At 55.4% G+C, this 141,355-nt stretch overlaps 2 protein-coding genes and 1 long non-coding RNA gene across 6 annotated transcripts; 1 reads left to right on the forward strand and 2 right to left on the reverse strand.

Annotated features, from left to right (window-relative positions):
• Nucleotides 1–3,330: 3,330 nt before the first annotated feature.
• MCPH1 (microcephalin 1) lies at nt 3,331–91,439 on the reverse strand. 3 transcript variants are annotated; one of them, XM_036423172.2, is made up of 14 exons: nt 90,801–91,439; nt 89,481–89,572; nt 88,494–88,612; nt 82,693–82,780; nt 81,534–81,648; nt 80,303–80,446; nt 79,805–79,894; nt 78,394–79,335; nt 74,268–74,374; nt 73,046–73,083; nt 71,766–71,928; nt 59,630–59,707; nt 4,669–4,906; nt 3,335–4,063 (listed from the first exon to the last, which is right to left on the reverse strand). In XM_036423172.2, exons 1-14 carry the CDS (start codon nt 90,838–90,840, stop codon nt 4,008–4,010), a joined length of 2,310 nt encoding a protein of 769 aa, XP_036279065.2. In that variant the 5' UTR covers nt 90,841–91,439; the 3' UTR covers nt 3,335–4,007. The 3 variants fall into 3 exon arrangements, with proteins under 3 accessions (XP_045432185.1, XP_045432186.1, XP_036279065.2); XM_045576229.1 differs by lacking the exons at nt 88,494–88,612; nt 89,481–89,572; nt 90,801–91,439 and having other exon boundaries at nt 3,331–4,063; nt 81,534–81,643; XM_045576230.1 differs by lacking the exons at nt 88,494–88,612; nt 89,481–89,572; nt 90,801–91,439 and having other exon boundaries at nt 3,332–4,063; nt 82,689–82,779.
• ANGPT2 (angiopoietin 2) lies at nt 20,009–56,731 on the forward strand. Of its 2 annotated transcripts, none has more exons than XM_036423167.2 (9): nt 20,009–20,715; nt 38,581–38,736; nt 41,347–41,468; nt 43,515–43,747; nt 45,904–46,034; nt 49,902–50,003; nt 50,898–51,064; nt 54,830–54,960; nt 55,962–56,731. In XM_036423167.2, exons 1-9 carry the CDS (start codon nt 20,383–20,385, stop codon nt 56,120–56,122), a joined length of 1,536 nt encoding a protein of 511 aa, XP_036279060.1. In that variant the 5' UTR covers nt 20,009–20,382; the 3' UTR covers nt 56,123–56,731. The 2 variants fall into 2 exon arrangements, with proteins under 2 accessions (XP_036279060.1, XP_036279061.1); XM_036423168.2 differs by having other exon boundaries at nt 45,907–46,034.
• Nucleotides 91,440–93,425: 1,986 nt separating the features above from the next.
• Nucleotides 93,426–109,822, reverse strand: LOC118710621. Its single transcript, XR_004985459.2, has 3 exons — nt 109,810–109,822; nt 104,553–104,557; nt 93,426–93,556 (listed from the first exon to the last, which is right to left on the reverse strand). It is a non-coding gene; the product is annotated as an uncharacterized LOC118710621 (long non-coding RNA).
• Nucleotides 109,823–141,355: the final 31,533 nt, after the last annotated feature.

A 141,355-nucleotide genomic window follows, 5' to 3' on the forward strand; every position in this document is an offset into this window, starting at 1 on the left:
TTTCCCCCCCAGGGCTGGTGCCCACCCCGAGAGCGGGCCTGTGCTTAGCAGGGCCAACCAGCACCTCCTCCCCTCGCCCTCAGGAACTGCAGTTACAGAGATGTCCCTGGGCCAGGAAGTCCAACGTGGCTGTAATGCCGAGTCCCAGCATGGACTTCAGGGGGAGGCGGCAGCACAGGCGTGTATTTCAGGGGAAGGAGGGGGCGCAGGCGTGGATTCCGGCGGACGGGAGTGGGGGTGGGGGTTGGGCCCAGCACTGAGAACCCCTCCTCCTTGTCCCTAAGTTCAGGGTCCAGGCGGTTCTGCCCACCTCCTGCCCTCAGCCAGGGAGCAGGCAGAGCCTGGGCACACTGCTTCCTGTGGGTCTAAGCGGGGACCTGAGGGCCTTACAAGGGGCCCCGGAGCCAGTCACCGCAGGAGGGCGTGCTGGGAACGTGACCGCTGCAGGCCCCTTGCAGGCAGACGGAGGGGAGTGGCCACCCAGCACTCTAGGAGGGCTGCCTGAGCCTCCACTTCCAGTCCCGTCCCTTCCTGAGGCCCCAGAACCAAAATCAGAACCAGAACCAGAACCAGGCTCCGGCCGAGCCCTGCCCTCCGGCTGCCCAGCTGTTCACACTCAGGATGCCTCGTGGTCCCCAGTGAGCAGCGGGTTTCAGCGCCCCCCTTCCCTCCTGTGCGCTGCGTTCACGGTGACAGGGACAGAGGGAGACAGCTGGGGAGTCCAGGATGGATTCCTCCTTCCCCTGCAAGCTGGCGCAGGAGGGGAGTTAGCTTGTTTCCGGTGACTCTCCTCCGGGTGTTGAAGACATGAACTGCCGCCCCACAGAGGCTGTTCGAAGTGAAAGCAGAACAGAGACGATGGCCAGCGTCCTGGAGCGGGGAGGGGGCACGGGATGGGGGCCGAGGCTTCGAAACACTGACGCTAATGACCAGGCAGGATGCAGCCATCACACTCCCGGCCGCCAACCAGCATGCGTGTCTGCTCCTCCACTCCGTCACTTCCATCCTCGTCTCGGGAGCCGCTCCTGTGACAAACTGAGATCTGTCCTCCCGGCGCAGAAAACAGACCCACCGTCCTCCATGGAGACACAAGCTGGGAGCGGGCCTGGGCTTGAGCCACAGCCACAGAGCCTCTACACGCGTGCATCCCGTGACCGGAGGACCGAGAAGTTAAGCAATGATTGAACACGCAATAGCTGTAAGTAAAAAATCACCCTGTCTTCATGGTTTTGATTGTTTATTATTTAAAAATATATTTTCTATTGATTCCAGAAAGGATGGAGAGGGAGAGAGAGAAACATCAATGATGGCAGAGACTCACTGACTCACAGGGGATGGAGCCCGCACCTGCCCACCCTGCCCGCAGGGGGTGGGAAGCTGAGGAACCCGCTCTGGCCTCCAGAAAGGAAGGGGCTAAGCAGGCGGGAGGGTGAAGGAACGGGCTGAACACAGACACACATGGAGACGAGTGGAGCTCAGCTCAAGAAGATGCAGCGAAGGGAGGAGGAGGAAGGGGGAAGGGGAGCGGGAGGGAAGGCAGCCCAGGAGGCTGGGCCTGCTTCATTTGCAAAGCGCTCCGAGCAGGGCAGGTCCGAGCCGGGGTCCCTGCCTATGGAGACAGAGAAGCCAGGCCTGGGGTGGAAGGACCTCGGCCAGGGGAGGCCCAGCACCTGGAAGGAGCCGGCGTGAGGCTCGGACGGCGACCGTTTCCAACAGGAAGTGATGAGTCTTTCTCTTCAAACGACAGCAGCGCTGCTGACCACTGCCACACAGTCCGTCCCAGGCCAGCCCCTCGGCTTCCAGGGCGCCTCCCGCCTGCCACCTCCACACAGGGCCTGGGCAGCTCTGACGGCAGCCTCCCTGCCGCCTTCAGAGTACACGCGCCCCGTCACGGGCTCCGTCTCCGAGACCATCTCAGCCGCTGCGGGCACTGGCCTGCTCATGGGCCCGGCTGGCAGGTAATCCCCAGGCTGGGCCTGCCACTGCCCCGGGCTTCCCTGCAAACCACGCCGTGGCCAGCCCTAACCCTCTCTCCTAAGGGCACGCTCAGAGAGGAAGGACCGGGAGGGGCCGTGGAGAGAGACCTGCTGATTTCCATCTGCACACACACGTTACCGAGACCAGCCGCGGCTCACGACCTGCCGAGAGGAGCCAGGCTGCTGGGAGGAACGTGCGCGCTGCCGCCTATGGAAGGACGTCCGTGTCCACCTGGGACCTGTCCTCCAGGCAGTGGCCCAGCCGGTGGCCGGCAAACACCGGGTCCGAGAGGCCCAGCCGGTGGCCTGCAAACACCGGGTCCGAGAGGCCCAGCCGGTGGCCGGCAAACACCGGGTCCGAGAGGCCCAGCCGGTGGCCGGCAGACACTGGGTCCGAGAGGCCCAGCCGGTGGCCGGCAGACACGGGGCCCGAGAGGTCCAGCTGGTGGCCGGCTAACACCGGGTCCGAGAGGCCCAGCTGGTGGCTGGCAGACACGGTGTCCGCGAGGCCCAGCCGGTGGCCGGCAGACACGGTGTCCGCGAGGCCCAGCCGGTGGCCGGCAGACACGGTGTCCGCGAGGCCCAGCCGGTGGCCGGCAGACACGGAGCCCGAGAGGCCCAGCCGGTGGCCGGCAGACATGGGGTCCACGAGGCCCAGCCGGTGGCCGGCAGACATGGGGTCCACGAGGCCCAGCCGGTGGCCGGCAGACACGGGGCCCGCGAGGCCCAGCGGGTGGCCGGCAGACACGGGGCCCGAGAGGCCCAGCCGGTGGCCGGCAGACACGGGGCCCACGAGGTCCAGCCGGTGGCCGGCAGACACGGGGCCCGAGAGGTCCGCTGCTCCAAGGCCGTTTTTATTGGTTTTTGCCCGGCGACCTGCCGCGGTGGTTACCCTGCTCCATCGGCCAGCTTGGGAGCTGTCTTCTCAAACAGGACATGGCACTTTCCCCCGTCTGTCAGGCCCTCAGTCTCTCTTAGCAGGCTTCACAGGTTCCCGTACTTCTGTTACATTTATTCCTAGTTAGTTTTTAGGTGTTGTTATAAACGAATTGTATTCTTCCATTTTCAAACTGGTTATGGATAACATATATAGTAATACAATTAACTTAGTTTGGTATATTGGTTTTTGTATCTTGTAATCTTGTTAAAGATTATTTTTTCCTTGATTCCTTATCTATTTTACATACCATGCCATGTGACCTGAGAGCAGTTTTACTTCTGCATTTCTAATCTGCCTGGGATCCAAGGAGGACAGTGAGAGCCACCTGTGGGAGCCTACAGACCCCCTCCTGAGCCCGGACCTGGGGCAGGCTCCCCTGGGCACTGCCAGGAGGACGGGAGGTTAAAGGCACTTCCAGGGCCGGGCCGGGCGCTGTGAACCAGGGGGCGCAGTGAATGGGGGGGAGGGCGCCGTGAGAGCACTGCCTGTGTCGGACACAGTTTTAAATCCAAGAGAAAGCCCTCATTATTGTCCTGCATCTCGACCTGGACTCTGGCAGGTGCCCCTCAGGAGCTGACCATTGTGACGTCAGGGGACTTGAACTCAGGGGGAGGTGGGGGGGGTGATAGCTACACCAGCAGCCACCCTCCTGCCCCCTCAGCAGGTGCCCGGGCAGCGGCCAGTTCCATCCGGGACAGCAGCCCGAGGGCAGCGTGGGGGACTCCCTGCTCCGGCCCCGCACCGCTAACCTAACCCTGAGTCTCACTGCACAACCAGCACCTGGACCGGGGACAGCGCGGCCATCTCCGGCGGACGGTGGCCAGAAAGACCAGTGTCTGGTGGAACTGAGGGCACGACCACTCTCTGCAAGGAGACCAGGAAACGATCCCCATCTTTATTCACCAGAAGAGAAAGGCCTGGGGGGTCTGGTCGGCCACTCCAGACACAGACGCCCCGGCAGGCCAGCTTCCCAGGCGCGGAGCGCGGGAGGCAGGCTGTGGGGGGAGCCACGCCCAGGCTCGCTGCAGTGTGGATGCCCTCTGGGGGCCGTCTCCGGAGCGTCGATGGAGCCGCCTGGGGCGGGAGGGCCCTCACGGCCGCAGCAGGTAGTCCTCGCAGGCGCACACCGTGTGCTGGGTGACCGAGTCTGCGGAGAGAGGGCAGGTGGGTGGGTCAGTGGCCAGCGCACAGAAGCCGTCCCCTTTCTGTACGAGCGTGAGCCGCCTGTGAGGTCTGCGGGGCCTAGTGCCGCCCTCTCCCCTCGCCCCCGCGGCCACAGCATGTAAATCAGGCACACGCACCCCACGCTCGGCAGCCACGGGAGCCGTCGGAGCTACTGGCTTCGCTCCTCAGACCACCAAACGGGCCACGTGGGTGACATCCACGCGGGTGAGGGAGTGGGAGCCGCGGGCCAGCACGTCAAGCACCCCCGGCCCAGGAAGACCACATGTCCCCCCTCCCTGAGCCTGCCGTCAGGTGCCCCCCGACCTCCCTGCCCCCCCAGAACCCCAGCTGTCCCTGACCTCCCTGCGCCCCCAGAACCCCGGCTGTCCCTGACCTCCCTGCGCCCCCAGAACCCCGGCTGTCCCTGACCTCCCCGCGCCCCCAGAACCCCGGCTGTCCCTGAACCTGCAGACAGAAGAGCCCCCCCACACACCTCCCTGCGCCCCCAGAACCCCGGCTGTCCCCGAGCCTGCCGTAAGATGCCCCCTGACCTCCGCGTGTCCCCCAAACCCCCGCGCAGGTTCCTACCGAGGATCCACTTCTCCGACAGGTAGGTGACGGCCTCCTTCCTCCTCCCCTGGCAGGGCCCGATGAAGAGGCTGGCCTGGCGAGGGACCCCCGTGACCCGGCCCCCGCACAGGAGGACCAGTTCCCACAGCTTGGCTCTGGGGGGGTCGCTGGCCGGGGAGATGAACATCGTGGGCTGGTCGGCGAACAGTGTGCCCTGGTACTGCCCCGCGGACAGGTGGCGCTCCCGGCGGCAGAGCTGTGGGCAGAGACACAGGGTCAGGCCTGAGTGCGGGGTGTCGGGAACACGCCCTCTTTGGGGTGGCACGTGGCACAGCTGTGAATCCTGCCTCCGAGGCCCCGAGCAGGCGGCGGCACAGAGATGGCGTCTCTGAGCCAACTCCAGGCAGACGGCGCACAGGAGCCATTCCGCGTCCTGGCGGAGCTGCCGAGGACACCGGCTGTGCAGCAGAGAACAGGGTGTCCACATGTCCATGCGTCCCGCACCGTCCTGCCCGCACCTGCAGGGCATCCTGTCACAGGCCCTCGAGGGCCCCCATGTGGTGCTGAGGTCCACATGGGAGAAGCAAGCTGGACCCCTCACGCCCCTGGTGCGTGGCTGGGAGGGACCGGGCACAGGGCTGCCGGGCACCGGACTGGGCAGCGGGAAGCCTTCGGGACGGGATGCGGGGATGAAGACCCTGACAGTAACGGAGCTGCTGTCCGGCTCCCTGCAGCGGGTCCCCACGCGCTGACCTGCACCCTCGCAGGGACTCCGATGGCCGGGCCCAAGCAGCCCCTGTCGGAACACGCCGAGTTCTGGTCTCTGGCCCTTTCCACTCTGGCCATGCCTGCCAGTCTTACTGCTGGTGCAGCCGGGGATGGCCCCGGAGCCAACGCCTCCAGGCAGGCAGACAGGTAGGCAGTGAAGAGCACAGCCCCAGGGTCTTCTGAGAACTTAGTTCGGACCAACGACTGGAGCTCTGCAAGGAGCTGAGTCCCAGCTGCAGCGGAGGGGGAGGAACAGGCTCCGAAGGGTCGGACCGCTGGTGCAGGGACAGGGTGGGAGGAAGATATGAAGATAAAACGAGGCCCACTCCGCAGCTCACACCCCGCCTACTCTGCAGCCCAAGCCCCTCCCACTCTGAAACACCTGCCCCATGGCCCCAGGACGCCCTCTGGGTTTTCTCTTGCCCTTCCCTGGGCCTGGGCTGGCCTTCTCCACAGGCCACGTGGCCGGAAACCGATCGTGGTCTCACTAATAGAAAGATGTGGAAAGCTGGTCAACCTGGAAGCTTTGAAAGGTCAGAGCCAACCACTTCCTAACTGAGACAATGGTAACTGAGGCAACTTCCTCACCAAATAATCCTGTAAACCCTTACTGATAAGATAATCTGCCTGCCTAAGGGTGATGGGTATGTCCCAAACCTGAATAAAAGGATGGTAAGACCAAAGCAAGGCATAATCATTCCACTAGAGGTGGGCTCCCGCCCACCGGGTGGAAGCAATACCCAGGAAGTGCCTCGCCTCTCCTCTCCTCTCCTCTCGTCTCCCCTCCCCTCCCCTCCCCTCCCCTCTCCTCTCCCTCACCCTCCTGCCCCTGCCCCCAGGGCTGGGTCTGGTGGGCACAGCCGGGAGCTCAGAAAGCACCATTTCCTGGAAGATGGCGACACAGCCCTCCGGGGGGAGCCGGGGAAGAGAAGCCACCAAGATGGGGGACAACGGCACCCACACGAGATGCTGGGCTGAGCTCTGGGACAGTGAGTGAGGCCTGTCCCCTCCGGCTCCTGCAGAGGTGAAGAGAAATGAGGGGGCGGGGGACCCAGTGGCATGCCGGCGCACACACCTGCACCTGCACCTGCACCGACTGAGGTGCAGACCCACACTCCTCCGTCTGAGGAGGGGAGACGGGAGGGTGCCGAAGCAACGGCCAGGGGAAGTGGTGCCAACGACGCCACGACGCCTCGGGGTTTCGCCGGCAAAGCCCCGGGCAAACCCTGCCGTCAGGCCTGGAGGGCGTGCCCAGGCTCAGGGCTGCTTTTCAAACCGCTGTAAGTTCCTTTTCTGGCTTTACTGAGCGACAGGACGTGCCATCAGCCCCGACAGGAGCACCACGTTTCCAAATGGAACTGCCTTCAACGACCTGCCAGTGCCTTAGTCTGGCCGCGGGCCACACAGCGCAGCGGTGGTGTCTGAGCTCGGGGGCTCCAGGGTGCGAGGGCCGAGGAAGGATCCAGCGGAGGCTCAGCACCCGGGCAGCACGAGGTCCCAGCCGCTCTGGGTCAGCTAAGGGGCGAGGCCTGGGCGCAGCCGTTACTCCAGGGGACGCGGCGAGCCTGTCCCTGTCACAATGGAAGGGCTCCGCTCACAGCGTCTGCCTGAGAGGCTCTGTGGCTCTGAGGCCCGGAGCCGAGGAGACATCTGCCAGGACTTGGTGCTGTTTGGAGTGGGTGCCGTTGGCCGCGACCCACTGATCACAAACGCACAAAACAAGGCCGCTGCCCTAAGAAGCTCGAAAGGGGAGGGAACACAGGCACCACAGCAAGGCCGGCCATGCCCCCTCCCGGGCGTGTGGGGAAGGAGCAAAAGGCGGGTCTCCACCTCCTACGACCTCACAGTGTGAGCAGCGCTGTCCACTGAGATCTTACCCCCAGCAGGTCTCCGGGAGGCTGTGAGGGCCTGGCTTCTCATTCGGAGGGTGAGGAGCCCGCAGACCCGGACCAGCACGGGCAGCGCCCACTTCTCTTAGAGGCTCCCACAGGGCGGAAGCAGCAGAGGCCCAAGGGCCACAGCCCGCGGCTATGGGCTGGCGCTGTCCCTGGTGCTGCAGCCACGGGCGGCGAGGACAGACCGCAGGGCGGAGGGCCAGCCAGCCCAGCCCAGCCCCGCTGGCAGCCACAGACAGACGTGCATACAGGTCACATCGATAGGAGGCCACAGAGGCCTGTCTCCCAACGCAGTGGGACACACATAGAAGGCGGGCTCTGGTGCAGAGTTCGCTCCTGGCTGGATCGGCTTGGTCTCCTGAGAACCCCACAGCCATGCTCAGTGGGAAACGACGGCCAGGGGCCTTACCAACAAGCGCCGCCTACAGAACATGCCGAGGGTGGCGCCCCTCCTTGCTGGGCCTTCCCAGGTTCTCTCTTCAAGTGCACAGGTCCCGGGGGAGGGCCTGCATGGTGGGAAGTCACAGACATGCATAATGACGACGTATGGTTTCCTAGCATGTCCATCCGCCCAGCCCGCTCCCGCGCCTCTGGGCTCAGGGCAGCCTGTCCCGGAGCTCCAGATGGGCGGGGGACAGCGAGGCCGCCACATGCTTGAGACTCAGCCATGTGGCTGCGTGTCCACTTCATGGCTACACATGTCCCATTACTCTCTGACTCACCTGGCGATGAGCACCGGCTGCTTTCTCTCCTCAGAGGACATGCTTCTGTTTCCCGGGGAACTACCGGGAGCGGGCGGCCATGTGGTGAGGTCGCACTCGTTACATATCAGTGGGAAACTGCAAACAGCCTCTGCAGTACCTGCCATTTTATCCCGGAAGCCAAGCATGCATCCTAGCGGCTCTGTGGGCCATTGCTCAGCACTAGCGTGGCCCCAGTGGGTGTGCAGACGTGACTCTCCGTGGCTTCTCCGGGCATCTTCTCCTGTGCCCTTTTGCATTCACAGCACTTCCCTGTGAAGCTCCGGTCTTCGTTCTGGCCCCTTTTTAAAGAACTTGGATTGGGTTGTAAGAATTCTTTACCCATTCTGACTACAACTTCCTTTTCAAACATATGGACTAGGAATAGTTTCTTAATTCTGGGGCTTCCCTTTCATTCTCTCAATGATGTCTTTAGAGAACATAACTTTTCATTTCCAGGAGGTCAAACTCCAGCCCATCACACACTCACATAGACACCAGGCACACTTGTATACACTGAGTGGCAATAACCCACCCTTTGGCCGGTGTCAGTCGGTAACAGAAACTTAAAAACCCGGCGAAGGGAAACTCCCTCAGAGGACGCCGAGTCCTGCTGTCCCATTGACCGTCTTGCTCAGACGAATGGGCACCACGAGCCAGGCCTCCCTTGGGGCGGGGAAGCTGAGGGAGCCTGATCACCGGGGACCTGAGCGCTGTGCCCACTGAGCCCGGGGAGGTCGCGGGGCAGCAGAGGGCTGGCCGCACTCCCAAGGTCACGTCCACAGCGCCAGGCAGTCACGATGTGCCCACAGGGGCGGCTCCTCAGCCTCCAAGGTGCTACCCGAGACCCTGGCACCCGCCTCACCAAGGACGATGCACAGACCGAGCTCACCGGGGACAGACCAAACGCGGAGACACCACCTGCCTGGCGGACTGAGCGGCGGAGCCTCGCTTGCACTGGGATGCGGCGGTGCATGGCACTGCGGGCTGATGCTCATACAACGAACGGCTCTCCACCAGCCCAGCAGCCACGCTCCCTGGTCTTCAGCCAAGAGGTGGACATGGACGTGTGAATGCTGACGGAGGCCTCACCCGCCGAGGCCCTTCAGCTGGTGACGGCGCTGCGCTCCCTCGACCGAGAGGCGGTCGGTCCTCACTCAGGAGGGGCTGTCGCTAAGGGGAGCCGGGAGGCGTGCAGCCCCTGCACAGGGCGATTCCAACACCCTGCCCTCCGGTTTCAGGGGGCGGGGAGGGAGGGATGCGCAGACGCACAGGGGCTTTCCAGGTGTGAGCCCCTCAGTGCGACCCCATAGGATGGGCACATGACACCACACACCTGTCCACACCCAGGACGCCCAGCACAGGGGGCTCGGGGACAGCACATCAGCACAGGCTCATCGGCTGTGACAAGTGTCCCGCCGGTGAGTGAGGCTGAGAACACGGAGGGTGTGTGTGGGGTTGGGGAGAATATAGGAAATTTCTGTACCTTTCTCTCAATTTTGTAACTATTCTTAGCAAAGGTCTTAGAGGTCCGAGCTCCGTGCCTGTGGTGTAGCCGCGGGCTGGCCGGGCTCACTCCCGGGACCCATTCCCCGCACGTCTGTCCGAGGGCCCTCCTGGGCTCCCTGTCATGGCCTGAGGCGGCGGACCTGAGGGCAGCAGCAGGTTTCACACGGGGGCTCACGCCACATTCCAGGCAGCACCGCAGCCACATCCTTCAGGCAGGACAGACCAGCCAGCCCTCCTCTGAGCCGAAGCTGAGCCCCCATGGCTGTGCCAGAGCTGGGCTAAGCCTCAGCGCAGACAGGAGGAACAGCTCTTTCCGTCATTGCTGTCCCCACCCGGCAGTGGGCAGCCTGGGGGCGGCAGAAGCTGGAGGCACCTGTCCTGGGTGGTGGTGGTGGGGGGAGGGATGTGTGGCTCTCACACAGACAGGAAGGAGAATTCCTCCGCGGCACGCCCTCCTGTTCTCCCTCCTTCCCTCTCGGGGGTGGCGTTTAAAAATGTGCGCTCTCTACAGAATCTCCAACCCCCATCCGCCACCACCTCCAACAAAACCACAACAACAAGCCCCAAGCTGAGGGAAAGCGGACCCGGGAACACTGGGGCTGTCCATTGCCCGGTGACTCAGCCAGCACCTGAGAATGCGCCCTGCTTCCTGCCAATAAAACCCAAACAAGTTGCTTCCTCCACAAATACGCGGTGACATCAGCGGCTCCTGTCATCCGGGCGCCCCCTCCTGCGTTTTCTTTGGCAAATATGGAGCTGTCCTCCTGATGGGGAGGGGAGCAGTGAGGTGCTGAGCGCACCGCTCCCGCCATGGCTGCGCTGGGACGGGACGGCGCCCCGCGGTCCGGTCTGGGACCCGGCCCAGGTACTGCCTGAGTCACAGGGCGCATTCCAGAGGCTTCTGTGATTCCTGTCACAAGGTCTGTCCTCCGGCATGTCCTTCCGGCAGGAGTGCATTCCTGGGGTGACGAGCCACCTCCGGGAGGGCCGCCTTCCTTTCTTGGCCGGGGGGTGGGGGTGGGGGGGGTGGTGTGTTCCCTGTGCGGGGACTCCGCGCACCATGCCCCTCCAAGCTGGCTCCTCGGGCGCCAGGGGGCCTGTTTCATGCTTCTTTAATTCTTTATTGTTTAAAGAATTACACGTCTCCTTCCCCACCAGCCATCTCTGTTCCCCTCTGCACATGCCCACACCCCGCTGTCCGTGTCCACTGCTGGGTCTCTTACCCCCACCTCCCGCCTTCCCTCTGAGGCCAGACTGGCTGCTCATGCCTCTGTGTCTTTGGGTTTATTTATGTTGTTCGTCGGTTTCACGCTTTGAGATCCACGGCCTGATGCCCTCTGTCCCCTCGGTCAGCAGGTGCACGTCTGGGCCAGAGCACGTCCTAGCAACAGCCTCGCTCCTCGTTCTTCGCCCGTCCGTGGAAAAGCACTGGTTTCAGAACTCGGAGGCTGGCACTGATGATTGTTCAGGAAGGCCCAGCACCCACGGCAGGAGCCCCATGGCCCACCTCTGGAGCCACAGCGGCCAACCTCCAGTGCATGTCCCTCTGTCTGTCCAGATCCCTCGGGTCCATGCAGGGAGCACCCTGACCTGGGCCGGGTGGGAGGTTTAGGGGGGAGGGAGGGCAGCCACACTGCTCTCTGGGCGCCGCCTCCCACGCTGGCCACGACAGCAGGGCAGGCGGGCTCTGTCGCCTGAGGCAGACTGGGACAGCCGGTGTGCTTGCCCGGAAGGACACCTGGAAGGACCACATCAGCCATCAGCTGAAGCACGCAGGCTCACCTTCATGGAGAAGGGGCCACCTTGTGCCCACAGCGCACTGGCCCCTGAGCCGACGTAACCCCAATGGCCTCCGAAAGATGGGAGACCCCTCCCAGTCCCATACCCAGGGCCCCTCAGCCACCAGCTGAGCGGAGCCGTGACCTGAGTGAGGAGACAAGGATAAAGCTCGCCGTCTGTTTGGGGAGAAGAGAGAAGCGCGCGCCAGGATCACCTTTTAAGTGACACGTGCATGGAACTCCAAGCGACTCAGGTCCAAAAGGAGAAACTGATCCGGACAGGAACCCACTCGGTGTCTGGATTCACTAGGAGGGCGAGGACCCAGGTGGGGCCGTGCAGGGGGTGAGCCTAAGGGGCAGGTGCTGAGGCCTGCAGGGCCACAGGCCCATCTGAGCAGGACGGGCCTTCGCCTTCCTGGCTGCACGTCCCAGGGGAGCCGCGGCCTGGCTGGGCCTCCGGGGCTGAGGGTCAGGGGTCAGAGGTCAGGGCCCCGGTAAACCTCCACGTCCATCTCCACTCCTCGCCCGGGGCTGCAGGAGCAGTCAGCAGCACCAGAAGGAACTTGGGAGAGGAAACCACACTTCCAAGTGGAGAATTCTAAAACTTGTATTTCTTTCACAGAAGCTGACTAGCTGTGCAACGAGCGACAGAACAGGCGTCAGTGGCTTCTCCCACCAGTAAGGCCCCCACACTCCTCTCAGACACGCCGCCTTCTCCCGTGGATGCTTGTCCTGCTCCCATGTCATCCTCCCCACCTCGTCCCCTTAGATGGCACCGACGTTCAAAGGACACACAGCTCCAGAGCCAGTTCCCCTAGGCCTCTCGCTAGTGGGAGCCCAGACCCAGCAGAGCCTCGGGTGGCCACGCATGGATTTCACCCACGGCCCCCAGGACGCCCGCGCCCCCCCGTACCCCCAGGTCGCCGAGCCATGTCCCTGCTCTGCCTGTGGCCACATCGGCTCGAAGCATCACAGAAAACAGCAAAGGGCTTCCTCCCTCCCTGGAAGTGGTCCTCCCTCCTGCCACCCGCTGGGTGTCCTCCTGGTTCTGGAGTGACTGCCACAGACTGGAAGCGGGACCTCCTCCCAAGCGAAGGAGACACTCCTGTTCCAAGATGCGTGAAAGCCACCGTCCAGCCCTTCCTCGGCTCCTGGTCCCCTGTCCTCCTGTTACAGCGCAGTCCACGTGGCCTTCGAGGGAGCAGGTGCCATGGGCTAGCACAAACCCTTCTGGATCAGCTCCATCTCAGTGTGTGCAGCTGGTCCCATCATCCCGCTATTCTTCTGAAGACGAAGGAGATGCAGAGCACGCAATGGCCGCACGCAGGTGCACGTTAAACCCCGGACCACGGCTGAGGTGCCGAGGTGCCATAAACCCCGGGGCAACCCCTGCAGCACCCAGGGTGGGAATGGGGGGTCCGAGGGCCGGGTGCCCTGTCCCCACTGCCAGCTCCTGTGGTCACAGGAGGCACAGGAGGCAGGACGAGCACGTAGTAGCTGCTCAGGGAGGGGTGTCCCCCCCCCCCCCGAAGTAAACCCTGTGCAGGGTCCCATCGCTCCAGAGCGGGGGCTGATGTCACCCAGCCTGGAATTCCTGGTGGGAAACGTGGATGAACTCACTGGCCACAGAGATCCTGTTTTCATGTCAATATCCTCAGGCACAGAATGTGAGGAAAGAGAGGAAGTGAGACGGCAAACAAATATTCCCACTAGCTGTCTGTGTGCTGAGCAGTTCCCGTAAACTCAGGTGCCCCTCGCTGGTCCAGAAGGAAAACAATGCTTAACAAGCGACAGAATGCCACCTGAGTCCCAGTTCTGTGAAATGACTGATCTCCACAGACGTTCCTCTCCTCCTTCGTTCACCACAGAGAGCCCTGCCTGGCCTGGCCCTTCACCCTTCCTCTTCCCTCCTCCTCCCTCCTGCCCCCTCTACCCGTCCTCCCTCCTGCCCCCTCTACCCGCCCTGGCGCTGGGCCCCTTACCCCCTTCACCTCTCCTCCTCCTTCCAGCCCCCTCTACCCTGCCCCCCAACCCTCACCCCTTCCCTCGCCCCTCACGCTCTCTGGTGACCACCATTACCATGCGTTGGGCTTTCTGAATCCGTAGCTTAGTGCCCATCATCAATGTGGGAAACCTCCAGCCTGTGTGTGCAATGCCTTCGGTCGTTCTCTCCCTCCCCCTCGACCCCAGGTCTCTCCGCTTTCCTGTCCTCTCCGCCTCCCTGGTTCCCTGCCACCCTCACTCCCAGCCCCTGAATCCCTCCCTCAGCGTTCAGATCTAATGGGCCACTGAGCACGCCTTAAACGTCGGCTATGAATGGCACTTTTTAGTTGTGGGAGTTTTCTTCTCATAGCTGTGAGATTTTTTCTTCTTTACTTTTTCATTTAAGTGTTACCAAACTTTATACGTTTCAGCCTGGTGAGCATTAGGGGTTGAATTGTGGCCCCTTTGCCTTCATATGTGAGTGCCGGTGATCTCCCATGCCTGAGACCTGGCCCTGCCTGGGAATGAGGCTGTCACGCGAACCACTGGTCCCCTAGCTGTGATGGGCTGGGAGGTCCCTGCTGCTCGCTGTGTGGGCACACATGGACTCGACTTCACGTGTGGTGCGGTGTTTCTCCGCACGAACTGTGACTAAGGCGTCCTGGGTGGTGTATTAGTTGCTATTGATGTGTGTCCTTAGTAATCATTTCTGCACCTGACTAATGAGAAGGGTCAGTTTTGCTCACTGTCCTATATAATACAAGCGTAGTATGCAAGCTGTCCCCCGACTGGGAGTTTGTCTGGGAGTTCGACCAGGGGGCGGGGCCGGCAGGGGAAGGGAGAGAGGCGCCCCAACTGGCGGTCGAGGTGGCAGACAGCCGGGGGAAGGGAGGGAGTACCCAGCCGGCAGCCGCTAGGGCCCTACCAATTTCCTGGGCCGCTATCCTAAATAACAAAAGGGTGATATGCAAACTGACCCTAACACAGAATCACCAGCATGACCACCTGACAGTCACCGTGAGGCGCGCCGACCACTCTGGGGTTCTTCCCCGCAGGCAGGCTCCGATCGCCACGGGGATCTGGGGGTGGGTGGCAGGGATGCGGGTGGCGCCAGGCCAAGGCCCCCGCCCCTCCAATTGCCCCCCACTCAGAGGGCCACTGCTGGTGAGGGCGGGGCCGGTGAGCGGGCAGAACAGCTGACCTCTTGGCTCCTCCCCTGGCCGGTAGGTTCCAATCACCTGATGGAGACGGGGACCTGGGGGGGGCGGGGACAAGGCCGCTGCGGGCTGCCGGGGAAGATTGCCTTGATCGCAGGCCAGGCCTAGGGACGGTACCAGCACGGATTTCGTGCACCAGGTCTCTAGTCTACATGTAAAAGCCTAAGCGACTGGCCACCTGGCCAGTAGCTATGACACACACTGACCATCGGGGGCAGTCACTTGGCAGTGGTGGTAGTTGGGTGACATACCCGGACCAGAAAGGAGGGAGCCCAGGTCTGGGCTGCATCACCCGAGAACCGCCCTCCTGCAATCTGCAACCCCTCGGGGGATGTCTGAGAGCCGGTTTTGGTCCGATCCCCGCAGGCCAGGCAGAGGGACTCCACCAGGGCACGGACGGGACTCTAGTTTGTTATAAGACCAGCAGAGGGAGCAGCGAGCATCACCAGTGGATTTAATATTTGCATTCTCCTACAGCAAGCATGTCAAACTCAAAGGCTAACACGGCTAAATAAACAAGGTTTAAGTTTATGTGGCTGCAAAAATCAAAAGCTTCAATTTTCATAGAAATGCAGATTTATTTTGATAGAGACATGCTGAATACAAAGGGCTGAAATAAATTAGTAATCGTTAACATAAAATAATAGAACATTTTAATAAAAATAATTTTTCTTGAACATTAATATTCCAGACTCTAAATAACAAATAAGAGTAAGGCAAATAAACCTATTTTTCTTGTTCTCTGAAAGTGAAATATTTCCTGTTGTGTACACCCAACAAGTCAGTACAAGACTAATGATGTGGCCACTGGCTGCTAAAATAGTCTCTGCTGGTATTAGTGGAGAGAAATGGTGCGCCTGTGCGTAAGGCACGTCAGGGAAATCAATGCAACATGATAGTAACCAGTCATTAGTGAACACTGCAGTTCATTAGTAATAACTAGAGGCCCAATGCACGAAATTCATGCAAGAGTAGGCCTTCCTACCCTGGGCTGCCGGCACTGGCTTCCCTCTGGCACCCAGGACCCAGGCTTCCCTCCAGCTCTGGCTTCGGCTGGAAGGACGTTTGGTCTAATTAGCATATTATGCTTTTTTTTTTTTTTTTTAAAAAATTATAGATTACGTATAACAGGATATTGTAAAAGTTTAGTTACAAAGTTTATTGACACGTTTCTTACATTCCATTATACTGACTGGACTGCAAAAATATCCCAAGGCCCGCGAGTTTGACATGCTTGTCCTACAGGTGACATCGCTAGTAGATTTTTGTTTTGGTTTTTACTTAAGTCAAGCAACACTTTCTGCCAATAAATAAAAAAGGTCACTGAAAAGTGAGTCAGGATTTTGAGAAAATCAAACTTTTTTTCTGTTACTATCCTACCAGCTTTTGAAAACAGATGCCAAGATGAGGTATTTAATTCAGTTACTGATGTCCTCTCCTGACAGGCTTGGCAAAATGAATTTCCTTTCATCTTTCTTTGCATTGAGTCTCTTTACTTGAAATAAAATATTTGAGGTCAAACAATTCCTTATTTAAAAAAAATAATTAAAATTCATTTTTACATATTTCAGAGAGGAAGGAAGAGGGAGAGAGGGAGAGAGGGAGAGAGGGAGAGAGGGAGAGAGGGAGAGAGGGAGAGGGAGAGAGAGAGAGAGAGAGACAAACAACCATGATGAGAGAGAATCATTGATCGGCTGCCTCCTGCATGCCCCCTACTAAGGATCGAGCCTGTAACCGAGGCATGTGCCATGTCCAGGAATCCAACCGTGACCTCCTGGCCCACAGGTTTACTTTCAACAATTGAGCCACGCAGCTGGGCGAAACGGTTCATTATTAAGGGTGCGAGTGCCAAAGAATCGCATGCGATGGGGCTTAGGAAGACGAGAGGTGCCCGCCCGGGCCATCAGGAAGGACGTGGTCACGGACAGCCACGTGTGGGTTCGTGAAGGAATAAGAGGCGGAGTATTTTTATACACTTGGTGCAAACATCACATCTTTTTATGCACAACTATTCCAACATCATTCTCCAAAAACTAATTCCTCAAAAACACTTCTTACACATGTAACTCCATAATCAAGCCTAATTTCCCATAGGAAGATTTATTTTTTTTAAAATATCGAGTCAGACTGATGGGAATGGCCAAAGGGGATCTTGTGCTTTTATTTTTTTACTTCTTGGACATAAGAGATTTTATTTATGTTAACCTGTAACTAAGAGTGATAATGTATCATAATGTAAACAGCATGCATGACATTTTCTCTCTCTCTTATTTTGAAAGGCTTCTCAATTAAGATAAAAATTTTATAAAGTTATATTAAACCAAGATTAATCTAGATGGTATAAGCCCTTTCATAAGAAACTCACCCTGAGAGAAATTAGTTTTTAGTAGAATGATTATGACAAGAGACTAGACACTTTTTTTTCACAAGCAGCAGCATTTGAGTTCTCTACCTTTTTGTTGAAATAAATGTAAGAACATTTACTGTAAAATTGTAACTCATAAGCCCACTCCAATGTCTCTAATATTATTAGTCAAAGGAAAGACTTTATTGACTTTACATTGGTCACGTGTAAAGCAGTCATCACTGACATCAATCCATGAAAAGAAAACGCTTGGCATGTTTTCCATGGAGAAAACAGGACACAATTACGGGCAAGAGATTATCAGGCGAACGCACTCACCTGTTGTTTTAGAATTCACCCACCGACTTTTTAAAGCTACAATTTGTATCTTAACCTTCCAGGCATTCTTTTGATGAGATGATAAAACATTTCACAAAAATATTAGAGACTGAAAATATTTAAAAATCAAAGAGCATTTGAGATAACTTTTTTTTTTATAACAATTATATAAACCAAAATATTCCTAAAAATTCAGGGAATTCATCAGGAAATCTTAAAACAAACAAAAAATAACCCCATAAAAAACAGTTCTTGGCTATTTCCCAAGTGCTGATGGTCACACATCTACACAACATAGCTCTGCAGAGGCTATGCTGGTTTTGGGCAGAACAAACCGAGTCTAGGAACTTACGTTTCTTTTTACAAAACTGCCTTCAGTGTCTTTTGGACATAACTGCACAGGGAACCTCGGACAAATAGGAGGACAAGTGGGTTTGCTTCCTTTGAGATGGACAAACCTCAGGAAGAATGGCTGTCTAGGGGAGGGGGCGTCACCTGACACCAGGTTCCCTCAGGGGTCACCTCCCACTCCTCCCTCCAGACCAGCCACTGCAGGGGGGACAAGACCCATGCTCCAGGTCTGCCCCCACTCTGCTCGCCCTACCAGCTCACCTACTCTCTCACCTACCCACTCACCCACTCACCTACTCTCATCTGTCCGCTCACCTACCTACTCACCTACCTGCTCACTTACCCTCTCACCTACCCACTCCTCCACTCACCTACCCGCTCACCTACCCACTCACCCACTCACCTACCCTTCCACCTGCCCACTCACCTACCCACTCACCTACCCACTCACCTACCCTCTCGCCTGCCTACTCGCCTGCCCGCTCGCCTACCAACTCACCTACCAACTCACCCACTCATTACCCGCTCACCTACCTGCGCACCCTGCCCGCACACCCTGCCTGCTCACCTGACTGTTCACCTACCTGCTCACCTGCCCGCTCACCCGCCTGCTCGCCCTACCTGTGCAAATGGAAACACGTGGAAGCCCCGGGAAATGGCTGTCCCAGAGAGGAAGAGGCTTGAGAACACACCTGGCCAAGGCCTTCCTCCCTTCGGCAGGCAGCTCCTTGTTCCAGCAGAATCCACGCTTCCTCCCCCACCAGCTGGTCCAAGGGAGCCAGGCCCCGCCAAGCCGACACTTGGTGTTCTCCAAGCACGTGGCCCCGTCCGAGGCGCACGTCAGCCAGGAGCCGCCTAACCTCTAGCAGGCGCAGCAGGCCCTGCGGCCACCTCCATCGGAGGCACCGAGGAGGCAGAGACCGGAGAAAGCACCGCCAGTGGGACAGGGGGCACGCAGCCGGCGGTGCCCCGGGAAGGCTGCAGCTGGCCGCTCACGGCTAGAGCAAGGCCCGGTGTCATGCCCCTGCCCTGGGTGCAGCCAGGCCTCTGCCACTCGGAGGCGCAGGCCCAGGGGCTGAGGCAGCAGCGCCAGCTCCGCCTGAACCACGGCCACACGTAGAGAAACTGAGGCTTGAAGCCGGGCTTCCGCTCTCCCTGAACCCTGTTCTAATCAGTCTCCGAAACCCGGAGGCTTCCCCTGCCCTTTCCTGACCTCTGGTGCCCGTGAGACCGGGGCCCCTGTCCTGCTCCGTGAGAGACGGGGCCTCGGGAGGCGGCTGCAGGCACAGCCCTCGGAAAGAGCCGGTGCTCCTGCTCAGGCACGGCAGCCTGGCGCCCAAGAAGAACCCCTGTGACGCCGGCTGACGAGAAAGGCCGCTGCGGGACCCAGTGGAGGCAGGCGGTGGTGGGAAGCCAAGGGGGGATGCCCTGGGCTGGATGACAAGTGACACGATAGACACACGCCTCGTGTGCATGGCGGGCACAGGACGGTAACCAGCACTCACAGCGCATGGAGGTGGTGGGAAGGGACCAGGCCCTGAGGGTCTGCCAAGGCCTGTTTGCACAGGTATGCGCCAGGTGGAGAGGGCAGCCGACGCTCACGCAGGTCAAGACGGACTTGGGACGTGCTCCGCCCTGACTGCCTTCCTGAGGAAGGTGCATGCGGGGCCGCGAGGGGTCCTGTGGGCCCTGGTCTGGAAGGCACACCTGGGAGTCGGGCTTCATGAGGCGGCTGGGCCCTGGCTTTCCGGGCGGGCGTGTCCCTGGGCACCACAGTGCCCACCAGTGAGGGGCGCCCGCTGGCACGGAGATGCAACAGCCACCTCCCTGGTGCCCTCTGCTGGGGTGAGCGGGGCCTGGTCTCCCAAGGGCTGGGCTCAGCTTCTCTGGAAAGGGGGGCAGGGGGCGCCCGGCCTTGGAACCCAGCCAGGCGAGCCCTGGCCACGGGCAAGGACCTTAGCCATTAATTACAGGGGCGGCTGGAACGGGCCCTGGGAATGTCACATGCGAAGGGCGAGAGCAAGCGGGTGTGCAGGCACAGGTCTGCTCTCCCCTGCCCGCCTCCTGCTGCTCTGCCTTTGGAATGGGTGTCTGTGAGAGACTGGCATCGGCTCAGACACGAACCTTCCCCCGGGATGGAGCGAAGCACTGCCTCCTGCCCAATGGAAATGAAAACTCCGTGCTGAGCGGAGGGTCAGGACCAGGCAGGTTTCCACGGGCCCCATCCAGTCCTGCCAGCCCTGAGGCAGCTGCAGTCTCTCCCCAAGGGACAGGGAACCCTCCCTGCGCGTTCCAGCTGCCGCTTCAGATACCTGGTGCTGCGGAGGGAGGGGCAGAGCGCGCTCTCAGGAAGCTCCCTGTGGGAGGTGCCAGGCCCCGTGGGTCCTGAGCCGCCTCGGTGGGCGGGTGGTGGGCGGGCGGGTTCCCAGTGGGCTCGCAGGCAGCGCTGGCGGAGGGAGGCAGGCAGCCAGCGGCGGGGTTTTTCCTGTTGCCTGGCTGCTGACCCCCCACAGGAAGATAACGGAGCGGCGGGGGCGGAGCAGCTCTCACACATGCCTGGCTGCGGACCCATCATCATATAAGGAGCGGGAGCCAGCGTCTCGGGTCCTGACACGGTGGCTCTGGGCAGAGAGAAAAGCCGAGCGACTGGTCCCGGGAACTCAGCCCCCAGTGCAGGGTCCACGCCTGAGGGAGGCAGCCCCGCGGACGGAGGGACGGAGGGAGCAGCCAGGCCGCCGGCTGCTCGGGGCACAGAACAGGCTTCTGCGGATGGACCCTGAGCCGAGCGAGCACTGAACCCAGCGTCCCATGCGTGGCAGCCTGCGGAGCGGCCGGAGGGGCAGCGGAGACGCAGGCATGTGGCAGCTCGTGTTCCTCACGCTGAGCTGGGACCTGGTCCCGGCCGCAGCCCACAGCCTCCACAGGAGCATGGATGGCGTGGGGCGGCGGCAGTACCAGGTGCAGCACGGCGCCTGCAGCTACACCTTCCTGCTGCCTGAGACCGACAACTGCCGCCCGCCCGCCAGCTCCTATGTGCCCAACTCGGTGCAGCGGGACGCGCCCCTCGACTACGACGACTCGGTGCAGAGGCTGCAGGTGCTGGAGGGCATCATGGAGAACAACACGCAGTGGCTGATGAAGGTAGGGCTGCGCAGTCCGTGGGCACGAGGCTCTGCTTTAACAGCCTGGGCGGGGGCGGGCAGGGAGAGGGGGTCGCCCTGGTGGGAAGGGGTTTCTGGGTCCTGGGCAGTGAGCTTGCGGCTGAGGGGAGGATTCTTTGAAGAGTGAGCTCTTCAGAGGGTCTCTGCAGGGGAGGAGGAGGCGGCTCAGATTGCTGCCTGTGGTTAAGCTCCCAGCTGAGCCCTAACAGCCCTGCCCTCAGGCTATCGAGCTCCTGGCAGGGGGAGCCAGGAAAGCCTGAGTGACAATCCTGCTAATTGCTGATATTGCGGATGAGGAAAGTGCTTTACCAATTTCCTGAATTTATTTACTAAAACGGACTGTGGCTCTCGGTAATGAGAGGAAATTAACTAGAAACTCTTGTTTGTCCAGCCCTGGCTCCCCCGGGGGCCGCCTGGGAAGGCAGAGGCTCCCAGAGCTGGACCAGGCGGGCCCTGCACTCACTCCGGGACCAGGGCCGCGTTCCCCCCAAACCCGCTGTTTACACGACTGGGGGGGGGGGGGGCCCGCGCGCGCTGTTCACATGGACGTGCGCCGATGGGGGGAGGGAGGGAGTCCTGACCGAGGGCTGGCATCGCCAACGGCTCCGTCCTCCGTCCTCCGTCTGGGCCAGGGCAGAGGCGGCCCAGCCCCTGGAGCTCACACGCTGGCTCCTTCATTCACAACTTTGCCCCAGAGACCGTCCCACCAGGCTGCTGTCACAGGAACTCGGTCAGGCTCCTGACCTGGCGGAGCTGCGTTTCTCATTAACTCGTGGCCGCGGCCGGCCAGGCGGGAGGGGGGGCAGCGGAGCCGGCTCTGAATGAATGGGCTCCCGCGCTGCCCTCACGGGGAGGCGGGCAGAGGAGCGGCTCCCCACAAAGGGCAGGAGCAGGAGCCGCAGAGCGGCCTGTCCTCCCGAGAGGGTCCCTGTCTGCTCTTTTTAAATCCTCTGAAAGGCATGGAAGCGTCAACAACAAAATTACACTTAAAAAGCACCCACGTCACAGGCTCAGGCCCTGGGACACACCTGCCTCCTGCCCCCTCTCTGCTCTCCTGACCCCTTCTTTCTGGGACCTGCTCCCCAGTCGGCACAGCTGCCGCCTGGCACCTTGGGGGGCAGCGCCCACAGCAGGGTGGCGGGCTGGCGGGGGGTACCCTCCATCCTGCGTCCCGTCATCTCTTAGCTAAACTGTCAGAACAGGAAAGAGTGTTAGCATGCGCCCCACGCAGCTCCCCCCCCCCCCCCCCCAGGTCTCCCTGAGACCCGGAGCCAGGGCGCCTTTCTCTTAGACAAACACCCACCGGCTGCTGGGGCTCTGAGTAAAGAAGGAAGAGCACAGGGACTCTACACGGTGTGCTGACCGGCGGCATTTCTAAGCTCCCCCGCAGGCGAGCAGAGCAGCCAGGGATGGTGCTCACCTCCTGGCGGCTCAGTACCTGCCGCCACCTGGGCCCCTGGGCCCTTGGTGTGCGCTCCTGGCTTGGGAATAAAAGCTAAAGAGCCAATATGACCCCACTTGAAAGCGAATCCCCGAAACCTCTCTGCTGTTCCTTTCCTCTGTGTTTTGTCACCTGTGACAATAAACATCACTCTTTTCAGAGGAGAAAAGATAACGGATGACAGACAAGCCGCAGGATCAAAGGGTCAGCGGCACTTAACACCTCCCAGACCATCACAGAGAGAACACCCGTGTTATTCACTGTTTCCCGTATTTCCTTCCTCTTAGGGCCGTTTATATATATATATTTTTTATTTCCGTATTTCCTTTCTCTCCCTGACCAACACTGAAAATGAGAGGGCGAGGGAGGGATGGAGGGATGGAGGCAGGAAGGTAGGGATGGAGGCGGGGAGGAAGGGAGGGTGAGGAGGGGGGACATTGACTCTTTCAAGAAAACCTGTCAAGGAGGAGAGTGAGACAAGTCCCTGGTGACCGGGCGGTGTGGGTGCTGGAGGAGCGAGGGGTAGAGATGGTGTGAGGGGACCAGGGGGCTGAGGGTGGCAGGGCTGAGGGGTGGAGATGGTGTGAGGGGACCAGGGGGCTGAGGGTGGCAGGGCTGAGGGGTGGAGATGGTGTGAGGGGACCAGGGGGCTGAGGGTGGCAGGGCCGCCCTGGGAGCTTGCGCCTCATCAGAGCTGCTGCGCCCCTCTAGCTGTAGGCGAGGTGGGACTTGGGGGTCAGACTTATGAAGGAGTGAGGAGTGAGCCAGGAGGGACCGGCCGGGGAGGGAGCAGCGGGGGGTGGGAGGTGAGGGGGACTAGCTCCTTCACGCTGGGGCAGACAAGAGCAGGCAGAAAGGGGGCCGTGAGGGCGAGGGCAGCTCTGGAGGGCACACCACCCCACGGCGAAGCACGCTTGGGGAACACAGACAAGTGACTTTGCAGAATGGACGTGATCTGCTGGAGACCAAATGTTTCCCCGTAAGAGGAAACAGGGAGCGGAAATAAACAACTGCTTCACACTGACGAGTGCCTCAGATTCATAAACAACTGCAAAGCCCATTGTGCTTTGCCAGAGTGTTTTCACAACAGCTCCCACTGGGACTGACGGTAAACACTTCCTGCGATCGGGTTCTCAGTGCCAGCCTGCAGGCTGGGAACAGACCGGAACGCAGTCCTCGCTCTGTGCACGCCCGAGGCCCTGCCAAAGATGGAGAACCGCGGGTCCCTCCATGTGAGGTCACCGTGCAGCTTTGCTCCTAAAAACAAATCTGCTGTCCACTCCGTGGGGGTCCGAGGCTGGGAAGCCCACACGCACCCAGGCCACCAGCTCTCCCCAGCCCGCCAGGGACTGTCAAGTGTCAGTGTGTGTGAGTGTGATGTCAGTGTGAGTGTATGTCAGTGTATGATTGTGTGTCAGTGTGTGTGAATGTGTGAGTATATGTCAGTGTGTGACTGGTGTGTGTGATATCAGTGTGACTGTGATGTCTGTGTCAGTGTATGACTGAGTGTATGTCAGTGTGTGACTGGGTGTGAGTATATATCAGTGTGTGACTGGGTGTGAGTATATGTCAGCGTGTGACTGTGTGTGCAAGTGTATGTCAGCGTGTGACTGTGTGTGCAAGTGTATGTCAGCGTGTGACTGTGTGTGAGTGTATGTCAGTGTGTGACTGGGTGTGAGTGTATGTCAGCGTGTGACTGTGTGTGAGTGTATGCCAGTGTATGACTGTGTGAGTGTATGACTGTGTGAGTATATGTCAGCGTGTGACTGTGTGTGCAAGTGTATGTCAGCGTGTGACTGTGTGTGCAAGTGTATGTCAGCGTGTGACTGTGTGTGCAAGTGTATGTCAGTGTGTGACTGGGTGTGAGTGTATGTCAGCGTGTGACTGTGTGTGAGTGTATGCCAGTGTATGACTGTGTGAGTGTATGACTGTGTGAGTATATGTCAGCGTGTGACTGTGTGTGCAAGTGTATGTCAGCGTGTGACTGTGTATGTGAGTGTATGTCATTGTGTGAGTATATGTCAGCGTGTGACTGTGTGTGCAAGTGTATGTCAGCGTGTGACTGTGTGTGAGTGTATGTCAGTGTGTGACTGGGTGTGAGTGTATGTCAGAGTGTGACTGTGTGTGAGTGTATGCCAGTGTATGACTGTGTGAGTGTATGACTGTGTGAGTATATGTCAGAGTGTGACTGTGTGTGCAAGTGTATGTCAGCGTGTGACTGTGTATGTGAGTGTATGTCATTGTGTGAGTATATGTCAGCATGTGACTGTGTGTGCAAGTGTATGTCAGCGTGTGACTGTGTATGTGAGTGTATGTCATTGTGTGAGTATATGTCAGCATGTGACTGTGTGTGCAAGTGTATGTCAGCGTGTGACTGTGTATGTGAGTGTATGTCATTGTGTGAGTATATGTCAGCGTGTGACTGTGTGTGCAAGTGTATGTCAGCGTGTGACTGTGTGTGCAAGTGTATGTCAGCGTGTGACTGTGTGTGCAAGTGTATGTCAGCGTGTGACTGTGTGTGAGTGTATGTCAGTGTGTGACTGGGTGTGAGTGTATGTCAGCGTGTGACTGTGTGTGAGTGTATGCCAGTGTATGACTGTGTGAGTGTATGACTGTGTGAGTATATGTCAGCGTGTGACTGTGTGTGCAAGTGTATGTCAGCGTGTGACTGTGTATGTGAGTGTATGTCATTGTGTGAGTATATGTCAGCGTGTGACTGTGTGTGCAAGTGTATGTCAGCGTGTGACTGTGTGTGCAAGTGTATGTCAGTGTGTGACTGGGTGTGAGTGTATGTCAGCGTGTGACTGTGTGTGAGTGTATGCCAGTGTATGACTGTGTGAGTGTATGACTGTGTGAGTATATGTCAGCGTGTGACTGTGTGTGCAAGTGTATGTCAGCGTGTGACTGTGTATGTGAGTGTATGTCATTGTGTGAGTATATGTCAGCATGTGACTGTGTGTGCAAGTGTATGTCAGCGTGTGACTGTGTATGTGAGTGTATGTCATTGTGTGAGTATATGTCAGCGTGTGACTGTGTGTGCAAGTGTATGTCAGCGTGTGACTGTGTGTGCAAGTGTATGTCAGCGTGTGACTGTGTGTGAGTGTATGTCAGTGTGTGACTGGGTGTGAGTGTATGTCAGCGTGTGACTGTGTGTGAGTGTATGCCAGTGTATGACTGTGTGAGTGTATGACTGTGTGAGTATATGTCAGCGTGTGACTGTGTGTGCAAGTGTATGTTAGCGTGTGACTGTGTATGTGAGTGTATGTCATTGTGTGAGTATATGTCAGCGTGTGACTGTGTGTGCAAGTGTATGTCAGCGTGTGACTGTGTATGTGAGTGTATGTCATTGTGTGAGTATATGTCAGTGTGTGACTGGGTGTGAGTATATATCAGTGTGTGACTGGGTGTGAGTATATGTCAGTGTGTGACTGGGTGTGAGTATATGTCAGCGTGTGACTGTGTGCAAGTGTATGTCAGCGTGTGACTGTGTATGTGAGTGTATGTCATTGTGTGACTGGATGTGGAAGTGTATGTCAGTGTGAGAGTGTGTTTCAGTGTGTGAGGGTGATGTGAGAGTGTGGCTGCACCCCGTCCCTGCTTAGTTACTGATGGAAGGAGAAGCCCGTGGCGCACTCTGATGGGGAGGCGGCCTGGGCCTGCTCAGTGGGAAGCAGACGCCGTGCTTCCAGATGGGCGGACGGACGTCTTTAAGGCGGACAAGAGGGCTCCCGTGACGGAGCACATGGAGGCACGGTGGCAGGAGGACGAGGTGACAGGTGTCATAGGCAGGGCCATGTGCCAGGACACGTGTCAGAGCGTCTGCTGTCCAAGCGGGTGTGCAGGACAGGGAGCCGGACAGATGTGAGCGGTGTGATGAGGACTGTCCTGTGGGGAGACCTGCCTTCCCGGCCAAGCAGCGGCTGCTTGTTACGGGGCTGGGTGCTGCACCGGCCAGCTCTGGGACCACACCACGACGGGTGACCATTTGCCCGCAGAGCGAGAGCTGAGACGGCGGGGCTCGTGACAGCCAGGACCCCCTCTTTCCTACCTGGAACCCCACACCCCCACCCTCCTCCTGGCACATGGGAGGTGGCCGTCTGCATCGCAGGAGGAAATGATGGGCTCCCCCTGACCATGGAGGGATGGCCCCGCGTTTGCAGGTCGGAGCCCAGGCTGCCACGTCCCGATTCCATGCCACATGTGACCGCGGTTCTGCTCATTTGTGGTTTAAAATCCTTTCTGATCGACCCCACCAACACACAGTCCTTTAGAAATCAAACAGAGAGACTCCAGGAGTGACTGGCCAGCATTGAAGCTAAAGGGCAGACCCTTAAGACGGCAGGAAAGGTCAGCTCCCCTCCCTGCTCTCCGTCCCCGTCTAGCTTGTGCGTTTGCGCAGCCCAGATGACAGACAGCGCCGCCACCTTAGGGCGTGAAGAGAGGCTGGAGGGAGAGATGGTATTTTTGGGGAAAGAGCAAAACTTGGGAGCAGAGGCACAGGAGACAGGTTAAAGGTGTGTGTATGTAAAAGACAGACAGATAGGCTGACACTCGCTCCTCGGACGGAACCCCCTAGGTGAGAGGCCCACAGGGCACCCCGAGCTCACAGCTGCAGACACAGGCAGGCACCACCACGGCCCCGTCACGCAGGGTCACGGCGGGCGTCAGCGCCACGCAGTCAGGATGGTGCAGGCTCAGCGGACGGAAAAGTAAACGCGGGGAGGCACGCGTCCCGCTCGGTGACGGCTGACGGCGGCCTGTCCTGCCCATGGGGCCGGGGAGGGAGGAGGTGAATGAAGGCCAGCCGAGTGTTATTCCTTCGCTCTTAACGTCACTGAGCGGGAAGGTCGCCACCCCACGCCTCAGGGCTTGTCATGCGGTGCCGCCGGGCTCACGTCTTCAGCAACACGTCAGCAAGTGTGTGCGGGAGGCCCACGCGTGTCCGGCACCCACCCACCTCGACCCGGGAACGCTTTACTTAAAGTAAAAAGGAAGCGGTGAGGGCAGGAGGGAAGCGGCCCGCCCAGCACGTGTCTAGACGTTCAGGGCACGTGGTCTGGGCACAGGGGCATCTGCGTGAGGGCAGGCCTGGCTCTGGTCTCTGACTGCCCCCTGGCACCGGGCGTGCTCCCCTGGAGGCTCTCTTCTTGCTCAGAGCTTGGCAATCATGCCGATAGCACAGGGTCAAACCTGCCGCAAGGTGGTAACTGCAGAGCCACAGCCCCGGCACAGCCTGCTCACAGCGCCTATAGACTCCCATGGCTCTGCCCATGTCCCCGTGTCGCTCCTGGTGCAGCATGCCAGGTGCCAAAGCGGTAGAGTGTGAGGGCGACAACCCAATGGCCTCTTCTGCCACACGCCTTGCCCTCCTCTACCTGACGGGCCTCCCTTTTGCTCGGTGCCCGCCCTGTCACTCCGCTAGGGGGCTGGCTGACCCGCATGCACTTCCACTGCCGTGGGGACCTCGGGGACCATCTGGATCCCAAGTGGGTGCTGCGTTATATGACTGGCGCTGCCAGGCGTCACCAGGGACTGTGGTCGTGTGGCAGCAGCACACGCGTCAGGACCTGCGCTGCTGCCAACCCACTGAGGGGGTGGCTCGAGGGGGTCGCTCGGAGGCCTCTGTGCCCTGCGACAGTGCCCTTCCTAGCGCAGAAAGGATGCCTGCAAGTGGGTGGCAGCGCTTGCACTTCGGTCATTTCTCCTGCACGGACTGGGCTCAGTAATTGCCCAGGCCGCCGGGAGCCCATCATGCAGCCACTTGCCCGTAGACTCAGCTTCTGGCTTGGGCTGTTAGTGGGCCCAGCAATGTCGTCTGGTCTGCCCGCTGCCGCGGAGGAGCAGGCCCTAAGTGGGCCCACGACCGCCTCCTTGGTGAGCTCATCACTGCACCTCTTGGCAGGAAAGAGCCAAACTCCCAGGAGGTAGATTCCTCTGAGCTCCTGACGGCATGTTCTCCGTCGTTAAACTTGTGGGATCGACCGACAGGACCAGCTCTTGGTTATGTGCTGGATAATCATAAACACTCGTCTGTAGCTAATTGAAGTATTCCTTTGAGTTTTATTAACTACCATGGAGTCTCTGAACCATTATTACAAACAGATGTGGCTTAAAACTTCCCAGAGCAAAATGTAATGAGAAATTCTGGTGCAAAAATGCTGCTTGAGAGGACATTTTGCTGAATCACAAAAAATAACCAAATTCCGACCACAAGCTAATTATCCATGCTTCACATTCAGTGGAAGTACTTGAAATTCCTAATTATTCTCAGCTACGAATGAGCATTCTGAAGTAACCTTTAAAAGAAGCTTACCCACTCTAACTTAATAAAGTGCTAATGATAGGATGAGCAGTGTCCTCTTCAAGGACTGTTGTATGAGTAGTGTCCTCTTCAAGGATGGGTTTAACTCAGCCATCACAGTGAAGTGCTCCTAAGAGCAGTGATGGTGGACAATTCAGGACAAGCTAACCATCAAGATGAGTCAGAACCCCATCTCCTCAAAGGACAACTGACCGTTTTGTGGTGCGGAACGAGCTGTCTGCGTGTCCCCGTGTGGCTCGGTGCAAGGTCACCGAGAGCACACGCATCCCACATGCTCTCTCTGATCGGACAGGGTCTGAAACACGAGCCCGCCCGCGCCCTGAGGCCGCCTCTCCCACACACAGAGCCCGGGGGAGAAAAGGAGGGATCAAAGGCTCTCCCCTTCATCGGGACCCTTCTCCGCAGTCTCAGTTCTCAGGGGCTCAGGACCCTGAGCTGCATGAGGCAGCTGTGCCCACTGTCTCCCCTCCCCACAAACAAGGGTTAGCAGCTCACGGCTATGACACCAGCAGTGTTGGCTTGTTTGTTTAAAAAGCCTCAGAGTCCTTGAAGAGGACACTGCTCATACAACAGCAATCTCGATAGTCAGAGCCGAGAATTCGCCCCCTGGGCACCCGTGGTCGTCTCTGCAGAAGGCCGTGACGATGCTGCCTGTCATCATGGTGACACGGGCTGTTATGGCCCCCTCAGCAGACACCCCTTCCTCAGAGAAGACTCAGCTCCGAGAGGAGCTACAAGGTGATGGTGCACAGTTGCAAACCTACACTCAAGCTCCTGGATTTCAGGACTTGGTACAATGTCAAGTTTTCCAAAGATGGAAGAAAAGCCCCACCTTTCGAGTGTGAATCAGCAGAGCTAACACACCACAGGGTTTCCCCACAGGGACACGCCAGAGCGGTCCACCTCCAGGGCTAGAACCACCTGGGAAATGGGGGGAGAGCCATGGACCCACGTGGTGGAGGGTCTGCCCTGTTTGCCCTGGGAGCGCTGAGGTGTTAAGGGACATGAAGGGGTTTCAACCCAGGGGTCCCTCGTCAGAGGTCCCTGTCTGCCCAAGCTTCGCCTTTCATTCTCGAGACTGGAACCTACACCAACAGCGAAGGCAAAACATGGCCGTGACAGGAGCAAGCAGGTGCACTGACAGCCACGGGCAGCCCAGTCTGGAGGCCATGGCACAGCACAGCACGTCGTGGCACGGCCCTCACTCCACTTCCTGTGTGCACCCTCCTCCCTCTCCGCACTTCCTGTGTGCACTATCCTCCCTCCCCTCACTTGCTATGTGCACCCTCCCCTCCCCCCACTTCCTGTGTGCACCCTCCTTCTCACCCACTTCCTATGTGCACACTCCCCCACCCCCCTACTTCCTGTGTGCACCTTTCCCCTCACTCCACTTCCTGTGTGCACCCTCCCCATCATCCACTTCCTGTGTGCATCTTTCCCCTCCCCCCACTTCCTGTGTGCACCCTCCTTCTCACCCACTTCCTATGTGCACACTCCCCCACCCCCCTACTTCCTGTGTGCACCTTTCCCCTCACTCCACTTCCTGTGTGCACCCTCCCCATCATCCACTTCCTATGTGCATCTTTCCCCTCACTCCACTTCCTGTGTGCACCCTCCTTCTCACCCACTTCCTATGTGCACACTCCCCCATCCCCCTACTTCCTGTGTGCACCTTTCCCCTCAGCCCACTTCCTATGTGCACCCTCCCCCATCCCCTTACTTCTTGTGTGCACCCTCCCCCATCCCCTTACTTCCTGTGTGCACCCTCTCCCTCACCCACTTCCTGTGTGTACTCTCTCCCTTCCCTCCCCCATTTCCTGTGTGCACTCTCCTTCCCCTGCTTCCAGTGTGCACCCTCTCCCTCCCCCTGCTTCCTGTGTGCATCCCACTTCCTGTGTGCACCCTCACCCCCCCTTCCACTTCCTGTGTGCACTCATGAGAGCTTGTAGCTCCCACTCAGTGAGTGAGACGTGAGTCCTGAGTGACAGCACTCTTCAGAAGACGAGGGAGGGGGTGGCGTGCGGCCCTGTCACGCTGTCACTCAGAAAGCACCGATACATGCAAATACCTGACTCCCTAGCGACAAAGCCCAGCTGGCCCAGTGTGCCATGGCGGCCGTGATGCTCCCCCACTGACAAGGTGTCACTTGAAATGATTTCCCCCTCAAGTTGAGAGTACAAATTCAAGCATGCAGATGAAAAAGTCGATTCTGAATGACATGCTTTTTATAGCTCACTCAGGGGAGTGCCGGGGCCAGGAATTTTCCACTAGTTTCCCCGGAACGGACATGCGTGTGCAGGCAGAGGCGGGGGAGGCGCGGACTCCAGCACTGAGCCTGGTCCTGGGAAAATGCTCGAGGGCTTGCACTGTCACCACAAGCATGCGGGATCGCACTCAGAATGCACTCTCCACGCTGCCTGGGCGTCGCGGGACCGGGGGTTTCTAAGTTGTAAGCTAGTTCAGCCCCAACACACGAGGGCCAGCATGCAAGCTCACGGATCACATGCAGGAACTAACCACCCATGTGACATGCACATGTCCTGTCCCTCCACCACGCCACCGACAACCACCCAGGCACCAGGCCCTCCAGGCTACCCAGGTGCGCAGAGGACTCCCCTGGCCCATGCCAGCCGGCAGGAGACACGGCAATCATCCCTCACAGGAAGCACACTGTTTTCCTTAACGTGTCAGAGGTGGGAACACCGTCAGGGCACAACTTGATGAAAATCTCACGTAAGTTACGGCTCTGTACGCCTCGCTGGCTGTCAATAACACATGGAGTCAAGGAGATGGCGTCACGGAGAGCGTGACCTGCAGGCCTGGCCACCCTTTCTCCGCAGAGTTTGCTCACGGACGGCGCATCTGGGCCAAAGGAAACACTGAGCAGCTTACATTTACTAAGTAGTTTCGTTCTGACAACTTCGCAGCCAGTTAAACACACAAAGACACACAAACTGAAAGAGAGCACAGGAGCTTTACTTCACTCAGAGGGAATGTGGCTGCTGCTTGCCCCCGGGCGGATGGAGCCTCGTTGCCAACTCCAGCACGACTGCCGTGCAGGCCTTGCTTCCACGACAGCACCCCAGCCCCCTCTGCAGGCCGTGGTCCAGGGGGTGGGCCTGAGCGCCATGCGGTGCTACTAATCCCCAGGGCTGGCAGGTGTAGTGCTGAGGGTGACCCCTCAATCTTTAAACCATCTGCGGGGCTCCTGAGAGGGTGCCGTGGCACAGAGTCTGGGAACTGTGGTAAGTGGCTGCCTTTAACTTTCACACTAGCAGCCCAGGAAGCGTCACGAGCCCTCCGGCGAAGACACAACTGAGCTGACAGGACGGATGAGCTGAGCTGGGTCCCACTGGGTGCGTCCCCAGGTCGCACTGGGTGAGGACCTGTTCCCGGCTTCAACCCCACGCACAAAGCGACCCATTCAGGCTCCCCTGAATGCTAAAAGCAGGAAATACTCCAACTGAAGTAACTCAAAATACAACCAAGTGCAAAGGCCAATTCCCTGACTTCACTTTCCCAGAGTCATCCTGAACGTGTCCACTCGGAGGTCAGTCAGTCTCCTGCCCTGGACGCGGCCCCGCAGCGAGCCGGGCGCAGACGGGCACTGGCTTCCTGTTTATTGTTAAGCCAATGGGAACAGCACACAGTCTTTCTTGTCTCCCAAGAGCTGATGCCTGTATGCCCGATCGGGACAGAGCCGTCTGCGGGATGTGCCACCACCAACTCACCTACGGGACGCTCTGCCCTCTGTGGGCGCTGCCAGGCTGCAGCTGGCTCTCTGCACTCACGGCCAATTCCCGGTCCGAGGTCGTCTGTTCGGACATCTTTAGGTACGAGCAGATGAAGGCCGCACACAGGAGAACTCCCAGCACAACGAGGTCACAGGGCGGCAGCAAAGTGGCCAACACTTCGTTCCCCACAGGCCCTCCTTGGCGAGCTTTGCCCTGAGGGCTCGGCCGCCGGAGGACACGCCCGGAAACACATTTGCTGGGGAGGTCTGCTCACATCATCGCGTGGAAAAGGGGGTCCCCGGCAGTGAGTCCTGAGGACTCGCGGCCCGTCCGTGGGGTCCCCACGGCTGCTGGAACCCCTCTCCCTCCTTTGGTGGCAGGAGCAGGAGGCTCTCGGGCCTCCAAGCCCCCCCACGCCTCCCTTCTCACGGACCCCCAGGCTGCCTGCCTTCCTCATCCAGAACCAGTCTGCTGTAAGAGGAGAATCACGAAGTCCCTGCAGCCTTTCCTCTCCTCCCGACGGGACCTGTCACTACCTTTCATGCGGAGAGGAGACAGCTGCTCTAGAGATGGCCGCGTTCTTGTCGCCAGCAGCCTACCAGCACCCGGCACGCTCACGCGATAGGAAGGACACGGGCAGGTCAGACACCGGGCCTCTGGGGAGCCTGTCAGAGAAGGCGAGGAGGCACACGGCCAGGTGTGCCCAGGTGTCGTGGGCATGGCTGCAGGGGCGGCTGTGTTAATGCTCTCCTGGGAGCTCGCACTGTGACCCAGGCCTCTGTCATAGCACAGAACGTGAGCTCAGCCATGTTACGATTTACTGAATCCCCAGTGAACTGAGAATGGGGGGTATACTGTATCTATGTCCACACGGGGAGACACGTGTTTGTACGCGTGGTCACCTCTGAAGGCGCGTTTCAGTCCGTCTGCCACAGTCTCCCTCTCGGTGCATCTCAATCTCAGAGGCGAGATGTTCAGTTTTCATGGGAAAATAAACATCTGACCCTGGGGGCCAGGAGTCCTCCATGCACCGGAAGGCGCAGGTTCGGTTCCCCATTGGGCACACACCTGGGTTGCGGTTGGATCCTCAGTGCATGTGGGAGGCAACTGGTCGATGTTTCCCTCTCACATCAGTGCTTTTCTCTCCCTCCCTTCCTCTCTGAAATCAATGAAAACATTCCAGGAGGTGAGGATTTAAGTAAAAAGAAGGAGTTCACCCCACCTCTTCCCAGAGCTGCACCCCAGCCGCCCCATTTGAACTAGCTGATGATCCTGTCACTTGCTGGAGGGAGCAGTCTTAGATCCCATCTACCCGAATCTCCACGCGAGAAGACACCAGGAAGCAGACGATGGCCAAGGTGGATAGATCCCACGCAAGAGGCCGCTGAGAGTGGCGTGAGGCTCTGTGGCTTTGGCCAGCGGCTGTTGGGCTCACGCACCAGACTGCCGAGGGCAGCTTTACCCACAGACCCCACGCCGAGGGGCTGTCTGGCCCAAGGACCAGGCCTGTGGGAGGCACAGGGAGGCCGGGAGAACCCCTGCTCTGTCTCAGGACCTCTGCGGGGGGGAGGGGACGCGCATCCTTTCTCCCCCACCCCCACCCCTGGCCACTCCGCGTGGACAGGCCCAGCGGCTCCGGCAGCACGTGGGGGCAGCTGCTCCCGCCAGCGACGCAGCCGACCCAGCGCCTGGCGGCTTGGTGGGAACCCTGGAGTGTGGGGGCGGTGCCCAGGGCTGCCCTGACCCAGAGGGATGGAGTTCTCTGTGCCAGGTGGGCGGCTCCCGGGACCGCGTCCTAAGTAAACTTCCTGCATGTAGCCTGTGTCTGGGGCTCTGCGGGGTGCAGGCGGGTCTCCCCGTTCTCGCAGAAGGTGCACACACAGGGCCTCAGGGTGTCCACTGCCCGACCCCGCCCCGGCCTGCAGCCGCCTGTGAGGGCCAGACAATGATCGTGGTGAGGAGATAGGGAGGGAACTACTTCAGTGTGCGATCAACCTGCCAGTTGCCTTGCAAATAGACTTATTTTCCTGTCAAATTTGATCACTGCCAACATGGCGGGGGTGGGGGTGGAGGGTGCCAGGACAGATTTCACGTCTTAGAACAGACGTCTGTGTTAGGCGTTGATTCTGGTCCCTAGAGCGTCCACCCATCGCGAACCTGCAAAGACTGAGGTGTGACTGCCCTTTCTCAGCAAATGGAAACGGCGGCGAGCATCTGCAAGGCCAAAAGGACAAGCACCGCGGAGCGCCAGTGGCGTTCGGGCCACCCGCCCGTGCTCTAGGGAAGGGTCGCAGCACGCATTCCAAGGGGACAGAGTGGACGTCCACACGGGGCCTTTTAGAGGGACTGGGGCCCACAGGTCGGTGGGGGCCTAGCCACCCTCAGACACGAGGGTCCGCCATTCCCACAGCGCAGGGGAGCGGGAAGGAGCCGCCCTTGCTGGGAGGGGAGGATCCGGTGCTCAGCGGTCCTGAGGAAAGCAGCGAGTGGAAATGTGGGGTGGGGGGCACGCTCTGCGGGGAGGGAGGTCTCTGCGCCTCCTCTCGTCCCGTGTCAGGACTCCCTCGCGCCAGCAGGGTTTCGCCGGCCAGGCCCTGTGCTGTGGGCTCCGCTGCAGACAGTAAAAACCAGATGCAACACAGAAAGACGCCAGGGCCATAAACTGGAGGACGCCCTGGTCCCAGCCCAGGGCGGGGAGGTGACCAGGTGCCCTCCCACAGGAGCAACCAGCAAACTAGGCCAGGCCGCTTCCCAGGGAGGTGGGGCCACCACGGGGTCATCTCCACACCCATAATGGCCTCGGAGGGAGTCCCCCTGAAGAGTTACTGCTCGTCCTGGGAGGGAAACGGCTGCCTTGCCATGAAGCTCCCAGGGGACAGGCACCAGCCGTGGATTCCAGGTGTGTCTGCTGGTGAAAACGCCCGCTCTCTGACGCAGGGAGGTGGTCTCTGCTTTTCAAGGCTGCAACCTGGGCGGTGGGAAGGCACTCATGCCAGCTGGGGGACAGGACACCTTGGAAGGTTGGTGGAAGGCAGGAAAAGTGTGGGTGGCTGGTGGGTGAAGCGCTAGTTTGTTGACATGCCAGCCCTGAGTGTCCGCCCACGATGCCAGGCACCCGAGCCCTCAGAATGTCCGCCTCACACAGCGCCTCACATATCAGCACCCGGAGTCCTGGTGGCAGAGACACGGGGAGTAACCGTGGTCACCGTGGCTATTACTGCTTCTGACATCAAATACCTACCTCTTCCTTCATGGAGCACTCTCCACTCACACCACCTGTCTCCTAAGACTCCATTCCTCTCACGGCGTCAAGTGCGAGAACACAATGTCTAACACCTGACATTTCTGTATCCGGTTAGCAGCTGGGCCAGTGCAGAGCCAATTCTACTTCCTTTTGCTGCATACACTGTATATAGAGACTATACACCTATACAATACCCACTCACACATCAGACGTACACACACATCACATGTACACACACATCTGTAATTTGCTTGAACATGAGAGGAACCCCACATACACACACATGCTATACACATACTTTGCCATCCTGAAAAGGTGAAAAGCAGTTGGCTTAGAAAGAATTTTGCATCTATCATTTTCAAGCTTGGACAAAGTGATGGCAATAACACTAAGAACTTCCATTTTTTAAATTAGGTCTTTTATGTCCTTCAAAGCTCCCGAGTTAATGTTTAGTTTAGACCTCGTAGCTGCAGAATGGGGCTGGGGGAGGGCTATGGAGCTCCGTCCCCTCTGGCCACACACCAGAGGGACAGGGACAGAACAGCTCTTATCTCGCTCGTAAGGGTGGGGTCAGTAAGATGGCGCCCTTTATCTGCCCTAGCTTGTAGACCATCACTCGGAGCACAGACATAACCCAAACTCCAGCCAAGTATGCCTTCCCGAGCTCCAAACTTCCCAGGATAAGTCTTTCTAAATATTATTTTTGCTGGTGTTAACAGTAACCAAGATAACTTCTCTGGATGACTTATATAGCTTTAACTCTGCCCTCAAAAATTCCACTATTCCCCTGGTGATGAGCGAAGAGTGAGAGTGGGAGGGAGGGGAACGGAAGCTTCTATGCGAAGTTCTCTTAAGTTGGGTATCAAACAGGGAGGTCTGTAAGGAGGGGAGGCAGGATGCATTGAGAGAGAGCACGCCACGAAGCCGGCCGGTCATCAGGTGACAGGCTGCTCTGGGGCTTCGGGGAGGCCCTGTGAGGTGTTTGCTGGGGCTGCCCGGGAAGAGAGCCTCATGTGTTCACGGCAGTAGAGTCCATTTCACTCACACGAGAGGCCAAGGCCGAGACGTGTTCTACAAATAGTCAGCGCCCCGCGTCAGGTTCACACCCTGCTCAGCGGCCGAGAGAGAGTCAGGGGCACCCGGGAAGCATCCAGACGTGTGTGCGTGCGTGTGTGTGTGTGCGCGTGCGTATACATGCATAGCTCCAGGAATGGGAACCGTGCGTGGCAAGCCAGGCAAGGGAGCCAGGAGGCACAGCTCCAAGGAGCATCCTAAGGCCTCCTAACACCACCTGAGTCACAGTTTACAACTCCCTCCAGGAGCTCCCGCCTGCCTACCTGCACCCTCAGGCAGGCACACAGAGGGACAGGCAGGCATCAGGAGGAGGACCCCTGGCCTGGGATTGCCTAGTGGTTTTATTTTTATTTTTTAAAAATATATTTTATTGATTTTTTTACAGAGAGGAAGAGAGATAGAGAGCTAGAAACATCGATGAGAGAGAAACACTGATCAGCTGCCTCCTGCACACCCCCTACTGGGAATGTGCCCGCAACCAAGGTACATGCCCTTAACCGAATCGAACTCAGTACCCTTCAGTCTGCAGGCCTACCCCCTGAGCCACACCGGTCAGGGCTCTCGGTGGTTTTAGAGAAAGGAAATAATAGCAGTTTGGTGATCAAATTTTATTCATTCAACTTAATAGGAAGCACTGCGCTATAACCACGGGATAAAAAGACCGAAACAGGGCTTCTGTCGTCCTGAGTGGACTGTATCATTGGTCATTACAGAACACAGGAGGAAAGCAAACGGTCCTTCAAGGCCCGAGTGACGCGCACACCGGCTTCCACACTCAGCTCAGCTCTGAGGAAGCAGCCCGGTGCCTGGGGCACAGGAGGGATGCCAGGCTGTGGCACCCGCACACCGAACCTTAACCCGCCGTAACGAGGACAGGATCTTACCCTTCGCAGCTGGGTGGACCTAGAGGGTGTGGCTGAGGGAGATAAGTCAGACAGACAAATGCCAGATGGCTTCGCTCAGAGGTGGAATCTAAAGAGTAAAATAAACAGACAAAACAGAAACAGGCTCAGAGACACAGAGCAGACTGATGGCGGGGAACAGGGGGCAGGAGGCGCTGAGTGGAAAGGTGAGGGATTGAGCAGCACAGACTGGGGTGACGGACGTTGAGGGGATGAAGTGCAGCACAGGGAACTGCCAATGACGTGAGAATAACTAGGCATGGTGCCGGTGGGCACAGACCCGCCATCAGGGTCTTTGTAAACCATGTAACTGTCTCACCACCACGCCAACTAGTCCTTGAAACAGACCTCTGACCCATCAGAAACTGCTTTGTGTATGAGGACCCGGGGCCTGAAGGTAAGCCACCTCCTGATCAAAGGCTGCAGGGTGGGGAGCAGGCACCAATGCCACCCCATGGCCTGCCGCCCGCTGTCCTGCATGGACAGTTCCTTATGTCACCCAGCAGCCAAGCTAGCTCCTCACACCCGCACCCACTCCCCCACACCCACACCCACACCCACACCCACACCCACACTGGCACCCACTCCCCTACACCTACACCCGCACCTGTACCCACACCCACGGGAGGGAGACGACTCGGGCAGGGAGGCAAGGAGCATTGGGGTGGGGGTGGAACGGGTGCATGAAGCCATGGAACTGAGAGACGTGTCCTGGCTGGGGAACCTGAGCTGCCTGATGTGTGATGAATTAGCTCTGAGACGGACAGAGGGAGCAGGGAGCACAGAGGGGGACTCAAAATGTGAGGGGTCCTGACCATCTGAGTGAGGCTGAAGGCGGCCTCCTGGCTCCGTCTGAGGCTTCTGAACTCTGCATTCTGGGAAACTGGTCTACAACATGGCACAAACGCCGCTGCCCAGGGCCAACTTTCCATTCCCCTCAGCACAGGGACCAGCGGCCGGGCAGAGGGCATGGCAGGGCGCCCCTGGGTGTGCACCGCGAGTGCGGCCTGGCTCCCCGCCTGCGCGGGGTGGACACCTGGCGGACCTCCGGTGCAGGCACGATGCCCGGTATTTGCCACGTAGCCAGTGGCTGCGGTCCCGCCTGACTAACGCCCGCCCTGCCCGCAGCTGGAGGGCTACATCCAGGACAGCATGCGCCGGGGCGCGGCCGCACTGCAGCAGAGCGCCACGCACAACCAGACGGCCGCCATGATGGAGATCGGCTCCAGCCTCCTCAACCAGACGGCGGCGCAGACGCGCAAGCTGACGGACGTCGAGGCCCAGGTGAGTCACGCGGGCACCACGACAGGCACGGGGGCAGGTGGAGGTGGGCCGAGGGCAGGCAGGGAGGACAGGTAAGCACTCAGGACCGGACAGGGACGTGGCATCAGGACACGTATCCTCGCGGTTAGCACTGAGGGGAAGGGCGTCTGTCCCACCAAGGACCGCACCGTGCTCCCGTCCCGCACACGCGTCTGCCTCTCGTGCTCAAGGCCCTCGAGGCCTCCTCTTCCGGGCCTCGGCTGCTCGTGCAGAGAACGAGGCCGGGCAGAGGCCAGAGCTGCTCCCCGACGGCCCTCAGGGCATAGCCTCCATCTCAGAGAACTGTCCTGCCGCTTGTGCAGAAGACTGCCATTCCTGGTGCAAGTCACACAGTTTGTCCTACCAGTTCACACAGTCACTGTCTGACTTGGCAGAGAGGCAGATGGGGGAGCAGGGAGACAGAGAGATAGACAGACATAGGGAGCAGGCAGGACAGAGAGAGAGACGGATAGAGGGAGCAGGGAGCACAGATGGACAGACAGACGGACAGAGGAAGCAGGCACAGGGGCTCACTCCACCGGGAGCCAGGCTCTCTGATGGTCCCGGCTCCGAGTGGCTGGATGAGCAACTGAGCGAGGCCCGCTCTTGGACCTCAGCCGCGTGGCTATGGATGAGGCAGGGCCACGGGAATGACTGCGAAGTCCCCTTTCAGCTTTAAGAGCTAATGGTTAACATAGAAAAGACCATGAAACACAAAAATATTAAAAGAATAACTGCAAAACAGTAAAACAGAATTCCTGGAGCCACTAGTGGCACACACAGGACAGCAGGTGAGCTTGGGGGCAGTGCTGCTGGAAGAACTTGTGGGGTCCCCCACCCACCACGAGTGCTCCCGGCCCCCAGGCCCGCTCCACTCCGGGCTGCTGGGCGAGCACCTTCCTGCTCTTAGAATCTGTGATGCTTAGGAGAGACCAGCAGCTCTAATGCAGGCACATCCCACGCACAACCTAGTGGGAGTGGCCGCCAGGAGGGAGGAGCCTCATCCCCCGCCCCCACCCCCCTTCCCCAGCTGGGCCATCTGTCCCCCTAGCGGCGGACTGCAGGGACCTGGAAAACGGTGGTGGGAGAAGCACATGCCAACTCACGTGAGGATGGGTAAGAGTGACCTGCTGACCTCCTCTTCCCACAACCTCAGACAGTTTAGGGAAAACAGGAGCATCTACAGGACGGATCACAAGGTACCAAAAAGGGTAATCCACAAAGGTGAAAAAGGAAGAATGGAAACGTGTAAAACTTAACGGGAAACTGTCAGCATACCCAGTCTGTTACTACAATCAACGGCCGTGACGAAGCCACGCTGCGGCTTCCCATGGAAGGCTGGTGGGTGCGGCTGGCCGCGTGCCCAGAGGCGGCAGCAACGAGTGGCAGCGGCAGCCAGGACGCACACCTCCTGCACCCTGTGCCAGACCAGCAGCGCTTCATAAGCCTTGGTGGTCGGGGCCACTGTCATAGGACCCAGCTGGGAGCACGGGGACGGCTGGAGAGCAAGCGGCCACGTCCAAGTAGACACAGGAGAACGCGGCCGAGCCGGCTGCGCAGCACACGGTGTCACCAGCAGTGACCAAGCAAGGCAGGCTGAGTCCCAGCCTATGAGTTTGACTCCTCAAGCCTGAGAGACGACCAGGGACAGAGGGGCAGTGTGGCCTGGGCTCCTGGCTCAGTGACTGACAGGCACCGCAGCGGGAGGCCCGGCAGGCAACGAAGCAATGTCCCCCCGCCCCCATGGCCCTCTCTGGGCCTTCAGAGTTCCACTCCCTCTTAGCAAGAGCCCACAGAACGCTTGGGCCACAGAGGGAAGTGTTTGGTCCAAGCCCGCCCAGGCTGGCAGTGCCCGTGTGGCCACTGGGGAGCGGCCCGGTCTGCATGTCTCCAGCCGGACTCAGGCTGGGACGGCCGCCCTGGCCTCGGCCTTTTAGAACGTCAGGGCCCCGAGCAAACAGTGCTCCCCTCGGTCCAGAGCCCGGTTCCTGTGCAGCCATCCCGCCCACACTGCCACCTGGCTGCGCACCCTGAAGGCCACACCACACGGGTGAGCAATGGATCTTCCTGCCACGAGGCAGCCACGCGGGAGCCGAGTCCTCGGTGTGGAGCACGGCGGGCCGCGGCAGTGCGTGTGGCGGGCTCCGCACTCCCACCGCTGTGTCCTGACCGGCTGACACCAGGTGCAGAGCCGGAAAAAGAAACAGAAGAGGAAGACGCTAACCACGAGACACCACCGAGAGGAGACGGGGAAACGGCCGTGTGTGGAAGGAGCAGGGGCGTCCGCCCAGCGTGGCTGCGGACAAGGGAGGCAGGGCCTTCGAGGTCACAATTCCCGGCATTGGGGTGAGCGTTTCACACCCAGCGCCTCTCTGAGCACCAACACGGCAGGACAGGGAAACTAGAGCTGTTATCTGACAAACACCACTGTCCGGAACGGGCAGACTCTCCCAATAAAGCACTCCCTGACGTAACCAGGAAACCACGCCTCTGACCACTTAAGCACAGGGTGACGCACACTCTAGGGCTAGACCCTGCCGGGGGCACAGTGACCAGTGAACGCTGACCAGCGGAGTCTGCTGTCGCCCGCAGGTGCTGAACCAGACCACGAGACTGGAGCTCCAGCTTCTGGAACATTCCCTGTCCACCAACAAACTGGAGAAGCAGATCTTGGACCAGACCAGTGAAATAAACAAGCTGCAGGATAAGAACAGGTAAGAAAAGCACAAACAATGTATAATTTGAACAAGCAAGTCCATTTTTAATGCAAGTATTTTTAAATGTTTCAAACTTTTGCTTCTGCAAAGCGAGAAACGCACGTTGGAGACCCATCACTGAGCTGGGTCGCTCGGCGCATCATGCCGAGGCCTCTGAATGAGCTGCATTTGCTGCAGTCCTGCTGGATGTGGGGGCTGACCGGCTGTGTGGTCGCTCACCGATGCCGCGGGGGAGTGTGTGCCACATGGGCCAGTCTGCTGACACGCCCAGGAGGGGCCTGTCCCGCTGTTTTATTTACTGCGTCACGGTACTCGCACCCCAGGCACGGCACCCAGCGCCATCCATGTAAAGATCTGTCCCGTCAGTGACCGGTCCCCGAGAAGTGGGACCCGCCTCCCGAGCTCAGACACCGCTCCGCCCTTCACGAACGGCCCGCCCGTCAGCTGGAGCGCTTTCAAACGCAGAGTGGACTGCACCCCTTTAACCGCCGCTGACCGGGTGGTCTGTGTGTGAAAGCTGGACAGCGGATGGGCCGGGACTCAGCCGCCCGGGCAGGCGTGCGTCCTGCTTCGTCTTGCTACAGGCTCCTCCATTCTTTCATGCTCTTCACGAACAGCTTCCCTGCCCCCATTTCCTCTGTTTCCCCAGATGCTCACCCAGTGTGAGAAATAAGATGTAAACACCACAGGCATTTACTGAAAGAAGTCCCCGCACACGTGCACCCAGTTCAGACCCGTGCTGTTCGAGGGCCGCTGTGTTTGACTCCCTTTCATTAGCAGTGCCGGTGCGGCTCACTGAGCTGCTGTCTCAGCCAGCGCGGGCCCCGCCCTGCACGTGAGCGCTCTGTGACTAGGGCTAGCCCAGGGACCTGGAGCGCTGGGGACCCCGCCTGGTGTGGCTCTGCGTTTGAGAGGAGGCCTTGTGGATGAGGATGCGACAGCCTCTGCGGCTGTGCTAGTTCCGGGAGGAATCAGCGAGTTTCTTGAGAAAACGCACACCCGAGTGTCCCCACATCCACACACGCTCTGGGCCATGTGACGCCCATCTGCCCCCCTGCCCCGGCTCCCCCAGGAACAGTGAAGACAAAGGAGGGCGTGTGCTGTGCAGGCGGCAGAGACGGGGACCAACTGCCCGCAGAGGCTCCACAGCTCAGCCCCAGCGGGCGCTGGCCGTGACGCCAGGCAGAAAGCCACGCTTGGCGCGTTCACCTTCGTTACTTCTGTGGTGGAGAGCCACCTGGTTTTACTTACGGAAGGTGACGTAACTGACAATGACTTGGCTGATGTCAGGAAACTGTTAAGGAATGACCACTGAGAAGGACGTGGGAAAGGGTGTAAGCCAAGCGCACGTGATGACTGTGGGGAGAAACGGGCTACTTGCTGGCAAGGCCTGCCAGGTAACAGGCGAGGTCACATGCGGAGGAAGAGGCTCAGCCTGCTCTTCCCACTGCCCCGCCCACTCCCGCTGCCCCGCCCACCTGCGCTCCCAAAGCTCAGGCACCTCTGCATGGTCCACGCTCCTCTCCAGTGAGGCCATGGCTGCCAGCCTTCCTACCACAGACACCCTGGGATAACCCACCACAGCCCTTCCGTACTCCTCAATCCCTTCAGATGGTCGGCACGGCTGCCTGTCCACCCATGGAGTGCCCGAGAGCTCCTTCAGGCTGCAGCAGCATCACCCGACAACTGCTCTGATGTCTTTAAAAAAGTCTCATTGGTTTCAGAGAGGAAGGGAGAGAGAGAGAAACATCAATGATGAGAGAGAACCACCGACGGGCTGCCTCCTACACGCCCTACTGGGGATCAAGCCGGCGATCCAGGCATGTGCCCTAATGGGGAATCGCACCGTGACCGCTGGTTCCTACAGCGATGCTCAACCGCTGAGCCCTGCGGGCCGGCTCCTCTGACATCTTAACAGTGCCCTGGAGCAGCAGAAACTCCAAGGACATGACTCCCTGGGCGAGACTGACCAGACAGGCAGGGCATGGGCCTTGGGGGCGCTCAGAACACCCTGCACGAGCTGACACGCTTTCCCTCCCCAAGCTTTCTAGAGAAGAAAGTGCTCGACATGGAAGGCAAGCACACGGTGCAGCTCCAGTCCATGAAGGAGGAGAAGGACCAGCTGCAGGTGCTGGTGTCCAAGCAGAACTCCATCATCGAGGAGCTTGAGAAGCAGCTGGTGACGGCCACCGTGAACAACTCGGCCCTGCAGAAGCAGCAGCATGACCTCATGGAGACCGTGCACAGCCTGCTGACCCTCGTGTCCACGTCGGGCGGTAAGTGCGGCCACCCCTCAGTCAGGGCACACCCTGGTGGCCACACCCACCTCAGGTCAAGTGCAGTGGAATTCAGTCAGTGAAATTCTCAAAATTCTAAAAAATTATCATCTTTTAGAAAAGGCATTTCTTCTCTTACATATCCTATGTAATAAAAGAGCAATATGCAAATCAACCAAACAGCGGGACAACTGGTCACTGTAACACACACTGACCACCAGGGGGCAGAGGCTCAACACAGGAGCTGCCCCCTGGTGGTCAGTGTGCTCCCACAGGAGAGCCGCTCAGCCAGAAGCCGGGCTCACAGCTGGCGAGCCAGAGGTGGTGGCGGGAGCCTCTCCCACATGGCAGCAGCGCTAAGGATGTCTGACTGACAGTTTAGGCCTGCGAGGAGTGGCCTAAGCCGTCAGCAGGACATCCCCCGAGGGCTCCTGGACTACAAGAGGGTGCAGGCTGAGCTGAGGTACTCCCCCACCCCAGTGCACAAATGCCGTGCATCAGGCCTCTAGTTTGATATAAAAGCTTTACAGGGTCTCAACACAGAACCAAGTAGAAAGGACAAATGGAAGAAGGGGAAGGATGTATTTACACAAAATAGTTATTATGAAGCAAAGCACCTAAACATCCTTTTATTCATGGGCCTCAAACAGCCCATGGAGTTAACCCCAGTCACTGGGCATACGGGCTGGACAGGCAGTGTCTTCCGTGGGAAAAACAGCACTGGGCCCTGAGGACTGTGTGCAGACCGGAGGAGACACTGTCAGTGACTGGGTGACGTGCTCCCGCCCCTGACACCCACACTTGTGCTGCGCACACCCCACCCGCCCGCACTTGCGGGACCCTACCAGCTATACCCCTCCACACACTGAGGGACCCCCCAGCTGCATCCTCTCCCCCTCCTGCCACACCCCCTGCAGCACCTGATTCTCTCTCTACCTCCTCACTGAGGGCGAAGGCTGTGTCTCCAGCCCTTAATTAGAGATGCAACATGAGGTTGTGGGCATTCTATGTTTGTTCCTTAAATGCACGGGTCTAGTTTTCACTATGCCTCATCTCAATTCTGTCCTTCCAACCTGTACCTTCGACAGACACACTGTGCGCATGAGTCACACTGAGCTTTCATCTTCCCCTGAGAGAAATGATCCCGCTGCCCTTCAGCCATGCAGTTACCCCATCTCAGCACAGCACTCAGCCAGGTCGCAAACACGGCACAGGACGCACCCTGGGCTCAGTGCCAGGCCTCACAGGGGGCCGAGTGCCACACCTGCCTTCCAGCTTGCTTCACACTTGTGCCATTGAGGAAAAGTACACGTTTCCACTTCCACAGGAAAGGAATGTCCAGGGGGACGGAGGTGCGGGAGGTGTCAGCTGGGACGAGCAGAGCAGAGAGACTGGGTCTCTGGCAGGGAAAGCGGAGGAGGAACAGCAAGAGGCCCGCCCCATCCCCCCTGATCCCCCTCCAGGGCCCAGACCTGTGCCTGGGACCCTCCCTCCAGTGAGAGGCAGGCAAACGCTTGCAAGGACACACACACACACACACAGACACGCACAGACACATACACAGAGACACGCACATGGACACACACACACACACGAACACACACGTTTTTTAAGTGTGGCAAAAAGGGATGGGAAGTCTGAATATTTAAACTTGGAAGAATTTCATAGTCTTAGAGTTTTTATACCTAGACAGAGAATTTCAAAGACACAGATAAATGAGCATTAGGTTCACCTTTAACGCAAACTCTCTGGGACAATTGCTAACCCCCAGGGTCACTAAATGTCTTCCCAGCAGTCTCGATGGGTGAGGGCCGGGTGCGTGCAGCCCTGGCAGGTGCCATTGCTTTGGGGGATGTTCGTTTATTCTCCTGTCATAACTCAACGGGCTCCACACGGGATGGAAGAACTTTAAATGTGATAGTTTGTCACAGCCGATGGTGAAGCTGATGAGGAAGTGGGAGCTGACCACAGATAACGGTCGCTGAGAATCAGGAGCACACAGGCCACGAGGCAGGTCCGGGAAAGGGCAGGAAACCAGCACGTCCTTTCTCCTCACTGAGAAGTCAGCTGCAATGACCCCCAATGAGTGCCTCCTGAGCCCTACATGCCACTTGCCCAGGAGCCCCCCTAAAATAACCGCTCTTTATCTCTGGAAGCAGCCCGGCCGGCCCCGGCCACGAAGGAGGTGCAAGTAGCTTTCCGAGACTGCGCAGAGGCTTTCAAGTCCGGCCTGACCACCAGCGGCGTCTACACGCTGACGTTCCCCAACTCCACGGAGGAGACAAAGGTGAGGGCTCCCCGGTCCCCGGCTGCGGGCAGGGCACTCTGCCTGTCCTGCGGGCTCCAGGTCCATGCCGAGCAGGCTGACCCCAGCTGCACGCCCCCTCAGCACACACATGGCACTGACCACATGGCGCTCTGCTCACTCACACTCCCCTCTCCTGGCCCCGGGCTTGTCTCATCGGTTGTCTTCCTTGAAGTGTAAGACCCTTCCCTTAAGTTTAAAAAAAATATCTCCCAATGAACAGCCATTGTCCCTTTCAATGGGGAGTTCAAGTAAAAACGGGGCACCCCAAAGGCTCAGGGGCCATGCTTTCTCCCTCACCCAGGGCAGTCCTTCTGGGACAAGCACAGCCTGGTGTGCAGGTGAGCAGACACTGTCTAAGCACACACCTGCCTCAGCACGCGCACACATACACCCACACACCTGCCTCAGCAAACACACACATACACCTCTGCCTCAGCACACACACACACACACCCTGCCTCAGCACACGCGCGCGCACACACACACACACACACACACACCCCTGCCTCAGCACGCGCGCGCACACATACACACACACACACCTGTCTCAGCACACACACACCTGCCTCAGCGCACGCACACACACACACACACACACACACCTGCCTCAGCACACAGACGTGAGAAGGCGTGCACTCCGCTTTCAATCAGCCTTGGAATCAGCTACTGTCCCGGATGCCCAGAAGCAGTGCATCAGGGGAAAAGCCTGAGGTACTCTGCTGCCGATGAGAACGAGATGCCCCACAGGAGGGAGGCATGTGGGGCTGGGGGTGACGAGTCTCTGCTCACACTGGAAACATTAGGATTGGCGTTCCTTTCAAATGTTAGCAGTAACTCATGGCAGGGAACAGCCATCTTTCTCAAGTTCCTTTTCTCTAAAATGGTCCAGATGAAGTGCTTTAGATTCCCTTCCAGCCGGAGACTGAGGCATGGATGTGGGCTTACATTCCAGCTCTGCCAACTGTGTGTCTGAGTCAGTCACTTCAGGGGTTCCTCATCTGTAACGTCACGTCTCCCGAGGCTGGGCTGGTGCTCACCGCCCATCCCACAGACGGGAGTTGTAACCCAGGAGTGCCCTCAGCCCCAGGAGGCCAGCTTCCTGCATGGCGGGTGCCCCATTCCGTCCCGAATCAGCCACTCCAAGCAATGGACGTTGAGATTTGGGAAGATCTTTTCCAAAAAAAGGGCCTAAATATTTCAACGTCATTTCTGAAAACGCCAGTGGTCTCGGTGCAGACACTGCAGGGTGGTGCATGGAAAGCGCTGTGTCTGCTAGTTTGAGATGGAACACTTTCCTCCCAATGTCACGGGAAGGCTGTGTGCTGTGTGAGCTGCTCAGTGGTCCCTCACCGTGACCTCAGGCCGACCACAACCTTGAGCACTTGTGGACCTCCCGCTTTAGAGCCGGCTCACCCTGAGGCCTGCGGTGGGCGCCCACAGCCGCGCGGGCCCTGGCGGGCCTGCTCCCCTCCCTGCTGTGACCTGCTCCACACTCCCCAGTGCCACGGGCTGTGTGGACGGCTCTGAAAGTCTCACGACCGAATTAGTCACAACACTCCGCCTTCCACAAGCTCTCTTCTTTAAAGCTGGACAAAGTCCCGGCGTCCGAGGACAGGGGCTGCACTGCTCACACACACGCAGGGATCCGCCCTGTCCCAGAGGCTCAACTCTGACATCAGTAACTTCAGAGCGGAGGTTGGACATCACAGGTCCCCACGTCCCTGGAGCAAGGCAGGCGCACCGAGGACTGACCAGCCTGCCCGGATGTGCGTCCGGGTCGAGGGTTTACGTCTGCATGCACACGCCTCGCAGCCAGAGGCAGCGTGTGGAGCTGGTTCACCAGGTGGGTTTTACGTGACACGCGATGGATGTGAGCGGCCGGGCCGCTGTGGCCCACAGCAAACGGGAGAGGACGGTGTGTGGACCCCCGTTGACATGGACCTGCTGCGGGGCCTCGGGCCAGTCCCTGTTTCTGGGCCCAGTGAGGCGGACAGTACTCCGTGACAGCCTGTGTCCCACTTCCCAGCTGAACGACGGCCGGCTGCATTAGCCAAACCCGACTACACCTCCTCCGCTCCAGAGGCAGCACAGCCTCAGTCACAGTCTGGTTGGGTAACACGAGCAAGGCTCCTCGGAGCTCCCCATGGGTATGCACAGTGGCAACCATGACTAACAAGGTTGCTGCCAGCCCAGGGTGAGGGTTCCTGCAAGCAGATCAAGTCTAATGTCCAATGAACTGAAATGGAAAATCATTTTATTCTTATCTGGAGGCCTGGTGCATGAAATTCGTGCATGGGTAGGGTCCCTAGCCTGGCTGAAGATCAGGGCCAACTGGGGCCTTCCAACTGCCAGCCAGGGCCTTCCTTTGTTCTGTGCCTCCCCCTGTTGGTCAGCACATGTCATAGCAAGCGATCAAACTCCCTGTTTCCCAGTAGAACTCCCTCGGGGACAATTTGCATAGTAGGCATGTATATGTGTGTGTGTGTGTGTGTGTGTGTGTGTATATATATATATATATATATATATATATATATATATGCATAAGTGGAATTTTCTTTATTTGTTAATCCTCACTCAAGGATATTTTTCCGATTGACTTTTTTTTAGAGAGAGAGGCAGGGAGGGGAAGAGATAGAAACATCAATGTGAGAGACACATTGATTGGTTGCCTCCTGCACACGTCCTGACTGAGGGCCAGGATGAGCTTGCAACCAAGGTGTGTGCCCTTGACCAGAATCAAACCCACAACCCTTCCGTCCGTGGACCACACCACCCGCTGACGTACATGGCGAGGCTGCATGTTCCTTCTCAGTGGACACGCTTCCAAAGGGAGGTCGGGAGAGGGAAGGCTGGCAGCAGAGCGTGGAAGGGGCCCAGCTCTCTGGATTAGTGCACGGAGCACACACTTACACCCACCTGGCAACATGTTCGCCATCACCACCGAAAGGACCACGGAGAACATCAAAGCAAGACTACTGCTCATGGTTCTGAACCTCAGCTTCCACATTTACCACCTGCTACACTGCAGGGTGTTTCTCTTCGCTCTCTGGGAAACGTTTCCTTCCACCATAATCTTGTATTATACTTATAGCTACTATGTGATCTTATTCTCAGGGGGTTTAATTTCATGAAAAACCTCCAGCTGAGCTGAAACGGAGCATGCATGCTCCCATCCCAGAAAGAATTCCACTCTGACAAAGTTTAAACCCCGAGCCGGCGTGGCAGCAGAGCTGAGAGACACTGGGGGTGGGGGGAAGGGTGCCATGGGCAGTGAGCAAAGGGCAGAGCCTGGCGCGAGTCGGAGGCAAGCAGCCAGGCCACGCTTGGATCACACCAAGCACGTGGCCCCTCAGGCCCCTGGTGCTGAGGGATGGCTGCCAATTTTGACTTGACCCCACATGGGGAAGCGGGATGGCCCCAGGACACGCCACCTCACAGGACTCCTGGGAGCCCTAACAGCACGGGGACCCCCTCCATCCCTCCGGCAGAGGTGCAGGGACGGCTCCCTCTCAAAGGTTTTCAGGGACGTAGACAGGTCCACGCTCGTCTGCCAGGGTGGAGACGGAGGGCGGGCCATCCCTCACAGCGACTCTGAGGAAGGGCAATCCGTGTCAGCTACAGGGGTCGCAGCCTAACAGTCAGGCACCCTTCGTCCATCACCAGCCTGCACTGTATTGCTGCGACCTCCATCCTGTAAGTCATGGCTTTCAATTTACTCAAAACCACGGGATTCCCGCAGAGACCCCCAGCACATGCTGTTGGGCATCTACACGCGTCTTGCTCCTCACATTCAGCAGGAGACCCAGTCGCAACCCACACACCAGTCACGTGCCCTTCCCGTTACAGGCCTACTGCGACATGGAGTCTGCCGGAGGGGGGTGGACCCTCATCCAGCGGCGAGAGGACGGCAGTGTCGACTTCCAGCGGACTTGGAAAGAGTATAAAGCGGTATGAACAGCCCTGGGCCATCTGAAATGAGAGCTTTCACCACAAACCCAAGCTAACCAAGGACTCAGGACAGCTTTCTAACCAAAGGGTTCTGTTACCTGGTGTGTGGTCCCCCCCCCCCCACACACACACATTAAAGACCAGCCCTGTCAGTATAGCGTGGGCCACGCAGTGAGACAACACGTGAGCAGGGGGTTCACGCCAGGCAGCTCTTGGCTGGCAAGCCCACACTCCCAGCTGCTACCCCAGCACGATCCCTCCCCCTATGCCCCCATGTAGCTTAGTTTCTTAAAACTGGCCTCACCCCGCCCACATTCTTCTCTGGAGGACCCAGCTCCCAGCACAGACATCTGAGCTCGCTGCATGGGAGGGAGGAGGAGGGGCCCCTCATCTCAGACACGGGGAGCCCACGGGAAAGCCCTCATGGAGCCTTCGGGAAGCCCACAGGGAGCCTCCAGGAAGCCCACAGGGAAGCCCACAGGGAACTCATGGGGAAGCCCCTGGGAAGCCCACACGGAGCCCACGGGGAAGCCCACACGGAAAGCCCACGGGAAAGCCCACAAGGAAGCCCACACGGAAGCCCACGGAGAAGCCCACAGGAAAGCCCACGGGAAAGCCCACGGGAAAGCCCACAAGGAAGCCCACGGGGAGCCCACAGGGAAGCCCACGGGGAAGCCATCATGGAAAGCCATCACGGAAAGCCCACGGGGGAGACCACACAGGAAGCACACGGGAAAGCCCATATGGGAAGCCCACGGGAAAGCCATCACGGAAAGCCCACAGGGGAGACCACACAGGAAGCACACGGAAAAGCCCTCACGGGAAGCCCTTGGGAAGCCCACGGGAAAGCCCTCACGGGAAGCCCCCGGGAACTGACTTTCCGTTCGGTTGCAGGGCTTCGGGAACCCGGCCGGTGAGCACTGGCTGGGGAATGAGTTTGTCTCCCAGGTGACCACCCAGAAGCGCTACGTGCTGAGGATCCGCCTGGCCGACTGGGAGGGCAACGAGGCCCAGGCCCTGTATGAGCACTTCTCCCTCTCGGGCGAGGACCTCAACTACAGGTGAGGGCTTCTGGCGACGGTCCCAGGAGGGAGGACACTGTGGTAGCTGGGGCCAGACCACCCTGAGAAACCTGTCTTCCCAGAGCCCCTCGCCCCGTTAGGTGAGCTTCCCCGGTTCTGAGTGGGACTGGCTTTCAGGACAGAGGGCCCTGTAAGGACAGTGTTTGCCCGGGGCCTGCTCCCTGTCTGCAAGGAGCCGGGCACTGACCGGGCACATAGAGTGTGAGCCTGCAGGGAAGTGTGAGGATGGCATCCTACAGACACACACCTTGGGCTGCTGTATTATTTACCGCAAAGCTCTAAGAGTCACTCTGCCTTCTGCAGTTAGCACACAACCAGTCGTAAGATTCAGCCCAAAGTCAGGATGACTGCCAAGTGCAAAAGCAGCAGAATTGGGGAGACGGTGGATAGTCACCTTGCAGTGCTCTGCTGTGGCTCCCTTGCTCCTACCATTACCTTGTACGCCAGCTGGTGGTGCTACTTACGAACCCTTGGAGAACATGGGGAAACCCTGGCCAGAATTCTCTCTTGCTCTAACAGTGGTGAGAGCAAGCAGGGCAGCAGAGGCTCTGAGAGCTGGGACCCTGAGGTTGTGGGGTGCCTGAGGTTCTGTGGGTGAGGCTGTGCGGGTGGGTTAGGCCATGGGGGTGGGTGAGGCCGTGGGGGTGGGTGAGGCCATGCAGGTGGGTGAGGCCGTGGGGGTGGGTGAGGCCATACAGGTGAGTGAGGCTGTGCTGGTGGGTGAGGCCGTGGGGGTGGGTGAGGCCATGCAGGTGGGTGAGGCTGTCCTGGTGGGTGAGGCCGTGGGGGTGGGTGAGGCTGAGTGGGTGGGTGAGGCTGTGAGGGTGAGTGAGGCCGTGTGGGTGGGTGAGGTCAGGCGGGTGGGTGAGGCCATGCAGGTAGGTGAGGCCGTGCTGGTGGTTGAGGCCGTGGGGGTGGGTGAGGCTGTGAGGGTGGGTGAGGCTGTGAGGGTGAGTGAGGCCGTGTGGGTGGGTGAGGCTGAGTGGATGGGTGAGGCTGTGAGGGTGGGTGAGGCTGTGAGGGTGAGTGAGGCCGTGTGGGTGGGTGAGGTCGGGCGGGTGGGTGAGGCTGTGAGGGTGAGTGAGGCCGTGTGGGTGGGTGAGGTCGGGCGGGTAGGTGAGGCCATGCAGGTGGGTGAGGCTGTGTGGGTGAGGCTCACACAGAGGAGGCACTTATGGGTGTGTGGTTCCTAAGGACTCAGAATGCATGTGCCCGTGATGAGCATGGAGAGAGGGGACAGTGCAGGGGTGCCCTGCAGACCTCAGCCACCCCATGCTCCGAGGGCTTGGCGGGCAGACGGGGGGCAAATACCAACCACGTAGCCCACGTGCCCCGCCCACCCTGAGGTCGGAGATAAACCATGTGCAGGGGACCTCACGAATTGTCACTGCCTGGCGCAGCCCCATGCAAACCCCACTCGCATCTCTGCCCACAGTACAGCCTCAGGCCCCAGCTGGCTCCCGGGGAGGGACGGCCAGCAGCCTGGGCATGAGGGGACCATGCGGGGCTGTGCAGCTCCCAGCGCTGCGCCCCACCCCCAGCCGGCTGCTGCTTTGTAAAGGGCCCTGCAGAGGGGTACGCCTGACATCCGGTCAGTGCTAACCGCGCGGTGGGAGTCGGGGACAGTCCACGGAGGCACAGGGAGAACGGTTCAGAGTGGCCGCCCCTTGGCGGGCGGCGGTGAGACAGGTGAGGCCTCTCTACACCAAGGACGCTCCAAAGATCGAAGCCCCGAGGAATGTCAGACACCAGTGGCTGGTCACTGTTTTACCTCCAAGCTAAATATTTTGTCAACTGGCAACGGCTAGGAATCTACAACAGAGGAATTTTAAAAAAGAAGCACAGAAATTAAGGATTAGACTGTTTATATAAGATTTTATAAAACGGGTCATTACCCTCGGATGCTGACATTATAAAAATACTTTAACCTGAGTTGGTTAGTTTAGAAATAGAAGTCAGCTTTTGGCTATGCCGTTTTGTAAAGCACCTGTTTGTTTAAAGCTCAGTGTAATGTGCTTGGCAGTGTAAGACCGATGCCACCCTGAAAGCACAACTCCCCTAACAAAGCATGTCCACGTCCCATCAGCATCACTGCAGAGGGCTCAGGAAGTCACCATCTACAGCAGCTGCGATGTATGGTCCCCACGTGGCAGAAAACTGAAAAGTACATCAGTAAAATATAATTCTTTTTACTAAAACGAGAACTATTTGCACATTAGACTGTAACTGGTCACGCACTGAGGCAGTCCTGTGGACTGAGACTCAGTGTGACGTGGCATGCTCGCTCCGCCCCACCCCTCTGCTCTGTGAAAGGGAGGACAGCCGAGTAGCGGAGTCCAAGGGGGCGGCCCTTCGAATCCCCAACATGAGGAGAACACGACTTCCCACCAGTGGCCACACCCTGAGCCTCCCAGAGGGCGAGGGCAGAGCCCTCCTGCTTGCCGGCCTTTGGGGCGGTGCCTGAGCCCCGAGCTGAGCTGCTCGGGGAGGAGGGGCTGTTGGGGGGGCAGCTGGCCTCAGGCTTCGGAGCCAAGGGGAGGGCCTGCGAGGACCCCGGGACCTGAGACCAGAGATGAGCAGGACCTGCACGAGCCTTTGTGCAGGCGTGCTGGCCGTGCCGGGACCATGCAGGCCATGCACGGCCCATGCAGCAGGCATGAGGGCGACCATGTGGGGGCCATGCAGGGGCCGTGGGGCTGGGCCCTGTGGACATCTTGGAAACAGGGTAACACTGAAATTCTGAAGTCGAGTCAATGCCTATGATCGTGTGTCCAGAGCTGCCACATCTAGAAACACTGAAACAGAAGTCACTCGCACGCACATGCCCTGGGACCAGCGCTTTCTGAACCCCTGGGACAGGCTCCCACCTGGCCTCCATGGCCTCCTCCTCCGTGGGCAGCCCCCACCCACGCGAGAAGAGTGAGCCTGGGACCCTGAAGGAGGAGTGGGCCCACCTTGCTCCACGAAAGAGTCCCACCCAGAACCGCGACCACCCCACATGTGGAGCCGGGGGCGCGGGCTCCCGGGCTGTGCGGCCATGGATGCTCCGTGGAAGGGCCTGTGACCCCTCCCTTCTCCATCCCCGTGCCGACATGGTTCTTGGAATCGAGATCTCCCAGGCTGTGGCTGGCAAACGAGCGGGCGTCAGGGACGCCATCCCCTGGGGTGGCGTGCAGTCCTCCCTGACTTTGCAGGGCCTGTGCTGTGGATCCCAGGACGGGCAGACCCGATGCCCAAGCTCCACACCCACCCAGCACGTGGACCCTGCTCTTGGCCGCCGGCCAGCCTGCCGCTCCAGACCCAAGGCCCTTCCCTGTTCCTGCGGGCCTCCCAGCTCTCTCCCACCAACAACAAGGGTGCGGAGGTCGGCCGTCACCACAACATGCGTGTTCCTGTCTGGGTGAAGCCTGCAGACCTGGACAGGGCCCTGCCCTCAACCTCCCTTCCCCCCTCCCCACTACGTGCAGTCCCCTTCCTGTTTACCTCAGAGCGGCAGGAAAATGAGTGGAAGGGCCCCAAGTCCCGCTGATGTCTGTGCAAGTGATATCCGTGTGGTTTCACCAAAACACGCGCTCAGCCTCAGGACTGATGATAAGCGGGTTCCTGTTTATTCCCGCGCGAGGATGCTCGGTCCAGGCTGCTGGGTGCACTTGCGGGCCAGCGCCCTTCGGCAGAGGGCTTCTTTGTGGAGAGTGTTCCACGGGGCACACCCCGCTCATCCCCCCTCTCCCCTCCCGCCCCCAGGATCCACCTCAAGGGCCTCACGGGGTCGGCCGGCAAGATCAGCAGCATCAGCCAGCCAGGGAGTGATTTCAGCACCAAGGACGTGGACAGGGACCGGTGCATCTGCAAGTGCGCACAGATGCTCACGGGAGGTAGGCGCCTGCCTGTCTGCGGGGGGCCAAGGCTGGTGTGTGTGAGTGTGTGTGTGTGTGTGTGTGTGTTTATGGGCTGGCCATGGATCAGCTGTGAGTGGTGACCACGTCCACACCATAGAAGGCCTGCCCGCGGGGGAGAGGCTTGCTTCCGCTTTGTTGCTGGAGCTGCTTAGCCCAGGAGAGAGCCTGGGCACCTGGTGATGGGCAGGTGTCTCAGTCCAGGGGCCACATTGCAGAATGTAACATAAATACTGCACCAGAGTGCTTTTCAGAGAAACAGAACATCTAGACACAAACACAGCCGCTCTACCAACCCCACCCTAAGCTGACCACTGCACTCAGGTTCACCACATTATCTGTCTCACTGCATAGAAATGGCAACAGTCCTGCTCCCGTCTTCTGTGTCTTAAAGTCTCATGAGTGGCACCACTCTGTCCTTCCACGCCTCCCTGCAGGCCTGGCACCGTGAGCTGGGTGAGGGAGAGCAGGCCCAGCCCCTGGGTGCAGATGGGGCCCAGCCCCCGCTGTGTCCCACACTCACCCGGCTTCACCTCAGTGAGCACTGTGCGGCTTTAAGTTTTTTCTTTTTATCTAGCTCTACTGGAAACTTAAAACTTGGGGTTATATTTTAAACAGAAAGAATTTCTCAGGGGGTGGGGGGAGCCTGGATCAGCCAGGTCACTGAGCTGGGGAACTGGAAAGGGTGTGGCTGCTGAGAGCCACCCCGAGGCCTCAGTGTCCCCGTCCAGATGTTCTTTCTCCTGCGAGTGGCCGTGGCCTCCCCACATGTGGCCGTGGCCTCCCCACGCAGCGCCACAGCAAAGGGGAGAAGCCTGTCCGAGCCCCGCCCACAGTGCACAGGACCCTCCCTCTGCGGCCCCGCCCAGGGCACTCAGGACACCGACACCTAAAATGCAGGAATGTGCGCGTGGGCCAGCGGGTGGCGGGTGGCTGCTCCCGGGAGGGGGCCCACCCTGACCCTCTGCTGCACTTCACAGGCTGGTGGTTCGACGCGTGTGGCCCCTCCAACCTCAACGGAATGTACTACCCCCAGAGGCAGAGCACCAACAGGTTCAACGGCATCAAGTGGTACTACTGGAAGGGCTCGGGCTACTCGCTCAAGGCCACGGCCATGATGATCCGGCCCGCGGACTTCTGAGGCCGGGCCCGCGGAGGGCCGGGCCGCGGCGTCCTCACCAGAAGGCCGGGGGACACGGCGGCATTGTCCCTCCGCCCCAGAGGGAAGCACCCGGGGCCCGAGTCGGAGCCCCCAAACTCCCCACTGACACCTGTCCTGCTCGGCAACCCCAGCACAGCCCGACCTTCACCTCGTGACTGTAGGGTGTCTGTGCAGAGACGAGTTTATGCTGCAAACGGATGATGGCTCGCAGGCTCCTGCACGCCGAGAGCATCAGTGAATAACTGGAAACAGCTCCGGGCTCCCGGGTCGTCTGGATGCACCCCGCTTGCCTGCCGGCTGACGACGGAGGGGACGGCAGCCTCGCGCCCAGCACAGACTAGGTCCCTGCGAGGGTCAGAGTGCCTTCTGCCCTCTCTTGGGTGCTTTAATTTTCATCTGGAAACCGCGTGTCTGCACAGGCGTCGCCAGCTGCGTTCTAAGCTAATGCTCAAAAAGATGTCAAGTTTATACGAAAAAACTCCCAGGATGTATTCTTTTATTTCATGTAAAGATTGTACACTTATTTTTGCTGCCTGACTGTTAACTATGAAGGTATTTTTAGTAATTAAATGTAACTTATGAGGTGAACTTTTATGATAATGTTTACAATTCTGCAATTTGATTCCAAAACAACAGCCGTGCGTCCTGACCGTGGAGAGTGCCTGGTCTGTTTCCCGGACCGACCCGCCACCCCCAGTCCCTCGGGCTCTTCCCTCCGGGCGGGCAGGCCAAGGAGAGGAAGCCCAACGTGGGACGTGCACGAAGCTGAACTCCCTCCTTAAGTTATCTCAGGAAAAGGTAACTTGTATCAGTACGCTGTTTATTTGTAAATGTCTACCACCACACAGCTTTGAAACGGGTTTTGAAGCACAAAACTGATATCTGGTGTTCCCCTCGAAGTCGTGAGTGTGTGACAGCGTGAGCAGACTCTCGCCCAGGCCGACCCAGACCCTGACCTGGGGCTAACTCGGTGGCTGTTCCTTGGCGAGCGGGCAGGTGGGCAGGCGGTTCTGAGCTGGAGGCCCTCAGGCATTTGCTTTCCGCCCAGTTGCCAGGCAGCTCAGCCAGATGGACAACCAGCAACTTCACCATCTTGCTTCCCGCCATAGCTGTGTCCCTAGTCCCGGTTGTGGTCCCACCACAGCCGGGTCCCTAATCCCACCACAGCCATATCCCTTAGTCCTGCCTCAGCCGGGTCCCTAGTCCCACCACAGCGTGTCCCTAGTCCCACCACAGCGTGTCCCTAGTCCCACCACAGCGTGTCCCTAGTCCCACCACAGCGTGTCCCTAGTCCCACCACAGCCGTGTCCCTTAGTCCTGCCACAGCCGTGTCCCTAGTACCACCACAGCCGTGTCCCTAATCCCACCACAGCCGTGTCCCTTAGTCCCGCCTCAGCCGTGTCCCTAATCCCACCACAGCCGTGTCCCTTAGTCCCGCCTCAGCCGTGTCCCTAATCCCACCACAGCGTGTCCCTAGTCCCACCACAGCGTGTCCCTAATCCCACCACAGCGTGTCCCTTAGTCCCGCCTCAGCCGTGTCCCTAATCCCACCACAGCGTGTCCCTAATCCCACCACAGCGTGTCCCTAATCCCACCACAGCGTGTCCCTAGTCCCACCACAGCGTGTCCCTAATCCCACCACAGCGTGTCCCTTAGTCCCGCCTCAGCCGTGTCCCTAGTCCCACCACAGCGTGTCCTAGTCCCACCACAGCGTGTCCCTAGTCCCACCACAGCGTGTCCCTTAGTCCCGCCTCAGCCGTGTCCCTAGTCCCACCACAGCGTGTCCCTTAGTCCCGCCTCAGCCGTGTCCCTAGTCCCACCACAGCGTGTCTCTAGTCCCGCCTCAGCCGTGTCCCTAGTCCCACCACAGCGTGTCCCTAGTCCCGCCTCAGCCGTGTCCCTAGTCCCACCACAGCGTGTCCCTAATCCCACCACAGCGTGTCCCTAGTCCCACCACAGCGTGTCCCTAATCCCACCACAGCGTGTCCCTTAGTCCCGCCTCAGCCGTGTCCCTAGTCCCACCACAGCGTGTCCTAGTCCCACCACAGCGTGTCCCTAGTCCCACCACAGCGTGTCCCTTAGTCCCGCCTCAGCCGTGTCCCTAGTCCCACCACAGCCGTGTCCCTAGTCCCACCACAGCGTGTCCTAGTCCACCACAGCGTGTCCCTAGTCCCACCACAGCGTGTCCTAGTCCCACCACAGCCGTGTCCCTTAGTCCCACCACAGCCGTGTCCCTAGTCCCACCACAGCGTGTCCCTAGTCCCACCACAGCGTGTCCCTAGTCCCACCACAGCGTGTCCCTTAGTCCCGCCTCAGCCGTGTCCTTAGTCCCACCACAGCGTGTCCCTAATCCCACCACAGCCGGGTCCCTAGTCCACGCTCTTCTCTAACCTGTGTGGCCCCACAGCTCATACACAGACCGGCCGGGTCAGTGCTCTCCTCGCTCTGTGCTCCGTGTCTCCTTATCAACGTGAGGCCGTAACCGTCAGAGGCGTCCGCTGTGCGGAGGGGGGCATCTGATGAGACTCTCTGCTGGGAGGGAGCACGTTTCCAGATCTCGGGGGGGGGGGGGGGGAGCAATGACAGTGTGAGGGGAGCCGACATGGGGAGGTGGGCAACAACACCATCCACACTGCTCGCCCACACAGAGCAGCAGCCCGACGCATTTCCAAGGCGACCGCCCCGTGTCCTTGGGCGGCCCGTCCCTCATGAGAGAGCGGGACCTTGACCTCGGGCTGTAACTACGCTTCACTCCCTTCCATGATGCCAAAGCCTCGCTGAGAGGACGTGTTCTCTCCGTAAGAAAACGTCTATGAAGCTGACAGAAATCAAAGCAGTCATCTCAAAAATGAAGAGAGACCCACCCACAACCTGGAGAGCCCAGGGATTCAGGGCAGCGGTCAAGCTCTGTCACGGGACAATCGCCCAGAACACTGGAGCGGCCAAAAATGCACCTTGGCTGCCGCAGATGCAGCCGCGTCCGTCTTCCAGGCGATAAGCGTGTGAATGAACACACGCACACACCAGCAGCCCCTGCGCGGTGCTGCGCCCCGTCACCTGGGAGATCAGGCTCCGCCCTCGGACACCAGGCCCGAGCTCTCCTGCTGGTCTTAGACACGTGGGAACTCAGGCAGGTGGAGCCGAGTTAGGAAACATGGAGACAAAGCCCGCCCATCCTGCTGGCAGGCCACGCTTCACGGCTCCCAGGTCCGTCTCACGGGCGGCGGCAGCAGCACTGCGCACAGCTGTGAGCGCGTACACAGGCCCTTCTCAAGAACGCCTTCTCAGTTTTGTCTTTCTGTCCTGAGGGCTTCATAGTTAAGGCTTTTTGAGAATGCATTTCTCACAAATAGTCTCTGGATGTCTTTCTAGTTATGGGCATAACTGCTCTTGATTTAATAAACATCAGAGCGCACAGCTTTGCTAATAACAATTTCTCAAGAAACTGTAGTTGAAGTCCCCACCGCAAAGCGAGGCCTGACTCACCGGAGCGGCGGGAAAGGAGTCGGAGAGTTCGAAGGGCTCCTCAGAAATCCAGTGACCCAGTTCCAGAGACCACAGGACCTGCCACGGCATAGAAGGGAGCATTTTTAACATTTATTGTCAAAGAGTCTTAGTGAACAACAAGCCACCTAGGAGATCGAGCAAAAACAAAACACATGGGAAACCCAGCGGCGAGTGCACCCCCCCCCCCCCCCCCCCCCTCACCCCCCGGGTCAGAGCAGACGTGAGCTGCACCCCGAAGGGCCCCAGCACCTCCTGGCTGCGCAAGCAGCACATGGGTAAGGGCCTGGTCAGGTGTCGCCTCGTGATGATTAGACACCAGGGCTGCTGTCCCATGGAGGCCAAATCCGATGCGAGACGCCCTTCTCCTAGACAGGGAACAGTACATTCCTTTAAAACTGCCCGTCTCCAACCTAAGGAGGCATGGTAGACCATGCTCAGGAGAGTTTTCCACAGTCTTATTAATTAAAAGGAAAGACACAAATTAGGAGGAGACAGACCAGAGGCCTAAGCTTAAAAAGCAACCCTTTGGCGTGCACTGTTCCCAACATCGTCTGACACTTTCAGAAGTTCCCCAGAATACACGTGAGAGACCCCGGACGTGTGAAGAGGAAATATCTCAAAAACATGCTTTCATCATCATCAGCAGCAGCAGCACCTGAATCCACACATTTAAATGATCAAAATAACGTCTTCGTTTTGATTCAGCAACGCCTGAGGCGGGAGGCTCAGGCACCATCTTTGCTCTGTGACCGAGTCCCTCCAGCCGGTTTCTACCCTCCGGCAGGATTCACAACTGGAGCCACCATGAAACGCACGTGTCTGTCACCGCCTCGGGCATCCCTTCTTCCTGTAGTGGCTGCACAGCTACGTCCTTCTGGCTGAACTGCTGGCGCAGGAGAAGCCTTCCCTTCTGGGAATTCCTACAGCTCAGAACCACCTACGGGCACCGGCCTGACACATCCCCCTATTATAAGGTGACCAGACATCCCGATTTTTAACAATTTGTTCCGTGTCCTGTGTTTTAAAAAAGTCCTGCCGAAACCAGTTTGGCTCAGTGGATAGAGCGTCGGCCTGCGGACTGAGAGGTCCCAGGTTCAATTCCGGTCAAGGGCATGTACCTTGGTTGCGGGCACATCCCCGGTAGGGGGTGTGCAAGAGGCAGCTGATCGATGATTCTCTCTCATCGATATTTCTAACTCTCTATCCCTCTCTCTTCCTCTCTGTAAAAAATCAATAAAATATATTTTAAAAAGTCCTGATTTTCAATTTTTTGGACTTTTTTAAAACGCCGTGGAACAAATTGTTAAAAATTGGGATTGTCCCGTCAAAAGCAGGACGTTTGGTCACCTTACCCTACCATCACCGCCAGCGCTACCCACAGGGGACGGCCATGCTGTTTGGAGAGAAAGTGCGTGTGGCAGGGAAGTCAGGCTCAGGGAATGGGGTCCGAATGCTTTCCCCCCAGCACTGGCCTGGGCCCCAGACACAAGGAGCTACAACAACGCTTTCCTGGCTCACGTATCGTTCCTCTGTGACCATGAGCAAGATCCCACGCCAGGGCCTGGAAGCACAACAACCCGAGGTGGTCAGGCTCCGTGGGGGGCGGGAGGCAGCCGCCACAGGGTGCTCCAGCACAGGCATGGGAACCCAGCGGGGAAGCCAGCTGGCTGTCTAGGCAGGGGTGGAGATCCTTCCTTGCCAAGGGCTGTTTGGATATTTATAGCACCATCCTTGGGCCATGCAACACCATCAATTTATTTGGTCAAACATTTAATGAACTCTGGCAGGGCCAGGCCAGATGATGTCAAGGGCCTTATACGGCCCATGGACCAGAGCTCCCCCTGCCCCCCATCCTGGTCTAGGAGATCCCAGAAAGGGTTGGCAACGAGCTGATATTTACCCAGAGCCCCAGGGAGCTCAGCAGGCAAAGGGGAAGGGACCTCAAGCCAAGATGGCCCGTTCCTGGGCGAGTGGGGTGTTCTGGACGAAGGGTAGGGAGACGGGGTGGTTGGGCCCGTCTGGGAGGCATGAGGGGTGGTGCTCCTTTCCCTGTGTGCTGGGGCATCGGCTCGGGGCAGGGGAATCAGAAGAAAAGCCAGGAGCGAGGGCCTGGGCTAGGCCCTCGATGGCCTGGGGAAGCCGCAGGCCGCGGGAAAATCAGCCTCCACAGGGAGGGCACAGGACAGGTGTGAGCTCGGGGACTTGTTCAGTGTTCAGTTGGACCTGTGAGTCCACGAGCATTTTGCCAATTAGACCACCTTTTGGTTGTCCCTGATTTTTACTGCCTAACCAACATCACACACACGCACACACACAAACACACGCGCACACACGCACACACACAACTTAGGAAGTTCAGTGAAAGGAGGTTTTATAAACTTGGACACTAAAGCCATGTTTCTCCCGGCTTTCTGGGTGGTTACAAACACTTAGAATAGCTGTTTGCCTGGCTTGTACCGGCCACGGTCACTGACAGAAACACACGAGCTGCGAGGTTCCTCGTGGTCACAGCGCGGGCAGGAAGCAGCGTGACCAATAGGAGGCCAGGAGCACAGGGGACCGGAGTCAGGGAGCATCTTAGACACGCCGTGGCACCGAGGTCACTCGAATCCACATAAAAAATGCCAACCGAATTACACAGCCTCTGGGAAAACTTACGTTCTCCGAGTGTGTCCCTCCCTAAATGTTATGAAAATAAAACCTTAAGACGTCGACAGTACACTTTTGGTAAGTGAATTGCCTGTTTCATTTCTCTACGTACTCAAAGAAGGAGTATTTTACAGAGATAACAGAAAACAGATTTGACTACAAGGAAATCAAATCGGAAATAAATTACAGAAAAAAGTATACCCTTTTCCCTTTAGAACCTTCACTAGCCAATCGGATCTTTACCTTCATGCTCAAATCAGAGAAAGCATATTCTGCCAGACTACAGTCAAGACCATGAGTGACCTTACAAATAAGCAGTTAACCCGACCTATTTCCCATCATACATGTGACAGGAAAGTAACCGAGAAGCTAAGTAAAGCAGGGTGGAGTGAAGAATACAGAGGGCCCATTCCGTGTGGCATAGCCTGGCAGGAGGGTGATGTCAGCATTCTCTATGAAGGAACATGCAATTCCCAACACTCATAAAGCAGGAACCTTGATGACTTCAAGGAGAAACCCTTCTCTTGCCTGATTGTTGGAGCGATAGCCACTGATGCTACCACGTTCCATAATGAGGGAGCCCTCACTCCGTGCAGCCCAGACTGCCGCACCCATGCTCTCCTCGCTTTACGTACCGTACTTGGAATCATTCCACGTGGGGGGTGGGGACAGCGCCATGATTGCAAGACACCCGGGAGACAGCGCTATGGTCAAGTGCAAGGCAAGGAGAGCACCCCATACGAGGAAAAACCCCAGTCTCCTCTGGTCACACGGCACCTTGAGCACATGCCAACAGGCAGCTAAAGGATGGTCCAAGGGAGGGAGAGTCTGCAGCAGAGAGATGGCCAAGAAGCTGCCACATGGTCAGGGACTAGGAAGGCAGACGATGCAAGTGTCTGGAGAAGGAAGGCAGGCGACAGGGAGTGCCCAGTGACCGCTTCAGATCCCCCAAGGCAGGAAGCAGGCGGCAGAAGACGGAGAAAGGTGCACAACAGGGAGGAGGGGCTCTCCTCCCCCAGCCCATGCCCCTCGGGATGAGGCAGCCGTGAAACCAGACGGAGTGAAACTGTCCTGTCGGCCTCACCCTGGAGCCCAGCGAGACCCTGGAGCAGACACGGATGTTTCCTGGGGACAGTGACCGGCCCAGAAAAGCAGACACACAGAGACTGAGTGAGGCCTCCTTCGCCCAACCCCCACCCACACACAGCACACCGTCCACACACGCCCAGGCCAGCAGCTCACACCACGTGTCAGGGCCTGATAGCCCGTAATTATGCCATTAGCCACGTCTCCAGCAGACAGACATGGCCAAACCAAACAGCGGGGATTCCCGGGCCACGCTGACGACAGGCCCGGACAGCAGCTGTGCCACGGCCTGATGAGGGCCCGTCTGGGGGGAGTGGCAGGGCTCCGGGTGGTGGTGCCCAGATAATCTGAGGGACGGGAAGACAGCCGGAGGGCAGCCAGGGGAGAGAGAACTGTGTTGTCTTAGAAACCCCGCAATGACTCAGGCCCACAGGAAAGGAAGCAATCAAACAGTGTTAACCATTACCTCAGGAAAAACAAACAAAAATTACCAAAAAGGGAACGGAATCAGCACATCATACGGCTCAACTCAAACAGCACTCATAAGCATCCACACGTACGTACGTGTGTGTGTGTGTGTGTGTGTTTGCGCACGCACGCGTGTGTGTGTCCAGACTCATCTATGAAACTTCACAAAGAAACTGTAACCACAGTGGGCAGCTTGGGACGGGGCTGGAGGAACCAGTAAAAGCCATGGGTCCTATTTTAGTCTTCCTCAGCCGTCTAAAGACAATGTCCAAATACAGCCGGAGAGCGTTTTAGTTAGACGCCTGTAGCTAAAACACCAGAGGCTATTTTAAGGGTGGAATCAGGCTGGGACACAACAGGGCAGGCAGTGACGTTTTTTATTATAAGTCTCGTAAATTACTTGATTTTCTCAACACTGCACTGTGCAAAATGGTAGACTTGCAGAAGACTTGCCCAAACCGTTCAGAGCGTTCTCATCCCCCGTCCCCGGGATTCCTCCACTGTGTGCAGCTCCAACTGGCTCTTCGTTTCAAAAGCCTCTGCTGACCAGACCCACGTGTTGAGATCTGCAAAGACCTCATGCTGGGCTTGTAGCAGGAACTGAGGTGACACCACAGACCGAAAGCATAGAAAGTGCCACGTTCTCCAATTTATAGCATCTCCCCCTCTTTATTCTGGTCTTGTTTAAGAGCTTTGTAGTTTTCAACAAACAAATCCTGCAAACATTTTGTCAAATTTAAACTTAAATATTTCCGTTTCGGGGGGGGTGTAATATAAAATGGATTTAAAAGTATTAGGATTCCAGTGGCTCATTTCTCGTGGACAGAAATAAAGCTGAATTTTGCATATTACCTTGAATCTGTAACATGGCTGGGCCCAGGCTACTAGCTGTGGAGCTTTTCTGCAGATCCAGTAACATTTCTGATGCGATCGCGTTTCCTGTGAGTGGGCAGTCTAATCTCTCCCTCCCCTTCTCGTAGGCATATGTATTTTTTTCTTGCCTTATTGCGTTGGCTAGGACGTCCCCAGCAAAAGCATTCAAGTTGCATGAACCACCCTGTGAGGCAGCTTCGTGTGGATTATATCAGAGGAGCATATACCCAAAGTGTCCTTGTGTACCCATTTGTGTTTCTTATGGGAAGCGGAGGCTTTTTCCACTTAGTTTCATCTTGTTTTTAAGTAAAAAAGTATAGATTGTTATCTAGTCCTGGTGCTGGCGAGTGGCCATGGTGTGCTCATTAGCTGCCTCAACTTGTTATACCCCAGAGAATTAGAAAATTCCGAGTGGTCAAAAGTACCACGGCTCTACATCAGTAAGTGTCCCTTTCCAGGTCAAAAACAATCAAATTAGTTTTTCCTAACATTCAGCTTAATTTCTTAACATTTTCTTAATTTCCTAAGAACTCTTCTTAGGTGATTAAAAAAGATTCACAAATAAGTAAACACTCTAAACAAGGTATACTATACTTAAGTTTTGCCTTCTCAAAAAGAAATTTAAAGGGAAAACAACAGATTTCAGTCTGAGTGATGAGAGAAAGCTAGGATTGAAGAACAAGCAATCAACAGGGAGGTTGTAGGTTGTACTTAAAAATATTCATCACAATTAATCACTCCATGCAATAATGAACTCCTGGTATAAAAATTATAATTGTACTATGAAGCTGATTTAACTCACTAGAAAGCATTACTGATCATGTTGAAAACATTTATGAGTATTCAGGTTTAGTTATGATAACTGCATTACTAAGTTTGTTCTAAATTCCTAAGTAGTCAGCTGAATCAATCACTGTTTGTGGACCTGTGTCCAGACCATACCACCTACCATATATAATTGCTAACTTCAACAGCAATATGGTACTATGAGAAGAAACAAATCCTCTTTTCTGTCAAAGAACAGTTTGAACAGCTGCTATATTGGACTGTGTGACTTGGCAGCCACCACGTTGACCACATGGCTTGTAGTTCCCATTGGGGCCGCCATTTTGAAACAGCAAAGGCCAACCCCTCCCTTTGAATTAGCCAATTGCAAAAGACTGCACGCCTGAGCTCCAATCAAGAGCAAGGGACAGGTCACATGTATCAGAGATTATAAATCCCCAGCATCCCACCTGCTTGGTGTGCTCATGCTTCCAGACCACGTGTGCGCTCCCTTCGACATAGAAGTAAAGATGTTTGCCTCCTGTCCGGATCCCGGGTATGTTTTGTGTTCTACCAGGACTTGGGGGACTCGCCTTATTTCTAACAGTTCTAGGGACACTTGGGAGAACACAGAAGTAAAGAATAGGGGGCTCAGCCAGGCCAGCATGGCTCAGTGGTTGAGCGTTGACCTATAAACCAGGAGGTCAGGGTGTGATTCCTGGTCAGGGCACATGCCTGGATTGTGGGCTCGATCCCCAGAGTGAAGTGTGCAGGAGGCAGCCAATCAATGATTCTCTCTCATCATTGATGTTTTTGTCTCTCTCTCTTCCTTTCCTTTCTCTGAAATCAATAAAAATATATTTAAAAAAAGAAAAAAGAAAAGCAGGCCACGGGAGAGGATATGCCAACAATGTTCTTAGCATAAGAAGAATTTATACTGTACAAAACACCAGCTGGTTAATTAAAACTAAATCTGACACTTAGCACCTGTGTCACAGATTTAACCCATTGAGATTCTGTTTATTCCAGAAGTTCACAAGTCTGCTTTATCCCCCACTTCCACCACCAGGAATGACCCACCAGGCTGTCTTCACCTGCCAGCCCTGCCACGTTCCTTCTCCAGCAGGGCAGGTGTAAGGACAAACATTTGCATTTGCCAAGCTTTTCTTTTCTACAGAAGAACTTAAACAGTAATTGCCCCTTTTTTAATTTTATTTTAAGACCAAAATTACAGGATTTTTCTCATCTGACTTCACAGAGTTTTTGTCTCAGCTGTGAAGGTAACTGATGTGTTCAAACAAACACCCTTAAGAGAATCTGCTACTGTGTACACGGCCTTTATTTTCTCCTAGAGGGAAGGTATGTGTCACTCCCACAACCAGATAGTATAGTGAGCTGAGAACCCAGAACCCATGCCACTGGGTCAAACCAACTCTAATGCTTCACATTTTATGACAAAAGACAAGCCAGAAAATCTCACACGTCCCTATGAGGACGAAAGCACCCCTGTGGTCAATGAATTGCCGTGCACAGTTATACGTGAGTTAAACTTGGGGAGCAAAGACCGGGCTGTCAATCGCATAATTTTTAATTATAAGTAGTGGAGTGCTTATGTCCTGGACACTGGGGCCAAAATCAGAGGAGATCTACACTTCCGAGAAGACCCGCTTGGCCCGGAGAGGTTTTAAGGCAATAACATGGGTTTCAAAATAAGCCATTCCTTGTATTTCCAACCACCTCGAAACACCAAGGAAGACTTCCTGTAATTCCACCGAATTTCTTTAAAAACACAAACCTATGCAGCAGACGCAATGCAGCCTGCAAGAGGCCGTTTTCTGTCTGTGAGCTATAATGGAGTGCAGCTCAAGCTACCCAATGAGCCATCTTAAAGGGCCTTCGGTGGACTGGCAGGCTGTGCAGCCACCGCCTCGCCCAGCTTCAGGGCTTCTCATTCACAGGGAGCCTGCCCGGTGCCCACTGCCCAACCCCCCGCGCCCCCCCTCTCCCCCCTGCGAATCACCCATTGGACACGTCACACGTGCCCGCCCTGCTCCCCGCCCTGAGCAGTGCTTCAGTCCAGGCGCCCCAGGCCTCTGTAAGGGCCACGAAGCTGCCTGAGTAGCTTACGTGGCTACGGAAGCAGCTCAGAGGGTCTAAGGGCCTCACTGGCTCGGACAAGGTTGCATTAACAGTCACTAGGTTTTTTGGAGACTACCTGGCAGTCACGGAATCAAGACACTGGTATTTAGGATGGGGGGAGAGGATGACCCTACTTTGGGAAGGGGGTGCCTGGGAAAACAGGGGCTTGGAATGAGGAAATGCTGAATTCAAGTTAAAAACTTCCCATTGCCAAGCACTGCAAGCCAGTGACCCCAGCAATATCCCAGCTGGAATGAATTCACGTCCCTGGTCCTCAGGACAACTGTGCCTCCTGACAGAGCGGCTCCGAGCCCGAGAACTTCCTAGGTGAGGCCCACGAATGTGGTCAGGAGCAGCCTGCCCCCCACCTGCTCGCTGCCTCCAGCACTTCCCTGGGCAGCGCAGTCCTGGACCAGCCGCCTGCCACACCTGTGAGCTGGCGGCAAAGCAAGAAGCTGGGCCCAGCCATGTAGAACCAGGACCTGCACTTTAAAAAAGTCCGGGCTCCTGTGTCTTTGAGGCTCAGAAAGCACCATGCAGCTGGCCCCAAAGTGGCACTAAACCAGGGCCTCCACACGACCTACGTGACCACAACAGAGAAGATAAGCAAAAAAGTCCTAAAATTAAGTAGCTAGGAACCTTTCCCCTTTTTAGGAGATGTGAGCAGACAGACACTAAACCTCAGATGGAGGAGCGAGGAAGCCGCACGCAGACACGGCTGCTGGCGACAGCAACGCGCAGGGCTATTCTGGGTTTGGCGAGCTTTGCACTGCTCTGGCAGCCACGTCTTCCCTCTCACTGAGCACAGAGCAGGGTGACCCAGCCTGTCTCCAGCAGTTACATGCAAAGGCCAAGTGTATAAAAAAGCATACACTCCTATGTCCCTTATCAAAATGAAAACAAAAATAAACGTAACACATTCCAATGCAACCCAGACACACAGCAGGAGCATCCCTTGTAAAACAAGCACAATTATTCGCAGCGACAACCATCCAGTGTCAGGCGCTGGGAGTAACTCGGGTTCCTGCCCTTCTTCCATGAACGTGAGCCACCCGAGCGCTTTCTCACACGAGCGCCAGGTCACCTGACTGCCCTGAGCTCTCACAAGGAACACACGTGTAAAGGACACGGCTGTAATTTATGGTGATACATGGTGCTCGCATGGGACATGTCTAGCTCAGAGGCCATAAGCAATTCTAAAATTTTTTAAAAAGCTTTTATCGTTGTAAGTATTACCAATGTCCCCTATTTTCCCCAGTGACCCCTTCCAGCCCACCCCATGCCCACCCGGCCCCCACCCCACAGCTGTCTGTGTCCACGGGTTATGCTTATGCCCATACTAGTCCTCTGGTTGATCCCACCATCCCTCTGAGATTGCAGCCTGTTCCAGCCTCCAGGCCTCTTGTTCTGAGATTGCCAAAGTACGTTTGGTCATCGGTTTCCGCTCCCAGGTGAGTGCTGGCCCGATCCCCTGGGCCCCGGCCAGGTGAGCTCAGGCAGGCGGCTCTGCCCTGAGCTCCTCTCCCTGACAGCAGCCAGGGCGGGACCCCCACCTCCTCCTGAGCCCCGAGGCTCACTTCCAGCTCCTCAGACCGCAGGCCTTTCCGGTTCCTGCTCTGAGAGCAGCACAGCCTAGGCTAGACGGCCGAGTGACGCCCCAGGACAGCGGGAAGGGCCGGCGGCGATGTCAGAGTGGCCCCCGTCTTGCTGAGGAAAGGCCTGCACTGACTGACAGCCTCAGCCTCACCCGCGGGGCTCACCCAGCTCAGACACCCTCCTACCCGACACAGGCTGACACGCCCGCCCAGCTCCATCTCCCAGGCCTGGACTCCACCCCAGGGGACAGGAGAGGCAGGTCACCCTCCTGGAGGCCACACAGCCAGGGATGGCGAGGAGCCCAGCAGTGAAGGGTCCGCGGAGCCCATGCCTGAGCACAACACGACAGAACATGGTGTCTCAGCCTAAGGGGCCCGTGGTCCGGCCGGTTCCTCCTGCGCCCGCCGGCTGCACCCGCCGGCTGCCCACGGAAGCGCCACGCCTGGCAGTCCTCTCTCTACCTCCAGCCACCAGCCCGAAGCGGGAACCTAGGGCTCTGGCTGCCAGCACGCTTCCCCAAAGGAAAACAAATTAACACAAGGCTTTTGTTATAAAATCACCATAGTATTTGGTAGACTACGTGGCCACATACAACTGTCTAACTTGAAAAAACAGCAAGAATGCTACGAGAAATTTCCAGAGACCACCACACAGCCCTGAAATAAAAACATTCTCGGCCATGTTTGTCTTGGAGGCAAGCTCACACTGCTCGCCAAGAATATTTTATGAATCCCCAACTGCCCTGGGGACCCAGAAAAAGGGGGGACCGCAGAGAAAGCCCGTCCTCCGCACAGAGGGGGGCTCCCCGGGTGTGGTGGACGCTGCCACCTTGGCCCTGAGAAACGACCTCCTGGCCACTGGGCGTCACCAGGCTGCGGCGAGCTCCCCCACCGAGCGGGGCAGCGGCTCTTCTTCCTCCAGCCTGTGGTGCCGTCACTCCCTCAGCTGAGTGGCCGGGCTCCCTCCAGCAGACCCTGGGGACCCGGTGGGACCCCCCGCCCCACCTTCCTCACTCAGCAGCGAACCCCACAGGCAGGCTAACCTTGCACCTGGCTCCTGCTTCGCTTCTGAGAGTGTTTGTGGGAGGCCCAGGCCATACCTTGGGGGGCAGAGGTGCCCAGGGAGGCAGAGGGGATGCGGCAGGCGCCAGGCGAGCAGGCTGGCACAGAGGCATCTCCACAGATGCAGGACTTCTTCCTCTGGGACGTGAGGGGAGAACCCATGTCGTGACCGGGAGAGAGACCAGGGCATCACTCATGGAAGCTGACTCACAGGTGCCATCTTGCCCATCCGTGCGGGTTAGTCCTGACATCTGATCAGGCACAGTGACCTCAACCACCACCGATGCGGACAGAGTGTCCCAGGCCACTTCCCTCCCACTCGTGACTCTAAGCTCTGATGTCTTCTGCTTCCCAGGCCCAAGAGCCGGCCCAGAGCTACCACAGGTCAGAGCGAGGCCACAGCGGCTCTGCAGGCAGTACACCGACAGCCCGAGTGAGCAGTGCTACTAGGAGACGTCGCAGGGAGGGGCCGGGTGGACACTTAGCAGATGCAAGAGCCACGCAAGAAATGGACGACACCATAGTATTTGGTAGACTACGTGGCCACATACAACTGACTGACTGCAGGCTTCGGAGTGACCGGAGTGGGGAGCAAGTAACAGCAGAAATGGCAACAGACAATTTCAACTTTTATGGATAATGAAAACAATGACTTAAAAAAAATAAACGGACTGTAATTCACAGAAATGAGAGCAAGTATGTTACAGATAGATGTGTGTAAGACAGAACATGTCTAAGTGGACACGCATACATGGCTCACCCTAAGTGATGTATGTAAACAGAACATAGCTAAGAGGACGGTTATACATGGCTCACCCTAAGTAAAGCCATCTGCAAAAACCATCAGCCAATTCTTGGGGCTTTTGAAACCACTCCTGACCTAGGTCACATGACTTCTCGCTCAGACATGGGAAAATGTGTGTAACTGTGAGAACATGCACAGGGAGTCTCCCTTCCCTTCGGCTCCGTTTGTGCTTCTTCCTGCGGCCAGGGGTCCTCCAATGTGCACCTCCCCCCAATCCTCCCAGAGATGCAGCCAGAGCCACAGGAAGGTGTGCAACAAACAAGGAGGGCAGGGCACGGCTCTCCTGTCCACATTTCCAGTGACCCAGCCACTGGAGCCCTGTCAGGGTCAGAACCTGTGGCTCAGCCACACCCCACTCCCAGGAGGGCCTCAGTGGGAACATGGGACATGGGGCCCAGACCAGACCCCCCCCCACCCTCCCAGGAGGGCCTCAGTGGGAACATGGGACATGGGGCCCAGCACAGACACCCCCCCCCACCCTCCCAGGAGGGCCTCAGTGGGAACACGGGGCCCAGCACAGACCCCCCACTCCCAGGAGGCTCTCAGTGGGAACACAGGGCCCAGCACAGACCCCCCACTCCCAGGAGGCTCTCAGTGGGAACACGGGGCCCAGCACAGACCCCCCACTCCCAGGAGGCTCTCAGTGGGAACATGGGGCCCAGCACAGACTTACCCACTCATAGGAGAGGATCCAGCAGCCGCGCGCGAGGCCCAGCAGCACGTTGAGGGTGCGCAGTGCCTGCCCGGCCAGCACATGGGTGGTGCTCTCACACACTTCCCGGGCCAACGAGAAGCCTTTCAGTTTGGCCACCACCCGGGTGACAATGCTCTGCTTTCTGTCAAAGAGGGAAACAGCACCGTCAAGGTCTCCTGCGCAGGAGCATCAGGCGACACAGCCAATCGCACAGGCAGAGCAGCTGTGCTGCTGCCCCGATTTCAGCTGCTCTGGCCACGTCTCAGTCTCCCTACAGCCCATATCTGGGAATCCGGGGAGGCAGGACGTCCGCTCTCACTCGGGGTCGCTGTGCAGGGCTGAGTGCAGGCCGGGCTGCGACGTGTCGCCAGGTCCCAGACGGGCGGGAACGCAGCCAGGGAGTGTGCAGCCTGGGAGTGTGCTCACCAGCGGCGGGCAGGCCTGCCTCTCTCAGTGGCGGCACATCAGCAAGGGACCTGGTCCTGCGAATGCATGGAACTCACATGCCTACCGTAGCCTGATTTTCACAGAAAGGGCCCAGTTTCTATGAGAATCTCAAAACCTCAAAACCGATGTCTGATGTGAGGAACCACAGGTGTCCCTGTGACAGGAATTCCAGAATCGGTCACAAAGGTGGTGCCGCATCTCCGTGGGAAGTGCGTGCTGTCCAGAGGCTCTGCACCCTCAGGACACATGTGGACGCTGCTCCAAGCACGCAGGGCCCCGCCAGACCCTGCCCAGAGCTTCAGGAAACCGGGAGCAAGGCTCCCTGCTGAGCAGGTGCGAGTCCTGGGCAGGTGCTCACACCCGCACCAGCTGAGCAACAGGGAGAGCAAGTCCTCTCTGGGCTATGCACCCAGCTTCGGAGTGAACCTGCTAGGTCTTTTATTTTTTCAATCCTCACCCACGCTATCATCCATTGATTTTTCAGAGGGAGTGGAAGGGCAGGGAGAGACTCATGGATTGGTTGCCTGCCGTCAGCGCCCCTACTGGCCGGGCAGTGAACCGCAACCTACTTATGTGCCCTGCACCATGCGACCTGCCAGGCCCGGGCCGATGCTATAACCATAGAGCCTGGCCAGGGCACTCTCAGTCTTTAACCACTTTGAAGTGTACAGGGATTTTCCAACTCAGATGTTAATGATATAGCACAACTGAGAGACAGTCCAGACCTGCGGGCTGCAGAAGCCCAGCTCACAGGACATGCAGGAAGCAAAACCCTACGCTGAGGGGAAGCCATGGGAACAGTGAGTACTTACTCAATGGGCATGCTTGTCATGACCAACGTTCTCACTGGCTGCAGGGTTCAAAAGAGAAGGGAGAAACAAAGTCAAAAATGCAAAACATTTCCCACATAAACAAACATTAACATGTGTTTTTTAAAGTTACATCACTTAAAAATAAACATTTCAGCAAATATCAAAGGAAAATAACATTGTCTTCCTGAAAACAGCCTATGAGACAGAAAGGGAAACAGTACCCCGAAACCAACCCAAAATAACCGGGACGTGTGGTGGCAGAGAAAACCCAGGTCCCCTCCAGATGCCCACCCCCTGGAGCGAGAACCCGGCCACTGTGCATGGGCTCACGGCTGCTCCTCTGGACCGACAGACCAGCTTTGTGGTCCCATCATGAAGAGTGAGCCCATTTCCTGCGGTGAGCTGTGACGCCCCTTCTCAAAGCCCTCTTTGAATGTCTCCCCCGGACAATGCCCAGACGCACACTCTGAGGCAGTTCCCCCTCTCCTCTCTCCCTCCGCCCGCCCTCCTTCCCTCCCTGCCTGCCTGCCCCGCTTTGATTGGCTCCCAGAGGCCTATCCATGGGCCATAGGACTGGGCTGATGACCTGGTTTTCTGAAGTTGCCTTTCCTCTCGACCAGTTTTTGTTTTGTTTCACTGACAGATACACCAAGGCAGGCTGTGGAGGCACTGTGGGCTCCGCACCGGACACAGCAAGGCATGCCACAATAGAGCAAGCCACGTGTGTCGGTCTCCCAGCCCACGGAAGACTGTCTGTGTGACACTAAGCCCGCCGAGTGTGCAGGAGCTTCATGTCTAACCTATGTGCACGCCCTGATTAAACCACTCCGCTGCCAAGAGAGAAAGCAGCAGAGCGTGCAAAAGGCCTCCAATGTGCACACAATACCAAGCTCCCCCCCATCACACCACTGTCCCTGCCTGCGGGGGCCGAGCCCGCCGAGAACAGAAAGGTCTGGGCCCCGGCAGAGGGCCTGGACACGCCCACGGCTGGAGGCCGAGCCTGGCCCTTCCCTGAAGGATGCGTGGGCTCCTCACCGCCTACCCCTGAACGTCTGTTCCCATTACAGAACCATTTCTGGCATAGCTGACACCCTCGGCTCCAGACGGCCATCGGTATCTCCACAAGCAGGAGCCGCGCCGGCGAGAGCCACAGGGCTCACAGGGCCCCCGCCTCACCCCGGTGAGCCGGCACGGGGACAGTTAGCGGACGTCACACACCAACCTTGGGGCCTCTCACTTTCTTCTTCGGGGCTGCAGGTCTGGCCAGGTCCTCACAGCCCTCCCGGGCGCCTTCGGGGACATCTTGCCTTGTGGGTGCAGGCTTGACATCTGCAACCGAGGGGCCTGGAGGTCAGTTACCACGTCCCATGCACTGGAGGCCAGGCAGCCGTGTGCGGCTCCGAGGCAGAACCTGCAAACAGTAGCTCAGCCTCTTTGCGCTGAGGTCCACTCCGGACCGTCCCTTCACGCCGCCCAATGTGCCACACAGCCCCTGACTCCACTCGGCAGTTGGTACCACTGTGCCTCTAGGCAACAATGTGCAGCTCCCCTGGCCCAGGCGTCCACCTGCCCTTGGGGACAGACCCTCCATCTCCCGCACAACTCCAGCCCCAGTTCTGTTTTATAGGACGAGCAAAGCCCGCCCTCAGAGGACACAGCTCTCGGCCCTGGGTGAGTGCGAGGGGCTGGAGACAGCCCCCTCCTCCTCAGCTTTCAATTGGCAAACTCCCTCGGCATCTCCACCGACTCCAGCGCCCGCCGTGAGCACACCCTAAGAAGACACACGGAGCCCTGGCCGGTTTGGCTGTGATTAAAGCGTCGGCCCCAGGGGCTGCAGTCGAGTCCCGTCAAGGGCACACACCTTGGTTCAAGCCCCTGCCAGTAGGGAGGCAACCAATTGTTGTGTCTCTCTCATCAATGTTTCTCTCTCTCCCTCCATTGTCTCGGGGGGAAAAAAATCAGTGGAAAATGAGAGATGCAAATCAAAACAATAATGCAGTACCATCTCACACCTGTCAGAATGGCCAACATCAACAAATAAACAAACGACAAGTGTTGGCGAGGTTGTGGAGAAAAAGGAACAACCCTCATGCACTGCTGGTGGGAATGCAGACTGGTGCAGCCACTGTGTAAAACAGTATGGCGTTTCCTCAAAAAACTGAAAATGGAACTCCCATTTGACCCAGAAATCCCACTCCTAGGAATATATCCCAAGAAACCAGAAACACCAATCAGAAAGGATATATGTACCCCCATGTTCATAGCAGCACAATTTACAATAGCTAGGATTTGGAAATAGCCTAGGTGCCCATCAGCAGATGATTGGATCAAAAAACTATGGTACATTGCACAATGGTATACTATGCTGCCATAAAAAAGAAGGAATTCTTATCATTGCAGCAACCTGGATGGAATTGGAGATCATCATGCTGAGTGAAGTAAGCCAGTCAATGAAAGAGAAACACATGACCTCACTCATTTATGGGTAATAAAGAACATTATAAACTGATGAACCAAAAGATAGATATAGAGACAGTAAAGCAACAAGCAGACTGTCAAATTACAGCAGGGAGGGTAGGGAGATCTGGGGTAGATAAGAGATCAACCGAAGCACTTGTATGCATGCATATAAGTAAAACCAATGGACTTAAAAAACTCTAGGGAGGGAGGGCATGTAGGGGAGTGGGAGAAGGGGCAATGGTAAGATATGAACACAGGTAATAATTTAATAAAAAAAAAAATCAGTGGATAAAATGTTCTTTGGTGAGGATGAAAGAAAAGAAAGAGCCCCATCTGGTGACACATGGTTTCTGTCTCTCCTTGTTCTCCATCGTCCTCCCTGAATGGCCGCCCACTTTGAACCAGCTGCTGTCCTGAGGCCTCACACCACCACCACCTGCCTGGGGTCACTTCCATCCCAGCCCAGGGAGGGCTGCTCAGCCGGCTCACACAGCCAGTGACGCACTTACCCACAAACGCTGCTCACTGTGGAGACAACAATGCAGAGCACAGCCCAACCTGGGAGCACGACCCAGCGGACAACGCAGACCGAGAGTCAATACGAGTCAGAAAAACGTAAGCACCATGGAAGCCAAGTCATGCAGCACAAGGAGGACTGCCTGTGAGATATTTCAAGTGACACAGGGCGCTCTCACACCCGATCCAATGCTTGAGGGTCTGACAGAAGGTGTCAACTCCTCTTCCACAGGCAGGCTCTAGGCGAGTGCCGAGTGCAGAACGAGGGCTAAATGTTTTCTTGAATTAAAATGAGTTCTTTGCAACTCGGGCCCTAAAAATAAAAATGCCAGGTCCTGAGCACCTGAGTCCTCATCCCAATCGATGCCTCTGGGCCCGCAGCCAATCCATGCTGCCCCGTCTCCTCAGTGAGCCTTTACACTCCACTCGTGTTACTCAGCTCCCTGCCTGCCTCCTTCATCCCCGCCACGACCTCAGGGGAGACCCTGCCTGGCGCAGGCGGTCAGGCCATGTCCCAGGGCTTCTGGCCGCTCCTCGCACTGCAAAACCACAGCGAACCCCCGAGGCCTCTCAGGACTGGAGGCCCCTCGGCCTTTCTGACCTCACCCGGTCCCCACTCCCAGGGGTGACACCAGGGCTGACCATGGACCACTGAAACACCAGCAGGTCTCGATTCCATCACTACAAAGCCAGGCTCGGGCTCAGAGCAGATGATGCGCAGCCTCCTAGGCCTGAAGGGCTCTGCGTCACGCCAGGGCCCAGTGGTGCTGGGACCGGAAGTTCCTAGAGGCCTGCGCTAACCAACCTCACAGGGCGTGGGCACTGGGCGAGTCCTGGGCAGGCTGTGCCTGCCCCCAAGGACCACCCTTCTCCTGATAACACGGGGTCCAAGGCACACGGCATCCCGACACCAGCTCCCCACATGTGCTTTTATGTGCGTGTCACAAATAGCACCTGAAGCTCTAAAATACACAGCAGATACACACAAAAATAAAAATATACAGGACACAGCCAAGAATATCCTTAACCACCAAAACTACTCTATGCACCCTGTGTTCTAAACCAGTTCTCGGCAAACTCAGTCAACAGATCCAAATATCAACAGTATGACGACTGAAATTTCTTTTAAGAGCCAAATTTTTTAAACTTAAAATTCTTCAAAATAAACTCGCCCAGACCGTGGTATTTTGTGGAAGAGCCACACACAAAAGGCCAAAGAGCTGCATGTGGCTCGTGAGCCGCAGTTAGTCGACTATGGTTCTAAACTCTCACTTTACAGTCCACACCATTTAAAATAAATACTTGCAAACACATACAAAGCGTAATGGAATATATAATACACTTCTTGTCAAATTTTATATATTTTCAGAACACTAAGACATAAAAATTAAATTAAAAACATACAAAATCCTTTTTGTGAGAAGATTTTGGGGGAGTTAATTTATCTCCAAGGAAAAGATATACATCTACGATTATTTCAACCCCAAAACTTTCCATCTTGGAAAGTGTGGTTAGCAGCATCTGAGGAACAGGAAAGGGTGAAGAATGCACTTGGTCTTAGTGAAACAAGCTGCCAGCCATTGGTCAAGACGGTGGGATTTCAGGGGCTCGCACTCTGATGGCTGACACCAGTCTGCTCAGTCGGAAAGCGCAGTGGTCTGATTCTGCGGCCTTTGCTGTAGTTGCTACAATGCCCGAGCTCGCTAACGTGGTGACACTAAGTTAGAGTGGGATAAATCTGCTTGAGTGGTATTTAACCTATTTAAAGCAAAATGAATACAAATCAAGCAAGGCCTGCTGCAATGAACTTCTTACCAAGGAAAAATTACCATTTCTTTATAGCAAACAATGCCCAAAGCTTCTTCAGAACAAATACCGATCACGTAAGTCCACGCACTTTCACCCGTTCCCTTTCCTGACAGAACCGGGCCAGCACCACTTCCTTCCCTCTGAGGAGACAGCCTCACTGCTGGGAGCTGCCATCACAACTAGAGAGGCCTGCATGGCAGCCGCTGCACAGGAAAGCGCCCTCCTGCCTCCGAGGGGGGCTCCCCCCCCCCCCCCCCAGAAGGTAAGGGGGAGAGAAACAGGTCCATAGCAGCAGGAGGGACCTAGACATTCCACAGGGAGGTGAGCCAGGATCCCTAAAGAATTTACCATTGCGAAGTATCAAGCCCATGTTCTCTAACATTAAAATCAAAGTATTTTAATTATGAAAAAGTTCCGATAAACGTAAAGATGGGTACACCAGGCCATTCCTGTGACAGACACGTGGAGTTCATCCCTCTACACCCTCTGCCTACGCCTTCCGTTCTCCTCTGGATTCCTCACATCCCATCACCTACAAAACCGAGCTCCTCACTGAAATTCACCTTCAGGGGAACTCAACCGTCCAGAGGTGGCGTCCTCTTCCCGCAGGCGCCTCACGGGCGCGGAGTCCCCGCTTTCCTCACTGAGGGGGGTGACAGCCTCGTGGCGTCCCTCAGGGCCCCCGTCTCCTCTCTGAGCATCCTCTGGGGGGCCGCGCCCCGGAGCGTCCTCGGCAGCAGGTGTGTTCCTCACGGAAGATGCGTAGGACCCCCCACTCGCAGGGGCACGAAGCCTGGGGCTGGGCTGGGCAGTGGCACTGGTAGCGGGCACTGAGCAGGGGTCCTTGCCAAGGCAGGAGAAGTCGGACATGCCCAGGATGCTGGCTCGCTCCCACCTGGAGAGCCGGGCTCTGCAGGGGTGGTGGGCGGGGCCGAGAGGCGACTGCAGCCCTGGAGGGAGAGGCCCCGTGCTCCTCTCCCGGAGGTTGTCAGGTGAGAAGTAGTCCTCATAGGAGGACCTGTCCCCGGCAGAAGCCGCCAGGGCAGGGCTGGCAGGGGCCTGACCCCCGGGAGAGGGGAACAGCCGCGCGGCAGACTTCCGGCTGCTCTTGGGCTTCTTCGGCCGCCCCTCTGGGGGCGAGTGGGTGTGCTCCGACGGGCGCTTCCTCTTCGACGAGGAGCTCCTGGGTGCGTGTCCCAGGTGGTGGCCTTTAGTTACCGAAGGCTGCTGGTCAGGGGTGGCCGCTGCGCCTGCAGGGTCCCTCTGCCAACCCGCGTCCTCCTCCGCACAGTGGTGCTCAGACGTCCGAGGCGCTAGCAGGCCAAGGTATCTGGGAGACGCTGGTGAGTGAATGCGGCTCATTTCCAATGCCGGTGACGGAGCACACACGTGGCCTCCAGCATCATTGGCGGCAGGTCCTCCCAATCTCCTCTCCGGGTCCCCATGCCCCGAGTCTCCACAAGGATCATCAAACGGTGACTGCAGACCGCCAGCCAAGGAGTCCTCTGGAAGACAAGAGAGTCACTTTAAGGAAGGTCTGGATCCCCGCGGCACACGAGGTCTCTCACAGCGACACCTTCCCAGCACTGTGCTCAGGTCAGGAGCCCCTCTCCCCCTCAGCCTGTTGGTAATGCCATGCCAGGTAGGTATGGAGGGACCCACACATTCACACACTCCCTGCACCCACAGCACAGGCTGCGGAGCCTCCTTCCGCAGCTCCTACTGTTCTCTGTAGTGGACACTTGAACTGCAAGCAGTTAGTTCAGGAGATATTTTTATTGTTTTTTAATGATCAATTGTTTCTGTGCCAAGAAAGAAAATGCCTAAGAGAAAAACCACAGGAACCAAAATGAGTCATGTGCTTATCGCAATTCCTAATTTCAGGGTGAATTCAGGAATTCTAGTTTTAACTAGTCTTCTCATCAAGTAAAATTCCAAATAAGAGAAAACTAAATATCACAGAAAATGATTTACCTGAACACAAAGTGTCCTGTGAAATATCCAAAGACGTTTCACACGAGGTGTGAACTGGGTTATCATAAGACATTTCAATCATCTGGGAAGCTGAAAACATAATAAAAACATTAGATATAATTCTGTTATTTTTTCAGATGCAGCCAGCAGAAAGCCCACACTTTTTGCTCTTAACCCTGGAGAATACTAACTATATACCCAATATATGCTTAAAACACAGGTGTTCCAAAAACATGTATACATACTTTGAATAATTATTAATTCCAATTTCTTTTCTGAAAAGAAAGAAACATCAATTGAGCTACTGAAAAATGTCTGTGTATACATTTTGGGGGAATTAATGAAGCATGGGGAATTTCTGGAAGAAAATTTAGTCTACTCTGAGATAAATTAAAATCTGTTAGAACCGAGCAACTTTAACTAAAATATCTAGATAAAGAAAAAACAACCCTTCCCACAATTTACGCAGTGTTCATTTCACCCAACGTGAGCGCTTACAGGTCGGGGACAGGTTTGCCCGCTTCTCCTTCATCTCCTGCAGCCTCTGCTCCATGGCGCTGAGCCGACCTCTGTGTGCTGTCGCCGTGGGGCTGTACATCAAGGCACCGCTGGACTCAAATAGGAGGACAGGCACGTCGTTATCTAAAACAAGGAAAAGCCAGTTGCTTGTTTGTGCCCATGATGTGCAGATTGGTCTGAAACACTGAATTCAGAGGACAGGTGACCCAGGCAGAAATATCCAAAACATACAAAGTATTTCAGAGTTTCATGACATTACAAAGTATTTGTCCAAATCATTAAAAAATATATCTAGTGAAATGAATGGGCAGAGGTGTCCAGCCAGTGTGGCTCAGTGGTTGAGAGTCGACCTATGAACCAGGAGGTCACGGTTGGATTCCCCAACAGGGCACATGCTGGGGTTGCGGGCTAGATAACCCATGTGGGGTGTGCAGGAGGCAGCCGATCAATGATTCACTCTCATTATTGACATTTCTCTCTTCCTCTCTGAAATCAGTAAGAATGTTTTTAAAAAATTTAAAAATGGAACTGCCATGTCCCAGCAATGCCACATCCATGGAGGTAACCAAAGAAAATGAAAGCTGTCTGCACACCATGTTAAATGCAGTGTTGTTGATAACGGTCAAGACATGGGGATCATCTAAATATCCATCAGTGAGTGAACGGATAACGAAAATGTAGTACTTATGTATACAATGGAGTACTACGCAGCCAGAAAACAGAACGGAATCTTGCCCTTTGGGACAACACGGATTGGACCTTTGAGGGCGTTATGCTAAGTGAAGTCAGACAAAGTAAGACAGATTCTGTATGAAATCGCTAATATGTGGAATCTTAGAAAAACAAAACCAACCAACCAACCAAACTACCCCTGAACTCCCTGATACAGAGGACAAAGTGGTGGTGGCAGATGTAGGGGACGGAATATCAGAAACTTGCTGAGAGCGCATCTCCAAAGCACCTGGTGGTGGAGGTTCAGGAGGTGCACTGATACCAATCCACCAGGTCGTCCACCTGGAACCAAGGTCCTGTTTGACTCAGTGACAGCTCAATACACAGAACTGTCCGGACCGATGAGCTCAGCAGCACGGCCCTGTGATGGCCACTACCAAACGCAGGGGACTTTATTCTGCTTTCTCTTCCTGGGCTACAGCCGCTGCAGGCCCCCTTGCGAGCAGACACAAAGGAGGTGCCATATTTCTTTGCTTACCTAATGTTGTTTTTTGCTTTTGTAGCTCATTGGCCATTTTCTCAAATTTCTTTTGAAGTCGCTTATCATTTTCTGGTGTTTTAGAAGTAAAATCTTTGGGCTGCATACATCTATGCTGTGTAAAAAAGAACACAGACATGAACTCTCAGTGCAGGCCAGGAAAGGGACCTGCCCGTGTCCGTTCTGGGTTTCTCTGATCACAGTAATAATAAAACCCTAAGGAGGCATTTTTGCACTACGTGTGAGTTTGTTCGATTGTAAACTACAATAATAAGGGCCCTGGCCGGGCGGCTCAGTCAGCTGGAGCGTCATCCTGCACACCGAAGGGCCCAGGTCAGTGCCGGTCGGCACACATCCAGGTGTGGGCTGAGGCGATGGATCCACGGAGTCTCTCTCACGTCAGTGTTTGTGGCCCTCCCTCTCCCTTACTCTCCAAGAAGGCAATACCATATGCTCAGGTGAGGATTTAAAAACACAATATGTAACTAGGGCTGGCTGTCCCAGGAGCTCTGCCTCTGAGGCATTTTCAGTATCCCAGCATTCGTAGTTTCCTTGAAAATAGTCTCTTTCTTCTTATTTTTGCTACTCTCATTACATTATGACTATCACGATAACATAGTAGTAAAACACAAAAGCAATTATTTTTTAACTGCCCAAGGAAAAAACATTATTTAATCTTATCTTTAAATCACAGTAACTCTGTTCAGCCAGTAAAAACCAGGAAGTATAACTACACATACACACGGTGACAGATCAGGAAACGTGGGCCTGCGAAGCCGGGAAGCAGCGTCCTGGCATAGCTCTTGGTTAAGAATACCGCTGCTCCCGGCTCTGCACTGGAGTGGAGGTGTCCAGCTGCACTGACCGCAGGCATCTAACTGGACCCACCCTCCTCTGCTGTGGCCACTGGGTGCCGGACTATGTATTGGCCTCCTGGCGACCTGGTTTTCTCTTGGCTGACAAAGTGCCCGCTTCTCACAGATCCCTCAAAGCACCCAGAGGGCAAAGTTCACTGCTCACCCACTAAGAACGCTGTGACAGCGACATCAATAGCGACACTGAAGGCAGCGCCTGATCCACTGCTGAAAGCTTTCCTTCCCAGGAATAAAGCAAAAGAATGAATAAATGAGTAACTGTCCACTCGGGGTCAGGTACTTACCTTTTTTTTAACGAGGCAGGGCAGGCGTTCATGGGTGTTCGCCGCCGGGAACAGGGCCTCATCGACGTGCGCCCCCGCCGTCCTGCACCTGCGCGAGGAGACAAGTCCTCGGTGAGCACCTGTGCTAGACGCGCATGGTGACCCCGGGCATGGTGTGAGGGGCACGTGTCAGTGTGATGGAGGACGTCCACGCACGGCCACTGTTACAGACATGTCTATGAAGTACCCACATTCAAGTACAGTCAGTGCTCTCCTCCCTAGTGTTCCTGAGGTGGCACGTGCAGGAAGCATTCCTCGGCGATAGTCTTAGACGTGTGACCCATTCCAGAATGACCATGACCTTAGACGTGTGACCCATTCCAGAATGACCATGACCTTAGAGGGGGGACCCATTCCAGAATGACCATGACCTTAGAGGTGGGACCCATTCCAGAATGACCATGACCTTAGAGGTGGGACCCATTCCAGAATGACCATGACCTTAGAGGTGGGACACATTCCAGAATGACCATGATGGAGCTCAGGAAGATGTGAGCATGTGCCATTAAGTGCCCCATGTAAAGGAGTACGTTAGAGCCAGAGGGTGCCTAAGAAGTGGAGGGCAGAAAGTGTATCTTTCCTCAGAGCCAGTTCTCCGTTCTGTGTGTTTTTCTCGGTCCCTGTCGCCTAGCTGGGCTGTGGAATGGGAGGCACCGCCGAGCAGTGGATGGCAGACTTCTTTCCAAAACAGACAGTAAGCGAGGCGGGTGACAGGACCCCCACTCTGCAGACGGCACCAGAGCTGGGGTCTCACACGGTGTCCACACCCCACAGGCTGTGGCTCCCAGGGCCTGGCTGGCAATGCCCTCCAGTGAACATCACCTGATCAGCATTGTGACCTTTCACCTGGCTGACCCCGATTCTGTGGACAGCAGGCCTGTCTCCTCCACAGACCTGTGCTGAGACAGGGAACGCCTCCAACTTTGGGCCTGATGACCTCATGGGTAACCAGAGATGGGTGTGCATTGCTCGCCTGTTTTTAATTAATACAGCGACACCAAACATTGCTGCTAGCGGCAGGTGCTTTAGAAGCACAGGCCTTGTACACACAGCTGTTCACTGCAGAACAGGCTCAGAAAACTTCAATGATGGGATTCTAGCGACACCTAGTGACTCTTCGTAGGTACTGCTTACATTTCCAGAAGAAAACAGGAGCAACAGCCTGGACAGCCCCTAACAAAGCAGACATAGAACCTGAAATAAAGGTCCATTTGGGGACACCTCTAAGTTATGTTGAAGAAAGTTCAAATGCACTAAAAATAAGGAAACAAATGACACCAACTTTATGTTCTCACCTACAAAGTGGGGAAGATGAGAGGGCGCAGTATGAGGGTGTGGTGTGAGGATAAGTTGTGAGGGTGCGGTGTGAGGGCATGGTGTGAGGGTGTAGTGTGAGGGTGCGATGTGAGGGCGTGGTGTGAGGGCGTGGTGTGAGGATGCAGTGTGATGGCGTGGTGTGAGGGTGTGGTGTGAGGTTATGGTGTGAGGGTGTGGTGTGAGGATGCGGTGTGAGGGCATGGTGTGAGGATACGGTATGAGGGTGTGGTGTGAGGATATGGTGTGATGGCGTGATGTAAGGGTGAGGTGTGAGGGCGCGGTGTGAGGATATGGTATGAGGGTATGGTGTGAGGATGCGGTGTGAGGATATGGTGTGAGGGTGCGGTGTGAGGGTGTGGTGTGAGAGTGCGGTGTGAGGGTGTGGTATGAGTGTGTGGAGAAAGGATACAGTGTGAGCCGAAACCGGTTTGGCTCAGTGGTAGAGTGTCGGTCTGCGGACAGAAAGGTCCCAGGTTCGATTCCGGTCAAGGGCATGTACATTGGTTGCGGGCACATCCCTGGTGGAGGGTGTGCAGGAGGCAACTGGTTGATGTTTCTCTCTCATTGACGTTTCTAGCTCCCTATCTCTCTCCCTTCCTCCTCTCTGTAAGATATCAATAAAATATATTTTTTTAAAAATGATACTTAAAAAAAAAAAAAAAAAGGATACAGTGTGAGGCTGTGGGACAGGGCCTTCACTGCTGGGAAAGCAGGGAACAGGCACTTCTCCAGGAGATAATCTGATGGCATCCACCACACCCAGCATGCGAGCCCCCGAAGCCCAGAAGGCCTCTGGGCTGTAACCCACGGAAAGCTGTGTCATGCAGGCAGTGCCTCCACGCCCTCCAGTAGTCACTGGGCACTTACGATGGGCCAGGTGCTGAGGCCTCTGTGGAAGCACAGCACGGACAAGACAAACACATGGATGCACTTTACATGGAATAGAAAGACCACAGCCCATGGTGACCGGACAGGTGGGTGACAAGACAGAGCAGAGCGGGCTCTAACAGCACAAAAAGGGACCAGAGTGACCCAGGGCCTCCTACAGACGGGGACACAGAGCACTTCAGGGCAGGGAGCCCTTCCACTGTGACAGGGAGGAGCAGCTGAGCACAAACAGGGGAGAGCGGGGCGAGGAGGCAGCATACAGGAATCCAGGGTCTGAAACATTTAGTGGCCAAAACTCAGCCCAAAGCTACGTCGTTTGGAGCCAAGAAAACGTGACAGCCTCCAGAGAAAACCCACCAGCAGATGCCAGCCTTGCTGGCTGGAATCATCGAAGAAGCACTTACAGGACGGCTTCAATTACACTCTGTACGGAAATGCTCCTGTAGTGACAGGCAGGGAGAGCAAAGACAGACATCTCAGCGGAGAAGCAACACACGCATATGTGAAAAGGAACCAGTGGGCCCTGGCCGGTAGCTCAGTTGGTTAGCGTTGTCCTGTCACGCCACGGTCAGGGGTGTGGTCCCCAGCCAGGGCACATTCAAAAGCAACCAAGGAGTTTGTGAATAAGGAGAACGGCAGATCGCCGTTTCTCCCTTCCTCTCTCAAATCAATAAAAACAAAAATAAAAATAAAGCCAAAGAACTGTTACAACTAATATTGCCCAAAATAATGTACTAAGTGGACACAATGATAAAACGGATTTGACAGAGAAGAGCAGTGAACGTGAAGATCAATTTGGCGAGGAAATAAAAACTGAAAAATAATGAAGAAAGCCAGGCCTCAGGGACAGTGGGAGGATATCAAAGGTCACAGGCTACTGACATAGGAGGGCCCAGGCCACCCGACCACCATCACACCCACCTCTGCTGCTTCTCTCAGAGCTGAGCAGCTCAATGAAGACCAAGGCTCTGTACAAGTTCTAGTGAGAGAGGGTCAAGGGGCAGAAAAGTTGCGTGAAGAAACAGCCAAAACCGAGTAGTTCATACGTTCAAACACTCCGGCGACATCCACACAAGACAAGTGGGAAAGCACGCCAGGGAAACTTGTGAAAACCCAAGTTAAGAAGAAAGATTGAGAGAAGCCAGAGGAAAGGGCACGTGACCAGGTGCCTCCTGAGCCCCCGAGGACAGCAGGCTGTGGGGACACCTGGACCTGCTTGATACGAACCACTGTCCACCTGGCATTGCATGTCCATGCAAACTGTATTCACAGATGCACCGGGAATAAGGACATTGCCAGACAAGAAAAACTAAGAAAATGTGTTGTCATCTCTTTAAAGAAATGCTACACGGACAGAACTGAAGTGAGAAATCAGCAATTGAACAATGACATTTGGAGACGTCAATAGGCCATTTAATGGTAGACAGATCAAGAAGAGGACATAAGACTTAAAAAAAAGTATGAACCAACTACTTTGACCTGTCAGGAAGGTACGTACAGAAGATCCCTTCCACAGCCACAGAACACACACTCTCCCGCACACATGCAATATTCTCCCAGGAGACCAATGTGAGGGTATAGAACAAGTCTGGCTACCTGAGGAAACTGAAATAATAGAAACACATTCTCTGACGACAACAGAATAAAGTGAGGTACCAAAAATAGAATGACGTTTGGAAAACTCAAAATATGTGGAAATTAAACAAGAAACTCCTAAGTAACCAATGGGTAAAGTAAACTGCAAAAAAAATTAGAAAGTATTTTAAAGTAAATGACAACCCCTCAACCCAGCTGAGATCTACCACCTCCCTTCTGCAAGCCTGGCGCTGGCCGGTCCTTCCTTATCACTGCTTTGCCCTTCCCTCCACTCCCTGGTGGAGGCTGCTGGCAAAACCCCACCCTGACTAATGCTTTCTGCCTCCTTCCAGCTGGGGGCTGCTCCCCTGGCCTCACCTTCAACTTACAACCACCCTCCTCAAGGGAGCAGCTCTCCTTTGCTGCCGCTGGTGCACGCCCACCTCCAGCCTGGCTCACTCAGTGCCTCCACCCCTTCCTGCTCCTACCCTGGCCCTGGTCCCACACCTGGTCCTCCTCCCATGCTTTTCACCTCAACACTCGCATCAGGGGCTCAACTGAGCCCCAGAAAATTCATAAGCCCTGACCCCCAGAACCTCAGAACATGACTGTATTTAAAGAAGAGCTTTCAAAGATCTAATTAAGGTTAAATGAGGTTATACGAGTGGGCCCTAATCCAATGGGACTAATCTATATATACTAGAGGCCCAGTGCACGAAATTCGTACACAGTAGGGTCCCTAGGCCTGACTGGTGATCAGGGCCTATTTGTGGGCAAATGGTGGGTTGGTCAGGGCCCCTCCCCCCCCCACTTGCACCTGACCCTGCTGCTGCCATTGTTAGGGCCTGTGGGCTGGGGGCAGCTCCTGTGTTAAGCATCTGCACCCTAGTGGTCAGTTACATCATAGCGACCAGTCATTCTGCTGTTTGGTCCATTTGCATATTAGGTTGTTCTGCTGTTCAGTCAATTTGCATATTAGGGTTTTATACAAATAGATAAAAGGCTAATATGCTAAGTGTCCATCCGACTGGTAGCTATGATGTGCACTGACCACCAGGGAGCAGATGCTCAAAGCAGAAGCTGCCGAGCTACAGTGACTTGGCAGCAGCGGTTCTCAGGTGACGCATCCCAAAACCAGAGAGGAGGAAGCCTGATTCCTCGGACGGGATGATTTGATTCCACTTTTGGCCATGAGTTATATGTTGCTGGGGCACTGTCGGCCCCAAATCTGGTTTACTGCACACTTGCGTTTGTGTTCCACACGCTGTATGACAGCAACTTTGCCGAGTGCCCTCTCGCACTCCGGGACCCCTCAGGGGATGTCAGAGAGCTGGATTTGGCCTGATCCCTGCCGGCCAGGCCAAGGGACTCCATCTGCAGGAGGGCCCCCCCTCACTCCGCAGATGCTGGGGCGGGACCACGGAGGTTGGCTCCAGGGCATGTCTGGCCCTTCTCGCCAGTCACCTTCTAATTAATTTCCTTTCAATGTGCACGAATCAGTTCTCCAGGTCACCAGTGTCTTTGTAAGAAGAGATGAGAACACAGACACTCAGGCACAGCCAGCTGTAGACCCAGCAGAGAGAGGCCTCAGAAGAAACCTGCCTTGCCAGTACCTATCCCTGAACACCAGCCCCCAGAACAGTGAGAATTACAGGTCTGTGTTCCAGTCCATGGAAGGTTGTTATGGCCACACAGGCGGCAGCTGGTACAATCACTTCATGACATCTGCTCTCTTATTGTTTCCTGAGCCCTCGAAGCACAAGCTCCTGGCTGTGTGCTCCTTCCCCTCTGGGGGACAGTGGGGGGTTGGGGGAGGGGGGAAGCTATAACCACTCTCCAACTTGGAAACTGAGGCTGGAGGGTGTCCAATGACGTGTCTAGCACGAGCCAGATAGCAATCAAGCACTCCCTGGTTCTGTGATCTATGGGAAATGCACTGCTCTGCTTACTAAACTAGCTCCTCAAGGGAAGAAAGGACTTACTTTTCGACCCAGAGCACAGAGACAAGCTTGACGCCTCTCTCTCGGGCTTTGTCCCAGGTGCGTGGGTATCCGTCTTTGAACACGACGTGAGTTACATGCTTGTTAAAAGTTTTTGAGACCTGCAGATGGAGTGCAGGAAAAAAAGTTACATTACTACTATTTGCACACAATTTCATAAAGTGAGTATAAGTGAGTGCCATTCATGGAGACAGATGCAAAATAAGCAACAAAACAGCAAACTGGTGGGTAATACTGGCAGGCAAAAGTTTACTGTTATTCACATGAAAAACAGTACAGGAATTAACAAATAACAATGCGAGAATAAACTGTTTCATGTACCCACAACTGTAAACTGACTTTTGCCCCTGAACATTCCCACCACTTGAATGTATTCCAGCACTGCAAAGTTGGTTAACGAGAAAAAAAAAATTAATGATTATTCACTACATTAACAAAATAAAAGATCATTATGATAATCTCAGTATATGCATACAACACATCCAGCAAAATTCAAGTTTATTCCAAGGACAATTCTTAGTAAATGAGGAGTTCAATGCTGGTACAAAATGCACTAGCCTTGACTACCTCAAGTTCTCGCGTGGTACACCTAAAATCTGTCAGATATTCCCAATGTCCCAACTTCACAACCTTCCCCTTAAACACCCGTTCCCTTCCCTACACTCCCCACTTGACCAGCAGCATCACGCCTCCAAGTAACCAATGGCAGGTCCGTATTCTCACCCTAGAGTCCTCCTTCCTCATGGACACAAATTCTTACTGTAGTCTTTTTTCTCCTGTCACTTTTCCACTGTCTTCTTTCCCCTTTGCGTTCTAATAACGCCCCAAATTATGTACAGAGGTCTACAATAAGGAACAATGGTTAAGGTGAATTTGTTACATGTAGCAATGGTGAGGGGAATCTGTTACTCACATGTACAATGGTGAGGTGAATTTGTTACATGTACAATGGTGAGATGAATTTCTTACCTTTGCCCCCATCTCCACAAGTTGGTTTGTAAATGTCTTTGAATAATTTTCTGTTCCATTGGCTGACCAAACTTCAACATAAGCCACTACATCTGAAAACAAACAAGGTGTTAGCATGAAATATACTGAAATTACATCCTCCCTTGCCCAAGTATTTCAATTTATTTCTCCTGTTATACTTACACTAAATTTTAAAAAATTTCAATTACAAGCCTATTCAAAATAGCATTTGTGCTATTATAGTTCTTACAAATTTCAAGCAAAGGACATACTTAGTCATACACATGACACCATTTACATTATGAACACTCAATGCTCCTCCCTAATCCCCAAACCAGGCTTAACTTTCCCAGGGCCAGAGTCTGTTTTCTGGAAAGGACCGGACAGTAAATATTCCAGACTCAGGAGCAGAGCTGTATTCCAATAAAACTTTATAAACAACGAAGTTTGAATTTGATATAGTTTTCGTCTGTCATCTTTCTCTACACCCCCTACCCCCAACCATTTAAAAAAGTAAGGAGCAACCACGGCTTGCAGCCCTGCAAGAACAGGCCACAGAAGACCTGGGCCGGGGCAGGCAGCGAGCAGACCCGGCTCCAGCGGCTTCTCTTCAAGACCTATCGCTGAGGAAGGAGGCGCAGGGTGCCCTTCTCACAAGGTGAGCCACGCAGGAGGGACGTCAGGTGGACATTACAGAAATGCCCACGTGAGAACTGTCTTCTCTTCCGACGCTAAGCCAGCAGGGCCCTTCCGCAAACCCCACACGCATCGCTCCTTCTCCCAACCGGCCCGCCTGCTGCTCCCACCCCCCTGGGGTTCCGGGCCCAGGTGCCCACCCAGGTACCCTCCCGGGTCAGGAGCAGGCCCGGCGCCCCCATCACGGCGCGGACTGGCTCTGCGCAGGGCGGGGTGGAGGAGGGAGCGCCCGCACCCTCCGTGCCTCGGTTTCCCCGCCTGCGAAGTGCGGTGAGGCCGAGCTGCTGGCCACACACAGCGTCACCCGGCATCGGCCCACAAGGTCCGAGCCGAACCCCTCGGGCCGCGGTGTTTGCCAGAATGACAGCGACGCACGTGGCCGCGGACCGCTTTTCCCACCTCCAGTCCCGGTGTCCCTGCAGCCACCGGCCCGCCCCGCGCGGGCCCCGGGGGGGAGCGGAACGCCAATGCCCGTGGGGCGGGGGGCGGCCCGCCGCCCGGGACTCGGGGTCAGCACCGCCCGCCCCGCGCCACGTCCCGAACCCGGGACAGCCCCACACAGCCCCGGGGGGCCGGGAGCTCCCCGCCGCCCGCCCCCGCCGCCGCCCGGAGAACCCGCCTCACCTTTCAGGACCGAGCCCTGTGGGGCCGCGGGGGCCGCCATGAGGGGGCCGGGAGCCGCACCGCCGACCGCGCCGAGCCCGACCCGGCAGCGCCGCGGCGGCACCGCGCAGGCGCCGCTCCCTCGGCGGATCCGCTCTCGGGCGGGTCGCAGCCGCGGCAGAGGGGGAAGCGGGGACCGGGGCCCCCGGGGCTGGGGCTGGGCGGTTCCTGCGCTGGTCCGTGTCCCGCTCCGCGAGGCCTCCGCTCGGTCCTCTCGTCCGTTAGGCGGGCGGGCGGCCCCTAGGGTCCGAGCCGAACCCCTCGGGGCCCGAAGGCGACGCGGGCACTCTCGGCGCCGCACCGGGGCCCACCTGGGAGCGGGCGCGGGAGGGAGGGAGGGCGTCGTCCGCTCAGGCCCCCGGGGCCGCGGAGTAACCGCCTAGAGCGCGCCTCGCCTCGCCTCGGTGCCCCGCGCTCCCCGGCGCCGCCCTGCCGTCCGCGCGCGGAAAGGCCGCCCGGGACGCCGGCGCGAGTGGGGACGCCGGGCGGGCGCCCCTGGCGACCAGCGCCGCCGCTCGCGAGTCCCGGCTGTGGGCTGCGCACTCGAGGCCGCGTTGCGTCCCTGCGCTCCGCCGACCGGCTTCAAACCGCCCGCCCGCCCGCGCGGCCCCGCCCACCCCGCGCAGGACGCAGACGCAGACGCAGCCACGTCCATCCCGGCCAGGGCGCAGGCGCAGCCCCGCCCCCAGGCTCTGCGCAGGCGCACGCCGGGAGCACGCGCCTGGCGGGTCCAATGGGGAGGGCGCCCCTGGGCGTGTCCGCCGGGCCTGCCCTGGGGCACGGAGGGTCTGGCTGTCAAGCCGCTGTCCTTCCTTCCACACACTTTCTCTGAGACCCTGGACCGGTTAAAGGATCCTTGTCTTTTGCACTTAGGAAAGACGCAAGCCGAAACCGGTTTGGCTCAGTGGATGGAGCGTTGAAAGGTCCCGGGTTCGATTCAGGTCAAGGGCATGGACCTTGGTTGCAGGCACATCCCCAGTAGCAGGCATGCAAGGGGCAGCTGATCGATTACTCTCTCTCATTGATGTTTCTAACTCTTTACTCTGTATCTCTCTCCCTTCTCTCTGTAAAAAATCAATAAAATGTATTTTTTAAAACTGTATTAAAAACCACACTTTCATTTCTAGGGCTCGCAGTACCAACTTTCGGTCGGTCGTGCAGATTAAACACACTCTATTCCTCAGTGGAAGTCACAACCTGAAGAGTCAAAGGGCCCCTTGTGACCTGGGGGCCAGAGGGCAGACTCCATCTGGAATCAGCTGGAAGGACCTGGTGTGAAGATTGGGCTCCAGATACCTCATAGCCAATCATCTATGAGCTATATTGATGAGATACTACCGGCCCTGGCCCCCTCGTGCCACCTGTCCCCCCCCCCCCCCCCTCCCCGCGAACTTCCTCTTCCCCTAAGGGGGCCTTAAAGACAGTGACATTTATGGCTTACTGGTGTATTATCAGTCAATCCTCCCTAGGAAGTGAGTACATTACCTTACGTATATGTTTCCCTCCTGGATTCTCACTAAAATTCTGTTACTGTAAAGGTATTTATGTGGTAACCTGGAAACAAATTGCCTCTGTCTTGCTGCCTCCCCCAGTGCCCTGATACCCTGTTTCCCGAAAATAAGACAGTGTCATATTAATTTTTGCTCCCAAAGATGCACTAGCTCTTATTTTCAGGGGATGTCTTATTTTTCCATGAAGAAGAATACGGTACACATTTATTGTTAAATGAAAATAAAGGAGATTTATTACCTGTATATGGTACGGTAGTACGGTAGTTGTCAACACAAACCAGACAAACTGAATCCTATAGTATCAAGAATTTACTCATTTATTCAATGACAATCATGTCATCATCATCTGGAACATCATCATAACAATCCAATTCCTGAATTTCCTGGTGAATTTCTTGTGACTCCATTTCTTTCAGAATCAGTGGACCAAATCTTTCATATTTAGCCTAAGGGGGAGCCTTATTTTCGGGGGGATGCCTTATATTTCACTCAGAAGGAAACCTGTAAGTAGGTCTTATTTTCGGAGGATGTCTTATTTTCGGGGAAACACGGTAGTTTAGCAAGGCTTTCTCTCGTTTCATGTGATATCATGCGATGCTCACAACAGACCTATTGAGTAATTATAGGCGTCATACATAGAGCTATTATACAAGCATATAAATATGACCTTACGACACTCTTAAGCAACAGAAATGGGACCAAGTATATTTTAAAGGTCTGATTGGCTTGACAGAAGGATTCACTGGTGAGTTGGCACCCCATCCAGCCAGCAGGAAGGAGCTCTGGAGGCTATGGACTGGGGAAGGCTTTTATTTATTTTTAAAATATATTTTATTGATTTTTTACAGAGAGGAAGGGAGAGGGATAGAGAGTTAGAAACACCGATGAGAGAAACATCGATCAGCTGCCTCCTGCACACCCCCTACTGGGGATGTGCCTGCAACCAAGGGACATGCCTTTGACTAGAATCGAACCCAGGACCTTTCAGTCTGCAGGCAGAAGCTCTATTAAAAGCACAGAGGGGGTGGGATCAGGAAATCCCACTTTTTAGAAAGGATTATGTCTGGTAAGTCACCCTTCTTGGGAGACAGTTGCGGCTGTTAGGAGGATTTAAATTTAAATTTTGGATATTAACACCTCCTTGATGCCGACCAGGAGATGCCAAACTGGCGGGCTAAGCTTACTACAATCCTGGGAAGGCTGGAACTAGAATGAAGCTTGGTTTGCAGATGTGGGGCTTAGCATAAGTGACTGTATTTGGGGCCTGGTGCACGAAATTTGTCTCTGTGCCGCACACACAGTGTCAAGTCCCTGCCTACCCATGCACGCCTCATATGAAGCCCCGCCCACCCCGCCTCCTGGTGATGGGTTGTTATGGTGCGAGGGCATCAACATAGGCTTTTATTATATAGGATTGTTACTGAATTTATTGGGGGACATTGGCTAATAAAATCACATAGGTTTTAAGAGTACAGTTCTATCACACATCACCTATATTTGTATGTGTTCACCACCCCAAGTCAAGGCTCCTTCCATCACCATTTATCCCTCTCATGTCCTCTGATAATCACTATACTGTTGTCTGTGTCTATGAGGTTGCTTGTTTGTTTGTTTATTTGTTTGTTGTTTTGCTCAGTCCTTTCACCTTTGTCTCCCATGCCTGCAACTCTCCTCCCCTCTGACAGCTGTCAGTCTGCTCTCTGTATCTGTCGGTTTCTATTTTGTTTGTTAGTTTATTTTGTTCCTTAGAGTCCCCATATAAGTGAAATATAGTACTTGTCTTTCTCTCATATAGTACACAATGCTTTCCAGGCCCACCCCTTCTGTCCCAAAGGTTTCCTTTCTTTTTACGGCCGAGTAGCACTCCGTTGTGTAAATGCACCACAGCTTTTTTATCTACTCATCCAACGATGGGCACTTGGGCTGCTTCCATCGCTTGGCAAAATAACGCTGCAGTGAACAAGAGGGTGCACATAGTCTTTCAAGTTAGTGTTTCAAGTTTCTGCGAATACTTTCCCAGAAGTGGAATCACTGGGTCGTGAGGCAGTTTCGTGTTTAATTTTTGAGGAAACGCCATACTGCTTTCCACAGTGGCTGCACCAGTCTGCATTCCCACCAACAGTGCACAAGGGTTCCCTTTTCTCCACATCCTCACCAGCACTTGTTGTTTGTTGATTTACTGATGATAGCCATTCTGACAGGTGTGAGGTGAAATCTCATTGTGGTTTTAATTTGCATCTCTCTGATGATTCGTGACATTGATCATCTTTCCATATGTCTATTGGCCTTCTGTATGTCCTCTTTGGAAGAGTAGTCAGGTCCTTGGCCCATATTTCAAATTGGATTTTTTTTGGGAGGTGTTGAGTTTTATAAGTTCTTTGTAAATCTCGATATCTTGGACATTAACACCTTATCAGATGTATTGTCGGAGACTATGTTCTCCCATTCAGTGGGTAGTTTTTCATTTTGTTGATGGTTTCCTTTGCTGTGCAGAAACATTTTAGCTTGATGTAGTCCCATTTGTTTATTTTTTCTTTTGTTTCCCTCACCTGAGGTGATATAGCAGAAAACATATTGCTATGAGAAACGTCTGAGATTTTACTGCCTCTGGTTTCTCCTAGGATTTTTATGGTTTCATGTCTAACATTAAAGCTGTTGGTTTTTCTTAACTGAACCACAAGAGGGGCTACCTTGACAAGCCCTACAAACTCATTAACTGAAAGTAGCCACACAGGATGTGTTAAGCATAAAAATTCCTCACACGGCGGGTAATGATCGGACTCCACATCCTGAAGCCGACATAATAGGTTAAACTTCACCTGAGCAAGCCCGGCCCATTGTTTTTGTATGCAATGGAACCTCGATTCTCAAACTTAATTCATTCGGGAAGGCTGATGAAGAAGGGATTTGTTTGAAAACCGAAATATTTTTTCTCATTAGAAATAATGTAAGTCTGGCCGGTATGGTTCAGTGGTTGAGCATCTACCTATGAACCAGGAGATCATGGTTTGATTCCCGTCAAGGGCACATGTCCGGGTTGTGGGCTCAATCCCAGCAGTGGACATGCAAGATGAGGCCAATCAACGATTCTCTCTTATCTCTGATGTTTCTATCTCTCCCTCTCACTTCCTCTCTAAAATAAATACAAATATATATATATTTAAAATAATGTAAATTGAATGAATTCATCCCATTCCCCCAATTGATGCCCTGTTTTAGCCTCTCTTATATGCAGTGCATGTCTAATGTACTGTTTAACCTACAAACAAACACTTATTTTCTGACATTTATCAAATCACCCCCCTCTTGGCCTTAAACTTTAAGGCTTAAAGCAATCTCTTCAGCACCGGTACAGGGTGACTCCCAGGCTGTCAGATGCAGCAGCTTTATTGCCTCTGCCTGGTTCCGATGCTGCCACTGGCTTCCTGCTTCTCCTTGATCTGAATCAGCAACTGTTCTTTTGCCTCTTGCATTGCCTGATTGTTGTTTCTGTCACTATCCTAGCAACATCAGCATTCTCAATGGCCTCTTTATATTTAAAAACTAGAGGCCTGGTGCATGAAATTCTTGAATGGGGGAGGGGTCTCCCTTAGCCGAGCCGAGCCTGCAACCTCTTCAATCTGGGACCCCCCAAGGCAGTTGGACATCCCACTCACAATCCAGGACTGCTGGCTCCCAACTGCTCGCCTGGCTGCCAGCCTGATCACCCCTTAAACACTCCCCTGCCAACCTGATCGATGTTTAACTGCTGGCCCGATTGCCCCTAACTGCCCTCCCCTGCAGTGTTGATCATCCCCAACTTCCCTCCCCTGCAGACCTGGTCCTCCCAACTCCCCTCCCCTGCTGGCCTTCTTGTGGCGGCCATCTTGTGTTCACATGGGGGCGGCCATCTTTAATCATATGGGGTGGCCATCTTGTGTGTTGAAGTAATGGTCAATTTGCATATTACCTCTTTGTCATATAGAATTGTGCTAATCGTCCATTTTGCCAGCAACATAAACACATATTATGAAAAAGTATTCTCAGGTGACCTTACCTGAAGTAATCCTTTTAAAAACATTGCATTTCCCTGCCCCACCCCCTCTGTGCTTTCACACACCTTCCGTTTCTGTAGCCTCAGGAGCACCTGTTCACTTGCCGATGGGACATGGCCCAATACGCAGATCATTCAGGAAAGCCAGTTAGATCTTTACAAGGTACTTGGTTCAATTTCTGTTGCTTAACAGTATGACAAGATCATATTTCTCTATCTGTATAACAGCTGTACTTATGATATCTATAAGCCTGAAAGTCTTTTAAAATAAAAAGGTGAAGAAAATGATGGCAGGACACGAGCTGCTAGGCGGTAGTTAGCCCTGCGGGCCCTCACCTCTGGGCAGAAGACCCACCCTGGCGGCCAGGACGTGGTGGCCTCAGGCCCAGAGCAGTCCCACAGGGAGCCATCCTGTTCTGCACAGGGTGAGAGGAAAAGGGGGGTCCAAGTGGCAGAAACAAAGAAAGAATTAAAAGAAAATCAGTGTCATCACTTGGCACATCTCGCCCTGTCCAGAGAAAAGCACTCTGCTCTACCCACCATTTCCAACTGTGGCTGAAAGGATGTTCAAAACATGCAACATTTATCCCATCCCTGGAGCATAATCTGGGTGGGTAGTTTTTTTTTAAAAACAACAACAACAACAAAAAAAAACAACAAAAAAAAACATGCAACACCTGACTATTCAGTCAAGGCACTGACTGCGTTTCCTTTAAAGTGTCAACCCAATGAAAAATGACAACAACCAATACAACAACAGCTGTCTTGTGTTAATGAATCATTTCTACCTTTTTTTTTTTTTTTTGTCAGATCAGCAACATATATATTTTTTGGTGTGCTGCAGAATTTTAGTAACTCGTGTAAGTGCTATGAGATGAAAAAAGTTGAAAATCACTGTGCTATGTGATTGACAATCATTTCTGTGAAAGATGGGATGATTTTACTACAGAATTTGTAATGGCTAGGGAAATATTGCTGGTACCAGATTCCCTCTGGCATCCAGGACCTAGCTTCCCTCACAGTCCTGGCTTCATCCAAAAAGTTGTCCAGAAGGACTTCTGGTCTAATTAGCATATTATGCTTTTATTATTATAGAAATATATATTAGAGGCCCAGTGCATGAATTCAAGCATGTGTGGGGTCCGGCCAGCCTGGCCAGGGAGAGGGGACATGGGTGGTTTGCCGGCCTGCCAGCTGGTTTAATGCCTGGTCAAGGGGACAATTTGCATATTAGCCTTTTATTATATAGGATATACCCTGAGTGGCCAGATTATTATGCATTCAGAGACCATAATAATCTGGCCATTCAGTGTATAGAAATGTTTTTAAAATGGTTTTAAAATGTTAAGAAGGTTTTAAAATGTTTAAATTAACTTACCTTAAAACTTAAAGTGTGATATTAAGAACAGCGGGAACTGCCCTGAAGCATGTGTACCTCAGGTAAGGATTTGAACTTCCGTTACTGACTCAGAGTGACTTGCTAAGATAACCATTTGAGTGAGTGATGTACTCCCTCTAGATAACCACATGTAGCCCCTCGCCCTGTTTGAGATTAACATGTGTGCATTGAGGTCATTCGTTGATAGCCACCTGAACTGCTGCGAGTATGACACAGGCTTTAAAAATGGGTCCTGAGCAGCCAGCAGTGCCCACCTGTCGAGACCGACACAAAGGCACGTCCTTTTGTTGGTCCTACAAGTGATGCCGCTCCACGCCCTGCTTCCTGCCAGAAGACAGAAGAACAGCTAGTACCTCCCAAGCTCTTGGTCGAGGGACGCTGGCCCCTGCATCAGGACCGCCCCAGCCCAGCTGCCGGACCCCAGAGGACAGCACCACCGGGACCCCATCAAGCCTGTACCAGCAGCATCAGGAACCCTTCAGTCTGCAGGCCGACGCTCTGTCCACTGAGCCAAGCTGACTCAGGGCTGTGTCTGCTTTCTTGACCGTGTCTCCCCATGGCCCTGCTCCCAGCTCCCTCCAGCGTTGTCTCTGTTTAATGAACGGTCTCACCATGTCACAATCCCAGCGCTCACACAATCCCCACCCTCGTAAGTGCCTGCATAGTGAGGCTGCAGCAGTGCTGAATGAACAGGTGGATGAAGGGAAGATGAGACAGCTCCGCAGGGTGCCCCATTTTCCAGTGACGTGGACGTGCTGCAGGAGAGGGGACAAGGGGGCGCCCGAGGCAGCGGGAAGCAAGCCCAGGAGCAAGGCCAGAGAAGGAGCTGACCCATCACCAGGCAGGAGGCCACAGTGTCAAAGGTCAAAGGGTCAGCTAATATAGTGGCTCAGAGCTTGAGCATCGACCTATGTATGGACCAGGAGGTCACAATTCAATTCCCGATCAGGGCATGTGCCTGTGTTGTGGACTCGATCCCCAGTAGGGGGCGTGCAGGAGGCAGCTAATAAATGATTCTCTCTCATCACTGATGTTTCTCTCTCTCTCTGCCTCCCTTCCACGTTGAAATCAATAAGAATGTATTAACAAAATACAAACGTAGTGACAGAGACCATCTGGGACTCTGTTGAGAGCATTTCGGGGAAGTGAGGTGTGAGGGCAGGTCTCAGGCTGGGTCACCGTGAATGAGGGCAGTGAGAGAGCAGGGAATGGGGTTGAGCTTCACACTGCAGCCGAGCCGTTGCTGAGCGTGGCTTTCAGAAATTCAGTTTTGTGGTCCTCATTTGTGATGTGGGAATAATAACGGTACCACCTGCTGGGATGCTGAAGAATCTGTAATAATTAAAGCGTAGTATGCTAATGAGACCGGACAGCCAAACGGCCTTCTGGACATCATTCCGGACCTCTTTCCAGACAAAGCCACAGGGGTGGGGGCCGAAGCAGAGGCAGTTAGGGGCGATCAGGCAGGCAGGACTGAGAGGGAACCCTCCACCCCCCCCCCCCCCACAAATTTTGTGCACCGGGCCTCTAGTTAGAAATAACGAAGCCACAGATATGCCTCGAGGGGATCCCTGATAAAGGGTGGTAGTTGCTGTAATCTGGTTCAGTGTCTGCATTTAAATGTGCTGTTCTGGGAGGAGAAAGAGATCTGACTAAAGTGATGGAGGCTGATCTCGGTTTAAAAAGTTTACCAGGTATAATACGTCACAGAGTCTGCCCCAGGAAGAATTTATAAAAATTCGTTGAGGAACATGTAACAAGGACAACCAGGAAGCTTTGCATCTATCTGCAGTAACCTGTGGAATACCTGAATATAAACCAGTGACTTGTAGACGAGGCATCCCTGTGCGATGTGTTTCTGTCGAAGAAGCCACCCGTCATCGTTATAACGTGTCTCTCTTCAGGCGAAGCGTGTCTGACTTCGCTGTGACGGCGGTGAACTCCCACTGCTTGGGAAGAGTTCTCAGGTTCCACATCCTGGTGGTCACGTAGAGGACCTGGTCCCTGCCCACAGCGCAAACTGGACTCCAGTCTGTCTTCTCCATGAAAGGAGGGCAGGACCAGGCCTAGCCTGCAGCCTAGGACAAGGTCCAGGACCAGCCCCCAGGAGGAAAAGCGTCCCACCACGAGGTGGCGCTGCTGCGCTTCGAGAAATCCAAGGAAGGACCACAGGCTCAGAAAGCACCAGCAGGAGGCGATCCTGGGGAGCAGCCCACAGCCCCCACCCTGTGCCCCCGCCTCCACCCAGGAGGCCCGCCTGACTCTCCTGAGCTGGACGACAGCGAGCCCGTGGAATCCAGCTCATCGTGTGCACGTGACTCACAGCCCGACATTCGTACACAGAGGACCATATGGAGATCATGCACACACACACGCACATGCTATAACAGATGCTGCGTGTCCATGTTAGCACATGTGCAAGGACTAGCACCACTAACCGAGGGGAGACAGGGAAACACGGGGTCCCACCCTGAGTGATTTTAAAGGCAGTGATGCTTAACATGCATTTCGTTTCCAAACGGGAGCGGTCAGCTGTTGAAGTTTACATACATCTCGGGAGCCTCCCAGTAGGACACAGGTCACCCAGGATCCCCGTAGGAGAGGCAGCAGGTGCAGAGAACCCGGATGCCGGAAAGTGCTGCCACCTGCCAGCACGGCTTGAGCAGAGTAGTGCGGCCCGCGTGCCCACGCCGGAGCCAGGACAACTCAGTGCCCTCGGTATTTGCCGTCCGTTCTCACAGGATTCTGGACCTGCGGGGACCAGGGTCCAGGCGGTGCACACACCCTCCTCTGCCTTTTCGGGAGTTGTCGCCTATGGAGGCTGCATTACCACTGCCGAGCGCCAGGGGGCAGTCGAGGCCTGATGATAGGTTCCTGTGTGGGAAGGTGCAGCTGAGAGTTCCCTGGGAAGGAAATGGGGAGCCAGTGCTCCACGTCCCCTCCTGGACCTTCCAGAAAGCAGAGGCCTGAGGGTAGGGAGGAGGTGGTGCAGGAGGCGAGCTCTGCACCCCGGGGCAGGGCAGAGGCACACCAGGGCTCCAAGATTGCATGAATTCTCTGAAGAAGTGTGTCACCAGCCCTTTAAGTGATGCAATGGCCTGTCCTGCGTGGCTCAGTTGTGGAGTGTCGACCTATGAACCAGGAGGTCAGGGTTCAATTCCCGGTCAGGGCACATGCCTAGGGTGCAGGCTCGATCCCCAGGGTGGGGTGTGCAGGAGGCAGCCAATCCATGATTCTCTCTCCTTGATGTTTCCAATCCTTGAGTTTCTCTCTCTCTCTCACTCTCGCTCTCGCTCTCGCTCTCTCTCTCCCTTCCAATCTGAAATCAATAAACAAATAAAAATTTTAAAAAATGACACAAAGAGTGATTTGGAGGAAAAGAAGTGTGGGCATGGCCATGTCTGACACTAAGGAGTGTTTGGAAAAGTTGGCCTCCCCCATGAAAGAGACTCAGGAAAACCTGAATGATAGATGTACAGAGCGGGTGGCCCCCAAAGATCGGGGGACCGAGAAACGCCCTCGGGTTTGGGGGATGGAAGTTCGCTGGGCAAAGGCTGACGTGGGCCCTTCTGAGGGAAGGATCCAGGGTCCGCCTGCCTTCCCAGCCCGCGAGGAGGCACGCCAGCGGAGCTCCCCTATGTCTCCGGCCAAGGGCTCTGCTCACCCACTGTCTTCTCTTTTCATGGAAAAGAATCACAGGTGGCTGAGTGGGAATAAACCCTGGAAACCATCTGGCTCCATCTGCAATAGCGTTCACTCAAGTTCACGTTTAAAAATATATTTTTATTCATTTCAGAGAGGAAGAGAGAGGGGGAGAGAGAAACATCCATGATGAGAGAGAATCATGGATCGGCTGCCTCCTGCACGCCCCCTACTGGGGATCCAGCCCACAACCTGGGCATGTGCACTGACCAGGAATCGAACCTGGGACCCTTCAGTCCACAGGCAGATGCTCTACCCACTGAGCCACACCTCCCGGTACCTTTGAGGGCAGCTTGCTGTGACCACATCGCCTGCCTGCGGATACCCACATTTGCAGCAGCTCGCAATGCTGACAAGAGCCTGGTCCCCAGGCCCGTCTGTATTACAACGGCGTGTGAAATGGCCGTGTGTTGGCAAAGCCCGTTTGCGAGAGAACGTGCCTCCTCCTGCGCAGATGAGCTGCTGGACCGCGGTTCCAGGTGCCGGGCTTCGGGAGGCTGGCCGATGCTGCTCTCGCCGACGGTCTCTGGCTCCAGCAGTCCTTGCTGCTTACCCCGCGTCCGGCTGCGAAGGCCGGGGGTGAGATGGATGCCTCCGGGAGGAGTGAGTAACGGCCTTCAGGAGGAGAGCAGGCAGCCGATCAGTTCAGTGGGGACGAGAGCCGAATGACCGCCATCCGTTAGCCACCTGGCACCGACAGGAGGACGAGAGGAGAGGCTGCTCCGTGTGAACGGCTGTGGGATCCCGGAGGGTGCAGGCTTTGCTCTTGGACCTGCCTTGATGCTTGGCTCTGAGCCGGATGAGCTCTGCTACTTTGGGCAAAGGAGTGAGTCCCTCGGAACTTTAATCCTAAATAATATAAGGCTAATATGCAAATCAGCCAAATGGTGGGAGAACCCATCACTATGATGTGCACTGACCACCAGGGGGCAGACGTTCAATGCAGGAGCTCTGGTGGAAGTCCAGAACCGGGCTCAAGGCTGGTGTGGTGGGAGCCTCTCCTGCCTCTGCAGCAGCGCTAAGGATGTCTGACTGCTGGCTTAGTCTCGCTCCCAGCTAAGGTCTCAGACATCTCCTGAGGGCTCCTGGACAGTGAGAGGGTGCAGGCTGGGCCGAGGGACACCCCTGAGTGCATACATTTTGTGCAGCGGACCTCTAGTTTCCTTCTTAAAATAAAAAAAAATGGTTGGGATTTGTTGATGCTTTTTAAAAAATATGTTGTTATTGATGTGCGAGAGGAAGGGAGAGGGAGAGAGAGATAGAAAGATCCATGATGAGAGAGAATCATGAATCGGCTGCCTCCTGCATGCCCCCCACTGGAGATGGAACCCACAACCTGCACCTGTGCCCTGACCTGGAATCCAACTGTGACCTCCAGGTTCATAGGTCAATGCTCACGCACTGAGCCGCGGTGGCCAGGGGTGGTTTTTAGTTCTCACCGCTCTGCCATGTGGCCTTCCCACAGAAGAGACGTGCCGGCCTGCCCAGTGCACGAGGCACGGGGGAGGCGTGTGTGAGTGCGTGTGAGATGCCCGTGTTAGGTAAACCCCACTGGTAATGGTCGATGAGGAATAAACACCAGAATTTCAGAGACCAGACGCTGAGCAAGAAAGGAAATAGTGAGTTAATCCACATGGGGGAGGAACAGCCTCCCACACATTCATGAGGAATACCCATCTGCAGAGAGTGTGGTGATGTCTTAGAGATCAATCCCAGCCCCTCCCACTCTGCTCCCCTCTCTGCACCCGCTCGGCCCACAGCCTCCCCCTCGGACGGACGGCGGGACTCCCCAGCCAGAGGGCCCCGCTCCAGGCTGCAGACGGATTGATCCTGTCAGACGCCAGGGGCCCCGCTGGGTTATTGATGGGGATCTAATTCTATTTGCTCTCCCTCTGGAGGCACACGCTGTTGTAAAAGGCCGAATTCCGCCTCCTTTCAGGCCAGTTTCACCTGAGATGGTGTCCCCACTCACCAAGTGCGACACTCTGATCCCAGCATCTGTCCCGGTCCCTGCAGCCTGGCCTGGCCTTCCCGGGTGGTTCCTCCCTGTGCCCGCTCCTGGCCCCCTGTGCCCGCTCCTGGCCCCGGGCCTCCTGTGCAGGAAGGCGCTTCCTGGGGCCGTCCTCAGGGCCCTGCTGGCCTCACCAGGTCACGGTTTGGGTCAGCGGCTCCTGCGCTGTCAGGTTCCCGGATCTCAGTGACTCAGCCATGGCACATGGTGCCTCTGGGCTCAGAAACAGCGAACCAAGTGGAACCCCTTAGTGCACCACCCGGCACCCCATCCTCGGCGTTCACCCCCAGGAGCTGAAAACCGACGTCCACACGGAACCCACCTGCAGGTGCTCACGGCGCTTCGTGCCCGGCTGCCGAACCCGGGGCGGCCAGCTGCCGGGCAGGCGAATGGGCACCGAGGCGGGGGTCCACCCAGACCGCGGGCTTCGGTTCAGAGCTCACAGGAAGCCAGCCACCGAGCCAGGAAAAGGCGAGGGGGGCCCTGGCTGGTGTTGCCCAGTGGACAGAGCGCCGGCCTGCGGACTGAAGGGTCCCGTGTCTGAGTCCCGGTCAGGACACGAGCCTGGGTTGTGGGCTCCATCCCCAGTAGGGGGCGAGCAGGAGGCAGCGACCCATGATTCTCTCATTCACCGATGTCATTGTCTCTCTCTCTCCCTTCCTCTCTGAAACCAATAAAAACCAAAATATTTAAAAGAACTATTGCTAACTGTGCAGCCTGTTTGCTTTCCTTGCTTATTTTGATAATTGGGAGTGTTGCCAATTGTAAGCCAAGATTGCTTTTCTGCCACCTGTAATGACTGAGCACTCGGCTTCCTTAAGAACATGGATGAGTCCCCTTCTGAGGACAAGGGTACACTGAGCTTATTCCCTCCACCAGTCCCACTCCCCAGCCCCCGATGACGCGTGCAGGGTGCTCGCTGACCTCCCGCCTCCTTCTCCTTTTCCTGCCATGTTCCCACGACCGAATCCTTCTGTGCGGTTCCAGGGCACATGATGGCACAGCGCCGTCTCCCTGGCCCTACGTTTGTTTATGTCTTAGTTCTACAGTCAAACACCCAGACTTTAAAAACAACTCTGCTAGCCTGAGACTCAGCCTTGATTAATTTCCTCAGCAAGACTCAGGAGAGCCAGGCAGTTTGTTGTTGTTTTCATAACTGGGAGTGGGGTCCCCTGCACCTTGCCCTGTTGGGCCCCCCTACACCCCGCCCTGTTGGGGTCCCCCTGAGCCCCACCCAGTCGGTTCCCCCTGCGCCCAGGAACCTGGGAGGCTCCAGCCGGAGTAGCTTTTGCTCAAGTCAGTGGCCAGCGTGCAGCTCTCCACATCATTTGTAGTCTGTGGGTTAGCTCTGTCTCCTACTTTCGCTGCAAAAAATAAGGAGTTTGCAAAACGGCTTTGTTCTCCTGACTGCTTTTTTCTGATTTCCAGGAGGAGAAAAACGCTGACACACCAGCCGTGTTCGCACCAACCCTCAGAGGCTCTACGCTGGAACCACACGGGCTGCTTTCTGTTGTGTGCTGGGCATCCACCTCTCATTGTGGTCTGAGAACACGGCCCATACGACATCGGTTCGGTTATATCAGGTGAGGAATTCTGTGCCTCTTAGCAGGCAGCCATTGTGTGTCCGTGCCCCAGGAGTGCTTGCCGAGAAAGTGCGTCCACCTAGGAACCCAGGGGTCACGGTTTGATCTCCAGCCAGGGCACATGCCCGAGCTGCAGGCTCGATCTCCAGTGTAAGGTGTGCAGGAGGCAGCTGATCCATGCTTCTCTCATCACCGATGTTTCTATCTCTCTCCCTCTCCTTTCCTCTCTGAAACCAATAAAAACATATTTACAAAAGAAGAAATTTCCAGCTCTGGAGTCCCAGGCGTGGTGCTTCGGGGACCAGCCCCGTCTTGACATTGTCTAGGGGGACAGGGAGCCACCTCATTCACATAACGAAGACTGGCTGTCCCTGGGGAGACTCCCAGGGCGGAAGCTCTGAGGCAGGAGCTGGGGAAGGAGAGTAGGTCTGCCTTTGGGACCCCACGGCGCCTTCCCAGGATCCTGTGTTCTCCCCAGGGTGCCTTCCGAGGATCATCTGGGCTTTTCCCACGGCGCCTTCCCAGGATCCTCTGGGCTCTCCCTGTGGATTTCCTCTCATCGCCTCGGGTGATGCATGGGCCAGGCAGGCTGACGCCTGTTGGGAGCAGCATCAGCTTTCTCTACCGGCCTCCGGGGGGAGAGAACCTGGAGCCAGGGCTGGCGCCTCCAGCAGGACCCTGAGCGTCACCCACCCTTCTGTTGGTGCAGGCCGGAACATTTAAAATAATTTATTTGTGTTATTTCAGGGCAGAAGGGAGAGGGAGAAGGAGAGAGAGAGAGAGAGAGAGAGAGAGAGAGAGAGAGAGAGAGAGAGAGAGAGAGAGAGAGAAACATCAATGAGAGAGAATCATCAATCAGCTGCCTCCTGCACCCCCCACCCCTACTGGGGATGCGCCCGAAACCAAGGTACATGCCCTTGACTGGAATCAAACCCGGGACCTTCCAGTCCTCAGGCAGACGTTCTATCCACCGAGCCAAACCAGTTTCGGCAGGCCGAAGCATTTTTTAAAAATTTATTTGTATTATTTCAGAGCGGAAGGGAGAGGAAGAGAGAGAGAGAGAGGAACATTAAGAGCCAGAAAGAATTACAGATAGGCTACCTCTGGCACGCCCCCTACTAGGGATGAGGCCTGCCAGGAATCAAACCTGGGACCCTTCAGGCCACAGGCCGACGCCCTATCCACTGAGCCACACCGGTGGGCAGAACTGTGAGGGCTTGGAATAAAAGTGCGTGCGTTTATGTGCGTTTAAGAGAAATGCAGGAGCCATCCCTCTCCGTGCCTGAACCGCTCCTTCTAAGTCAGTCATCAATCTCCCCCCCAGCGGTGTGAGGGGATAAAACGGAATTCCGCTGGAGGCAGTCACGTGCTGGGCTGAGGGGGGAAAACCTTTGGTTCCCTCCCAGGAGTGGGATCCCCCGTGTTCCTGGGGAAGAGGCCGGAGCCGAGGCTGGAGTGCCCAGCTTCCGAGGGAAGTGTGTTGGGACGGGTGTGGGTGTTGGGAGGGGTGTGGGGACGGTGTGGGTGTAGAGACGGTGTGGGTGTGGGGAGGGGTGTAGGAATGGGTGTGGGTGTGGGGAGGGGTGTAGGGACTGGTGTGGGTGTGGGGATGGTGTGGGTATAGGGACGGTATGGGTGTAGGGACAGTGTGGGTGTGGGGAGGGGTGTTGGGAGGGGTGTGGGTTTGGGGAGGGGTGTTAGGAAGGGTGTGGGTTTGGGGAGGGGTGTAGGGACGGGTGTGGGTGTGGGGAGGGGTGTGGGGACGGTATGGGTGTAGGGACAGTGTGGGTGTGGGTGTGGGGAGGGGAGTTGGGAGGGGTGTGGGTTTGGGGAGAGGTGTAGGGACGGTGTGGGTGTGGGGAGGGGTGTAGGGACGGGTGTGGGTGTGGGGAGGGGTGTGGGGACGGTGTGGGTGTGGGGAGGAGTGTAGGGACGGTGTGGGTGTGGGGAGGGGTGTGGGGAGGGGTGTGGGTGTGGGGAGGGGTGTAGGGACGGTGTGGGTGTGGGGAGGGGTGTGGGGACGGTATGGGTGTAGGGACGGTGTGGGTGTGGGGAGGGGTGTGGGTGTGGGGAGGGGTGTAGGGACGGGTGTGGGTGTGGGGAGGGGTGTGGGGACGGTGTGGGTGTGGGGAGGGGTGTGGGGACGGGTGTGGGTGTGGGGAGGGGTGTGGGGAGGGGTGTGGGTGTGGGGAGGGGTGTGGGGACGGGTGTGGGTGTGGGGAGGGGTGTAGGGACGGGTGTGGGTGTGGGGAGGGGTGTGGGTGTGGGGAGGGGTGTAGGGACGGTGTGGGTGTGGGGAGGGGTGTGGGGATGGTGTGGGTGTAGGGACAGTGTGGGTGTGGGGAGGGGTGTGGGTGTGGGGAGGGGTGTGGGGACGGTGTGGGTGTGGGGAGGGGTGTGGGGACGGTATGGGTGTAGGGACAGTGTGGGTGTGGGTGTGGGGAGGGGAGTTGGGACGGGTGTGGGTGTGGGGAGGGGTGTGGGGACGGTGTGGGTGTGGGGAGGGGTGTGGGGACGGTGTGGGTGTAGGGACAGTGTGGGTGTGGGGACGGGTGTGGGTGTGGGGAGGGGTGTGGGGACGGTGTGGGTGTGGGGAGGGATGTGGGGACGGTGTGGGTGTGGGGAGGGGTGTGGGGACGGGTGTGGGTGTGGGGAGGGGTGTGGGGAGGGGTGTGGGTGTGGGGAGGGGTGTGGGGACGGGTGTGGGTGTGGGGAGGGGTGTAGGGACGGGTGTGGGTGTGGGGAGGGGTGTGGGTGTGGGGAGGGGTGTAGGGACGGGTGTGGGTGTGGGGAGGGGTGTGGGGACGGTGTGGGTGTAGGGACAGTGTGGGTGTGGGGACGGGTGTGGGTGTGGGGAGGGGTGTGGGGAGGGGTGTGGGTGTGGGGAGGGGTGTGGGGACGGTATGGGTGTAGGGACGGTGTGGGTGTGGGGAGGGGTGTGGGTGTGGGGAGGGGTGTGGGGACGGTGTGGGTGAGGAACCCGGCCGGGGTCTCAGTCGCGGGGAGTGCTTCTCCATGTGGAACGTGAGGCCTGGGCTGCAGCCATGTCCCCGTGTCCCCAGTGCATACTATGGTGTAAAGGAGCCCTTTTTCCAGCCTCTGACAGGACATGGCCTGGGACTGGGGGAGCGGCCCAGCTGGGCTGAGGCCACCTTCCCTGAGGGGCGCGGAGTGGGGCCAGTCACAGGGGCCAGGAACCAGTGCAGAGACTGAGACGCCCTGAGTGGCTTCACCTGGGCCCACTTCCTCTGGTCTTTCAGGCTTCCGCACGCCAGCTCGTCCTCTCCCACCCTTTTCCTCTGTCCTGGGGGCCACCGCATCCCCTCCTTCGAGTGGGAACCCCGGGGGCATCTCTGTCCTTGAAGTCCTGTCCGCAGCGGGAAGGAGGCCGGGACGAAGGGCCGGAATCAGAGGAGCTGGTCTTGCAGGCGGGGAGGCTGCTGGCCTGGGGGCCTCCACGGCCTCCTTCCCTCCAACATCAAACCCAGCTAACGGGAGGGACGACATCAAATCCAGCTAACGGAGGGACGGTGGGGCACCAGCCAGGGAGCCGTCAGGCCTGTCAGATGCAGCCGTGCAGCTGTCTCCCGGACAGCCAGGGCGTCCCCGAGGGCCCTTTGTATTCCACTCGGCTCTCCCTCCGAATCCACGCTGTTCTCCGGCGATGAACTCACAGCCGGTTCTGTCTCTCCTGAATTCTAACACAGGCACCGGGCAACAGCGGCCAGCCTGCAGTCAGAGCGAACCCTAGACCCTTCCCTTTCTCTCTGAAATCAATAAAAATGTATTTAACTTCCCCCCCAAAACCACAAAAAACGGGCCCCAGGAGAGCCGACAGAAAGTGCTGGAAATGCCCGTGTGAACACGCCTGTGTGTTTCTGTCTGTCTCACTGGAACAGGCTGGAGGCTCTCGCTGGAACAGGTGTGGGCAGGGCTGCACCCAGGTGCCCTTAGAGACTGGGCAGTGGAGACGCAGCGCCCGCACCACCCGCATGCCCGCTGGTGCTGCAGGAGGAAGCGGAGCGTGGAGGCAGGTGGAAGAGCTGGAGACCAGGTGAGTCCGCGCTGCTCAGAGCAGGGAGTGCGCGGCTGGGGAGGGCCGGGGAGGGCCAGGAGGGCCGGGGAGGGCTGGGGAGGGCCAGTGGGGCCCCCGTGGGGGCCGGTGGGTACGTCCCCTCCTCCATCACCACCCTGGTGCTCGGCGCATTGCTGGGTCCGTGACGTGTGTCTACGCAACTGCCTTCAGCGAGTCTGTGAGTTCGGGAACTCGGGGTCCAATTCCAGAATGTTCCTAGTTCTCTCGACTCCTCCTTATCTGCCCGGCCCAGGAGCTCATGGTCTGGCGGGGGGGTGAACCTGGGCTCCTTCCTGTGTAAAGAGGCGATGGTCCTTGAAGTCCTGTCCGCAGAGGGAAGGAGGTGGGAGACCCCCCCCTCGGGGGTGTCTGATGTTTTGGGGCCATGGTTGTCCTGGTTTCTGTTCTTGTGGAACAAACGGCACGGAACTGGTGACTTACAAGCACCATTTCATGATGCCGAAGGGTTTGGGGGACATGGCTGCGCGTGGAGACCGGAGGCTGCAGGTGGCCTGGTGGGGGTGGGAGGGATTCTGTTGTTTCATGGGGCCCAGCTTCGGTGTGGGAAGATGAGAAAGTTCTAGGATGATGGTGGTGATGGTTACACAATAACCACGAATGTCCCTAATGCCACTGGACACACATACAGGGCTGACACAGTGATGTGTCTAGACCACATGTGTCAAACACAAGGCCCGCGGGCCAAATCCGTCCCACCAGGCCTTGCAATGTGGCCCGCACCGCGCTGTCATCACTGCACTCCGTTGCGTTTCCATCACAATGACAGTTTATGACTGTTCAGTAAACCATTCGGCCCGCGATTTAGGCTGGATTTTAGATTTTGGCCCCTTCTCTGATTGAGTTCGACACCCCTAGTCTAGACACACCAAGAAGCACACGGCAGTAAAACAAGGACATACGCAGCAGCCTCTGACTTTGAACAATCGTTTGCATCTGCAGTGACGGCTGATCTTCCCAAAGGACCAGGCCAGGACGTGTCTTTGGGGGCAGTAAGCATCTCTCCTCCCCCTGAGGTTTGGTACCTAATCAGATCGCCTTTAAAATACACTGAGAATTTGGGCCCACCACCCAGACATGTGCCCTGCCCTGGAATCGCACCGTGACCTCCTGGTTCATAGGTCGATGCTCAACCATGGAGCCACACCAGCTGGGCCTGAGAGCCTTTTAAATGTAAGATGAAGTAGGCCAGTGGTCGGCAAACTCATTAGCCAACAGAGTCAGATAGTAACAGTGCAACGATTGAAATTTCTTTTGAGAGCCATGATTTTTAAACTTAAACTATATAGGTACCTCTGATTGAGGTACACTCAAGGGGCTAAAGAGCCGAATGAGGCTCAAGAGCCGTGGTTTTTTGACCACTGAGGAAGCAGCAGCACAGGTATTGCCACTTGTGGCTCCAATCGGGACACACCCGTCAGCCGGTTTGTGGAGAGTTGTTTAGAGACGAAGTCCACCGAAGGCTTGCTTGTCCCCGGGAAAATGTATTCCTCAATTACTCACGCTGTTTGCCGCCTTCGTGAAATAAGTCAACTCCGAGAGCGCGTTAACTCACCTGTCAGCATCGATCAGCGGAATCCACGCGTGGCTTGCCCACCTTGTCTCCTTGTATGCAAATTAATTCCCTTTCCCCGGAGGCTCTAACTGCGGGTGACAGAATGACAGAGCTGGTGGGCTCCCAGCAAGCAGCAGGAGGCGTTTATCTTGGATTTACATATTCCGCTTCCCTCTGTGACATGGCCTAGGTCGCCGTGCATTCTTCAATAATATTCATAAAAAATCTGAGGATAACAAGGATTGGGGAAAGTGCAGATACTGGGAATGCCCAGGTTGGTGTGGGTGACTAATGGGAACGTACCCTGGGAACCCGCCTCGGACAAAAGCACTTCTGGGACCCCAGGAACCCCTGAGGGAGACCCCCCTTTTTCAATGCCACCCTCCCCGGGGCAGCCTGGCTCTCCACTTCCAATCCCAGGGACAGGGATCCATGGCCTTTGAACTTGCTGTGAATGGAACCATGCAATAGTCCCTCTTTCTGGGTTGACTCCTTCTGTAATGGACAACCCAGGGGTCCGGCCGCCTGTCGCTACCTGAGCCGACTCAGCAGGAACAGAGTTGGATCCTATAAGAGCATTCATTCCAGTCCTGCCGGCAGCAGGGAGAGCCCAGGTCACCCACACACATCTGCTCTGCCTCCCACAAGCCGGCTGCTAACATCGGGGAGAAAAACAAAGGTTTCGTGGGAAGCAGGAATTACAGGCATGGGAAGTGGACATGGGATAATCCTTACAGGTTACAGTCATGTGGGGGGGTGGGGGTAGGGGGTGTGACAGAGAGGGGAGCCTCGGGGCACCCGGGTCCAGAGCACAGGGAAGGGGAATGGGGGTGGTGAAGAGCAGGTGCCTCCGGGACTAGATGGCCTCAGCCAGAAGGCTGCCAATCTCCACAAGGACAGGTGGATGGGGACAAGAGGAGGGACTGAGTTCCGATGTGCGTGCCCCTGTCCCAGGCGCCCAGCTCCCAACAGGCGAGCAGGTGCCTTGTCATCAGAGCAGAACCATCCAGTGAACAGATAAGATTACCATATTTTCCGGCGTATAAGATGACCCCCTAATTTTACAGTTAAAACATAGGTTTAGGCCTATATTCGCTGTATAAGACTACCCCCAACTTCCGAGGCAACACCAGTTGTTTTTTTAATAGACTGCCTCTCTGACTCTGGCCAATCTGAGCAGGGTTTTAGTAGAACACAGTGTAGCTTTGGGTACAGAACATGTACACTGTGTTCTAGTAAAAAGCCTGCTCAGATTGGCCAGAGTCAGAGAGGCGGTCTATCGAAAAAAGAACTGGTGTTGCCTCAGAAGTGGGGGGAGGGGGGGTAGTCTTATACAGCGAATATAGGCCTAAACCTATGTTTTTACTGTAAAATTAGGGGGTCGTCTTATATGCCAGAAAATACGGTTATATGCCAGAAAATACGTCTTATATGCCAGAAAAGTCCTGTCCCCATAGCTGGTCCCATATTCTGTTCTGCCCCAACCCTTTTGCTCAGAGTTATGCTGTGAGCTGCGTCCACAGGCAGTGTGGGGCTGTTGGTCCTGCCTTCTCCCTGGAAGAGGCCGCTGTTTATTTCTCCATCTGCTCTTGGGCGCTGAGGTAGTGTCCGGCGTCCGGCTCCTGTGGGATGTGCTGCTGGCAGGGACTCGCTCACGTGAGCCTGTGGGTGCAGCCGGGCCTGCCCGTGGGCTGGGCTGACAGAAGAGCTGACTTACCCTGTGACAGGGGACGCAGTGCACCACATCACGGCACACAGCGGCTTTGTGAACCAGTTCTACCAGTTCCGCTCCCACGGGTCCCCTCCTCTCCCAGGTCTCAGGCCTGGGGCCTCCTTTCCCCACCCCGGCGGGCTGGGGAAGGGCGTTGGGGTCACACTGGGCTGTGGTTCGCCAGCTGGAAAACCCACACTGTGCTGGGCTGGCTCAGATCACGTGCCCGTGGTGCCCCCGTGGCTGTCTGCACTTTCTCACTGACTCACCGGCCTGTCCAGTGCATCTTCTGGGTCTGAGCACTTGCTGCACGTTGATTGCGAATGCTCCCACCCAGCGGCGTGGATTGTCACTGTCCAATGGGGTCTTTGAGGAACCGGGGCGCTTCACTTCCTGTTGGAGGTGGACATCGTTTTTAAGCTTTGGCTTCTCGAAGAGCACGTCCTGTGAGTGTGTCTGTGTTGCGTTTACTATCCGGCTCCACCCCATGGTCAGTGCTTCTACGTTTTTATGGTCCTTTACTTTTGGACTCTCTGAGAGGACAGCTGGATGCCGGGCTGAACGCCGTCTGGGGATGAGCCTGCCACTGGGTGGGTTCAGTCCGTGGCCGAGGTGCGGTGTCGCTGGATGGTGGACAAAGTGTGAGCGCCTTGGGGAGGTTACAGGCCGCCACGCACTTGGCTCCTTTCCTTCGGCAGAGCTTAGATCTCTGAGCAGAACACAGAGCCTGGCCCGGGTTAGATGCCTGAGGTGGTGGAGGCAGACGTCAGAGAAAAAGCTGGCCAGGGTCAGACTCGGGTGGGGAGACGAGATTTTCAGTTGACAGATCCCCTGGGAAAAGTGCCGGATGAGTGACAATCTAAGGTCTACAAGGATTGCCAAAAACACAGAGCAAAAGAGTCTAGAAGGTGACACAGAACCAATAGGATATGTGTATGCACATGTATATGTATATGTGTGTATATATACAGTATATGTACCTGTAGATAGAGACAGAGAAGTTAATTCTGAGGAACCGGCTGACAAATCTGGCAGCTGGAGACCCCAAAAGCGTTGACATTCCACTTCACGTCTAAGTCTGCTGGAGCCTTCTCTTTCTCAGAGGGTCAGGCTCTGCTCTGCCCAGGCCTTCAGCTGACTGGGGGAGGCCCACCCACCCTGTGGACAGTAACCTGCTGTACTCAAAGTTGATGGATTCAATGTGGATCTCATCAACCCTCCCCCCTCTCCCCACAGAAACACTCAGAATGGTACCTGGCAAGCTCTCTGGCCGCTGTGGCCCATCCAAACGGACACACATAGTTAACTGTCACCGCTCTGGCTGCTGTGGCTCAGTTGGCTGAGCACCGTCCCAGGCACCGAGTGGTCACCTGCTCCAGTCCGGGTCAAGGACATGCCCAGGGTTTCAGGCTTGATCCCCTGTAGAGGGCGTGGAGGTAGCTAAGGACCTGACTGATGACGGATCCATATACTGATGTTTCTCTCATCATTGACGTTTCTCTCTCTCTTTCCCCCACCCTTTCTTTCTCTCTAAAATCAATACAAACATATGCCGAGTAGCCAGATCATTATGATCTCTGAACACATAATAATCTGGCCATTCAATATATATATTATATATTAGAGGCCCATTGCATCAATTCGTGCATGGGTGGGATCCGGCCAGCCTGGCCAGGGCAAAGGGACATGGGTGGTTGGCTGGCCTGCCTCCTGGTTGAGGGGACAATTTGCATAATAGCCTTTTATTATACAGGATATATAAGAGTTGTATAGGATATAAAGAATTAACTGTCACGTAGGTCCGGATAATACACGTTGGAAAGAAGAAGACGGTTCCCACAGCCGAGCTGCCCCTGTCTTTACAGATTGCTCAAAGCGAGCTAATTTGCAAAGTTTACAGGGAATCAGCTGAGGGAAGGAGAAAGTGTCTCTTAACCCGGAGAGAGTCAATAGTATTCAATTTCAGTTTCATTTCACAGAAAATGCAAAAGGAGAATCTTGCTTGTTTCTCTTTCTGCCTGTCGTCTGGGATAAGAAAAGAAGAAGACAAATGTGACAGCCCCAGTTAATAAGTGTCTGAAAGAAAATTTTGATTTCATTACTGTTTAGAAGGGAAACTGACTCTGCATGGTCGGGATTTAATATCTGTGAATTAAAAATTAATTTGTAATGTTAAATTCAATCCAGACTATTTAATTTAAATAGATAACACATATTAAACACCAAAGGTCGGATCCTGGTGGGGACTGATATACAGGCTTCATTTTTATGAATTGTTAGAGATTATTTTTCAGCCCAGTATTTTCTTTGGAAAAAATCTGTGACTTTAAAGAACATAGTTTTTCTTTGGTGGACTATTTAGCCAAGTTATCTAAAAGAATTTTGCCTATCTTCTCTACAAATGGGAGCAGCTGTAAAAAGTTGGCTTTTCATTTATTTCTGACCTCAAGAAAACCATGAGTTTTAGCTTCTTTGCTAAGCCACTGGATTTTGTGCTGGTGTGGTCTTTGATGTAAGATGGTTTAGACTGGTACAGCCACTGTGGAGAGCAGACTGTGATTCCTCAAAAAATTAAGAACAGAGCGACCATATGACCCAGCAATCTCTCTCCTGGGTAGGCACCCAAAAACTCAAAATCATTTATACGCAAAGATATATACACCCCTATGTTCATTGCAACATTATTCGTGGTGGCCAAGACATGGGCACAACCCACGTGCCCTGCGACAGAGACGAGGTCCATGTATACAATGGATACTGTTCAGCCACAAGGAAGGGTGGGTACTGCTCTGTAGAGGGCCCCATGGGAAGGCACATGGATGACCTTTAAATTAATGTCAGCTGAGTCCAGGTGACTGGCATGGAAACAGCCTCCCAAAATATCTGAGACTGTTATCAGTACTGATTTCTTATCTTTATCCATGGCTTGGAATGAGGAATGAACAGGACCTTGACTTATCCAGATCTTGATATGCTAAATCCCAGGAGTGAGGGAATGAATAGGACCTGGGCACATCCAAAATTTCTTTGATTTTAAATCCCCCTCTGGAAATCAATAAATGTGCTGTGCTGTCTGTGGTGGGTGTTGACTGTCCCTCATTCAGAGTGACAGCCTCCAGCCGGCTCCCAGCTTTTGAATCTATTTCTGCCTCTTGTCTCTTTCTTTCTTTTATTTCTTAATCCCCAGCTCCTCTGCTCAGGAACCTGTCCTTCCCCCTTTCTGTGTGGGACTCGGAAAAAGGAGAAGCACCCCACCACACTGCTCAGCCACGGGAAGGGTGGATGCTGCTCAGCCATAAGGAAGAGCGGATACTGCCATTAGGAAGGTGGAAGAGCGCCATTGGCCACAGCATGCATGGCCCCTGAGAGCACTCTGCAGAGGGAAATGAGAGTCAGAGGAAGCTAAGGCCATGTGATGTCACTCACAGGGGGACAGAGCGCTGACCTCTGTGGGCCCGGACGGCAGTGTGGCTGCTGCCAGAGGAAAGGAGGGAAGGGGGTCCTCTCTATGGTGACAGAAGAAGTGATTTTGGGGGGTAGGCCCACGGTGCCATTACAGATCTTGTCACAGAAACCCACACCTGACACCTACATGTTCATTTTGACCACCGTCACCCTAATCAATTTAATTAAAAAAGAAAACAGAAACAGAAAATGGTTTAGGACTTGAAAGGCCGGTGGTTTTGAGCTTAGATTTTTGTTCAGGAGCCGTGGTTGGGCTTTGTTCAGGAGCCGTGGCCGCTTAGGAGAGCCTAGAGCCTCTTAAAGCTGTGCCCATGTGAGGGGCACCTCCTTGCTTAGGTCAGGCCCCTGGGAAAGAGACTCTGCGTGACCAGTCAGGTGATCTTTCCAGAACTAAGTGACCTAGTCAGCTAATTTTTCTAGAACTGTGTGACCCAGTCAGCTGATCTTTCTAGAACTGTTCTACCTCTCCTCTCCCCGGGTGAGTCCCTGGCCCAGCACCTGCCTCTGGGCTCACCCCCATCTTTGCGCCTCCTCCTGGTGGCTCAGGGTCCTGCCCAGCCACCTGCACGCAAAGCTGTGACCCCTTGGGCTGTGTGTCTGGGACCCTTTTCTGAACCCACCGTCCGCTCTGCTCTGGTGAACAGCCTCCCGTTTTCATTTTACTCTCCCCGTCGTCCTGGGTGGGTGACAGTCTACTCGGCACAGATGAGTCTGAATTAGAGGAGAGATGGGACTCGTGGGCTGAAAGGCACTGGACGGGCCTCAAACCCAAGGCTTCCCCTCTGGTGAGTGAGTCCCTGTGTGCCAGGGACTCTGCTCCGTGGTTCACACATTAGTTCTCTCATGTGCACAGCAAGTGTTAGGGTTATCCCTGTAGGATAGCTGGGGAGAGCGAGGGTTCGAGAGAGTAAGTAACGTGCTCAGCACCCAAGTGGTGCAGCTGATTCTGGCCCAGTGGGGGGTGGAGTCAAGCAGGCAGCCCTCCCAGGTGGCCCCATCCAGTCACCCAGGACCTGGGTCTGGGTGGGACAGAAGGTGGAGGAAGGGGTTCCCTCCCTGCATGACCCCTGAGCTGGAGCTTGGGCCTCCTCCTCTCAGATGGACCTAAACCTTCCATCTCCTGGTTCTCGGGCCTTTGGACTTAGACTAGAACTGGGTCACTGACTGACCTGGGTCTCCATGGGCAGATGGCGGATCACAGGACTTCTCGGCTTCTGTAGTCACATAGGTCAATTCCTCATTATCTATTATCTATTATCTCTATCTTCTATCTATCTGTCTATCTAACATCTACTGTCTATCTATCATCTATTATTTATTATCTATCCATCATCTATCTATCTATTTATCTATCATCTATCATCTATCATCTATCTGTCAATAATCTCTCTACCTATCTGCCTACCTATATATGTATCTATCTTCTATCTATCTATCTATCTATCTATCTATCTATCTATCTACTTATCTGTCATCTATCTATCATCCTTTATCTTTCTATCTATCTGGTCTATCTCCATCCCATTGGTTCTGTTTCTCTGAAGAACTAGGACAGATGCATATAGACCATCACTCTGTTGCTTCACTCCTGAGTATTTGACTGGAGGGGAAGGGAGGCACGTGTGTCAGGAATTCAGATAGGGACGTGTGTCCGTGCACAGCGTGGGATGTGTCTATATGCGAGGTTGTCTGCTAACCTCCTCCCATCATGGAATTGCTCGCTGTAGTGTATTTTCTGCTTGGCGGGGTTTCGCTGCTGTTGTTCAGAAGAAGATAAACAAACCCTGTCTTCTCCTCGTCGGATGTTTCTGTGGCCAGATGGTATCGGCTCGTCCCAGCCCAACTGCTGCTCCCTGACCCAACGCTCCACGCTGACAAACAGGATGAGATGCTCTCTTGTTGGGATGAAACTTGACGATCTCACAGCGTTTCCTCCTGGAAGCAGAGCTGCTGCTGATAGATGTGGTGGGAGCCGATCTTCCCTGCTGTCAGCGGGAACTAATGTCCCGTCAGTCTGTGCTGCTGGCATCATCTCATTGCCCCGAAATGTGAAACCATCCTCGGAACTGCGCTGACTTTAAACGGGGCTCAGAGGGCGAGGCTAACCCGGGCCCCTCCCACTTCATCATCTTCGCACTCGCTCAGCCCACCAGCTGCTTCCTGGAGCCCTGGCAGGGGCATCTGAGGGTGTCGACATTCACCGGTGGTTAATGTGGGGCTTGAATGAGGGGCGGTTTTATTTCCTATGTCATGAGCTTATGCGCTGTTAATTTATTTTTACCACAAAAAGATGTCATATTTTTTATTTTTATGAATTTCAGAGAGGAAGGGAGAGGGAGAGATAGAAACATCCATGAGGAGAGAGAATCAAGGATTGTCTGTCTCCTGCACAATCCCTACTGGGGAATTGAGTCCTAGATCCTTCAGTTTGCACAACGATGCTCTATCCACTGAGCCACACCAACTAGGGCCAGGTGTTACACTTTGAAGAGCAAAGAAAGGACGTGTTTCCACACCGTATGCAGAGAGTTGGGGAGACAGATACGGGTGAATCCGGAAATCAGGAGCAAGTGTACATCTCAGGTACCGCCTCCTTCGAGCTGTGACTTCAGTGGATCGAAGTCTAATTCGGTCTTTGGTGCTTCCTGGGAGTTCTCACTCCTCGGTAACAGCAGGGCCGCGGGCTCCCGGGTCCGGTTGGCGGCCGCTGCTCTAGGGGTACGGAGCCAGTTCTGCCTGTGGGTGCCTTTGTCATATGTTCCCAGGACGTGCTGGAAGACTTATTGAAAATGTGATATTCCTTTTGCTAGTATGTGAGTGATTTTTAAATAACAACCCCCTTCAAGTTTTTGAAGTCGCTCTTGCTGATTAATATTCATGGGCTTCTGCAGTGTTCAAACTATAAATATTTCTCTCTTTTCCGAGTCCAGCATGGCTAGAGAGCAGTCTGGTTCCTGAGCAGGGGTGGCTGGGGATTGAGAAAATGAAAGAAAGAGACAGACACAGAGATAGAAGGGACAAGCTGCAGCTGGGTGAGACTGCTATCGTCTGATGGAGAGACAGAGATGCAGAGCACGTTTATTTTAGAGTCTGACAAGAGGCCTGGTGCATGGATTTGTGCACCAATGGGATCCCTTGGCCTGGCCTGCACCCTCTCTCAATCTGGGATCCCTCTTGTGCATGTAGGAGGCAACCATCGATGAGTTTCTCTCACGTCCATGTTTCTCTCTGTCCTTCCCTCTCTCCCACTCGCCCTAACAGTCAGTCAGAGAGTATCCCTGGTGAAGGTTAACCAAAGAGGAATGTCTCAGTGACAGGTGTTCCTTGTTAGCCAGGGATCCTGTGCTACCTGAGGGCTGCAGAAGGAGAGCCTCCTTCACCCCGAGGAGGTACACGGAGCTGGCTAGTTGTATGGTGCGGAGCCACTACAAGTCACGTGGCTCCCGGTCTGGAGGGTCGTGTTAGAGCCGGACGCAGCCAGCCCTGGGGAGCATGAGAAGAGCCACGTTGGACGTTGCGAGGCGTGGCTGGCCCATGGTGAGCACGTGACTGTCAGGGGTGGCGGCCCCAGGGTCTGAGCTGGTCAGGGACGGTCAGGCCACTAGCTTCCGAGGCCTCAGTTTCCCCCACGTGAACTGGCAATGACAGCAACTGCTCCGTGAGGTGACGAGACCCCTGTGTTTGCACACTACCTGGTGCGAACGGACCAGCTCACAGCTGGCGCTCTAGGATTTCCATCGCAGACGTAGACGTGGAGGGAAGGCAATCTCCCCTGCTATGAACCATGATTGAATATGAAAAATGTTTCAGGAATGACAGCAATTTCATGAAAGTCACTGTGGAGAATTGGAAAACAGAAGAAAGCAGAAAGAAAGGTTAAAAATCACTTGTTGATCTCAAGCCTGAGCTCTGTGCTGTTAATGTTTTGACATGTCTTCTGTCACGTGTCTATTCTGTCACCATCGATCTAGACTCCGGCCGAGCCTGGTCAGATGCCAGGCACTGGGCAGGTCCAGAAGAATTATAGCTGTGTCTGCCCCCAGAGCTAAACCGAAACAGCTGGACCGCAAAGGAGAGCTGCCTACTGTGATACCCAATAATGTTTATTTTATTTCTGTCTGCTTTTATCTTTAAATCCTCATCCAAGGATATGTTTTTATTGATTGTAGTGAGAGAGGAAGGGAGAGAGAAAAAAAGAGAGGGAGAAACATTGATGTGAGAGAGAAGCATCCATTAGTTGCTCCTCAACTTACAGAGAGAAAGAGAGAGGGATAGAGAGTCAGAAACATCAATGAGAGAGAAACATCGACAAGCTGCCTCTTGCATATCCCCTACTGGAGATGTGCCCACAACCAAGGAACATGCCCTTGACTGGAATTGAACCTGGGATCTTTCAGTCCGCAGGCCGACGCTCTATCCACTGAGCCAAACCGGTTTTGGTGCTCTCCTCTTTCTGTGGAGCCTGAGCCTGTGCTCAGGTGACCGGCCCCTCCCTGCAGCCAGAGTCCTTCCCTTCCCTTCCCTTCCCTTCCCCTTCTCTTCCCTTCCCTTCCCCTTCCCTTTCCCCTTCTCCTTCCCCTTCCCCTTCCCCTTCTCCTTCCCCTTTCCCTTCCCCTTCCCCTTCCCCTTCCCCTTCCCCTTCCTCTTCCCCTTCCCCTTCCCCTTCCCCTTCCCCTTCTCCTTCTCCTTCTCCTTCTTCTCCTTCTCCTCCTTCTCCTTCCCTTCCCCTTCCCCTTCCCCTTCTCTTTCCCCTCCTCCTTCTCCTTCTCCCTCCCCTCCCCTCTCCTCCCCTCTTCTCTTCTCTGGCACACGGCAGGTTATAAATGAAGACTCAGAACAGAAGTACCTTCATGGGACTCTGAGGACCTTTAGAATTACTCAGGAACCTTCTACACTCAAAATGGGACATCAAGGGCTTTGCAAATCCCTCGCTTTGGGGGTTCCACTTGCCTCACTGCCTCTCAGGGGGTGAGGCCCTCATTAGTTCTCGAGGAGGAAAATGTTCCTCTGGTGTCACCTAACTGCGAGAAATGCCGTTTTTCCTGGAAACCGGAGAAGTCACAGCATGTACCAAAAAGATGAAAGCTTGTGTGGGAGGGAATTAGGGTTTTTAAAAAAATGTTACCAAAGGGATCGTGTTCTCGGGCGGTGCCACTGAAGTCACATTCATGTGTCTCCTTAGCGGGAACCCTCCCCCCACCCGTGTCCAGGGGCGCAGGGCCACGCAGCCCCTCGTGTGGGTTCGAGGGGCCCTCACGTTGGGGTGTTTGCTGGCCAGGATGCTGCAGTGATTCCGTTGCATCGTGACTGGTGTGTTGCATGTACGTGCATGTGCGTGTCTTGAAGAGAGGGTAGCGAGGCTGATGTGCCTTAGGGAAGAGAAAGATGTCCGTACTTTAGGGCCCACTCTGCTGTGAATCTAAAGCCCACCCCCTGGCTGAGACGGTGGGGGCTGGTGACCCTGAGGGGCCAGAGGTCAGGTGCTCTCAGGTACACTTCCCCCCTCCCCTTTCACCCCCCAGCACTCACCAGATGCTCAGCTCTTAGCTCTGTGGACGAAGCCTTCACTGCAGAGTTCATGCTGTGAGTGAGAGATGAGTGCTGTAAGCAGAAGTGACGTGAACAATGTGGAAACACGTTTCTCACTTGTGAGGGTATTTTATGTGCTAACCTGACAGGACCAAGGGAGGCCCAGTGACTGGTAACACATGATTCTGGGCGTGTCTGTGAGGGGTTTCCAGTAGGGATTGGCGTGGCAGCCCATGGACTGAGGGAAGGAGAGGACGCCCCAGGGCAGGGGGCGTCCCCCAATCCAGGCGGGCTCTGAGGAGAAAGTGGGGAGGAAGGTGAGTTCCCTTTCAGCAAAAGCTGGGCCGTCACCTTCTCCTGCCCTCGGACGGGCGTTCAGAGTTAGGCCAGATGCAGCCATCAGCCCGATGGAGAGCTTCTGACTCAGCGGAACAACTTCACAGAGCTCCTGGGGCTCTCGCTGACCGACGGCTTTACAATCATCCGAGTCAGTTTCTGCTCAAATCTCTTTTCTCTACTTGTCTACCACCCATCTATCACCTATCTACTCTCTATCACCTATCTACTATCTGTCACCTATCATCTATCTACTATCTATCATCTGTCTATCATTTATCTACTAGCTAGCATCTATCTACTATCTATCATCTACCTAGTAGCTATCATCTATCTACTATCTATTATTTATCTACCTATCTACCTATCTATTATCTACTATCTATCTATTATCTATATCTATCTATCTATCTATCTATCATCTACCTACCATCTTTCTCCCCTTTCTATGTATCTATCATCTATCTATATGTCTATATTTATCTATATATCTGTTTGTATATGTCTCTGTATGCATGCATGCATGCATGTTGGCATGTATCCACATGTCTATGTATGTATCTTTCTATGTGTGTGCATGTATATATCTGTATGTGTCTATGCATGCATGCATGCATGCATGTTGGTATGTGCCTATGTTTATATATTTATTCATGTGCCTGTCTGTATGTATCTATCTGTTTGTATGTATCTATGTGTGTATGGATGTATCTACCCACCTACCTATGTTTCATCATCATTACCTATGTCCATTAGTTTCATCTCTCTGGTGAACCCTGATCAATACCCTGCTCATTGATGACTTAGGGTGGATGTCTGAAATCACGGTGGTGGTATTTACTCAGCATGCACCATGCGTGAAGCAGGCACGAAGCAGGCATGATAGCAGCGATGAGGATGCGCAGCTGCCCCTGGTGAACGTTCGGCCCGCTTGGCAGGAGCTCCCGTGGGCAGATGGCAGCTTCCACGGGAGGTCTCTTGCCAGCACCATGCCCTGGGAGGGCCTCCATTCGGATCTCTCCATGGGGCGCAGGCCCAGCCATGCTCTCTCAGAAGGCCGCGGGAGAAGCTGCCGTCTACCTGTGCATGCATGTGTATGTCTGTCTCTCCCTGCCTCACGGGGTGAATGGTCCCTACCTCTGGCTTCCTCTCTCTGGCAGTTCCAGCTACAACCCTGGAGGAGGATGGATGCAGATGAAATTAATCCCGGAGAAGTGGCCTGTGTCAGCGGGCGTTTGTCAAAGTGCTTTATGGCTGGCTCATTATCTCCGCTGCTCACTGTACTGCAGGGAACATTAGCTCTGAGTAGGTCATTCAGGAAGTGCTCTGTGGTAGGACCAGGACAGAATGGATGGCCTCCAGCAACTCGGCTGGGCAAGCTTTCCGCTGAGAAACAGCGGCCCTCTCTGGATCCAGTTTGCAGAGCCCCGGGCGGAGGCCAGCTCTGAGCCAGGAGCCTGCTCAGGGCGGAGCTGCCGCTTTAAGCTCGGTTGCTTACTGATCAGCAGTTCGTCTGGGGGCATCAGCTGATGGGGCGCCGTTTCTCGCTCTGTCGTTTGAGCCCCTGGAGGAGGCCGGGGTATAGCAGCTGAGGGTACAGGGGACGTGGCACTGACTGCTCCCCCTCCTGTCCCCACGCTCCAGAGGAGGGGTCACGAAAATACAGGCGTGCCCAGTGCACTGGACACACTACTCCGTACCTCATGCCGACTGTCTTTATTCTGAGCCCGCCTGGCGTGGCTCCGTGGTGGAGCGTGGACCTGTGAACCAGGAGGTCACGGCTCGATTCCCAGTCAGAGCACAGGCCCAGGTTGCAGGCTCGATCCCCAGTGTGCGGCTTGCAGGAGGCATCCGGTCAATGACTCTCTCATCTTTGATGTTTCTCTCTCTCTCCCTCTTCCTTCCTCTCTGAAATCAATAAAAAATACCATAAAGATTATTTTGAATTAAAATTTTTTTGGTAAAACTTTTATCTTCAATCATGGTTGCCAGACACAATTCCACACCCTCAGGAGCACACCATGGTGACGGACCTCCTCAGGCACAGGAAGTCTGGTAACGGCTCCCTTCCCTCTGCGGTCTGCAGAGCTGACTGGAGAGCCACGCTGGGCTGTGTCCTCTGCCAGGCCCCCGCCGGGCCCTGCAGTCCCTGGTGGGTCTGTGCACAGAGCTTGCTGGGAGGAGAAAGCCCAGTGGCTCTCAGGAAGGGCCAGTGTGTGAGAGCCGTGCCTCGGGTCTCGCTGCTGGCTGGGCTGACCGCCTCCTGTTTCGGGAGGGTGGCGCCTTCTCAGGTCCCCATTGTTCCTTGTCTCCGGAGCAAGGGCTGCTCCGAGGGGTGGGGCTGTGAGTTCCCAGGACACTGGGCAGGATGGAGGAGGAGAAGCAGCCGTGGTGCTGGCCGGGCAGACGGCTGACTTCTCTCTGTGTCTTCATAGGGAGGGAGCTCTCCGGCCACTAATCCCATCACGAGGGCCCCACCCTCGTGCCCTAATCACCCCAAAGGCTCCACCTCCTACTATTCACATTGGGGTTAGGAAGTCAACATACAGAATTGGGGGGATGCAAGCCTGTCGTCCATAAGAATCTCGTAATGCAAGCCTCAGTAAGTAACCTCCCAACCAGGACACCCCAACCCGGGCGTGTTTCAGAGTCCTGCACCCCTTCCCCCTCCCCTGCCTCCTGCCTCCCGGGGAGCAGGGGGCTCAGAAGGGTCTGTTCTGTGCTCACATGAAGGGAACGCCTTGCTGGCTCATCAAGAAGGTTAACTATACTTCCTCTGCCTCAACTTTGCAATTAGCTGAGGCTGCTGCACGTGTGTCACATCCTTAATCTTGATTCAGGGTGTTTGGGCAGCATGCAGGTCGGGCCTGTGAGCACCTCCCCGAGTGGTGTCCGGAGGTGAGGAGGCAGGGGAGTGTCTGCAGGGAGCCCCCTGGCCCGGCTGCAGGGCAGGCGGCCTGCGGACAGGGGAGCCGGAGGGCAGGTCTGGGGCTGGCCCTTCCCTACCGGGCAGGAGGCTCTCTCCCTCTCAGCCTCTTCCCGTCCAGTTCTGATGCCTGTGGGTGTACTCAGGGCCTGGCGAGCTCTAACGCACATCTCCTTGCGGGTGCATAGGGAGGGGCTATCCTTATTAGGCAATATCTGAGCTCCGAGTTACCTCTCTCAGTTGGCCTGCGTGGCTCAATGGTGAGTGCCGACCCGTGAACTAAGTCCTGCTTGATTCCCGGTCAGGGCACATGTCTGGGAGTGGGCTCGATCCCCTGTTGGGGGCGTGCAGGAGGCAGCCGACCCATGATTCTCTCTCATCATGGATGTTTCTCTCTCTCCTCTCCCTTCCTCTCTGAATTCAGTAAAAACAATTAAAAGAAGAAGTTGCCTCACTGAGCTGACCTGAGCTGGGCTCTCACCTGGCTGTCTTATCCCGAACTCTGTTCTCCATCCAGCCTTTCACCTGCAGTGGGCATCGCTGCTGGGGGGCGGGTCGGCTGGCATTGGGGGTGGACGTCACGCGTGGCGATCACAGGACCTGGGGGGGAAGGGGCCATGAGTCCTGTGGCTGAGGGGGGAGTGGCGTGACGGTCCAGTTCCCGGCATGAGCTGAGGGCCGGCAGGGCCGGGGGAGGTGCGTTCCACAGGTGCCCAGACACTCCCTCCATGAGGGGGAACGTTTCCTTGTAGTTTCCGATGCCGACGGCACCGTGTCCTGTGGAAACCTGAACAGACACGCCTAGTGACGTGGCAGGACACACTGGAATTCAGAGGGCCCACACGGCAGGCACGGCAGTCAGACACGGGCTACCTGAACACGTCGCCACGGCGCCCGGGTCCCTCCCCCCGTGTCTCGGGGAGGCCGCCGCTCAGACTGATTCGCGGGTGTCAGAGCCGGGCGGGGGAGTGGCCATGGGGGTCCAGTTCCCGGCATGAGCTGTGTCACCCGGTCTCCGGCCGCCCTGGCTCCCCCCTCCAGGGGGAACTCAGAGCTCCCCCTGCTCTGAGGGGAGCCTGCACACGCCGAGTGCCCCTGCTGCTCCCTGACCTGGCCGCACCAACATTGTGAGGGCCACATGGGGGTGCCAGCCGCCTCCAGCCACTTTTCACCTAGACCCTGGGCCTGGTTTAAAAGACATTAACAAATACACAGGTTTTTATTGATGTCAGAGAGGAAGGGAGCGGGAGAGAGACATCCATGGAGAGAGAGCATCAGCTGCCTCCACCACACCCCACACCGGGGGCCGAGCCCACCACCCAGGATGTGCCCTGACTGGCTCACCGTCGACAGTCAACCACAGAGCCCGCCGGCCCGGCTAGAAGACTCCTCTCATTGGTAGTGTTTTCAAGCCGAAGTGTGGGACAGCATGCGAGTGCCCAGGCCGCCACTTGGGCTCGCCTGTTGTTCCTGTGCCACCAGATGTGCGTCCTCTCTACCATGTTTGCTAAACAGAACATTCTAGATCTCACGGTACTCCATCCTCATGCCCTTCAGCAGGGTCTCCCCAAGAAAGGATGTTTCCTTGGGGACTCCGTGCTATCACCACACTCACTATCCCTCCCACAAGTTCCCGCCTCCACCCGCTAACGGGACAGAATTCCCTCCGTGTACCTGCCTGGCCCACGCGGGCCGGCCATCTCGATGCCTCGCTCTCCATCGGGTGCCAGGGGCCAGAACTCAGTCTTCCCGCCGCCGTGACACCGCAGTCCTGCTGCCGGCGGAATGCTCGCCGGTGCCAGATCCGAGCTGAGCTGAGCTGAGCTTGACATTTATGACGTCCCTAATCCTCAGAGCCACCCTATCTCTCATTCCCACAAACCGCCCGCCAGGAGGCGGCTTTATCGCAGCTCCCAGGTGGGGGCTTTGGCTCAGGAACGTGCTATCCAGGAGAGAAGGTTCCTGTTGACGTCTGCTCAGTGTAGAGAAAATCCAGGGCTTTAACCGTGCTCAGCAGGGGATGTCCGTGTGACCGGTCTCTCTCAGTCCTGTCTGAAGGGAAGGAACTGTTTATGGAGTATGGCCCATGTACCTGGCGGGGAGAGGTCCTCTCTCCACGTCCTAACTGTGACCCTGAGGCCATCCCTGGGGATCACATTAGCTGGCCGGCTTGGCAGAAGGACTGACGGAGGCTCGAAGGTGCCGAGTACTCTGTCTAACACAGTGGTTCGCAAACTCATCAGTCAGCAGAGTCAAATACCAACAGGACAACAACTGAAATTTCTTAAAAAAAAAAAAAAAAAAATATATATATATATATATATATATATATATATATATACACACACATATATATATATTTTATTGATTTTTTACAGAGAGGAGGGGAGAGGGATAGTTAGAAACACTGATGAGAGAGAAACATCTATCAGCTGCCTCCTGCACACCCCCTACTGGTGATGTACCCGCAACCAAGGTAGTACATGCCCTTGACCGGAATCAAACTCGGGACCTTTCAGTCCACAGGCCGACACTCTATCCACTAAGCCAAACAAGTTTCGACTGAAATTTCTTTGGAGAGCCACATTTTTAAAACGTAAACTTCTTCTTATGCCACTTCTTCAGAATAGACTAGCTCAGGCCGTGGTATTTTGTGGAAGAGCCACACTCAAGGGGCCCAAGAGCCGCATGTGGCTCTCAAGCCTCTGAGCCAGCTGGCGGGATGGGTGCCAGCCGTGCACCGGGGGTGGGTCAGCTGCTGGCCACCATGCCAGGGCTGCGGGGTGCTGGCTCCTGTGAACTCAGGTGGTTGGGAGAGGCTGACGTCTCCTCCTTGGACCGTTCCTCTCACTCCCACCTCCCAGGGGAGGGGATGTCCAATGCAGACAAGGGAGCGCCCTGCTCCCAGCGAGCTGTGAATGCTGGTTCTCCCTCCCGCCCCCATTCTCCACACACACGACCTGCTCAGACCAGGCTCACTCACACCTCCATCCTCCCGGCACTGCCCAAGGAGCGGGGGGAGTGATGGGCAGTGACCTACATCCCTCCCAGATTTGGTCCCTCTGGGGAAAGAGTTCTGCCTTATCCGGTGGGGGCACCTACATGCTCAGAGATTAGAAGATGGTGTGGAACATGTCTTTAAAAAAATTAAATATATATGTTTATTGATTCCAGAGAGGAAGGGAGAGGGAGGGAGAGACAGAAACATCAGTGAGAAGAGAGAATCATTGTTTGGCCACCTCCTGCATTCCCCCCACTGAAGATGGAGCCCACAACCTTGGCATGCTCCCTGACAAGGAATCATACTGTGACCTCCTGGTTCACAGATCAACACTCAACCCCTGCATCATGCCAGCTGGGCAGAACACGTCTTTAACGTGTATGTTCAGCTGACTCCTGTCCACATCGAACGTAGAGGAATGTAGACTCTTCCTCTTGATTCCTATGCTCTCCTTCCCTCATTTCTAGGTCCTGTCCTCTCCTGGGCACTGGCTTCCTCTCGCCCCTGTGGCCACGAGCAGAGAAGCTTGCACTCATTGAATTACTACTTTTCCAGAACTTCAGCCTTTCTTAAGTTAGTATTTATCTCCTGTGTCTGAGCTCGGGTGGCTACAACAGAATACCCCAGATGGGGTGGCCTAAGCAACGGACATCCATTTCTCACAATCTGGGGGCTGCAAGCCCAGTGTCAAGGTGTTGATTGACTTAGATCCTGGTGAAGACCCGGCCCTGGCTTGTGGACAGAGAGCCACACACAGTGGAGAGAGGACTGGTGTCACTTCCTCCTCTATAAGGGCACTAATCCCATCACAGGGCCCCACCCTCAGGATCTAATCTAGCCCCAATTCACCCCAAAGGCCCCATGTCTCAACATGCTAACAGTGGTGGTTAGGGCTTCAACAGAGGACTTTTGGGGTAGAGACAACATCCTATGAGAGTCGTTTTGAATACTTTCCAGATAATGCATTATCTCCTATTATGCACTTGCAAGCCATTATAACCAGTTAAGATCGAGCTGCTATGTATCATAGAGGTTTGAGCTCTCAGTGCTTCACTGACGAGGATTCTTTCATATACGTTGGCTGTGGCGTAGGGGATCTCAACCTAAATTGACTTCCGTTAATTCTCACGGTGGCGTTCCATGACTTCATGAACAGGAGACATGTGATTGAAATCTGTGACATGACAGTGAGCAGCCCTCGGCGTGTGTTCTCATCCCCTTTGAGTTAACGAAGGAGTTTGTTATCCCTGCCTCTGCCGTGTGAGCAGAGCTTTTCCCCTCGGGGCGAGCAGCTTCTGTTTAATCTAAATGTGTGTTTGGTGGCAGCCCCGGGGCGTGAAGAATTAGGATGCGTTTACCAGGGTCCTGTCCGCACTGCAGAAACAGGCAAGGCGACTCATTTGTGGGAGCAGTAACCCTGTCCCAACCTCTCCCTGGAATTAGCAGGAAAGGTTTCCTCCTGCAGCGTCCCCCCCCTCCCCCCCGCCCTGCAATGTACCTGACCCTGCGCGGTGGGCCTTAGAGTTCCCATTCCAAGTTAAAAATAAGACAGTGTGCCGAAGCCAGTTTGGCTCAGTGGATAGAGCGTCAGCCTGAGGACTGAAAGGTCCCAGGTTTGATTCCGGTCAAGGGCATGTATTTTGGTTGCGGGCATATCCCCAGTAGAGGGTGTGCAGGAGGCAGCTGATTGATGTTTCTCTCTCATCGATGTTTCTAACTCTCCATCCCTCTCTCTTCCTCTCCGTAAAAACTCAATAAGATATATTTTTTTAAAAAATAGGACAATGAGGACTCAGGTCATCGTATGCATTGCAGGCAGCTCCACAGGACACCTAAAATAGGACCGTGGATGGCTCTCCGAGTGTGTGAATGGCAGGGTCTGAAATGGAACAGGTTTGAGAGAGATTGAGACCCCTTTTCTGCCCGAGTCCCGAGGGCCGTGCCGGGCTGCCTAGGGAGCGCAGGCATGAGGGGCGGGACGACTCCCAGCCTCAGGGTCCCGTCTGTCAGACTGAGCTTCGTCAGCAAGGACCTTGTCTGCTCTGACGTCACTGGCGGCCGGTGGGATGGTTATGACAATAATTTTATAACAGTAACTTTGTAGGAGGAAAGGAGACGCTTTCTCTGACACGCCTGATGCACGTGTGGACTTCACTATGGAGAGCTTCGATGACCTTCTTCCAGCGTCACGTCTTTGACTGAGCACGGCACAACACGCTCAGGAATTTTGTCAGTTTCTCGGAACCTGCCAGCTGGGCCTGGGTGCCCACGTGGGCTGAGGCTGAGGCTGAGGCTGAGGCTGAGGCTGAGGCTAAGGCTGAGGCTGCGGCAGAGCCGGCTCCCAGGCAGCGGGCAGTCCCCAGGCAGCTGGGAGGAGGGGAGTCTTCTTGTTGCCCCTTGACGCCCGAGTCTGGCCCCATCCAGGTGGGGCTCACACCCGCACGCATGGGTCACGGGGGTGGGGGGGGAAGGGGGAAGAGGGGCAAGGGACGAGGGTCCCAGTGTGTGCGGAGGCCTGCTTCACCATGCACAGCTCGTTCCGGGAGCTCCGTTCTGCTGTCCAGCCGTGTTCAGCATCATGTGTGTGTCTTGGTGTCCGGGGACCCAGTCCAGGAGAGTGGGCAGGGCCAGGAGGACCCTGCAGAGGCTGAGGAGGAGGAGGTGATGGAGGCATCCCTGTGCCCTCTCCCTGGGCCAGTGTAGAGGGCCCCTTGGGAATGCACATGGATGACCTTTAAATAATGCCAGCTGAGTCCAGGTGACTGACATGGCCCCTGGAAGCAGCCTCCCAAAATGTCAGAGACTGTGATCAGTACTGATTTCTTATCTTTATCCATGCTGGGAATGAGGAACAAATAGGACCTTGACTTACCCAGGTCTTGATATGCTAAATCCCAGGAGTGAGGGAATGACTAGGACCTGGGCACACCCAAAACTCCTTTGACCTTAACCCCCCTCTGGAAATCACACATGCGCTGTGCTGTCTGTGGCGGGTGTGACTGTCCCTCCATCAGAGTGACAGCCTCCACCCAGCTCCCAGCTTTTGGATCTATTTCTGCCTCTGTCTCTTTCTGTCTTTTATTTCTCAATCCCCAGCTCCTCCGCTCAGGAACCTGCTCTGAAGGGCCCACCAGCATCAGGAACAACGTACTTATTGTCATAGCAACACGAAAGCACCCTCCAGATCAATCACTGTGACTTGGTCAAGTGGCCAGGACAAGTGACCTTTATCAAAGCCACGTGCCATCCACCAACCGCAGGCTGGTGAGGTTACGAGAGGTGTTGGGGTTCCCCTGGGCCCTGCTTCTGAGAGTGACAGGAGGCTGTTTGCATCTCGGCACTCGGAGGTGACAGGCTCATCTGGGCAATTAGCTGCTGGGGAAAGATCAGGAAGCTTAAGCCGCCGCTGAGTCACTCTAATCACAGCCGCCTGGTCCCGAGGCCAACCCGTGGCTCCATCTTTACTTCAGACGATGGAAGAGGGCTCGAGCCCTGGCCATTGTGGCTCAGTGGATAGTGCACCAGCCTGCGGACAGAGGGGTCCCGAGTTTGATTCCCGTCAAGGGTTAGAGTCAGGTCAGCATTCGGGGAGAGGAGAAGGGGCAAGACAGGAACGGAGGCTAGAGACCAGTGGTTCTGGGGCCAAGGGCAAATGGAGGGCCCGCAGGACGGGGATGGGGGTGGGCGGGAGAGTGGGAGCCGCTGAGTGAAGAAAGTGTGTCAAGGAGGGAAGTCGATCTCAGGTGACAAATACGTTGGGGAGAGAATTGACAGATTCATGGGTTTGAGTAAAGAAGGAGGAAGGAACTCAGAGACGCCCTTGAACAGTTTTGATCTGTGACAAATCTTTTTAAAATATATATATTTTATTAATTTTTTACAGAGAGGAAGGGAGAGGGAGAGAGAATTAGAAACATCAATGAGAAACATGGATCAGCTGCCTTTTGCACACCTCCTGGAAGCCTTCAGTCCGCAGGCAGACGTTCTATCCACTGAGCCAAACTGGTTAGGGCGTGACAAATATTTTTTAAAAATATATTTTTATTGATTTCAGAGAGGGAGAGGGAGAAAGAGAGATAGAAACATCAACAAGCAGAGAGAATCATGGCCCCGCCGTTCTCCCTGGTCAGCACTGGCCCCTCCTCCTCGCTGGTCAGCACTGGCCTGTTCGTCCTTGCTGGGCAGCACTGGCTGCTCCATCCTCGCTGGGCAGCACTGGCCTGTCCGTCCTCGCTGGGCAGCACTGGCCACTCTATCCTCGCTGGGCAGCACTGCCTGATAGAAGGAGACGTCATGTAAGGTCCTGGTTTGAGTTTCTTGGTGGTTTTGCCGTTTGCCTGCTGTGCTTTAAGACACGGCTGTGCTGCGTTTCCAACCTGTTTTGGGGATTTTGATGCAAACAGCTCTCGATGGGTAAATCTCACCGGCACCAGTCACCTCTCCCTTTACAGAATTCTGTATTATTAGGTCCATCTCAGAGTTGGGCACAGATTTCTTCAAAGACCAGAACACAAATGATTGCATTGCTTATTGAGAGCAATTTATGCGGGAGGCCTCCGCAGCACTCACGGGGAGAGAAAAGCGGCGAGGATAAAACCGTAAAGCCAAACATGCCGGAAGCTTCCTGACATGGGGCCGTTCCCGGCGCTTTCATCTGTTGCCTGAGAAACTGGATAATATAACTTCAAACACGAGACGCAAAGACAGAACCCTTAAATCGAGTTCTTAATGCTCAGTGCATTTTCCTTTCGGTGACAATAGACTAATGCGATTGGAGAATTCTGCAGTTTATATAACATATTTGCTTTTTCTGTCTTTTTAACCCTCACCTCACACCCATGTGCAGCTTCTCTGCAGCTGGAGGTGCAGACTGTGCCAAGCGCTGATGGACGGAGTGGCTTAGTTCAGGTCCTGCATCCACTTCATACAGCGTTTGCCACAGGACACGGTGATATCCGTAAACCATGTCAGAGCATTTCCTGGCACAGTGCAACAGCTCTATAAGCCTTGGTTTCTTAAAAAGCTGTGTGTGCGCACACACATGTGTACACAGACATGCATGTACACACATATATGCATATATACACATATATGCACATGCACGCACATATACACATGTATGTATATACCCATACGCATAATGCATGTGCATATGCAGGCACATACATGCATGCGCACATGTACACATATATAGGTATGCATGTGTATATATGTACATGTAGAGAGCCACCTGAGAAAGCACACGGACATTCTTTTAATTCTTATCAGCTAAGCCTGAGGGCACTGGCAGAATCATGTTATCAGTACTGATTTCTTATCTTTATCTATGTGCTTGGAATGAGGAACAAATAAGACCTTGACTTACCGAGATTTTTTAAAAAAAATATATCTTATTGATTTTTTACAGAGAGGAAGGGAGAGAGATAGAGAGCTAGAAATGTCAATGAGAGAGAAACATCGACCAGCTGCCTCTTGCACATCCCCTACTGGGAATGTGCCTGCAACCCAGGTACATGCCCTTGACCAGAATCGAACCTGGGACCTTTCAGTCCACAGACTGACGCTCTACCACTGAGCCAAACCGGTTTTGGCATTACCTAGATTTTGATATGCTAAATCTTGTACCTAAAAATGAGGAGCTTACCCAGATGTTGATGAATAGGATCTGGGCACACCCGAAACTCCTTTTGACCTTAGATTCTCCTTTGGGAACCAATAAATATGCTGTGTTTCTGTGATGAATGTGACTGTCTCTCCATCAGAGAGATGGCCCCATCTTTATGAATCTATTTCTGCCTCTTGTCTCTTTCTTTCTCTAATTTCTTAATCCCCAGCTCCTCCACTCAGGAACCTGCCGTTTTCCGTGCAGGACACAGAAAACAGAAAATGCCACTGCATGTACACGTGTATATATGTATATATTATGTATATGTGTCCATGTATACGTACATGTGCATGCATTTATGTATGTATATCTTTGTGTGTGTGTGTGTGCACGTATGTGTGTGTGTGTGTGTGTGTGTGTGTGTGTGTAGCACATTGTTGCCTGTGGTGATTCACTGACATTTCATGGGGAAGCTGGCTTTTCTGACAGGCTCCCACCCATGAGACCCGGGCAGAAGGGCCACAGTGACAGGACTGACCTGGTGGCTGGGACCGTGCCCTGAGAGCAGAGCCTGAAGGAGTAAATTACGGCAAATCAGACAAAAGGACATGCCACATATCTCGTGTTCTCCCACGTGGACATGGGCCGGTGACACATGGGCCAGAGGAGCCACCGCTGTGCCCACTGCGCTGGTGGCGGTAACTGTGCATTCCAGCTCTCAGTCCCCCCAAACGGAGCGCGCTCAGGAGGAGGGGTCCACGCACTGTGACAGCACTGCCTTTAACCCTCGTCATGGCCAGGGTTTCCAGGGAAGTCTGGGTAACGCTCATAGTTATTATGGAAATGAGAGGAAGAGGACACATCCCAATACACCAAGATCTCCTGCGACTCCTAGCGGCTGCTCAGCGAGGATGTATGACATAAAATAATTTCAACGTTCGATTTTACTACCAATTAAGTTAACCCAACCACACTCGAGCCAACCAGTCAATGACATTAATTTGCTGTTATTTTGAAAATTTAAGAGGAAGGCGCCAGGCACCCTGTTTGGGGTCTGGGTGATTCCAGGGTTTGGTCTGGGTGATCATCCCCAGGCTCACCTGGCTTCAACTGTCATGTATCCTGAGTGACTAGAGGGGACACGGTGCAAGGTGTACAGCTGACACGCTACCAGAGTACAGGTAACATGCTATAAGGCATGCAGATGGCACATATAAGGCGTCTTTGGAGAAACAGGAAATGTAACACGCTCCTTCCCAGGAGCTGCACCGGGGCCTGGAGCTCACGGGCTGGCGTGCGTTGCCTGTGGCTTGTCCCACTCCCAGCCTGCGAGTTCCCGGGCGCTCGCTTTAGAGCATGTTCCGGTGTGTGTGCAAAGAGGGTAATGAGCGGTGATTTGGGTTTTAAAGAGAATGCTGAATGCATGGAGCTGCTTTCCGGAGAGAAGTCACCTGGAGCCTTTATTAATGCTGTTGAAGAGCCTGTTCCGTCCTTTAATTAAATTTATTTAAGAACACTTGAGTCGGGAACATTGAGTGCAGGAGCACGCACCCCACGCGGAGCCTGCACCGATGTCCTCGCTGCAATGGGCACGTCGGATGACGTGGTCTGTGCGGGGCGTTTTGGGATCATCTTCTCAGAATTCCTTCCTAAGTTCTTTGTCCTCAATACCTGAGACTTTCTGACTCTAATCAGGGGGTTCGTGAGATTTGGGAAAAACAGGCCCCCCCTGTAAGACACGGGTCATGTGAGGGCAGCTATGCAAAGCGGTGCATGCCCGTGGAGAGCCCTCAGCCGCAGAGGAGTCAGCAGGGTGGGACTTCAGAGCGTGAAGTCAGGAGACGGCTTGGGCCCGAGGGCACCGTGGTCTCCAGGGAACAGAACCAGCAGGACAAACAGGGCACAGTCAGGTGTCTGCATGTGGAGCGGTTTACCGCGAGGAGTGAGCATGCACAATGGTGGAGTCCGAGGAGCCTACAGACAGCTGGCTGCAGGGGGAAGCCCAGCTGGACTGCTGGATCCACCCTCACCTGAGGCTCAGGGCTCATCTCCTGTGAGCCAATCAGGTTCCTCTGCCAGTGGTCGGCAAACTCACTAGTCAACAGAGCCAAATACCAACAGTACAATGATTGACATTTCTTCTGAGATGCCGAAACCGGTTTGGCTCAGAGGATAGAGTGTTGGTCTATGGACTGAAAGGTCCCAGGTTCGATTCCGGTCAAGGGCATGCACCTTGGTTGTGGGCACATTCCCAGTGGGGGGTGTGCAGGAGGCAGCTGATCGATGATTCTCTCTCATCGATGTTTCTAACTCTTTTTCCCTCTCTCTTCCTCTCTGTAAAAAATCAATAAAATATATTTTTTTAAAAAAGAAGTTTCTTCTGAGAGACACATTTTTTAAACTTGAACTTCTTCTAACACCATTTCTTCAAAATAGACTCGCCCAGGCCGTGGTGTTTTGTGGAAGAGCCACACTCAAGGGGCCAAAAAGCCACATGTGGCTCGGGAGCTGCAGTTTGCCGACCACGGCTCTAGGGTTCGGTCTGACTCGGTGGGGTTTCCTGTAACTGACAGCTGACCACCCGGGTGATGCCAGGGCTGGCGTTTTATCCGTGTCTCCGTGGGGCACGTGTCCAACAGAACCTCCATCTTGCCCGGGGCTTTCTCTCTCCTTCACGTGGGGCGTGTGCCATCATCAGCCCAGCTGCGCACTTCTGAGGCAGAGACCCCTTGTTACCCACCGAGGTCCATCTTCCTCTTCCTCTTCTGACCAGGACCCTCTTTACTGAGGGACAGACATAGATGTGGCTTCAGGACTGTATTCTCCTGCCCGGCCAGCCTGGCTCAGGGGTTGAGCATCCACCTATGAACCAGGAGGTGACAGTTGGTTTCCCTGTTGGGGCACATGCCTGCGTTTCAGCTAGACTCCCAGTAGGGGGCGTGCAGAAGACCACAGATCATCATGGATCTCCTCCCCCCCACCCCCCCCTCTCTTCTTTCTCTCTCTCTCCCCTCTCTCCCTTCTCTCTCCCCTCTCTCTTTCTCTCCCCTCTCTCTCCCCCCCTCTCTCTTCTCTCCCTCTCCTCTCTCTCCTCTCTCTCTCTCTCTCTCTCTCTCTCTCTCTCTCCCCCTTCCTCTCTGAAATCAACAATAAAAAAAAGGACTGCATTTTCCATCTTCTCCCCCTTTTATGTGTGGGGAATGGCACGCCAGACAACTTAGCGGGTATGTCTTCTCCTCCTCCCCTGTCGTTCTGTCTGGAAGAGGTGGTGGCCGGAGTTCCAATACCCGTTTTGCACATGAGGTCATCAGAACACGTGAGTTGACGCGGCAGAGGCGGACAGCAGACACACAGAGCCAGCCCCGGTCACCTGCTGAAGTGGGGTCACATGCCAGCCTGACTTCCTGGCTCCAGCCTCAGCTTCACGTGAAGAAAAACGAGCCTCTGAGTGTCAGGTCACCGTCATTCCGTGAACCACGCCCGAGGCTCAGGGACACAGAGGCAGTGAGGGATGCTCACCGAACTGCGGTTTTCAATTCATGAATTTATTAAGGGAGACTGGATCTATTGATTTCTCCTGGGACAGAAGAGCGAATCAGCACATTTCACCTACCCACGGCTTCTCTCGCCCCTCATTTATCTCTCTGCTGCATCCGTTTGCTGACACAGCCTGGATTTTCTCCGGGCCCACAGCCCTGAATCACGGCCCCATTAGTTATCCTTTATTCCGGGAGCCACGGCGGCAAGCGATGGTGTTTAAACTCCACTCACCCGGCTCCTTCTGACTTCCTCCACCTGAGCCGAGCGCAGCATTGACGGCCGTTTCTTTCGCAAATGATCCCTCGTTTGGGGTTAGTCTTCTGTTTGGCGCTGTGTTTATGGGTGTTGTTGAGGATGAGGTTCGTGGCAGGTGTTGGCAGTCGGAAAGTCAGAGGCTCCATCAGAGAGGATGGAGCGCTCGGAGGAGCCTGCGGGCCGTCAGCTGGGACGGGGCTCCTGGGTCCTCTGTGCTCCTGGCTGCCAGGCTCTGCTCCTGGGGAGAGGGGGGAGGGGAGCCCCCACCCCTGACCCTCCCAGAGCCACACACACACACACACACACACACACACACACACACACACACACGTTCTCCTGTATTCCTTTGTCCATGGTCACCATGGCCACGTGGCCGCAGGGGACGCTGGGGAGTACCCATCTGCATGGGAGGGGCGGGGCTAGGGGGGGAGGTCCCATCCCTGGGAAAGTTGGGGCCAGAGCAAGCACCGTCTGCAAACACCTGACCCCTGGGATCCCCGAGGACGCGGTAAGACCCGCAGGGCTTGAATATGTGAGCACATTTCTGCTCCTTTACGAACACACCAAACACACACACAACCTGTAAGCTTAGCAGAGAAGCTTGCCAGCCATGTTCCGAACAGTCTCTGTCGGGCCGGCCTGGTGCATCCGCCGTGGAGCCCGGGCCTGAGGTGACCAAGGCCCAGGTGTCCAGGACGAGTAGGTGGTGGCTGTGAGCCCATTCCCGCAGGGAGCCTCCCTCCTCCGTGAAAAAGCTGTGAATCATGCATCCATTTTGCTGGGCATATGGAGAGTTGTGCTTGTCTACAGAAGCATGCGATCTTAATTTCTGAAAAATTGTCTTAGCACTGAAGGCTTTTTTCTCCTTTAGAAGGTCACAGGACAACGAGTGAAATTTCTTTGTGGAGAGCCAAATTTTTTAAACTTAAACTTCTTCTAATGCCACTTCTTCAAAACAGACTCGCTCAGGCCGTGGTATTTTATGGAAGAGCCACACTCAAGGGGCCAAAGAGCCGCCTGTGGCTCTCGAGCCACAGTTTGCCGACCACAGCCTTAGGGGAACCCTGGGCCCTGGAGCAGGTTGTCAGCATCAGGGTTTGGGTTGTCCCGCCATGAAGGGTCATTAGGGCAGGGAAGCCAGGGCTTTGTTTGCTCAGGCAGCTCAAGATGGAGAGAGTTCAAGCACCTTCTGTTTCCTTTACCCCGAGGCCTCGCTGCCCGGGGAGCAGGCCTCGCAGGGAACAGCATGGACCCGGTGGCAGCTGTAACCCCCGGGTGGGGTGTGCTCAGCTCTCAGAGCACGCGTGGGCACAGCCGGCCATGGACCATTCATTCTCTTGCTCACACACCATCCAGTCATCTTGGTTTGGATGCAGATGTGGACAACATTGTACTGTGTTCTGGTTCCCATTTCTCTGCGTTCTCGGAGTCCAGCTCAGTTTGGCATAGAATCCCTGATGGTAGATTCTGGTGTTCTTTAGCACCTCGGAATGACACTCCGTTATCTTTTTCTGACTTCCATCACTCCTGCTGAAGTCAGCAGCCGGTCATACCGTTGCTCACGTGAAATTTCTCCAGTCACTTCTGAGGTTTTTCTTTCGTGTTTATACCATGCCCCGCACCAAATTCATCATTTTTCTCTCTATTCTCATCGTTCTCCCTCATCTGGTCCACGCGACAGTAAATGACACACAGTTAATTTCATTATTTGAGCAAGAAGCTTGAAAAGCATCTTCCGTTTCTCCCTTCCACCTTCTTACACGAATTGTCACGTCTTGTTGCTGCTGCTGAAGTACCTCCTCTCACTTAGTGAGGACTTATTTTGTACCTATGTTGCTAACACTCTTATTAGCTTCTGGGTCTAACTCCTAAATGGTTCTTGATTTCAGCTTTAGTTTATTATCTTGCTACCATCAACCTACGCAACCTCTTATCCCTTTTTCCCCTTCTAATCTTTTCGACACACTCCTGTCTCCAGTATCAGCGGACCTGGTGAGAGAGCAGCACAACCTCAATAAGATGCTGTCTGATTGTCTCTCTCCAGCCTGAAACCTTTCAACGGCTTCTTTTATTTAAAAAAAAAATATTTTTAATTGATTTTAGAGAGGAAGAAAGAGATAGAAACATCAATGCTGAGAGAGAATCATGGATCAGCTGCCTCCTGTAAGCCCCCTATAGGAAATCAAGCCCACAACCTGGGCATGTGCCCTGATCGGGAATCAAACCATGACCTCCTAGTTCATAGGTTGACCTTCAACCACTGAGCCACATGCTGGGCTAATTTTGATTCCTTTTTGGTTAGGTGAGACCTGTGGTTGGCAAACTGTGGCTCGAGAGCCACATGCGGCTCTTTGGCCCCTTGAGTGTGGCTCTTCCACAAAATACCACAGCCTGGGCGAGTCTATTTTGAAGAAGTGGTATTAGAAGAAGTTTAAGTTTAAAAAATGTGGCTCTCAAAAGAAATTTCAATAGTTGTAGTGTTGATGTTTGGCTCTGTGGACTAAATTTTAGGCAGTTTACTGACTGAGGCAATCAGAGAGACCACACTCACTTGCTCTTTAGAGACAGAAAGAACTTGCTTTCCAGCCAAAACATTATTGGTGGAATTTCGTTAAATGTCAGAAATAATTTGGACATTAGCTTGTGAACTTTCCTTAATGATATGTATTAATATTCCAGGCTTTTAATGTCTAGTCAACAGAACTGTTTTTTTTTTGTTGTTTGTTTTTTTATCATTTAAAAGTCAGTGCTGCCCAAAATTCTACAGCATTCAAAATGCCCTCCACTGAAATGGAAATCAAGCTGTGCTAACTACTAATCGTTGTTGTATTTATTAAGGATTCTTTAATCTGAGTAGGGTATTTAAGTTAGTTTAGTGAAAAAACAGAAAGTAAAATTTTTTGAAACCAGGGTGGAGCTGTCTCTTGAATTCTATGTTGTAGCCAATCTCCTTCTAAGCATGTATGTGCAAGTATGAGCTGTTGGAAGCATGCATTTTTAAAAGGTTAACCTATTAATATTGCACTTTAGAAGGAAAATACTACTTATCTGTCATTTACACCAGTCAGTTTTGGTTATAGGCCATGGCCTCCACTCTGGCATTTTCAAGGGGGGGGAAAAAAGACAACATTATTTATCGAAATATTGAATAGGTCACAGGCGTGCTGGGAAGGGTAAGGAATCAGCTGAGGAAGGCATGCCCCTAATCATGCTGTGGAATTGCCCTAAAAGACATACTCCTGCTGCCCCCACTAAGCTTCCGACACCATCTTTCCTAACCCCTGTCACTGTGCGTGAGGCTGGGGTTCCCAGCAGGCTGCCGGTCCCAGCCGGTCCCCACTCCATCTTGCTGCCCTCCAGAGAGAGGTCCCCACCTCCTGTGCGTGCAGCCTCTGCTTCAGCGTCGATGTCAGAACAAGATGTGTCAGCTGCACAGCCTTGCTGGCACTCTAGCTGCAAGGGAGGCAGTGAGCAGCACATGGCTGTTTTCTGCCCTCTCTCACCAGGGTTCGTGGCAGAGGGAACTCTGTAAACCCAGTGGGAGAGATCAGAATCTGGTGGGCAAAAGAGACAAGAAAACATGCTCAAAGTCACTGGTCATCAGAGAGATGCAAATTAAAACAGCAATGAGGTACCACCTCACACCTGTCAGAATGGCTGTCATCAACAAATCAACAAATGACAACTGCTGGCGAGGATGGGAAGAAAAGGGAGCCCTAGTGCACTGCTGGTGGGAATGCAGACTGGTGCAGCCACTGTGGAGAACACTATGGAGGTTTCTAAAAAAATTAAACATGGAACTCCCATTTGACTCAGTGATCCCACTTCTAGGAATACATCCTCCTAAGAGACCCGAAGCACCAATCAGGAAGAATGTACTCACCCCTGTGCTCACAGCAGCACAATTTACAACAGCTGAGATCTGGAAACAGCCCTAGTACCCTCATTAAATGAGGGGATAAAAAGCTGTGGTACATTCACACCGTGGAATCCTATGCAGCTGTAAAAGAATCTCTGACCCTCTGAGACAGCATGGAGGGACCTGGAGAGCATCGTGCCGAGTGAAATAAGCCAATCAGAGAGAGACAAGTATCACATGACCTCACTCATCTGTGGGATCAAATGAACAACATAAACCAATGAACGGAGTGGATCCATAGCCACAGAAGCAGAATCTCAGAGGGGAGGCGAGGGAGAGTGAGTGGGTGGGAGGTGATCAACCAACGACATTGTCTGCATATATGCATGGCCCGTGGCCACC

The sequence above is a fragment of the Pipistrellus kuhlii genome, unplaced genomic scaffold (genome assembly GCF_014108245.1).
Source record: "Pipistrellus kuhlii isolate mPipKuh1 unplaced genomic scaffold, mPipKuh1.p scaffold_m20_p_78, whole genome shotgun sequence".
Lineage (NCBI taxonomy): Eukaryota > Metazoa > Chordata > Mammalia > Chiroptera > Vespertilionidae > Pipistrellus > Pipistrellus kuhlii.

Coding starts and splice junctions, on each gene's coding strand:
- MCPH1 (XM_036423172.2), bottom strand. CDS start 90,840: ATGGCGGCCCCCGCGGCCCCACAGGGCTCGGTCCTGAAAG. Junction 88,613..89,480: donor TTGTGGAGATGGGGGCAAAG/GTAAGAAATTCA, acceptor CTCCATCTGCAG/GTCTCAAAAACTTTTAACAA. Junction 82,781..88,493: donor TCTGTGCTCTGGGTCGAAAA/GTAAGTCCTTTC, acceptor CTCCTCGCGCAG/GTGCAGGACGGCGGGGGCGC.
- ANGPT2 (XM_036423167.2), top strand. CDS start 20,383: ATGCGTGGCAGCCTGCGGAGCGGCCGGAGGGGCAGCGGAGACGCAGGC. Junction 46,035..49,901: donor ACTCCACGGAGGAGACAAAG/GTGAGGGCTCCC, acceptor TTCCCGTTACAG/GCCTACTGCGACATGGAGTC. Junction 51,065..54,829: donor GGCGAGGACCTCAACTACAG/GTGAGGGCTTCT, acceptor TCCCGCCCCCAG/GATCCACCTCAAGGGCCTCA.